Source organism: Siniperca chuatsi, linkage group LG3 (genome assembly GCF_020085105.1).
Source record: "Siniperca chuatsi isolate FFG_IHB_CAS linkage group LG3, ASM2008510v1, whole genome shotgun sequence".
In the NCBI taxonomy this organism is placed as follows: Eukaryota; Metazoa; Chordata; class Actinopteri; order Centrarchiformes; family Sinipercidae; genus Siniperca; species Siniperca chuatsi.
In genome coordinates, this window is record NC_058044.1 from 9,410,005 (window position 1) to 9,554,183 (window position 144,179).

At 39.7% G+C, this 144,179-nt stretch overlaps 1 protein-coding gene across 10 annotated transcripts; it reads right to left on the bottom strand.

The window, feature by feature from the left end:
* Positions 1-6,852: 6,852 nt before the first annotated feature.
* fat1a (FAT atypical cadherin 1a) lies at positions 6,853-86,272 on the bottom strand. Of its 10 annotated transcripts, none has more exons than XM_044188241.1 (31): positions 86,067-86,272; positions 79,538-82,827; positions 66,030-66,344; positions 53,270-53,331; positions 47,461-47,790; positions 46,127-46,343; positions 44,819-44,887; positions 44,119-44,258; positions 36,516-36,791; positions 36,011-36,221; positions 31,294-35,367; positions 30,458-30,654; positions 30,170-30,323; positions 28,857-29,090; positions 24,720-25,106; positions 23,318-23,532; positions 22,064-22,201; positions 21,727-21,870; positions 19,698-19,895; positions 18,378-18,974; positions 16,607-16,829; positions 16,374-16,505; positions 16,032-16,189; positions 14,690-15,158; positions 13,773-13,926; positions 13,229-13,339; positions 12,456-13,096; positions 11,266-11,403; positions 9,894-9,953; positions 9,441-9,476; positions 6,853-8,396 (listed from the first exon to the last, which is right to left on the bottom strand). In XM_044188241.1, the coding sequence occupies exons 2-31, from the start codon at positions 82,797-82,799 to the stop codon at positions 7,726-7,728; spliced, it is 14,013 nt and encodes a 4,670-aa protein (XP_044044176.1). In that variant the 5' UTR covers positions 82,800-82,827; positions 86,067-86,272; the 3' UTR covers positions 6,853-7,725. The 10 variants fall into 10 exon arrangements, 8 of the variants coding, with proteins under 8 accessions (XP_044044176.1, XP_044044166.1, XP_044044201.1 ...); XM_044188231.1 differs by lacking the exon at positions 86,067-86,272 and adding an exon at positions 84,315-84,483; XR_006377065.1 differs by lacking the exons at positions 9,894-9,953; positions 86,067-86,272 and adding exons at positions 10,943-11,005; positions 84,315-84,485 and having other exon boundaries at positions 8,295-8,396.
* Positions 86,273-144,179: the final 57,907 nt, after the last annotated feature.

A 144,179-nucleotide genomic window follows, 5' to 3' on the forward strand; every position in this document is an offset into this window, starting at 1 on the left:
CCTAATGGTAGGCAGTTGCCATGGCAGCAGTTGACTGATAGTTTAGGGCCTGTAGCTTTAGCATTGATTCCCATTAGGCACTACTTGTCATTCATGTTATTTCAACACCTGCTGAGGCATTGACAGCTCGCAACCTACGTGGTGCAGTACTGACTGGAGCACGTAATTTTTGTCTGTGTTTTCAACAAGCCCACATAGTAATCATCACATACTGTTAGCAATCTGAGATGTCTGCTCTTTGGGAGGACCGTGCTGTTCATGCTCTGAAAGTAAAAGCTAGCAAACTGGGTTAACTAGCTTCCACTCGGAAAGTGGACATTTGATTGTGTGTTTGGCTGCATTTACCACATCAACACCATCTCCACCTCCACCTTTCTGTCCGTCCGTCCAAACTGAAGGAAAAACGGCACGATGCCATTTTCTTAGTAAATCTGTCCCTCGGTGTTGTGTACGTCCCACATTATAGAAAAGAGGGAGCCTAGCTAGCATTAGCTGTCTCTCTTTCATGGGCCCAGATTTGGTGACGACAAATGATCCGACTGTCAAAATTCACAGCGACGAGTAGTGATCTCGTACCTTGAGCACTCGTACGCTACTCTGTGATTCTAATCATGACACGTCGTACCATGCAGAGTCACAGAGTAACGTAGGGAGGGCTTAAATCACAGATAGTACAAAGCAATGGCGAACAACAATGTCGTCCTCCAGCTAGTTTACTGCTTGTGTGTCTGCTGGAATTGAAGTGATATTATAAACTATTCTTAGCAAAATTGATTTGACTCATGACTTTAATCGTGCTCGGCAAGATATTTCTTCCTGTTGCAGCCCATGATTTACTGTTTTCCCTGCTGTGCCTTTATAACCATGCAGAGCAATGAGACTTTTATCTTATGTGTAATTGAAGCAGTTTATAAATCAGTCATTTCAGCGGTAGAGGAGCAAGCATGGAACATGTAACCCAGCCCACAACAAGTAATGAACAGGCATCTGAGAGGGAGAGAGACATATCTGCAGGGGATACTGTGTTTTGTTTTGACTCCCATGCTTTTAGGAACGCCACTACAAGGGTTTTACTTTTACTAAAATGGTCTTAAAGAGTAAACAGGATAATGCTCTGGCACAAGATGCACCTATGAACCCTTGCTTTATGCCACATTGTCATTTTCTTCTTTAGTCTTTAGACAGATGAGACATGTAGGCCTACTTTTTGTATTTTATACCAATTCAGCGCCTTTGAATTTAAAGTCAATTGAACTGACAGCAAGCAGAAAAAAGAGAAATGAAAGGTATGCTATCTTCTTAAAAATACCCCCAATGAAGCTTCTTCACTTTATTGGCTAAATAAAAGAGAGAAAATTGAAAAGGCAGAGAAAGATGGAGGGCTGATGTAAAGTATTCATTCATCAGTTATCATCACGCCAGTCAGAGAATCAGGTTCATTATGTGTTTTGTGGGTTGAAGGAGGGGATAAAAAGGGGAAGGGTGAACGAGGAAAAAGGAGAGTGGGAAAGAAGTGCTGTGTGTGGGGGAAGGAAAGGGCAGATGCACCCATGATGAGGATAGGAGGGTGCCGAGAGGACCCCTACACACACACACACCTCTGATTTGTGAGAGCTGTCAGCAAAATGAAGGAGAGGAGACAGAAGTAATGTAATGAGTGCGGTCTCGACACAGCCCCGAAATGTCTCTGCTGCTTCACTGGTCATCACTACATCCCACAGAGAAACAAGAGTGTTTGCTTTTATCTGCTGTTGCCGCCCCCCCCACTTGGCCAGTTACCATGACAACAGCGGAGCTCCACCCAGGAGATGTGTATACTGGTAGAAAGAGGATTATTGGGGTCAGTGGTCTCTGCGTGTGTGTGTCTCGCTCTCTCACGCACATGCACACAAGTTTTCTCACGGCACATGATTATGCACAAACACATAACAATACAGTAACCAATTTACTCTGACGTTAATGGAGCCAGACAATTAGTTTTTTGTTTTTGTTGTTATTGTTTATTTAATCCATGGATACTCACCCCCTGGAGAGATAAACTGAAGAATTTATTTCCTATAACAAATAATCAGGTTTCTCAGTTCCTTTTAAAGGGCTACTCCAGTGATTTACTATTGAACTTCCTTAAAGTTGGGGGACTTGCAAGAGACAGATTAAATAATGAACGAATAAAATGAATAGAAGCAGCAGAGGCTGAGATATCCTGACTTTTAGTCCCTACTATTGGCCAAAACTCCAAAAACTCCTGAATTTTCCAATAATATATTATTGTTAGATGATATCATTACCCAGAGATTTGCATATCAATAAAATTTTAAAGACTGAAAACATTTTCACAAAATGAAGTCAAACTAAGCTTAACTGACTTAACTAGCTTCATCATTAGCTATCATTATTATTATTACTTTTATGTAGGCTTGGCTATAGAACACTGAATAACTCAAACTGAAAATAAGAGTGAGAAAAGAAAACCAAGTTAAATAGTTAAGTTATTTCAATTAGAACAAAAATGAAGGCGTTCCTCAAGCTAACAATGGGGATTAGCTCACTCGTTGTTGATTAGCGTGCCGCTGCTCTCTCCAACTCACTGAACATAGTCAGTTCACTAAGAAACATTAGCAACTAGTACTCAAAACTAGAACTTGATAGATTTTGCTAAAGGGGTCTTACAAGTTGCCAAATCTGAAATGTCTAAATTGGCAACAGTGGTCTCCAAGCCCAAGCTGATGACCCCTCAAAAAGCCAGAGGAGAACTCCTCATGATGAGTAAACTGATCTTCATGTGTAAAATTGGTGAAGTGTCCCTTTAATAAATTCCACTTTTCTTCATGTTATTCCTTTGTGCACCATTGTTCTTTCTCCACAATCCTCCTAATGATACTGTTATTGTTACATTTCAGCTTGAATATAGACATTTTTCTAGCAACAGTCCTTGGTTTCCCACCAAAATGGCTCATTGGGTACATTATTGTAAACAAACAGCTCTGCTAAAATGGTTCCTCCACAATGAAACATGTCATCAAGACATTTAATTCAGCTCAAATTGACTTGGCAGGAATCTTCGTTTTTACGCCTGCTGCTTCTGTTGTGACCAGGCCACCTCAACAAGTGTCTTTGTTTTCCTGCAGCAGCCCAGGGTTTCTCCCTGACTGCATTGTCTGTGGAGAATAATGTTGGGGCAGACAGCTGAGGTGGGTCGATGTTAATATCAGCTCCGAGTGTCTTTGTATAGATCAGACATTTCTGGATCTGAGGGGGGCTCTCGGCATAATTCTCCTGAATGACTGTGTAGATTATTAGGACATTCAGTACTGTGTAGACATGTTTAAACAACACGTTAGCATCTTGTTAGTCACCTCCTTCCACCCTCTGAGTTTCTCTCAGACACTTCTATTTGATTTGACTTGATATTTTAGGTATTTGATATTTGCATAGTGTACGAGGAACCTCAACTTGCAGTTATTAACTTCTTGTGTCTTGTGCACACATTCTGTGCAAACAGCAAATCATAGCTTGAGGTGTGACTGATGAAAAACTAATCTTGCTGTCAAAAACTTTAACTTTCTGTGAGAACAATTTGAGTGTGTGATTGGCATACATATAAGGACCTGTTTTTTTAAGTTTACAAATGTGCCTATTTGGCTTTAAGGGCAGAAGAGATAGTGTTATCACCGGTAGACGGAGCAGTGTGGGAGAAATGAGTTTGAGTTTACATCACGCAATCACTGTGCATGTTTTCATACCAACTGATCCATGAATTGGCTGATGTAGCTGAGTTGTGTTCCTTCGTTCAGCCAGAAGGATCCACTGAGTGAAATCATTTAATGAGACTGCAAGTGTCTCTCAATGGATTGTTCTGCTGTCTGGCTCCCAGAACAATCCTGTCCTCCTCCGGTTTATATGAGTTGTCATATACAGCCATCTTGTGGTTGTCATTCCGTATTACAGACTCACAGCTTCCCAAGTGAACGCTACCGCCACAACCTGTGAAGCAGAACGCCTCCTTTCCCATGGAAGTGCATTCGTGATTTCAGAATATGAATAATGCATTAATAGGTATGAAAATCTTAATTTATTTAATGGAAAAACACCTGGTGCCATTTCCAGAGTTAATTGGATCCACCAAGCATGAGATTAAGCAGCACATGAGTGGTTGCAAAGTGGTTTGATTACCAGCCACTGCTAGAGTTTGGGATATACGTTTCTCCACATTAAACCTCACAGACTGTGGAGCTGTTTCACTCCACATTTGAACCCTGTTTCTGAAAATGTTTTTTACTCTGCAACCCAGCTGAGAAAGAATTGTCTATTCCCACTAATCGGTCTTAGCAACAGCCTCCTTTTAGGGTGAAAATTGCATAGAAGTAGAGGAGAAATGTATAGTTAGACTCAAGAGCTAATTGTTTCAAAACCAAGATGCTGATGCTTACAGAAGCAGCACAGCATGACGACACCACTTGTGCAGTTTAAGAATTACTGAACATGTTTTCTTTCTTGAATGTACACTGAAAAAAAGCACACTTTTTGGTTAAATCAAATTTGATGTGATGCTTTGCTTATGACTTCTATTCTCAATGAGACTTGACCTAGTTATATATAAGGTAAATAAATGTGCAGCCATGCTGTGTTAAGATGTTCTTCCAAAAGTGGAGGAAAAAACAAGGTTGCAAGTGTTCTGCTTTTAAAACTTAACAAAAAGTAAAAATATTTGGTTTTGGTTTGGTCAAAATTAACATACCGGACCATCATGCAATGAGGAATTCAATTAAAGTATGACCTTTCATTTTGGTACCACTTTCTAATGAGGCATGCTTTATAAAGGATTTATGTGACCTGAGGCATTGTTTTTGATTAATAAACCTTAATAAATCAGTGTTAATAAAGACAACTTTAGGGTTACCAGGCTGGGGAAAAAAATCCATTTGCCTCATGTTTATCCTCCGCCAGCATAAGTTGCTTTGTACTTTTAAATGGATCTTATATGAATTAAGAAGACCCAAATATACTAGGAAGAGTTAGATAAGAAGACTGATACCAGTCTCACGGCAAATATGTAGCTGGAACCAGGAGAGCTTATCATACAGACTGGAAACAGCTGGCCTGGCTCTACCAGCACCTCTAAAGCTCACTAATTAACACGTTGTATCTCATTTGCTTGTCTCGAACAAAAACCGAAGTGTAAAGACAACAATGTTTTACAATTTGTGAAAAGACACAGCAAGTTATGCTGGACAAGGAAATGCACAAATGTATTTGTCACAACCTGGCAACCCAAACGTTGTTCTCACAAATGTTTTATTCATTTGAGCATTAATAATTTACCATTATAATCACCACTACTTGGTTACTTAGAAACCCCTTATCAAGTATGCACCAGCATAGACAAACTCTGCAGCCCTGTGGTGCAGTAGGCACCACTATCATTCAGACAGACAGACATGTTGGTGACATGATATGATTCATCAAAGAGAGACTGGGGAGAGATATGTCTTGGCAGTAGTCAGCCTATAACAGCAGATGTGGAAGGACTGCTGTCCTGACTGAAGGTCAAAAGGTCACCGTCCACCGTAGAGCCCAGCAGGAAGAACAGTCAGTCCCTTGTGGAGCCGTGACCAGGTCAGCACAGTGCAGAGACCCAAACAGTTTGAAAACACAGGACACAGACTGACTGTGGTGGTGGACCAGGCCTGGAGGTATCAGGGTCGTGTTAATTTATCAGCCTCATGTGAGACAAACAAGGTTTATTGATACAAGCAGCCGCAGGGAGTCAGAGGAGGGAGGCGACACAAAGCTGTCAGACTGAAACAAGATAGAGAGTTCATGATTTTATCTCCATTGGATACAGTTTCCCCTTTTGTGTCCTCTGACGTACTGACACTTTGTTAAAATAATCTTATTCCACACTGTCTGACAGTGTTATATATACTCTGGATCAGCTAGTTCCAACTCCTCATTGAAGCTTGATGATGTTTACACCGAGTGAAATATTCAAAACCAGACTGTATTTTATAGCTGCAGCGTTGCCTCAAAATGGAAATATTCTAGAGATACTTTGGGATCTCCACAAGAATTAAATATAACACTAAATGTTTGGCTGCATGGCATGAGTTTGTAATGACTGACCCATCAGTTGGCTGCTGATTAAGAAGTTAAACAGTTTTGTTGCTCTGATAAAAATAATGATGTTACTTTATATAAGACTATACATTAATATGCTTAGATATCACCGTGTATTTTAGTTAACACAGAAAAATGACATTACAATAAGCTACAAATTCTATATATCACATATATTATACTTTATTCTAGGCCTGCAACTAAAGATTATTTTCATTATTGATTAGTCTGACAAAAAAATTCTCAAATAGTCGATTAATCTTCTATAAAACAGAGAAAAATGCCCCTCAAAATTATCAAGACCTCAAGTTGACATGTTTAAATGTCAACTTATCAGCACGTTGTTCGACCAACAGTCCAAAACCCAAGAAGTTTTTTTTCACATTTTAGAAGCTAGATTCAGTGAAGTTTAGGCATTTTTGCTTCAAAAGTTGCGAAAGTGATGAATCGATTATCAAAATGGTTGCAGATTAATTTTCTGTTAACTGACTAATCGTTTCAGCTCTACTTGATTGTTGTATGTGCAGTGAAACGCTAAATAAAGAACTAAGCTTGGAAATACTACAGCATTTTTAAAGTTTGTATTAATATTTCAGCCTTCCAAACACATATCATTTACTTTTTGCACAAACAATACTAGCTACAGCAAACGTATTGTAACCAGATAACCAATTACTACAACTTGCTTCAATTCATAAATCTAGTTTGGAAATAACTGCACAAAGACAGCAGAGATATTTTTTAGGAATAATTTATTGCCAGTAGGAAAGCGTGAGCTTGTGGCAGTATTCAATAAAAACCTTAACAAGACCATAGCATTGCTCACACACACATAGACACCTGAAAAAGTCACGTGTCCATGGATAACTCTGCACTATAAATATATTGGGTCCCATTTTCTTGGTGGAAAAATAAAGAGGTTCCAAAGTCAAAATTTACAAACAAACAAATAAAAAAACAACACAAGAATATGCAGTCGTTCATTAAAGACCCTTTTTGAAATGAGCAGGAGACAATAAACTTTACGAGTACACTGTGTTCAGAAAAGCCACGCGCTTTTCTTCTCTCTTTTTTTAATGTTTCTTTTTTTGTGAAGTTAAGCACAGTAAGGCTGATAATGTCACACCATTTAACTCTTTTTTTGTTGAAAATAAAAGCATAGAATATCTACAAAACCTAGTAAACTTTGAAATCAAAACTGTACATTAAAATTTACATTGAAAATGAGGATTTGTATAAAAACATTTTGCATGGTTTTATTTATAGAAACAAAGATATTGTTGTGAAATATTCTTTTTTAAGTGCATTGAAATGTTGATGTTCAGACAATGCACTTCCTGTGTATGACAATTACTTGAAGTAATGGCTGAGCAGATGTTAAGATGTTACAGAGACTCTCCTATAACTTCTTCAGATCTTCTCAGCCAATTGGCCTTTACAACCAGTCTCAACAACCCCTGTGTTTTGACTCAATTCATCGTGTGTGTGAATGTATGTGTGTGTTGTGTTTTCTTTGTACACGTACTGTGCGTGTTTAGTGTGGTTGGTTTATGAAGGACTAACATAAGGTGTAGCTGTGGGTTCAGGCACTTTTGTTTGGATCCAGTGTCAGACTTCAGTGTGCTGTTGGGAGTCCAGCCCCGGGATGACCAGACGCTCAAAGTGGCCCTCATCACCGCTCTCGTAGTCACTTATCATCGCCTCGGACTCCTCGCAGCACGCCGACATGTCCGAGCAAGAGGCTGTGGACGTGTACAGAGACATGGATATGTTGTCCAGAGCTGAGGAGTCAAAGTCCCGACTACAACCTAGAGGGTAGCCCCCTCTGTAACCACTGGTGCCCATGGTGGAAGCTGGGGTCGTGGTGGCTGAGGTGGAAGCAGCACCTTGGCCCTCGGTGTCGCTTGCGTAGGAGTGCTGTGGCAGGTACTGGTTCAGGCTGTAGAGCTGGGGCAGGGCCGGGCGCTGGCGGACCCCGGGTGAGCCGTCTGGACCAGTCGCAACCGGATCCAGATCTCTGCCCAGGGCCCGCAGTGTGTCACAGCGGTCGCTGTACTCTGGCAAAGGTGGCGGCGGCAGGTCGTCATGTGCAGGGAAGTCCTCCGGCGGCGGAGGGAAGTCACTCTCAATGTCGAAGCCGCCGGGATAGTAGTCGGTGTCGATGGCATTCGGGTCACTGTACAGATGGGCGGGCGACTCCACAACCTCATACTGTGGAAACTCCTGGATTCCAGGAAGTTGAACACTTGGCATCCAATCAGATGTGTCCCAGTGATATCCTGTTTAATAAGAAAAAGCCCAAAGAACAAACAGTCATTAGTATTCTGCACCAAAGCTCAATCACATATAGTACAATTATTAACATTTACCAAATGCCATCATGTTAACGTTAAAAACCCACACCATGCAACAGTAACACAATACATCACACCAACACAAGGAGTTGTTCATTAATAAACACTTAACTTCACACCACTTTGTGAGAGCAACTTTTTAACACACTGCAGACACATTCACAGACTTAAAGACACAGTGAAATAAAAAATAAATTTTTCATGATCCAGCAAAATCCCTCTTTTTTCTTCCTGTAAAACGTTTTAATATTTTTGATTAATCATCTCGAATTCGGTGTATACATAAATTTATCCAATCAAATGTGATTTGGGGCGACTAGGTAACACTGACATTTAAAACCCCACTTGATCTTGTGAGTCGTAGTAGTAGTAGCACCACATATTCTGTTTCACAAGGAAATCAAATTCCAAATTACAGAAGATAAAGATGCTCTAACTTCCATTTCACTGTGACTTGAAGGCAGAGTTGTCCTTCCCTCCACCACTTCACCAAATACATCATATTTAAAAAGTATAATAGAACTTTCAGGTTAACTAAAACACTTCAACATACAGTAAATTTCAGGGTTTCAAGTGTTTTGAAAATAGTTGCTGTAAATCATGTGACAAACTCTTAACAGTAGTAACACATACACAAACACAAACAACTTCCATCCAGTCAGTCAAATTTCCAGTTAGTTACTTTGCAAAACCTTTGGTCATATAATGCTCGTATTAACATTTTTTTTAATGTCACAGCATCAAAGCCATGCAGGGAATGTTTTTGTGGTGATCAATAGTCTTACAGAGGCAGACATAACACCTTATCAGGCCGCTGATGCAGAAAGCGCTCAGAGTCACACCAGCTTGGCCTTACAGAGGAGGTTTGGCCGTCTCCTCGTTAAACTTTGGGGTTAGTGGTTAAGAGTTAGAGGGTGGGAACGAGGGAACACCAGTGAACATTAGGCAAACAAAGATGTAAAAAGTCACCTCTTGGGTTCTTGAGATCATGAGCCAAAAAAGACTCTTTATATGAGGCAAGAAGGAGGAGAAAGAGAGAAAGAACAAGTCACATTAAAACCTGAGAGGAAAGAACAATCAGCTAAGAACACCAATGAAATGAGGACAATGAAACATTGAAAGACAAAATAATGATAAAGAGAGTGACAGGTTAATTAATGGACAACGGGTCTGCCATTTTCTTAGACTTCTTGAAGTGTGTAATCAAAAGTTGGCAAAGATCAATACTGAGACTTAAGGGCAACACTTATGTGCCTGTTTAATTTAGTATTTGCATATCTTTTATATTAGCAGCTGAATCTAAATAGGAACATGTCAGGGTTTGATGAGGTTTGTCAGTGTAAGATAATGGCAGCTCTACAACCCGACACTTCACATCCCAACACCAAGGACAAAAACTAGATGGAAGCAATAAAAGAGTACCTTCTCTTTCCACCGTGTCAACAACAGAGTTGACAAGGTGGATTACTGTCACTATGGAGGCTTGTGGGAGGTAGGGGGGAGGAGAGTGGGTGGAAGAGATCTAGCATTAGTACAAATGCTTTCATAATTCAAAAAGAAAAAAAACCCACATATGGAGTGCATGGTGGTGAGAGTGATGCCAACACAAGCGACACTTCCCACAAACGTCACTGTCCTTGTTGCTGGACACCCTTTTTTTGTGTCGACACCGAATGTCGGGGGGGGGGGGTTTAATGGCTGGGCACAAGACAATGGTGGAAGGCGACACAGTGGGGGTGGGGGGTCTGGTTTTGTTTGTGCAAGATAACACACAACAACAACATACTGAGATGCTACGGGGTGCCACTGACAGTGCAGATGGAAGAATCAGTGAAATTACCCGGAGATATAAACGCATTTCCAACCCTAACACAGAGAAAAGCCTGTGTATGTTTAGATCCAATTTAGGATTCATTCTAATTTTTCGAGGTAAGAGATGAAAGTTTTTGATGACTTATGAGCAGCACAATCCCCATCATGATGTCCCAGTAATGACAGGGTAATAAGTATGATATGAAGTGTAAATGGGAGAACATATATATATATATATATACATGTATACCCTTGTAATATGTTCCTTGATGTTTGCTATGAACATCCGTTTGTAGCTACATTTTTTTTAAAAACAACAAAAAAAAAAGACAGAGACAAAGAAGAAAGGGCATGCATGTAAATAAAAAAATAAATAAAAATGCAGACATCTGTCTAAGTCAATGACTTCACGAGTGATTTTCAAACCGAACTGCTAAGTAAGTCATCAAACTCCTTTTGAACACAGGTAAAGTAAGAGCAGACAGAATAGAAAACAGGGCCATAATGCTTTATGGCTTTATATATATATATATATATATATATATATATATATATATATATATATATATATATATATATACACACACAATCCCGGAGAATTACACAGTACAAGTTGTTGTGATTGCTTCCGTCTGTACCGGTAGTGATTGAGGACTTACAGGCTGGACCCCCTATTTAAAACCTTGTTCTGGATCTGTGGACTGATTTGATCCATATGGGAGCTGAAGCCCCGCAGCAAAAAGAAAGAGAAAAGAGCATGTGACCCCAGAGCCACCATTTGGGCCATCCATTCTGAGCATGCAAAGAAACAGTGTTAGCATAAAAATCCACAAGGCTCTACAAGACAAAGGTAACTGTTGGTGCAAAATGACATTTCATACATGGATGTGTTGTAAAATATGGCATTTTTCAAACTATGGTGTCTGTTAGTTTTTCTCCAATGACTAAGAGGATAGATTTAACATGCTGAATGGCAGCATACCATTATCATCGCAGGACTCTGACTGGAAGGAGCTGAGGGACTGGACCTCAGACATGCTGCCCCTGGTGTTGTAGGGGTGACAGGCACTGTCCTCTACAGGCTTCTTGGTCAGGCACGGGTCCAAGTCCACCACTTTAGCTGGAAGAGAAAACAGTCTGATTTTAGTGTATAGGTGAGATATAAAAATGTCCCATGTATGGGCATAGCAATGTGGTTGAAATTCATTAGTACAGGGATGTGCAACAAATTAGCTTTTGAATTGACAAAAATCATCAACTGTTTGTGGGATGTTGATGCTTTTCCATATTTCTTCTTCTGTATATTTTTCTAGTGTCAATATATATCACAATATGGCAAATATATGCAAAATCACATATAATACAATCAAATGTATGTTCAGTGAACTGTGCTCCACTGTTATGCATGAGGCAAAACTCTTCACATATGTAAAACCACCACAATTTTCTTGGAATTTACTTTGGAATTAACTAGGACAACATAATTTGCTAACATTTTATTTTAAGGGTCCATAATTTCCTAACAACTTCCTGGCAAGTGTCCTGGAAAGAACTACATAATTTGGTACGAATTATAGAGAGAAGGTTATTTGAGTTATTTTATATAGACTTTAGTTAGTTATGCTGGGTTTTTAAGCAGCTGTTGATTTCCAGAGGAATTTGAAAGCACTTCATTTAAATATTAAGTCAATATATATTTATATTTGAAAACAATACTCTCCATATATGTTGAATTGTATGCTTCCCTTTAGAAACATTTACAGGTTAAACTAGCAAATAATTGGAATTATCTAACTGGAAAGGTACCAATTAAACATTGCCTCCATTTCACCTATAATTAGTACCAAATTACATCCTTTCCAGGAAACTTCCAAGAAAATAATTAATTGCCCACAATTTCACTAAATATTATAATGATAAGATTCTACTAAAAGTCAATGATAATTTTGAATTATCCAGTCCTAGTCCTGTGTAAATTCATGTCTACATCGTCTCAGCAGCCCTACCAGGATTAGGGGACCGCACTAAAAGTGTGTACACCTACAATAAAAGGAACATGCTAAGGATAGTGTTAAATGCAATAAATATCACAATAGTAGTAATTTGGAACTCAATGCAACTCCTGCCTAGGCACAGATAAGTAAAGCTGTTGAAACCTAGAAGCAAACTTACTATCATAATCATAATCCCAGTTGGGCTTCTGGATGGAGTCACTGTCTGAGACTGAGTTGGAGGGAGGGGGAGGGGGGAGATTGGGTGCTACACTGCACACGGCCACAGTCTTGCGGTGTCCATGCACAGAGTCTGGGTTGAAGGTGCTGAACTCTGGATGCTCCGGGATGGCTGAGCCCTCAAATGAGTTCCTGTCCAGGTTGTTTCTTGAGTCGCTTGGAATGCTGGGAGTGTAGGAGATGGGCCTTACAGGGACCTGAGGCGGGATGTCAGAGTAGATGTTCTTGTTGAGTTTGATGTCAAAGTAAGGTCTCTGGAGGAAGGAGTGAGGCATGTTTGAACCTCCAGGATGTTTGTCGTCGTCTGTCTTTGACTTCCTGCGACAAGCCTTCTTACGGATGATGATGAAAAGGAGGACCAGGATGAAGATGCTGGACACAAAGACCACAATGCCAATCACCTCCTCCAGGCCGATGTTCCAGGAGGTGGAGACGAATTCATTGCGGACCTCAGCGCGGAGTTCACACGTCTGCCCGCTGAAACCCAGCGAGCAGTTACACTTGTAGGAGCCGTATGTGTTCTGGCACTGGCCTCCGTTGGCACAGGGGTTCTTGATGCACTCATCAACATCACTCAGGCACCTGGATAATATATTGGAATTTAATTATGTGTGTTTGAAGGGGGAAATGCTGTATGTTACAAACTGCTGATGCAAAAGGTCAGAAATAATTTAGCGAGTTCAGTTCATGAATTTGAACTCAAAAATAGCATACCTGTCTCCCAGGAAGCCTGCTTCACACTCACATACTGGACCATCCAGACTGTCAATACACTTTCCACTGTTTTTACAGGGGTTGTCTCTGCAGTACGGCCCCAACTGGCACCTGAATTCAGAACAAGTTTACTTAAGCAGCCCAAAAAATATGTGAAGACTCACAATTCTGAAACGTGTTTTTGCAGTGCAAAAGATTGGTATTCAGTGGTTAATTAGTGAAAATTACAAACGTACTGTATGTTTTATGTTGCTGCAGGATATACTACAGTGTAAAGTAATGGGTAGACATAATTCATAATTCATGAATACAGATTACCAGTCCATAAATTCCCCCAGACTTAATAAATGCAGGTTCACACTCAAACTATGAATACTACTACTCAACATTAAATGTTAGTATTAAGTATTCATTTCAATATTAAATGTAAAATGATGTCAGTATTAGAAGTAAAATGATAGGTATAAAGTATAGTGATGATTTTGTAGAAAATTGTTCACGTTTTCTATTTATAATCGAGACGAAAAAGAAAAAGTTGTAATACCTTTGTCCTGAGTACTGCCCTCTGCACTGGCAGTAGAAGTCATCTGCGCGAGGTACACAGGTGCCGCCGTACAGACAGGGGTTGGAGGCACAAGGGCTTATGCCAATCTCACAGTGGGTGCCCATGAAAGAGGCAGGACACTTACAGAAGTAGCCTGTGGAATTCAGAAAAAAAACAAAAACTTATGAAGACAATGACACTGAGCAAGTGGACATTTTTTAGCGTAAACTACTGTAATTCTCAATTCTTGTCTCTTAAAACAAGTAAAGGTCAGCCACGCATAAAGGCCAGGGGGGAAAAAAACTTAATTACTGGGACTTACATTAATGGCTCACTTGGTAAATTCTGCATAATTTACATTAATTCCAGTAGTACAATGACAGAGCCACAATATACTTACCACACTGTTTCTTCTTTTTTTAAATTGAGCTGATGTTACTGAAACTCAACACATCCTGCAGATGGTTTACAAAAAAGCCTTCCAGGGATGGTGAGGCATTATGCCCCCTGAACCACTGGCAGGTTTTTCATATGAAACAAACGTGTTGAGTTTGCATTAATAGCAAACAGCACTAACTGCAAATTAACACAGTACAGGAACACATCAGAAAACAGGGAGAGTTCTTACAAAACTATGATAAAAGATGCCTGTCTCTAATAGCTGGTCTTAAAAGACGGGTTCACCTCTTCAGCTGCTACACCTGGTTGCAATTAGCAGAAAGGAAGCTATGTTTGATTTGCAGTTAATCAGCAATTCATGACCAGGTAAGGAATTTAGAGCACAATTAAAACTCCTCATAATCTCCCCCAGACCTAGCAAAATCTACAGGTACAGGCACAGCACACAAAAAAGGACAACTTGAAATTTGACTCCAGTGAAAATCTGAGTGCAATGAGCAGAGCAAGACATTATGTACCTCCATTAGGCAGCGAGGTGCAGCTCCCTGCGTTGGTGCAGGGGTTGCTGGAACAACTCTCAGCAGGTGCAAGTGCACAGCCTGGAGCCACATCCACGATGTCCTCCAGCACAGCGTGGGCCCGGTGAGCTTTGGTGTTGAGAGGCAACTCCTGGCCATTCAGCGTGATGGCCTCCATGCAGCCGCGGAGCCCGTTGGTGACAGGCAGGCTGCGTCCGTGGCGAGCCGAGGCAAGCTGGCGTACGTGACCACCAAAGTAAATGCTGTTGTCAAGGTTGAGGGTTCGCAGGGTGCCCGGTGCTGTGCCAGAGGCAGCGTGCACCCGGTCCAGCACAAGCTTAGCGTAGTTGCCATCCACCTCCAGTGAGACAGTGTGCCACTCCCCATCGTTAACCTGCGCGCTGTGGACTGACACGAGACCGGGGCCACTGCCGCAGTCGAACTTGTACTGCAGACGGCCGTTCACAATCTATTTTAGAGTCAGAAAACTTTAGTTAGAACACGATAAACATATATATATATATATACATATATCAGACCTAAGAAGATTACTCATCTCATCAGTTCTGCTCTTTGTTTCCCTTTTTGATTATATCTCCATAAGATTAAAACTTGGGTGGAGAAATTGTAATCAAATCATCAAGTTGCTCTTATAAATCAATGTCTGACACTGTCATAAATCACTCCCTATCAGAAAATACAGTGTGCATCAATGTATTGCCATGCCATGAAATAATTTATCTTGATAAAGAGCAAACGGATTTCTCCCAATATCACACAATACTAGCTTTACAGGAAAACCTTCATGCCGCTAAATAAAACATGCAACAGTTTGGAGATATAAAAAGCCTTACATGGCAGTCTGAAAAACAATAACTGCCTCTTAGCCAGCCAGGTTTTAGTCTAAAGTCTGGTGTGCAGACTGTTGTACCAGACAGACTCTAAAAGGAATGTGTGGAAAACTGCTCTCTGTTTCCCTCTCAGTACTAAAATAGCTCTTGTGTATGATTTTTTTCAACCCACCACCACATTCCCATAGTCCCTCATGTGAAAGGGGTTTTAAAAATGGCTTTTTGAACCCTTCAGCGTAGTTGGTTGGTACACATGGCTGAATGGTCTCATGGGAGGGCAGGTCAGTTATATGTTTATTAAGCCCTTCTGATATGGAAATGCTGGGCAGTAATACCGGCACAAGCTAAAAAATGCAGAAGGACAGTCAGTCTAGACTTAATTATGATAAGTGAGGTTATCATTTCAATTTTAAAGAGGCTGAAGGAATAAATGTACTGTTATGGCTGAGTAATAAGGTTGGACAAATACATTTACACACACACAAACACACCTCGAGGATGCTGTAGTCGGTTCCTTTAGCATACATGACAGTAGCATGGCTGGAGAAGGTCCTGAGCCTCAGGGACAGTTTCATCAACTCCTTGTTCTCGTTTTCCATCAGATGGTATTTCACATAGCCGCTGCCACTGAACGTCAGTGAGTGGCCATCTGACATGAAGTAATAGAAATATATTGAGAAGAGCTGGAACAAAATCTTAAAAAAATCCAACATTCAGCATCGTCTCTACATTCACTGAGGGCTACATTCATTGTCAGTTCAAGTAGAAGAAGTTGGAAATGGGTGAAGGGCAAAGCTTTCTGATAACACAGATTAAGAGGTGGGTGGTCTTACCGGAGCATTTGCCGTTTTTGACCTCTGGACACACACAACTGTACACGGTATCTCTAGGATCAGCCACACATTCCATACCCTCAGGACAGGGGTTGTTCTCGCACAGGTTATTCAGCACAGGACATCTGCCACCTAAATGGCGACATGCTTCCACTCAGAATGGGAGTTTCTAACAGACAATAAATGTGTAAATGTGCATATGTCTGTGTGTACAAGAGGTGTAATCAGTCTACCTTCACACTGGCAGGTTGCAGTTCTCAGGTGTCGTGGGGTAACAAAGCTGAGGCGAGCCGTGCTGTGAGTGGACATAGCGGCCTTATCCAGGGAGATGACCTCATCGCAGAAGTGCAACGGGCAGTCCAGACCCGCACACAGCTTCTGCACCACCCGCACGATCCGGACCCCCGTCATCTCTTCGATCACAGCTGCGGAGGAGTTCAGCTTACGGAAGACGACCTGAAGACAATTGAAACATGAACACCAAAAGACTCAAAGAAGGGGATTAGTGCTGAAATTAGCACTCTATTAATCCATGTGTTGAATGACAAAAAATGAATCAGCAACAATTTGGATAACTGATTACTGACTTAAGTCAAGTTTGGATGTTTTTCTTTGACATATAAGCAGTAGGCGATATGAGGGGGGATGCCACTCCCCTTGTTAGTAAAATTGAATGAATGCCCCCTTGTTAACCTGCCATCCCCCCTTTCCATCCCCTAGTAGCAGAGAGAGTGCAGAGGCAGAGGGGTTGTTTAGTTAAATATGTTAGTCTAGTCTGACTGACTCATTGATCCTTTATCTGACTGAGGTTTGTGCAAGTTAGAATCTATGGCCCTGGCCATGGCTCTGAAATATCAGTAGCCTAACTGTGCTGTGTATTGATACACGTGGTGCTGAAGTAGCAGACAGATTTGTAATTGCGCCTTTTTCTTTCAGTCCCGCCTTCTGTCAGTTACGATCTATAATATTCTCTAAACTAAGACGGTGTAGTCCCTCATTCGTCCAGGAGTGTTCTATCGTAGAAAAGGTTTCAGTCGTAGTCATCTGGACACTGTTTTCAGAATCAAGACCCATCGGCTCCCATCCGGAAGTCTTCCGGAAGTCTTCCGGATGGGAGCCGAAACGTCTTGATTCTGAAAACAGTGTCCAGATGACTACGACTGAAACCTTTTCTACGATTCTCTAAACTATGTAAATACTCAATTCTATACTATATTGTCGCCTATAGAGTAGTGTCACCTTCATGATCAAAGTGACAAGTACAAGTGTAGTCGTGGGGTGCTCCCATTGGCCATCCCCCCTGTTAAAAATGAACAAATCGCTGACTGCATATAAGACAGAAAACTGAATATTTTTGAGTTTTGACATTTTATAGACAAAACAATGAATCCATTCACCCAGAAAATAATCTGCAGATTTAGCAATAATAAAAAATAATGGTTAGTTGCAGCCCTATTCACAGGTTCCAGATTCTAAAATGTGAGTATATGCTCTTTATTCCAGTTTTTTCCTGTATATTGAATATCTTTGGGCTTTGTACTGTTGGTGGGACAAAATAAGTAATATGAAGATGTCATGTTGGTCTTTGGGAAGCTCATATGTGATGGCTATTTGTCACTATTTCCTGACATTAATAGACTACACTCTTAATCTGTTAGTCAAAAACATAAAGAAGATTAATCAAAAAAGAAAATAATATTTGTTTGCAGCCCTAAAAAGAATTATAAAGACAAATTAATTTGTAATTGTAAAATGTTCCGCTTTCCCCTTTTTTATCATCATTGCAAACCAAATATATTTGGGTTTTGGACTGTTGGTCGGACAAAATAAGTTATCTGAAGACATCACCTTTTCACAAAGACTAAACAGTCGACTGATGATCTTTAGTTGCAGCTCAAAACATAAAATCAAACTCTGTGGCCTCAACAACAAAATTTGTTGTTTGGCACCGTCAGCTACAAATGAACATCTAGAAACATAAAATGTAATTATGGCTTCTCTTACCTCCTGAGATTGGTAGGGGCTGCCAGATCTCTCTAGAGTCAAAAGCACATCCAGATCTCCTTGCTCTGAAGGCTGCAGGCTCACTAACTGGACTTCACTCCTCCTAACACCAGCGATGTTTCTCAGTGCCCGCTGGAAGTTGCGCCAGTAGTCCCCGATAAACTCCTCGGGGGCAATATTTGCAAAGCGCACTGCAATAGAGTTGTCCAGAGCCTGACGAGCTGCTTGCCTAACGTGCACGGTGACATCAGCAGCTGTGGTGAAGCGTCCGTCAGTCACCGTCACATTGAGTGGGTAGTGACCCACATCGAGTGGCCGTAGGGCGATAACTTTACCATCTGAGGCGGAAACTGAGAACAAGGCACCGCTCTCATCTGAGGATGAGGAAGAAGAGGAGGCGAGGCTGTAGGTGAGAGTGTCATAGATGTCCTGGTCAGTGGCATGGATCTTGCCCAGGACGCCTCCGGGGTATTCATCGCTGGCGGTGGTCACAAAGATGTCTAGTGGAAGAATCGCAGGAGGGTAGACACTCTCCTCGATTATGCGTACGCTGATGAAGGCGGTGGAAAAGAGCTGAGGTTTGCCACTGTCTGACACCTAAACATGAGAAATGACAAGAAGACACATGCATGAGTTGCACTGTAAGTTTTTATCTGCAAGCATTTTTTTTCCAACAGCAGAGGGCAACCAAGCTCTTTCACTGATTTTCCCTAAGTTGACAGCATCTACATACTGTAGGTGCATTGGATATTAAAGCCAACAACTACACCTACAAATCATGCAGTTTAACATTCACACTTTCACACGAATGGTCATCAGTTCTGCAAGAAAAAAACAGCTATGACTCAAATCTGAGTGTGCATCTTGTGTGTAACAAGACATCACACTTACATTTCATATCCCATCTGCCCACTTGTTTTTTTCCTGTTCTATCCTCTAAGGTGACACATCGACACCCAGCAACACACGTGATCACGGCAACTCAAAGCAAATATCTTTTATTGATGATTGTCCTGTGAGATGCACTCTGATGCAGCAGCTATAATGTATGCTTATTTCAGTTCACCATCTTATATACAGTTGTTTGCGAGGTGAAAAGCTTTATTTAGAAAATATTTAAAAAGGTTTAAAAGATGGAGACGCAGAGACAAATGTCGACTAGTTGGGGAAAAAGAGAGTAAGAGAGCAATGAGTGAGCGTGACAAGAGAAAAGGTACAAAGAGGGAAAAGAGGGAAGACAAATAGATCAGGTTGCTGTGGCTTGACGGTTAAATCAATACAACCTCTCAACTCTGCTTTCTCCTCGGTGCTGTGACTCACCTGTGCTTGAAGTAGGTAGTATTCTTTACTTTTCCTATTCAGCGCCCCCACGGCCACTAGAGCTCCCTGCTGATTGATGTGGAAAGCATCGCCCTCGTTCCCATCCACGACAGCAAAGGTGAAAGGTGGGCCGTTGTGGGAAGCGTCCCGATCGGTTACGGTGAGTTGAAGAACACTTGTGCCTTTTGGTCGATTCTCCTGTGGGATACAAGAGAGGCATGTTAAATATTTGTGGTGAGAGGAGGTGGTTCTCCTGATGCTCTTCAGTTCTATGATGTTTGACAATGTAATGTTTTTCAAAAGATATGCACCCACAGAATTGCTGATGTGGGAGAAAACGCAACGCTGACTGAACGGACATTTTTTCCAGCTGAAAAAGGAAAAATCGAAGCTCTCTTATTTATTTGAACTCAATAACACTGATCGCCAATCACTTTAGCCAGCTGTCTTTTTAAATTAAACCTGCAATATGCTGATTGTTGGGGGCAGCGGAGACACATTCTGAACACAACATTGACATTGCCTTACTATCATCACCTTTTAAGTTGATATGGTGAAGTTGTTTGCAAACATTTGCCTGTTTACACATCTAGCAGTTATGGAGCAACATTAGCATTCGTTTGGAGTCTTGAGTCTGCCCACCTGATGAATGTAAGTCCAATATTCACTCTCTTTTAGCTCATTTTTTGGTCTCCACCAACTCCTGAGGGAAATATCTCTTTAGTAGTTTAATGCTTCACTATCTAGCTGCTAACTTTGTCTGTAGTAGAACTGTACACTACTACAAGTAGTGAACAGTGGGTTTTTGGTGCTTTTTGGCAGAAAACAGCTGCCTACTACAGCCGAAAATGACTTTATGAGAATGGTGGGAGTGAACCAAAACAGTAAAGTTGCGGGCCAGAAAACCAAAACAGTGAGCCGAAAGACAGGCAATAATTATCTGTGAGTTTGTCACTATAAGCGACACCTTTCACATCACACAAAGTCATTTAATCCATTTCTGATATAAAAATACTGATTATAGCTGCTTTAAAGATTTGGGCAGAAGTTACGGATGACTTCATCTTCTACTGATATTAATTAGTAATCTGGTGCTGGCATTTGTCAGTTGTCCTTGTCTAACAGCTGGTCCACAATGTTGTGGTTAGGCTTCTGATGAGTTCCAGTAAAAGGCAACATGTCAGTTTCACAGTTAAGGCTTTTCTCTTTTGTGTCCCTGAATGGGCTTCAGATCTGTCCCTTCTGTTGACTCTTTCAAGTCCCAACTCAAAACTCACTTTTATTCTCTAGTGTTGACAAAAACTCTTGATATTCCTGGTGGTGTGTACAGTATGTGCCCTGTGTTTTTGTGTGTGTTCTGTTTTAGTGTGATTTTGGGCTTCACTTTGATCAAGGCTCCATAGTGAGTAAAATAAAGCCAGTTAGGATTTTTTCAGAGGCAAAACAATGTTTCATCCTGAAGTGCTTGAGCTGTGTTCAATGTGCATATTGCCTCCTCACAGTATCTCTTAAATTGTTTTTTCAGTTTTCTAAACAGACAGGAAAACTGGAAACAAATCATCTTCCCCTCTACCTTTGGATTCATTATTTTCCAATTTTCCAAACTGGAATACAGGTGCATCTCATTTCAGTCTTCTCTTTCTTACACATTTTCCCTTTCCTCCAGTCAACCATCCACTATCAGCTTAGTATCTTGCACATTCACACTCTTTATCACTCCTGCCTTACAGTCCTGCTCGTCCATCCCTCATCTGCATTCTTATACTTAAGATGCAGCCTCTGTCTTTCATTTCCCCCACCCTCCTTCTTTCTCCCCTGTCCTTAACGCTGTTCTTGCTCCGTCCTCCTACTTGCTTCTTGACATTCTAGTCGCACAGCCTCCCATTATTTCTCCCTGCTAATCCCTCTCTCTGTGTCCACTGCAATCCCCCCTACACCTCCCCCTCTCTTTCTCCGTTTCCATATACCTCATTCTCATCTTCTCCAACTCTAATCAGCCATCTACACTGACCCCTTTCGCCCCTTTCACCTGGATGATGAGGCTGTAGTTGGCCTGGGAGAAAAGTGGCGGGTTGTCGTTGACGTCTGAGATGTCAATGTTGATCATGGCGCTGCTAGAAAGTGGTGGCACCCCGTTGTCTGAGGCTACCACCATCAGAGTGTACCCTGAAGTCTGAGAAAAAGAGAGAGAGAATTACCATACAGGCAAAGCTGCTTTTGTAAGCAAGAATGCAACGAAGATCAGTAAACAAGCTTCCTATTAGGCCTGACATGACTCTGATTGGATTCTGCATATAGTGCAATTAGTTCCTCAGTGGATTAATCTCTATGTGTGCAGTCAGCATTGTATCTGCAGTTTCTCTTACTCTCTCTCTGTCCAGCTGGCGAGCAACTTTCAGCTCTCCTCTGATCGGATCAATGGTGAAGGGGCTGCCTTGGTTACCATCCACGATGGAGTACCGCACGTGATCGTAAGAAGGCCCATCAAAATCCTCAGCCATCACCTTTGAATCAATCACACAATCAAAACAATGATCAATCAACAATCAATGAAGATGGCTTCAAGTATTTGCATAAGTGTTAAAGGCCCTAAAAACCTATTTTCTCAATTAGCTTCTTACTATGATCGATGGGGTCCAATATGAACACACAATTAATATATACATATATATAAGTTTAGAAGAAATCTGGTTATTTCACAGGAGTGATTTCTACATGTGTGCTTCTGCCTGTGCCCTAGTTTAAAGTGGGTGGGTGATTTGGAAAAAATCTGAGGTCATATAATTTTATGCACCAATCAGGATTTAGCAACATTTGAATTAAAATCTGATGACTGTTGGTGGATTGTTGAAAACCACACCCACAGATTTCTGATGAAGCAAATGAACCAGGTTTCTGAGTGTTAAACTCTTAAGAAATAATAACTAAGGATGTTTTTTTTTTTACTGAATTATTACTGAATCATTAATTGTTTATTTATCAATATTTATTGTTAGAGAGAAATATGTTGGATTTGAAATAAAGTTCTCAGGGGCTTTAAAGCATGATTCTAAAGCTGAAACTGGCAGGTATTAAAATCTATCTTTCTGATGGATAATTTATATTCAGGTACATTAGACACAGATAAATGGTCATAAGCCATAAGAGGTCTTTTATGAGTGGAGGGACAAGAGGTGGGCAGTGGAGGTAGACAGGAATACGTGGAATGAAAATTTAACATGCAAAAGATAGAAAATACCTTATCTTGGATAGGGGCTTAATGAGTCAAATGCCTTTATTCTAAACTGTTTGAGCACGTGTGTCAGATAATGCACGAGAACAGGGGTGCAGTGAGCATGAAGAGCATTGGCCCTAATTTAGCTGTGCCACCAGATGGTGATTTGCCACAGGTGCAGATATGTGATAGTGTATGCAGTGAGTAATGGGTATAGAGGAGAAAGGCGGTGAGGGAGTTAATGAACGACTGAGTGAGAAGGTGAACGAACTGACAGATTTAGCTGAAGTGAGATGAAAAATGTCTTTCACCTACATGCACTTTTATAGTAATTATGGGCTATTGCCCCACAACAAGCACCTACTGAATGTAAACATGTCCCTAAAGATAGTCTGTATATTCTTACCGCCATCACAGTCTTTCCCAGCTCAGTGTCCTCACTGACGACGGCTGTGTAGACGTCCTGGCTGAAGGCAGGTCTGTTGTCATTGACATCAGTCAGGTTGATGTTCACAGTGGCCATGTCGCTGAGCGGTGGTGAGCCACCATCTGTAGCCTCTATGGTTATGTAGTATTCATGGGAGACCTCGTAGTCCAACGGCTCAATCACAAAGATGTCGCCTGAGGACAGAGAAACAGCAGAAGTCAGAGAGGTAGGGAGAGCTGGTGTCATGTTACAAGAATTCCCACTTCAATACCAATATAGTATCTACATATAAAAAAACCCACAGTGCACCACAAAAAAGCACAAATCAATGTGATGACAACCACTGTGCTTCTTTTTTTATGTATTGTATTTGCAGCATGTTTTTGCAGAGGGGTAACCCACTGTTAGTCATTCCTTTTTTGCTCCTGTCCTAATGTTTGTCAACTGGTTTATAACTCTACATGCAAACATTTTCAGCTGAAATTCAAAAGTTATGCTTGGCTCAGCTGCTTTAACTTGCACTGCTGCTTACAGCTAGACAACAGAATAACTTGTTTTCTTTGGTGTCCCGTTGCAGCCATGCAGCTAGCCAATCACAGTCCAGCTTGAAACAAAACAGTGTGTTGTTTTTGAAATTCAGTGATGGTTGAACATGGTTTGCAATTAGTTTTATTTGCAAATGTTTTTTCATTTGTAAAAATTCACACAGGATAGGTGTTTGGGATTGCTTAATGATTCTGCAATATTTTGGTTATTTGTACCCATGGCAAGTTAGCATGATGCCATCATGATGTTAAGACAGGAATGCAGACTATGTAGACTCAACAACAATTGAATGGTATGGGCGATGAGGCTCTTGATGTTTAACTTTGTTAACAAAAGAATCTGTGGTGTGTATCCTTGAAGCCTAACAAACCTGATAAATGTATTTCCTTCCTCATAAAACAGTTTGCAAAAAGACGATTTATAAAAACAGTTGTGCATAGTTTGCTTGCTAGCAGTCTTCTTCTTCACTGCCTTTGTTGGCGCATTGTTATACTTCTTTGCGTGCTACCAATACCAACTGTTGATCAATGGAATAGTGGGAAACCTGGGCAGGAATGTGCTTCCTCATGTGCATACACAATATAAACAAAATATGGACCCACTTGTATAAAAATTGCTCCACAGTACTACTAGTGGTCAAAAACTCCACAGGGTAACTTTAACCCACGTGGTGACAGTAAAATTTTAATCTAATTTTGTAAAATGATGAAGTTTTTTTCAGAATTCAATATCAAATATAATTGGATTAGAACTTTTGCTAAACCACCAATAGGGAGAAAGCTGAGAACACAGTCAAATCTAAGCTATATTCTATCTATTTCATGCTACCACATACCAGTGCGCGGGTCCACGCTGAACATGCCATGCTCATTCCCACTGATGATGCTGTAAGAGATCTCTCCATTAGCCTCCGTGTCCCGGCTTGCTGCCTGTACTCTGAGCACCTGTGTGCCCACCACTACGTCCTCAGACACGGTAGCCGTGTATTCACGGTGCTCAAACACTGGTGGATTGTCGTTGATGTCCAGGACGGAGATCACCACCTGGCACAGCGAGGAGAGACGTGGGGAGCCCTGGTCACTGGCACGGGCCTTCAGTTCATATACCGACTGCACCTCGCGGTCCAGGGGACGCTCCAGGCTTATTACACCAGTGTGCTCGTCAATTGAGAAAAATCCATCAACAGAATCGACCAATGAGTAGAGGATGTCACTGTTAAGACCTGGAATGACAGACATTCAAAGGACAATTCAGTTTTTTTGCAACGTGAATCTTATTTTTCTAGTTTTCAATCATTCCTGTTCGTTATGATGTGATACCTCTCAGTTTACAACCTCTCAGATTGTCTGTCTGCTCTTGTTGCCTGCCCTACTACCCACATCTCAGCAATTAAGCTTGTGAGTAAAATGTTATCCTCACCAATAATATTGACAGCCACATCAACAGAAATACTCCTTTAAGTACTGGGCGTAAACAGGCATATTGATTCTTATATTGATGTATTGATTCTTGAATGATTAAAATCGTCACCTTCTATTCTCGTCCCAAAACATCCATCTTTCACACAACCTCTGATAAACAGGAGCTGTAAACGTCTAATCCATGCCATCCTCATAACTCATGTCCTCCCACTAGCAAGACGCTCCCAGCAACAAGACAGAGACGGATCACAATAATAATCATAATGCCTTTCTGCAGGTGGACCCATTTGGAATATGCTATTATATTCCCATTTATCAGGTAAGTGCCCCCATCCTCCGTGGATCTCATTATCGTGCTGGAGAGACTACCATGGGGAGTCCTGCTTATATGGTTTCCCATCACTTTTATCTGGTCTGATCCTTGAGACAATTGCTTAATGGTGGTTAAGTGAATTGTACTTCATCTCAATTGGCTATATTTCCTCATACACATATGATTTTATGCTCATCTCAGTTCCATGGCTGGATGTTTAATATCAAATGATTAGCCAATTGATAGAAAATTAATATGCAACGTCTTTGTCATATTCGATAGTAAACTGAATATCTTTGGGTTTTAGACTGGTGGTTGAATAAAACAAGAAATTTGAATACATTACCTGTAGAAAATTATAATGGGCATTTTTTGCTATTTTCTAAAATTTTACAATTTTACAACAAAACAATTAAGCGATTAATCAAGAAAATAATCAGCAGAATAATTGATACAAATAATTCGTTAGTTGCAACCCTATATAAACAACAATGTTGTACAGCACCTTTATTCATGTAAAACTCTGTAATGTATTGCTAAAAGCAAACACGCTGCACACTGATCTTTAAAGCAACACAGACAGATTTCATTTTGAGGAGAGCTGGTACTTTAAGACATCTTTCTCTACAGTATTGGAGGCAAGATTGTCAAGAACTTGTATGAATCTGGCGCAATGATTCCACAATGGAGCAACATGAGAAATCGAATGGAGAAAATAACGGCAACGCAGCACAGAGGGCAAAGAGAGACACTCAGATCCAGGCAGAGTGATAAAGGACAAATCAGAATCAGTGAAGGAATGTGTACTGCATAACTTTAGTTTATCAAAGATCAAGGGCACCAGCTTGGGTCTGTTTGTCTGGTTCATAACCATTCCACACTGATAAGTGCTGCCTTTTAGATATTGTAACAGCAGTCTGCAAGGAGCAGCAATGTGGGTAAGTATCAAACATCTTCAAGCCAAATGGGCAGGCGGATCATAGAGGCTATGGCGCACAGCAGCCAATGCCAAGAATGAGTCCTCGCAGAGATATGCAGAGTCAAATATTGATGGAGGATAAAGCAATTCTTTTCTCTTAGGAGGAGGGTTACATTAAGCTTCACATTTTGATGGTTGGCTGCAAAGACAGTTGACTGAAGCCTGAGTGAACTGGGTCAAAGCTACAACGCCTATTTTTCTTGTACACTCTACATGCTGCTTGGGACTTGCCAGTTGTGCTTCAAGCTTGCACCAATCAAAAAATACTAGACTGACACAAAAAAAGAACCCTCAATGTGTGCGATATCCACACGTGTGAGAGAAATACTAATCAAATCCCCTTATGCTTTCACTCAGTGTACCTCTAAATAATTATTGCCCCTGGCTAAACTGCAGGGAGCACCTTTTTTTCTCCACCCCTCCTTCAAGTGCCCTTATCCTTGATATTCAAGATTTGAGGCAAATTTGTGCCAGAAAAGCCTCAGGGAAGAAATGTGTTAATACCAGCGCTTTCCTTTCACCATCTAAAGTTTCTCTCTGAGGGACCCAATTCTAGCATCCCTTTCATTCTGTCAAGCTGTCAGTCCACCCAAAACAAGGGAGTGAAACAGGGAAATAGGAAGAGAGGACGTCAATTCTCTGACAGTAAACAGGCTGAAATGGTCCTTCAAGCTACAATGTCCTGCTCCACTAAACTAAAGGTGTAATCTGGAATGGCAGGGTCCAATAGCTTCCTGGATAAAGTCTCAAGGAGCTTAAATGACTGTTTAACTACATGGTTTAAGTTCTCAGTCTTAGCCACATGTGAGCCTCTCAGTGGGTTGGTAATGCTTGCTGAAAGGTGAAGACGCCGCAGATAAATATGGGGCCCTGTGGCTTTGTACCAGGCAAATGGAAAATTGCAATCAGCCCTTTTGAGAATTCAGCTTGAAGAGAGAAGAATTTCATTAGAGTGTAATGGAGCTTTTAATTTGAGAGGTTGATCATTCATGAAATTCAACATTTGTTATCCCTCCTTCTTGCCATTTAGTGTAGTGTGTGGTTGCATAAAGGAAAGATAATAACCTGTTCATTGTGAGTCAGCATTTAGCCAAGATGCATATGCATATTGTATAGCATGATGCTAAAAACCTTTTAAAGGTATATTCTTGAATCACAAATGCTTTCTTTTTATTGTGACCTTGAGTAATGCTTTTGTTTGCCATTAATTGCATTTTACGCATTAGGTACAGCCATTTTTCAGCTTATTGCCTCACAATTAACTTTCTATGGCATCAACAAGAGCTCTGAAATGTTCATTTAAAACATAGTTTTAATATTACTGAAAGTAAGTAAGTAAAGTACTGAAAAGATATTTAAAAAGGAAGTCTTCAGGTAAAAAGCCATTTTAATGCTCACAAGGTAACAATTTGCTATTTCTAGCTCCATATTTGATGACTGATGATTACTAATCAGATTAGTTAGTATTACCAGTGAGAATTTATATCATTGTGAAAACATTATCTTTTAAATTGCACACGTCTTTGTATACACTTTGTACAACCTAATATAATTTAGGCAATAATGGGCAATATAGGGGTTTGACATCTTGTATGAGACTTTAAAATAAGGGATTTCTTTTCAAACTAAATCTTTAACATTTAATTTATAAATGTAAAAATTAAAATTATGAATCATTAATTAAAATTATTGATTTCAAAATCTGAATCTTTTGATTAATTGACTAATCCCCTCCCTCGAACTGCGATAGTCGAATCATGGCTTAGCAACTGTGACAGCAGTGTGCACAGGGCTGTAGTAAATCGATACTCAGCATTTAAAGGGTGGTGTCTTTTTTTTTTTTTTTTACTTTCCAAAACTAAATTCAGGATGCTGGCTTTTTGCCTAGGACATATTTATGCAGATTTAAGACCCTTTTCACGGGGTTCTCGTTTTAAAACAGGTCAGCCGGAGACATTAAAAAGTCAGTCTGAATCATTACAAAGTCAGTCAGAGACAGTGCTTTAAACCAACTCATGAAGCTAATGTTAGCTTAACTAGCTAGCTAACTACAGCTGGTAAGGTGTCATTTTAGGCAGCAGAATGGACAGTTGCTGGCTAGAAATGAGAAGCCTGCTTTTGTTTATCACTGTCAGGAATTTTTAGTGGTAAAGTTTTTGCCAAAATGGCTGAAACAGAAAGCAAAGCAAAAGCAGTACAGCTGTCTGATTCTTTAACCAATTATTTGCTGATGGTCAAAAATTTTGCCTGAGGACTCACCAGTATCGATATCGTTTGCCAGCAGTTTTGCCACATATGTGCCCATCTCTGTATTCTCGAAGACTGTAATGGTGTAGGGGTCGGATGAGAACTGTGGCGGGTTGTCGTTGACGTCTTCCACAGTGATGTGGATGTCAGCCTCGCAGTACCGCCCTCCTCCGTCCACCGCCCGCACTTTGAACCTGTGCTCGTCTTGCACCTCTCGGTCCAGGGGCTGTAAGGTCTTCAACTCCCCTGAAGGTGAGACAGAACTATTTTGACCAAAATATACAAACACAAAGACACACACTCTTTGGAGAGTAGAAGGGTGTCATTTGCTATTTAAAGAACAACATAAAACCAATCAATTTACATACAATACCTGTAAGACATTAATCAAGGGATTGAGTTTATGTATAAGAGGACAAACCATGTATACTCTAAAGCACTGTATCCCCCTTGTCTACTGTCTACTAACCAAATGAAAAGCATCCAAACAACTAACAGCTTTCAAGACAGAGAAGAGGGGAATAAATAAGTAATTGAAGCCCAAGAGGAGGGAGAAAATGGCAAAGAGAGCAGGCTGATGAAGGAACCCCTCAGAGTTGGCAGCTAATAGCAGCCTGGAAGTGTCCTGGGATGTGAGGCAGCCAACATTACCACAACCTCTCTGGAAAACTCCAGAGCCTCTTGGTGGTCCTCATCTGCAATAATCCTACTTGTCTGTACTGCAAAAAATAAAATAAAATAACATACCCTCTCCATAACAGTAGCACTGCTGCTGGAAACTCAATATCAAGGGTTGCCAAAAGACAACTGGATGGTATTGTTACCTTATTGTCTGCATTGGTGTCAGTCTGGCTGAATTTTGTCATTACTTAGGGATTCTATGCAGCAGCAGATGTGTTGTATAGCTGTTTAAATCCATTGGCTTAGTTTGTTTTGTCCTTTCATGCTTTTACTTAGCATTTATTTTAAAATCAGGTTGGTGGTAATTAACTGACAGTTATAACTGATAGTTTTTCTTTGTTGTTTTTTTCAACAAAAAAAGCACCCAGATGGCAAGTCTGATTTAGAGGGTCTCTCAGAAGAAATTATTTGAAGACAAGAAGTATAGCAGTCATAAATTCAATTTAAGTGTGCAACTCTGTATTTTAGTGCTACTGTGGGTCTTTCAGTTGCACCGCAGGTAAATGTTCATGAATAAGTAAATAACAACTGGGCACAAGAAAACATGTTTGCCTTCTCCATTTCTGATAATAGTTCACACACATACAGGAAGACAAATAAAAAAAAGCATTTGCATCCATTCCTGTTAACACACAGATACACACCTGTATCAGAGTCAATGATGAACAATTCAGATCCAACTCCCTGGAGTTCATAAGAGATTTGGGCGTTTGAGCGGATGTCAGCATCTATGGCAGAGATCTGCAAGATGAGCCTGCTGGCAGGGGAGTCCTCTGGGACACTCTCACTGTATAGGGACTGAGGGACAGATGGAGTAAGAGGAAGATGGAAGATGGGAAGAAATTAAAGTGAATACCAGGAAGAAAAAGGGTACAACAAACTGAAATTAAGTGCTGAAATTACAACAAAGTCGAGAAAAAAATGGACTTTACCTTTTCGCATACAGGGCTGTTGTCATTGGCATCCAGCACCTTGACCTCCACAACGGCTTTGGCAGTGAAGATGCCATCACTGGCAGTAATGTTAAGTAGATAATTGTCCTTCTCTTCACGGTCCAAGGGCTTTCTGACAGAGACCTTCCATTCATTCTGAATGTGTTCAATGGCAAATTGGCCAAGTGGATCCCCTCCTGTTTGGTGTTAAAAAGAAATATACCACTTCAGAATGATCAACAACTCAGAAGCAGGAAGCAGCCTGAGTCATTAAAAAGAAACAAGGATAAGGATCTGTCCTGAATTTTAAACTACATTCCACTAAATATCAATTAATATTTACTGAAATCATCTTTTAAGTATTCATCACTACTTCACAAAGCAAATCCTTACTTTTAAATCAAATATGTTTGGTACACAAGCAATCCTGCACACCAAGAAACAACAGAAAATGTACATGAACTAATGATAGTACTGGTTTTTGATTCCTCTTGATATTTCCAGACTTGGCATTGTTATTCACACTTGCTAATTAGCACCAAAGGAAGTATTTTTCCCCACTCTATTTCATAGCATTATTCAGATAATTATACATTTTTGTATTCTGATGACCTAAATAGTTGCCTTGAGCTTCAGCAGATTAGGCAATAACTCAGACTCCTAACAGATAATAGGACTGTGTAATGTTTCAAAGATGAGATATTATCAACATATTAAGTGGCATAAACGGATAATCCCCCCTAAGCTCTGTTTATGAAAAACTATTACACAAAGGAGTAGGAAGTAAACTCTCTGGGCTTACTAATTATCTGTTTCACAAAATAATAAATGCCCACCTGTGATGAAGTAGTTCACTTGTTTATTGATGTCCTCAGAATCATCATCTGTGGTGCTGAGGATAGCAATCACCCCACTGGGAGGAGGGTCATCTTCACTGACTGTGCCTTTGTAGATCTCTGCAGTGAAGCGGGGTGGGTTGTCATTCACATCAGCAACTGTTACCTCCACTCTGGTGCCAGTAACGTGTTGTACTTTGTCGCCTTGGTCTGTGGCTAGGACAGCGATTGTGTATTTGTTCATCTTTTCGCGGTCTAGCTCTTTTAAGGTGGTCACCCATCCTGTTTCACTATTAACAGCAAACAGCTCAGAGATCTCCTGCGAGTTCTGCTTGGGGTCGAGGCTGTAAACAACATGGCCATTGGTTCCAGAGTCTTGGTCGGTGGCTTTGACTTGGATCACTTGAGTTCCACTTGGAAGGTTTTCCACAATGACAGCCACATAAGGGTCAGACTCAAAGACAGGTCTGTTGTCATTAAGATCTTTCACTTGGATGTTTACATTTACAGATGCCACTATCTCATAGTTCTCATGTTTGGTTTGGGAAAGCAAAGTGAGTTGGTACCATTTGGTTGTCTCATGGTCAAGGCTTTTCTGAAGCTTCAAGGCTCCACTGTCTCTGTCTACAACAAACACCTCATCTTCATTGCTCTCGGGAGTGTTGCCCTTCACAAGGCTGTAAACGACTGGTTTCTCACTCTCAGCCTGAATTACATCGATCTCTGTGCCAATGGGAAGGTCTTCAGCAATTGTATAGCGGTAATGTGGTTCAGTGAATTTGGGAATTGGTGTCTCTGGTGCAACAATCCTAATGTAAACCTGTACAACAGAATGTTTAGGTGGATTCCCAGTATCCTTCGCCCTTACAAAGAATGCATAGAGCTCATTTTCAAGTCCAATGAGACTCTCTTTGGTTACAATGACTCCAGAGGTTGGGTGGATTTCAAAGTTCTCCTCCACGTTTTCAACATCTGCTTCAATTGTGTACTCAATGTCAGCATTGCTTCCCTCATCCATGTCTGAAGCAGCAATTTTAACAACAGAGGTTCCCCTTGGGACATCTGATGCAATAGTGGCTTTGTAGTCAGCTGCCCTGAATTGTGGGGCGTTGTCATTTACATCTGTGAGAATGACATTGACTATACAAAAGCCTACTTTTCCACCGCCGTCTTTAGCTATGAGAGAAATAGGAATAACCTTCTCAACGGTATTCTCACGATCAAGGCTCTCTAGAGTGAAAATCTCTCCCTTTTCATTGACAGAGAACTTGTCTTTTGCAAAGTCATTGACAATCTGGTATGTTATTTGCCCATAAATGCCTTCGTCATCATCTGTCGCCTTTGCTTCAGCTACCAAGGTACCAACAGGTGAGTTTTCAACAAGCTCTACGACATAGTCCACCCGAGAGAAGGTGGGCTTGTGGAAGTTGGCTCCAATAACTGTTACCATGACAAGGGCTGAGCTTCTGAATACACCGTCTGATACGGATATATTGAGGTTGTAAAAGGGCTGCATATGTGGCCTACGGTGGTTGGAAATGACAATGGCGCCTGTGTGTTTGTCAATGGAAAAGTTCAGATCCTCATTACTGGATATAATGGAGAACTCCAAGTTATCAGAGTCTGAGCTATCAGCATCAGATGCCTGGACTTGTGTGATGAAGTGTCCACGTGGGGCCAATTCGCTAACAGTAGTTTTGTAAGTGTGCTCTGTAAATATTGGAGCGTTGTCATTCAGGTCGGTAACGTCTATCGTCACAATGACATCACCAGAGAGGGCTGGAACTCCTCCGTCCACAACACGGACTCTCAACTTGTGCTGCTGGATCTCCTCATGATCAAGAACTTGAGCTGTAGAGATTATTCCTGTGTCACGGTCAATGCTGAAATAATCTGAACTCTTCCCCTTTTCCTCAACCAACTGAAAGAATAGTTCTTGGTTATTACCAGTATCAGAATCTTTGGCATCAACTTGCAAAACGGATGTACCAATGACAGCAGCCTCTGAAATATTGGCATAGTAGGCCTTTGACAGGAACATAGGGGTGTTGTCATTTACATCTTCCAGTATAATATCAACAAACACTTCAGAGTGTGCTCCAGTCAGAGAGTCTGTGGCTCTTACATTTAATTTATAGGCAGGATGTGTCTCAAAGTCCAGAGGCTGAATCACATGAATTACACCTGTGTTGAAATCAATTGAGAACTGTCTGAACGGATCTCCCTCAGAGATGGTGTACACAATACGAGGGCCTTCAGAATCATTGGCCTGTACATGAAGCACAGGTGTGTGTAACTGAATGTTTTCAGGGATTTCAATGCTGTAAAAAGGCTTCTCAAACACAGGCATTGCTTTGTTCACCACTGTTATTGGCACTTCTACTTCTGCTGAGAGTGCTGGCTCTCCATTATCCTTTGCCATAACAACAATGACAAAGTCTGTGTTAAGTGACTCCTTCTGAAATTTCTTTTTGAGGGAGATTTCACCAGAGGGGCTAATTTGAAAGTGTTCCTGGTGTTCCTTCAGGAGATAATGTATATCTGCATTCAGGCCCATGTCTTTGTCCACTGCTGTGACTTGTCGGATGATCTGGCCTTCCTCTGCGTCCATCTGGACCAGGGCATGATAGGGAAGGTTCACAAACATAGGTTTGTTGTCATTCATATCTTCCACTGTCACAGTTACTAGAACATGAGCCCCATCTTCAGATTTGTCCTCTCTGGTGACCTCAACAACTATATCAAATGTGTCCTGTGCCTCGCGATCGAATGGAATCCCAGTGGTTGAGATTACTCCAGATGTGCGGCTGATTTCAAACCTGCTGTCTGGGTTCAAAATTTTGTAAAACAAAGGCTCGTTCACCTGGTTCCCAACAGCAGCAATGACTGCTAGTGTTTTCTTCTCAGAAGAATTTTCTTGGATGTAGGCTTTGTAGGACTCCCTGGTGAACTTCAGCTTACTCTCCTTGTTTTCCTTTACATTTATCTTTACTGTAGCAACAGTGGCAAATCTACCGTCGGAAACCCTCACCTTTAATTCATATCTGCTCCTGAGTTGTGTGACATTCTGAATAGAGATTATGCCTGTGATTGGATCTATTTTAAATTTATCACCAATATTTCCCTCAGAGATAGAGAAGAGAAGTTTGGAGTTAGGCCCAGAGTCTGAGTCTGTAGCGTTGACCTTAATGACTTCCACTCCTTTGTATGTTGGCACTATGACGGTTGTCTCGTACAGTTCTTGGCTAAAAACTGGAGAACAGTCATTAACATCAATTACTTCAATGGTCACGTTGGCCGCTGTCTCTGCAAACAGGCGTGGCATTCCTAGATCATGGACCTGGACTGTGAAGCGGAAAACACTCCTCTGTTCATAATCCAAAGCTGTTGTGATTCTGATGGCTCCGGTGCTTGAGTCAATGGCAAAATAGTTATGTGCAAAAGGTTCGACAATTTGATAGATGAGCATGGCATTCTGGTCGCAATCAGCATCAGAGGCACGGATGACAAAGGGAGTGTTTTCATGGGTCAGAACAACACTGTTGACAGGAGCCGACTCGCTGATTACTCCTTTGAATTCCCTCTGGAGAAAGATTGGAGCATTGTCATTTTCATCCTTTAGATGAATCAGAAGTGTCGTGTTGCTGGCAAGTCCAGCCATGTTGGTGCCCTGTATGATGAGCTTGTATTGAGATATGATCTCATAATCTAAAGCTTTCTGGGTCACAACCACTCCTGAGTTTGGGTTTATATCAAATGCATTGTTGATATTGCCACCTTTTATTTGATAGAAAACAGACGACTGGCTAACAGTTGTGACCAAGCTCACAAAACTTCCTGGATGGGCTGATTCACTGACTTCTGCAGAGAACTCCTTTTCAGTGAATCTGGGGGCTGCATTGTCAGAAACTGTTACCACAATGTGTACGGTGGCTGTAGCTGACAGTGGAGATATTCCGTTATTAGATGCTTTAACGGTGAGTTCAAACATGGTCTTGCTGCTACGATCAAGCTCTTTGGCTACTGTAATTGTCCCAAGAACAGGGTCAATGGCAAATGCATTCGCAACATTTCCTGTAAGAAAGAGAAGACAAAAGAATAATATATTTCTGTGGCTGTACTAGAAATGTTTTTCATTCTGACCTGTGATATGTGCCTGGCAATTAATGCAAAACATACATGGTAAAAAAACAAAAACCTAATTTTTCTAGCTGTTGTTCCAGGAAGATGTGATTGATAAGCATTTGTAATGTCAATGTTTTCCCCCTTCAACATTAGATAGTCAGAAATGCTAATGTCCTTTCCAAGCCAGTCACCTTAAGTCCTCAGTTTGACTCAAAACAAAGCAAGCTACAATTCAATTACACTAAGTTATCTCAGAATATTTCGAATATGCATGTATTCTAACAAAAAGCTAGTATCCGCATGTTTCTTGTTGTCATATAACAGCTCATTGTAGGAGAAAACCATCGTAGGAAATTCTGAGGGGGGATCTGCCCATCTCCCAAGTATTTGGAGATCCTCTAGACAGAGTCTTCAATATTCTCCTACTCTTTGTAAAGTATTCCATTCATGATCACGATCCAGTGGGCAGCAGGACTCATGGATGACTCATACATTTTTACGAGCTGATTTCATTTGCATTATTTTACAAAGAAAGCTTTCTGCAGTGAGAAAAAAACCTAGGGAAATTGTGGCACAACAGAGTGGCATTTACCTGATTCGATGCTGTAGACAACCTCTGCGTTATCGCCCTTGTCTTTGTCAAGAGCTGTGACTTGGAGCACAGCCGAGCCTACGGCTGCGGATTCAAACACACGGCCAGAGTATGGTGTGCCTATAAACCAGGGTGCATTGTCATTGGTGTCACCTACATTGACAATAACACGCACAAGGTTCCTCTTTACTGGGATGTCCTGGTCTCGAACCTAGAGAAGAGAAATTTAGAAAGAGACAGACAGACAGAAGAGGGAAGATGAACAACAGTGATAGACAAGAGTGTGACAGCCCTCAAGGGATAATTAATTCCTGAATAATAACTAAAACAGCAAACTATTCATATTTTGAAAAGCATAGAAACAAACAGGCTTATCTTAATTTTATGGATGTTTAATTTTCCAATGAAGCAAACAATTCTAAAATAAACTCCATTAAACCATATGTAGGAACTTCTCATAATTTATCAAACTATGGGTAAATAGTCAGTGTTCACTGATTCATACCATGACGGTGAGGATGTGGCGATGCATAGTCTCATGATCCAGTCGCTCAGCGGTGTACAGAATGCCTGTTCCTGGGTCTAGTCGGAACTTCCTTAGGCTGAAGGGATCAGTACTGCTCAGGAGTGTAAAGGTCAGTTTATTCTTCTCGTCTCTGTCCACAGCGCTGATCTGCAGGACCTCAGTCCCTGCTGGTTTGTCTTCAGGGACATCCACCTCATACCACTTCTGAGAGAACTGTGGCCGGTGGTTGTTGGTATCAATGACACGGATAAGCACCTATAGGGGGGAAATTAATTGTTGAGATTATTAGTTAATTTAAAAAATTATTTTGATGCTATTATCTGAGCTTTTTCTAATTTTGTCATTGTGTAATAAGGAAATAATCCAAAATAATTCCAGTTACTGTCGAACATTTATTTGATAAAAAGCATGAAGAGGGCAATTCTAAAGCAGTGGGCCCCAACCTGGGTTAGGTGTCTGTAAGGGTTAGGGAGTGTGAATAAACTTAATGCTTTTAAACAGCATAGCGATTAACAAATAATACATGTTCCAGTAAATTACTAAAAAAAATTTGAGAAAATAGTTAACTATAGTATATGCTGCAAAAAAATAGTTCAGTATACACAAATAGTTAAAGATGTGTTAACGTTCCTCTTTATTTTTACTTTCAGCCTCTCCTCCCTACATCTACACTCACACACACACACACACTATAAACTTTTCAAATCCTTCTCCCACACTCGTCAGTAATAAACAACGCAGTGTAGCTATAGACCAGATCAATACATATTATGGCAAAAGCAATATTTTAAAAGAATGGCCACTTGATGCAGCTAACAGTGAAAACAAGAAATCAATGCTGAATAACCACAATGCATCTAAATGAACTCTGAGCGACGTACAGAAGCAGGTGATTAAATTGAGATTACACATGTGATAAACCATATGACAGTGAGCTGTCAACTGTGGAAAGTGAAAAGGGATATTAATAATATACATGTCTAAAAGTAATATAACTTTTAGGATGGTTAAACATGTTTTAGTGTTACTGTTTTGCAGATTAAATATTTTGCTAATGTATTCACAAACAACTGTTCAGACTCAAATCCATGACTCTAATTTCTACACATATGTGCTTCTTGCTTAGGACAGCGAAAAGTGCAGTCACTGTGTTTTTTTCCCCCACACACAACAAAGACAACATCCCCAAACTGTAAAATTCCACTGGGAGCATGTTTTATCAACACCAGCCATTCGTCTATTGGACTTCCGACAGAGGATTATGGAGAGCTGCTGGAATGCCATCTCTGCTTCCCAGACCAGTGAGGGGCTTCTACCGTTGCCAAACATGGGGAACAAAGGGATCAGCCCAGATTAGACACCTGCATACCAAACACAAGGGGGTGATGTCCCGTAAGGAAACAGGCGAAGCCGAGCTGTTTGGTGCAGGAACAGTGAAGGGGACTATAGTCACAAAAGCTCTGACCAGTTGACAGCTCACTAGCTGACCAGGACTTGTCAGATCTCTGGTCAACCCAACTGCCCACTGTTGTTTTTTGTCATAATTCTGTTTGTTGAGCACTATGAGCCTATATCAGAGACAAATATAGACTCAACCTGACAGTACTGATAACATTTACAATCTGCTGTGTGCTGTGATGTTGGCAATGCTGCTGAGGCTCACAGATGTCATCTTGCAGGGGGAGTGTTGGGCTGCATGCTGTCTGTCAGTGCTGTAAACTGGCTGTTTGCCACAAGTCATGTGTCATGAGCGACCCATGTCCCACTGCTAATCAGGATGTGTAATGTTAAATAAATACATCAGACATTAACCCTGAAAAAGTGTATAAAACTGGGCCTCTCGTGCATGTTGCATGTGCACTCTCAGCAGGCTGACAATCTATCTCATTCCAAGCCTGTCTTCTCATGTCATGCCAGACATCATATAGCACCAGATCCCCGATGTCTCACAATCCACCTTTTACACACACAGATGCACACGCATGCACCCACACACACAGGCTCATAAAATAAGCACTTCCACGCATACATCCACACAAAGAGGCTATCCAATGTGTCTCAATCTGGCCAGCGTCAGATAACACGTCGTGTGAATAGTGAGTAAGGTGTTGAGAGCTGATAGTGCTGTCAAGGCACAGAAAGGAATGTAACCTGGTCAGTAGTACCCCTCCACCCCCCCATGCACACAAACTTGCCTTTCCCTTTGCAAGGAGGCTCTACCATACTTCAAAGGAACTTTGCCCCCAAACATCACAAAGCAGCATGATACAGCCTGACTGCTGCAGAAATGCTGGTGTAGAAGAAAACTCTGTAGTCTTTGTATATGGCTTCCTCTGAGAATGCTGGAGAGGAACAAGACTGGGACTGAGACACGGACGTGACAGATGCGATACTAAAGAAAAAAGTGCTGTGAGGGTGAGATGAGAGTAAGAAAGAGAAGTGACAGTGAAAAACCAAAGAAATCTAACGGAAATGGTCAAATTTAGAAAACACAGGTTGTGGGTGGGAATGAATGAAAGACACAAACAAAAGATATGGCTAAGAATAATATGCAAAATAAGAAAAATCCAGTAGAAAAAGTGCCCTAGATACAATAGTCAGCTTTGATACTGAAGGCAAGAAAACATTTAAGTATGAGTGAAGGTGAACCTTCGAGTGAGACATAAAGAGAGTCTTTGTAATGGGGACTGAGAAAACATGAGAAACAGGAGACCAGGAACAGATTGTGAGCAGAACAGCTTGAGGTACTTCTGCACGGCCAAAGGAGGATGTCATATAGCTGGAGATGGGGGAAGGGAGGCTGGGCTGCATGCCGAGGCTGCCTTGTTGGCGCAGCGCCTGGCTATGAGGTGCCCAAGCTAGAATGTGGCACCCCTTGTCTACATCAGCTGATCCTTCAGAGACGCCTTCATAGAACTACAATGGTCAAATGGAAAGCACACAATAGAAAGGCAGACTGTTTCACACTGACCTCCCACAGACCATGAGCTTCATACTGATACCCCCACTGGAGTCGGAGGAAGGTTGGATTTAATATTATTTTCAATTTTCTGCTAATAGTTTGTCACTGTCATTTAAAAATAAAATAGACATCCAAAAACAAAAGTGTGCTTAAGAGACCACAAAGAAAACAGAGCCTTCGGAATAACGAAACACTTTTTGTCTTGTATCCAGAACAGGACAAGTGGGAGCTTTCATTGTGCTCATTGTCCTCCTGTCCAATGCACAGGAGTGGAAGCCCCCCTGCCAGGTGGCAGGTTCTGGGCAAAGGCAGGGCACTGGCACCAAGCACTCGAACATGTTCCCAAAACAGGATTAACACAGCCCACTACCCACAGAAATCCAGCGCTCTTGTTTGCGCTTTATTTTATCCAAAGAGAATAATCATCATCCCTGCATGCCTGGCCAATAAATGTGGAGCTTTTTGAAAAACGAAGAGGAAGAAAATCAGAAGGAAAGACAAAGACGGCTAGAGGGAGAGAGAGAACAAAAAGGAGGAAAAAAACATTCCAAGGAGAGAGAAAATAGGGCAGCCCGTCTGGCAGCACAGCTTCCACATGACTTTGATTTGAGGAATAGATAAGTCCAACTTTGAGCTTTCACGAGGTGCACTGCATGTGTGTTATCGGTTAGATCTAATTTGCAGTGAAATTCTGTATGACTTTTTTAAAGGTAAACATTAAACTGTCAGCAAAGAAAACAAATTCATACTATATAAACAATTAATGACTCTTTTGCATATGATTTCCTATTGAAATTCTCTCTTCCTGGATTCATTTTATGTTGCAAGCACATAGATGGAGAAAATTGATTACTCAGCATCAGCCTTTTATGTAGTAATTAACAGATTATAATATTTCTTCAAGTGTTCTATAGTTATTCCTAATACTGTACAATCAGGTGGATTAACTAAGGGGCTAATATTACTTGCCTGCCTTGAAAAGGCAATGAGTAAACCTACCTCTAGAGGTAAATTAATACATTTCAGTGTGGTTTGACACAAATTTTTAGCCTTAGCCCTATTGGTTACTCACTGTTACAAAAACATGCAAATCCCAGCAAGAGGTGCATTTACAGTTTCTGTTAAGCCCCCCGCTAACAGAGCAAATACCGTCAATGCTGAACAATGTTATCGGATAAACAAGTTAGTAGCCAAAACACTCAGATGGCCTTCCTGAAACATGAAGCACTCAGTATAATGTATCCTCAGGACATTTAAGACTTTCCCAAAAATATGTGCAAGTCAACCTACTGGTACTATTTGTAATATATCAAATATGCAGATAATAGGAAGGCTAGATACTACACTTAATATGGTTCTGGACATTTGGTTCTTTCTCATTTAAATTCTGATCTTCAAACTGATGGAAGCATATATGCCAACACAAGTTTTTTCCCAATAAACTTCTACTTTCAGGGATGTATTTATTTCTAACCTACAAAATTTGGGTAATTACTACTGTCTCTGCTAATACTCTATGCCGCTTTCGGTCACCTATTTGGCTCCGAGCATATGAGCTCGCAGCTGGCCTAAATCACAAAGTGTGGTTTATGGAGCACACAAATTGAGTAAATCCATTCAGAAAACAGAAAACAGCTGACCTACAGAAAACAGCTGACCTACAGCGGCCAGCTGGGTATACATGACTGTATCATACACACTAGCAATGCAATCTGCAAGAGATCAGTCACGGCTCTAATAATATGTACAAAAATATGCACATTCAAAATTTGCAGGCAGTGAGAAAGAGTGCACTGTTGCAGGCAACAAGCTTCATTTGATATACTGTACAAGTGATTATTCTTTGACCCGGTGTGGTTTGACACTGATGGTACAACTGAGCTGTGATGGCTTGTAGAGATGGAGTTCATAAAGCTGATCATTAAGCAGTAAAGTAAAACTTTCCATTACACTATCAGATCACACTTGGAAAACTTAAGGTAGTGTGAAATGCTGTAAGTTCTGAAGACAGATTATTATCAGGAAATCCTCTGCCAAAGTTACCAAATTTAAATACACAAAAGACTGATGAGCTACAAGTTTTCTAAAATGTTTTAACTCCACACTCCAAACTATGCTCAAGCATTGAAAAGAAATATATGCACATGTCAAGTAGTCTTGATGTTTTGGCGTAGATACAATTTCATGACATCACCATTACATTTGACACCATTTCATTGCTTTTCTATGGAGTACAAACTTTTCTGTGTGAAGTAGGCCTAAACAAAATAAAACAGAAGTAAGATTCGATGTCCATTAGGTAACCCTGTATTTTTACATGAACAATTAAATAATTCCCTGTAATGTGAAAGGGTTACTAGTACAACCGTTCCCACTGAGAATTAGACCTTTTGAATAGGTTAACCTTTGAAAATGATTAATTTGACTTAAAATGTCACTGCATGCAGTATTGCTGAGAGGCTTTTAAATACGAGTCTGTTGCCAGGGCTTATAAGTGCTTTATGGGGAGAGAAAATCATGGCTGACAAAATAGTCACTCTGTGACTGTTTTTAAGGTTCTGCACTAAACTAAAGGACGTGCTGCTTCCTTGGATGAGCTGCAAAATGCCGAATGAAGGCGGCGCTTCATCCAAGGCTGAGTGGAGCACAGCAGCCAGATGATGAAAGGCTTTATTCATACAGAGTGACAACAAATAGATTCTTTTCCAGCTACAGTTCTCTGAAGCTCCGCTTTGAGGACAAAGGACAAAACACTTTGAATGCCACCATCCCATATGACCCAAACTATCATGTAAAAACGTTCAAAATCTCATGGACATGGCATGACCATCTGAACAAAAACCAAAGACAACTTGCATGCTTAAAAGCTTTTATCATGGCGGTTCAGCATTGGTATCAGCTGGGGAGCAAGATATATGCAAGCAGGAATAAATCAGCATATCAATATATTAAAATGCAAGTATGCAACTGCTTTGGAAGTTTTTGGAAGAAACTTTTAGTTTAATCTTTCATCAGAATGGCTCACAGATCATAAGGTTTACAGTATCAAATACCTTTTTAATCGTTCTTCTGCATAAAAGTATCTTTTCAGTTGATTTTGCGGTTTCCAGACTGTGGCATGAGCACACTTGTATATGTATGAGTGTAATATTTTTAATTCCATTCAGAAAATACTGAGGTAGTCTGTTCCTCTCAGAGACAAGTAAGAGACGGTTCACAGGTTCAGAGAGACACAGCAGAGGGGTGGAGTGGAGGGGCTCAAGAATGTACACTTTACAAAAAACCTCTGGCTAGACGGCACCATCATCACAGCAGCCCTGTGTCAGGAATGAGACAATGGAAGATTCCTGGAGTTCAACGCTCAACTGAGATGGCAGAGAACAGCGGAGGAGGAACACTGACTACCCATATCATGGTTTGAATGAGTCTTCATTAAGTCTGCCATAAAATATTTGTCTCTTTCTTTCTTTCTTTCTTTCTTTCTTTCTATAAAAGCATAACTGATCATCTCCAACAAGGAAAAGCTAAAGCTACACCAATGGTTATCCATGTTTGTCCTCACCGTCGATCGCTTTCTTGTTTTGACAGTAATCCTTCCTCTGAACGCTGCGTTTCTTTTTTATCTGGAGCTTCGGACACTTTTTTACTTCTTAGGTTTTACTCCTAGTTGCTATAGTCTGCTCCTTTGCTATGGCTGTTCCAGAGCCATGTAGAGAGAGAGTTGCGTCATCTCTGTTCAATTTCAATTCATGTTGCTTTACTGGCAAGACTGCATACAATACAACGTTGCCAAAGCATATTAACAAACTATACAATCATAACAAACAAAATAAACAATGCTCAATAATAAAAATTCTCTCCAATGGACTTTTTTTTTTTTTACAGCAATGGCGGATCGTGGAGCAAGAAATAGTCCCACACATGACCCTTGTAAATACACAACTTGTCATTTTTACACTTTGGTTTTTGTAAAGATTAGAGAAACAAAATATAATGTGTTAATTTGTGAGCTTTAGAGGTGCTCGTAGGCAGATTTTGTTACCTTCGGACAGTCCTAGGCATGCCCCTCTTTCCAGCCTTTATGCTAAGCTAAACTAACCAGCTGCTGGTTGTACACCAGCCTTATATTGAAAAGATATGGAAGTGGTATCAATCTTCTCATCTAAATCACACCAAGAAAGCGAATAAGCATATTTCCCAAAATGTCAAACAATTTTTTTTTTTAATCAAAAGATCTCTCACTATCTGGTGAGCTGATAACAGAAAATGCAAAAGCAAATCTAGTGGTAAAACACAATTCAACCACACCCCACAGGCAGCACCAGGCAACATAAGAAGATCTCTTAAGATCTCTCTCAGCACAGCCTTACCATATCATATCCCATATTTTTTGTATTATCTGTTAGAAGTCATGTCATGTAGGGATGTAATGTCATTTTCACAGGCCAACTGAGAGCAATGATAGCATCACAACATAAACATATCCCAACAAACAGGACAGTGTGGCCACTGCTTCACTTATTACTCGTCCCTTTCCTCCCGCTATTTCTCACATGAGGAAAACAGAACCATGACAACTGCCTCATCAGCTTCCAACCCTTTCATTAGTGTTTCAATTACCTGGGTGCTGACAGTTCGTGTCCCATCTGTGGCTTCCACCGTCAGGTTGTAATTTGATTTCTGCTCCGTGTCCAGGGGCCGTGCTACAATCAAGGTTCCACTGGCCTTTCCCACGTCAAAGCGGCTGTCATAATTACCACCTGTGGAATTATTATTTTTTGTACAAACAAGTAAGGACAAAAGATTAGTGACAAATCATCGCTTAGTTGTCTGCATGTAGCAAGGTTACACAAACACTAAATGGAGGTGCTGAGATGGACATACAAACATCAATTTTCTGCTGTGCTGATGTTGAAGATAATAATGAATGGATACACTATTGTTGATGCTGATATCAGTATAGATTTGTTGTTTATCTAAACATTAACACCATCACAGAATGGGTACATAAATGCAAAGTGATGAATATAAAACACATCCTTTTAGCATCCTTTTAACTAGCATATAAAAGGATGCTAAACTCTCAAGGATATACAACAGTGGATATAAAATGGACCTCTAATTCACACAAGCTAAGGAGAGGAGGTTTTCCTGGTTCTATTGAGACTCTTAATCAGGTCACAGGTTTAAGGGAAAAATGTGGCACAACATCAACCCAGTGGCACAACACAATTCAACCACAGCCAACAGGCAGCACCAACACACATTGTAGGATGATCTCTTAATACAGCACAGCCTATTAGGAGATCCCAGCAGCTACCTTCTGCTGTACAGTTGTGGTCACAAGCCATCTGAAGGATGTAAAACATCTCAGTATCCTCTATGCCGTCTTGCAAAAATCCAACCAAACAGAACATTCCAGAGAAAAGAGGAAAGCAGTAACAGAGCACAGAAAGAGAGAACAGAAGAAAAGAGACGTGTCAGTCAGACATTGATTAGAGGGAGGACAGGCTGGGAGGAAGGAAGGAGAAGAGGCGAGCATTCTTGAAAGCAGTCAATTTAAGTCTTCTCATGCATGCAGTGCCTATCATAAGTTAAAAAACACATTAAAGAAAGGATGAATTAAGTTTTAAAACTTCAAAACGGAGTTGCCAATTAAAATTGTAAGGAAATATACGGCATCTAAAGTTGGCTCACACGGGAAAACTAAGAAAAGTATTAATACTTATTGTTTGTGACCTATTAAGTCATGATAAAATTCTATTATCTAAACTGTTCTGCAAAGGCAGAGAGCAGTAATACAGTGAAATTGAGAAAAAATTGTTCAAAGTTTCAAAGCTGGCGAGCAAACTGCAATTGGAACTGGCCATGCTTCAATTTTAAGCATGTTTAGATTGATTAAGAACCGACATACAGTAACTGCCATAAAACCTACATAACACCTAAAAATGCAGATACTGCATTTAGCCTTTGGACAATCTTCAGGGGAAAATACAGTATCTACAAACAAACTGTTCTTTCACCTTTTTTGTCTATTTTTAAGAAAATAAACCTGATTACAATACATAATTATAGTAAGTAAAATATTATTTATATTAAGTAAATTTAATTTTAGCTTTAGTTAAGGCTAGCCATGGCTGTCTTCCCTGCTAGCTTACACTTGATATATCTCTCCTGCTTTTAGCTGTCTAGCTGTCTTTATGACAATTGCATATGCTCTTTTCACAAAAATTATACATTTCTATGGCATAATTGTTTTTTATATTGGTAAAACAAATGCCAAAAAGTCAATTTTGACCAAATATGTAGTTACTGCATTTTGGCTTTGTAAGGCAGCTAACATGGCTGCCAGACAACTTGAGAATGCCAGCTGAAAATGGCTGTTCAAATTTGACTCCTCACTGCCATGCAGTCTAATATGACAAACAACTTAAACTCTAAAAATATTATTAAACATTATTGTCTTCAAAATATTGTTTTTTTTTAGGTATTTTTCCATATTTCCCAACAATATCACACACAAACACTACGTTAGTCCTGAAGTGTAACATTTTTTCTACCTACGAAGCATTTCTACTGTATGCATGCACACACACAACGACAGAAACGCATGTGAAGGAGGCAATACCTGTGATTTCAAACCACACGGGAACATCAGAGGATTCTGTGGCGATGACGCCCACCATGTGCGCTACAGGATCGCTTTCCATTACAGAAAAGGTAAAGGGGGACTCCTCAAAAAGAAGGGGTGCTGCATCGGCCAACAATTTTGGTTTGGGAATCCACTCGATATGCAGACGACAAGTGGAGGATTTCTGAGGACGTCCATTGTCGACGGCTTTAATCTGAGAGAGAGGCAGAGAATGAAAGACTATGTTACGCAGTGTTATGCAACATTTTGTTGCAAATGAGTTTCTGTACAGCTCTCTGGTGGATCCTCCGCCTGAAACTCTTCAGAAGTATATACAGGAAAGATTGGTTATGTAGCTTGCTAGTAAATGCTTACAGATGAAATACACCAATAAACCATATTAAATTGTATACACAGTGCAAACATACTGTAAGTAGAACCACTCATTTATGGTGCAAATCCACAGAATGGTTGTGATTAAATCGCAGTCGCACACTGAGCAGTCCACATGGCAAGAGAACCTCGTATTCTGAATAACAAAACACCTTTTGTGTGGTATTCTTTTGTGATTCAACCTTTTGTGGGGGCTTCAATTACTGTAAACTGTGGTGAGCAGTGTCTTCGTACAGCAGGAAACAGCTTTGGATGGGTGGCAACATAAAATCTGGGTGAAAATCAGTTTAAACCAAAAGATGAGTGTTAAGTATCACCACAGCATTTTTCACAGCCAACTGTGATGACTAAACTAGAGGTCAATTCTTGGAGGATTGACAGATAACATTCATTTTCACACATATAACACATTTATTTCCCAATCATTCTAAGATACTCTTTAAAAAACAGCTGCCATGATGAGTAGAAAATTATTTTGTTGGTTGCTGTACACTGTAACGGCTAAAAAGAAGTGTCACATCGCTGATTGACAAATTTGGCTCTTGATGACCAAGGCACCACAGTAATAGAACCATGGTAATAAAACAAGCATACTCTACATCCTTGTAAGAATTAGATCCTAATTATATTTTGTGGGCTGGTGTTTGGAACATGCTCCCAAAATTTTTAAGTAGATGCTTTGGTGGTTTGCTTTTGATGGTAATTTTCTTCTACATCAACATGATGTGAGTGGACCAATTAGCTTTTGGTCTCTTTTATATAGACTTTTTTAACTGGATTGTTAAACACAAAAACTGAAAAGGAGGAGGGCAAACTTGAGAAGAAGAGGAGAATACAACAGTAAAACAATAAACAAGCATCTGTTGTAAAAAATGTACTGCTCACTGAGAGACTATCAGGCTGTGGACAGGATGAAGCCCTAGAATTAGATTACTCACTGTAAGAATGTCGTATTCTCCAGCAGAAGAGAACTTCTTGGAAGACACCAGGCCGGTCTTGGGCTCGATAAAGAACTTTCCGTTTTCATCTCCCTCCTCGATGCTGTAAGAGATCTCGGCATTAGGTCCTTCATCACGGTCTGATGCAATGACCCGATACACCGGGTCTCTCTTCATGGCTCTCTCCTTCTCCAGCCTCTCCCGCTCCGGAAGCTTTATCTTGTAGATCTTCTCCAAGAACAACGGCCTGTTGTCATTCTCGTCGAGGACTCGGACGATGACGCGGACAGTGGTGGATTTGGCAGGAACGCCGTGGTCAGTGACTGTGATCTGAGGAAAGGAATAAAAACTTCAGACCAAGAAGTACGTAAACTCAAAGGTTTGAGGCTTAACACAAGGAAGCAAATATCATCTGATGTAGTGAACTTTTAAATCACATTTAATATCTCTTATCTCTTCAAGTCAAACGGCCCCTATTGTTTTCTTTTCCAATCAAACATTAAATTCAGTAAAAAACTGAATACCTTCAACAGTTACAATGTTAGAGTTTTGGAACAGGAGGCAGTAAATTATTTAGAAAAGGTTTATAATTGCAGCAATATCATTGAACATTATGTAGAACTATCATGAGAATTTGTAGACATCAATACAGTTATGTTTCATCATTCCAAAGCCTAGAATTAGCTTAATCAAAGATGAGAAAGGGAAGTGTGCTTTTTCCCTTCATCATGCTTTTATTCCACTTGTTTCTCAGCAACTTAACTAGCAGCTAAAATGAAAGGTAATTCCCTCTGAGATTTGCTGTCAGGGGGTCTTTTCGAATACATGTCCTTCACTTAAAAAAACAAATACACATCAGTTATAGGCTGTTATACATCATCTATTGCTGGAGACAAGATGATTTCTTTATTTGTTTAGCTGATAATCTAATCTACAGTATAATGAATGAATTCAGTCAAACATTTAGTCAAAGTACTCCATAGAGCATGCTTCTTTCCTGACAAAAAAAATGGTGGCTTTTTCAGAACTACTACTACGAATACAGATGTTGTAAGGCAAAATTCTCCAGCAGAAAAATACAAGACTAAATAGCATTTTCATCCCAGCTAGAGATAGTGCAGGACTTTAATAGCAGCAATTTTGGTCCCTTCAAACCACTTTTGTCTGGTTGGATGTAAGGAGCAGCATGACAGGCTTTCAGACTCTTGCGCCCATATTCTAGTCTAATAATAAGCATTTAATAATCTAATTTTATGGATAAAGGTGCACTGCCACAAGCATCCAAATCTGGTGATTTGGGTGCATTTTGTGGCAAAATAACAAATTTAGGGAGTATATCTTTCAATATCAGCTCTTATACATGTGGTAATGTAATTAACAGATCACTTTAGAAATGAAATACGGTAAAATAGCTAATTTGACTTAGCAGGAGAGACTTTTTTCTTTTTTTTTAAGATTACACTGTTACTCCTGATGAGTTACTAGCTAAGGTTGGTGTATTTTGGTAAACATGACTTTTTTTCATCTGGAGGCTGCTGTAGTGAACTAAAAACGTTCCTAATCTGAAATAACGTTTAATATGTTTGCCTGTGATCAAAAGAGCAGTAGCTTGTATGGCTGTACACGAACAACCCACCAGAACTAATTATTTTTAATTAGCTGCACCTCTTCATTCTGATAGCACCAGCTGCACTGACTACTGCTGTGTGACAAACTTGCAAACAAAGATTTTGCACTGCTAATAAACATTAAGACTTGCTGCCCTCCACTAAAGGCTGGAGGCTTTTTAAACCCCATAAGTACTCAGTATAAAAGACAGTGTCGCACAACTGAATCATTAATGGGGCCTTAATTTAAGTCATGACATCAAGGGTTACTGGTGGCATGCTAACGCTTTGTAATTCGTACCATGATTTAACACTCCAATGTGCCCTCGGACATGTGAGTGCACCGTTTGAGGAGTTTAATCAAAAGCAAAGAGCCACAGGCTGACCTAAACAAACACAATTTTCATCAAGTCCCAGAAAAATAGGCTCATGGGTTGTGTGTCTGAGCACTGGCAGAGATGTGAGCATTTCTAGATTCAAGCTGCAAAATACTGTAGAAGGGCAGAACAAATGTCACAGTCATTTAAAACCATCTGCTAAGTGCTTCACTAAAAACAGTCAGGAGTCCAGGGCCAGGCACACACCATTTGGTACTATAGTTTCAATTACTAAAATAATGTGTTTTTGTTTTTCTCGCAGTGTCTGCAGCTGTCCATGCTATTCACATGAGCAGAATTCATTAAATGGGAAGACAAGAAACCTGTGTGTGAATGTCTCTCTAAGTGAGGATATGTTGATGCTGTGTAATGCTGTGCTATGAAAATTTCCATTATGATCACATGAGCTTTTTGGCCACATATATGTAGGTATAGTGCCTGATATCCATGATTATATAAAATACTTTGAAAAGGCACTCTGTTTATGAACGGATACATAAAGTATTGAAATGAAATGTCCCAGCACGGTACCTCAACAAAACTGCTGTGTGTGTAACTGTGTGCATGTACACTATATCTACACAGCTATCCATCACCACATGCCTTTCTTTGGAACATTTTCACCAAAAGCCTTTGTTTGATAATTAGACAAACCACACAAAAGACAGAGAAGTTACACCAGAGGGAGTGTGTCTCATTGCATCAGTATAGCACTGCTGTGAAGTGAAGTGAATTGAGCAAATCCATTATGTTCTGATTATCTATTGCAAAACTTTCAGTTTTATCTGACCGACCATATGTAAGTAATGTTGTTGTAATGCATTCAATGTTAATTAAAATAACCTGGGAATTGGGAAAAACTGTGAAGGATTTTGAAAGTTAGTTACTATAAAAATGGATATTGTGCTTGGTTATAATATTAACTGAAGAATATTATATGGAGAATGAAATGAAGCTGAAGTTCCACAGCAGTTATTTACATGGTGTCCTGTTTACATAAAGCAGCTTGTTCTTTTTTTATTATCAAACATCCATTGCGGAGGAGATACTAATGCTTGCTGTAATAACTGTTTTACATAGAGAAAAAAACTACATGTCATTGTTACAAGATTGCTATTCCTAGGGTGTTTCCACTGCAGGAACTTTCCCAGGGGACCAAGAACCTTTTGAGGATTCATTTTGGTGAGGAGTTTAATCAAAAGTGTTTTGAACAGACGAAACTGACTAAATTTTGTTCCTGCAAAAAGGCTCTACTCCAGGGGTAGTACTTCCCAATGGAACAGGAACCTAGGGCAGAATTTGCATGGCAACACACACGCAACAGTAAATATAAAGAACAACAAGATGACTCTGTGTTATATTCTCACATAGGAAAATTGCATTTCAAATGCTGCCATTGTTTTTTAATCCGTCAGTGGTCTAATCCTCACGGTTTATCATAGCTGTCACTTTATATAGTATATATAGTGTGTGTGCCTTGGTCATATGTGAGGATTTGCTGGTTTTCTCTGTTTTATATAATTGTAAACTGTCACTAAACATGTCTAAACACGGCACACAGGGTAACTTATGATGCATGTTTTGTTTTGTTTTTACAGTTTTTGACATTTTATAGATGAAATGATTAATCAGAAACAAACAGACTGAGTAGGATCTAATATCCTAGTCAAATAGGCCAGACTAACAACCTGTCCAGGGTTACCCTGCTTCTTGCCAACTGCATGCTGGGATAGGTTCCAGACAACAGATGTGCCTAGCCCATTCACCTCTGCTTTTCCATTATAATGTTCTCTCTACAGTCCCAGGCCTGAATCCTAAGCATGTCCTGGCATGTCCCACTTTTGCTATTTACCCACCCCCCTCCTTCCTGGGACGGAGGCCTCTCATCCTGCCGCTAGAGCCCACACTCAGACCATCAGGAGCAGCTTTGCTTGTTCTCAAATTCCCCCACTGCCTTTCTGCCTTTATCTCTCTCTCTCTTTCACACACAGGCAAACGACTATCACCTACCAACCCCCCATCCATCTCATCATAAAAGCTGAAGGACCCCTGTGCTCCCTCCACCTCCTCTTGGCATTTGGTGCAAACAATGCTGACACAGCCCCCACCCTAATTGCTCCACATGTTCCACATGGCCCCACATGTTTCGTTTCTTCTCCTACAACAAGCTTGTCCAAAAACTTTAACACTAGCTAGGACTTCAATTTGATTTGCTCTGCCAGCACCCAGTTCACATACAAAGGCATGTGCACACACATGTATTCTTCTGAGTCATGACAAACCCTCGATTAGCTGCTCTGAGAATATACTTAGTGTGTGTGTGTGTGTGTGTGTGTGTGTGTGTGTGTGTGTGTGTGTGTGTGTGTAGGGGGGAGGGGGGCAAATTGTAGGTGTTGCTGTGCTGCTCCATGAATGTTTAGCCCAATAAAGAGCTTCCTGCTGGATTCCCAATAACCAGTGACCAACACACACAAACTTCTTAAGTTGCCATGGTTACACAGCTCTTCCCAGGCTATGTTCACATATCCACTTTCTACCTATTTAGGTCAAAAGTTACTTGCTTTAAATTATCCCTCTTTTAAACTTTTAATTAGTTATTTTTCCTGAAAAACGTTGGTTCTTTGTGCACTGGAATCACACTATCTGGTATTATTGCAAGCTTTAGTAATAAACATTACAAAGAAAAGCAAGAATATTAGCATGAAGAGAATAGGCGTGTTGAATTTGGCGCAACATTAAAGTCTACCAGAGTTTGAGCTGAGTGTTTTATGTGGTTATTATATGTTTGTCTGGAGGCATTTTGTCAAATGAGACAAATGAACTACATTCGTGAACTAAGCTTAGGCGGGAATATGCTTCTTTTTTTACAGACACAAAGAATTTGAATTAGACAACAATTCGAACCTAGCAATTCAACAGCTTTCAACCACATGTTGGAAGTAGCAATTCTACGTCTACAGCGCTAGATGGAAGAGCTTTGGGTTTGCATAGGAACCTTGTTCTGATCTTGATACCCAATACTCTTCCCAAATTCAGCAGGTATAGTATAAATGATTCAATTTTATTGTTTTATTTTCTACCAACCTTCAATTTCCATCAGCTAAACGTTTCCCTATAGGAATACAGTTTTCCCTTATTCTCCACTTTCATCCCTATCATTTACTCTCAGTCCTGTAATGAAATTAGTGCAGACCAGATGCACCAGCATTAACTGTCACCCAGTGATCACTGAATTGTGTAACTTCTGACAATAATTAAAAGGCGTCCAGTCTGCTCCCTGTCAGCACCGGAAACACAATTAAAACCACTATTATCAACCTCGGTTCTGTGGCGAGAAAGAGGGAGGGAAGCATCGAGAGAGAACAGAGCACCAGCTCAATTAAAACCCACAAGTTTAGACATTGGCCTGTTGGTTTGACAACAGTTTCCTGTCCCAACTTGCTCCATCCACGAGACAGAACAGTGGGAAAGAACAAAGGGACAGTCATCAGGATCTCCCACACCCCTCCCACCTCTCCCCCCTACCCCAGCCGGAAATTATTATTATATCCTTATTATTAAGGAGAAATTATACCACAAGGACCCTTCTTGCATATACAAGAAGACTTGTATTGAAGATTTTTTTGGGAACATGTGGCGCTCAGCCAAAGTTGGTTGGAAATGCCAAACCTCAGAGACAGAAAATCACTTTTTTTTTTAAACTGTAGAAGTGTACATGTTGACCTTGAAGGTTTCTGATTATCATCTCACTAATTAATTTCCCCATGAATAAGAGAGGCTGACACTTTTACTTGAGTTTAAAATTTGCCAAAATAAAGTGCTTACCTCAAGAATGTGCTCATCTTGTTGCTCCCTGTCCAGTTTTCTTGAAGTAGTTGTAACCAGACCTGTTAGAGACAATCAATGATAAAAATATTGATTATACAGATATAGAATTAATTATATAAAGCAACGACTATGTGAATCAATTTATATTGCTCTATTTTATATAATCTTTTCATAATTATGCAATAATACAATCACAAACTAAATATCACTGAAAATGCTGGACTGGAGGATGACAAATAAATGGGCAGGGTTGATATATCAGCTGATATTAGCTTATTGCAGATGTATCAGTATCAGTGTGTCTGTCGGCCAATAAGGAACAAGAAATTTCCAAAAGCACAAATCTTTCATAACCAAATTTTAGGGATCCTTGTCAGAAATGTTTGTTTATGTTTTGTGTTTATGGGGGAAAAAACTCTTTAAATTAAAAACAGAGAGCCAAAGAGACACTTTGAGAAAACACTGGGGCAGTGCGAAGGAAAGAAACAATATTTGATTAATAAAACTCTAAAAAACCAATCATCCCAGTCACTGTTGGGTGACATAATCGGAACCCTGCTGGTTATCTCATCAGTCAGCCATGAGTTACGAGTTTGCATCTAGAGGAGTGCTCTCCCTGTAGGTCTTCCCTGTTTTTGGTCAAACCAGTTGCCCAACAGCCTACCACACTGCCTTACATATGTGAAATATCACAAAGGGATGTAAATAGTGCCCAAACAGCAGCAAAGCCTTGACACCCTGCTTTTAATTCTTCCACAAGCTGAATAAATAGACAACCAGTCAGACATCTCCCGCAGTCCTCCTGAGCACTTTTTGAAACAGAGAAAAGGAAACTTCAGAAAAAATCCTGCAGCTAGTTGAAGTGTTTCAAGGGTCTTTTTGAGCACTATTGTTCATTTTAAGTAGGAGGATTGATGCCGTGTGACATCAATCACACAGTGGAGACTTTGTTAAGCCAGGCTTTGACAAAAGTAAAAATAAAACAAGCTCGGGTCTCGAGTTTCTTGCTAATCCAATTTTGAATCAAATTCACAAACGAGAACAAAAGGGGGGAAGGATATTGCTACATGGCTACGTTATAAGCAGCATTCTATTCTCACTACCACTGTAATTGCAACTTTGGAGAGACACTGAGTGTAGAGTAGACATGCCAACTTCAACCGCACCAGAGCTGTCTGCTTGCCACACTGCGCCTGATTAGCATAAAGCAAAGGATTTCCGAAACCCAAACCCATCAATGGCCCATATGCCTGCAACGAGAATAGCAGGCCACAACTTACAGGTCCTGAAATAGCCCTCCCTCTGCACTGCAATTGAGGTATATGAGCGAGGCGCTTTTGCTCCCCTTTTTTTATCCTCTCCTTCTTAGGCTTAATTTAATCTTCACAGTGAGCTGCAAAGATACAGGTCTACTGATATTCGGTTAGAAAAAAATAGAGCACCAAACATTTCCTGTAGGTGCAACCTATTTTTTTGCTCCGCTTAGCCAACAACATTTTGACAACCAACACATTTTTTTACATTATGATAAAATAGCACCCACTGCAGGTGCAAATATGAAAAACAAATCTAAATTAACACAAAGAGAAAGAGCCTGCCTCTACACACCCCCCCCCCCACACACACACACACACACACACCCACCCACCCACCCACCCCCAAACTGACAACACAAATTTAGTTTGGCAAATTTATACGACCTGCAGGAATTACTCTTTGCAGTGTTGCATGATGTCTGCAAGAAAGTTTGCAGAGGATAAGCATGGGTTACATGAGCTAGCGAGCTGTAGATTATTGCCATCAAAGCTAATAGTTCTGCTGTGCCACATCAAAACAGACCACGCAGACTAATTATTCATGTGCTTTAGCAAGGCTGGAGCTGATGGATGATAATGTTTTTAAGCTCCCCTGTGTGCTGTGTTAGGTAACTTCTTTCTCTGTACATGTAGCATAGAGCAGAATACAGATGACAACATTAACCACACCGAGTCTAGGTCTCTGATTTATAATTCCTCTGCAAATCAGCTGCCTAATCAAAGCTTGGCTAGGTATCATAACAGACACAGCGCTTGTAATGTAAACAGTATACTCTCAGTACAGAAGCACAGCACTGCAACAAACCAATGAAATCACAAAACGACTTTATCCAAAGCCCACTTTGGAGAATAGAAATTTGGTTTTAGTTTTGCCTTGCAAAGACTGCAGAGAAGTCCCATTTCACAAACATAATTTACACCATGATTCTGCGACAGCAGGAACACTGGACAATGAGTTAATGACACAGGGTAGAACATTACTGGATGCCTTTTGTTTATGGGTACACATGCTTCTTCAGAAATCTTGTATATTTTGGTTCAGGAGGAATCTCAAAGCTAAACAGGAAGTGAAAGGTTATTTAGTCCTTGTGTCATTGTGGCTACTTGCTTTAGTAAAAATAGCGACAGCAAACTTCAGGTAGTGAGCACGCTCGGATTTCATAAACTATAATACCCTGCTGAAATGTTACTGTCCAGAGAGGCAATACAATTGGCAAGGTGTTATAAATATCAAGCATGTTTGATCTCAAATGCAACAGATGATCCCACCATATAGTGAGCATCTGCCTTTAATCCTATGGTCTGTCCCAGGTTCTTCTTTCCCAAAGATATTCAATTTACTATCATATCAGACAAAAAGCAGCTAATCTTCAAATTGCAGAAGTTGGAACTAGGTATTGTAAAATAACTGGAAACTGTCAAAATAGTTGCTCATTATTTTTCTGTCGATAAACTGATCAATAATAATAATTCACTTACTGTTTCAGCTCTACAACAGTCAGCTAAGCGGTTTAGGGGTATGGCCTCTTGGTGAAATGGTTTGAACCGCAAGCTCAATTTTACTGCTCTCTCACATTTTTAAAGTTAAAGTATTTAAGAATTTTGATGGAGCATGAAACCAGCATCCACTTCAAGATGTAGAGATGTCTGGGAGGAGAATCAAACATCTGAAATGCAAAAAATATGTTGCATCTACTGTGGAAGAGTAAAGCTATTTTGATGCATGTTGTGGCTTAAACTGCTTTTGTTTGCTTCTGTTCCATTTTGTTCTGACATGCTGCCAGCTCGCTGCCAGATCTCTGACCATGGGACTCGCCGCCCACTCTAATATCCAAGCACTGATATCACTTTCAGAAAATAATTCACGACAACTTGTTTCCCAAAAATCTAAACTTTCAAAAATCCAAATCTATTCCCTCTGAACCCTAAGCAGTTTCTGGATGTATACTCACATATCGTCACAAATCCTTGCTCTCCATGTCCTCTCCTCTATCTCGGTGTAAACATAGCCTGCAGTTCAGTCTAATTGGCTGAATTGTTGTCACATGTCTGTTTGTCTCAGCCGAGTCATTCAAACCTTGATTTTTGGCAATTTTTTTAATGAGACTTGTAGATTAAAGTGATTTTGATGAAATATCACTATTTTAAGCTTAGATTTGGTTGTTTTTCCTGATGAAAGCATTCGTCACAGATGCTTCATTCAAGGACCGAAATTAGAAAATCCGACAATCATCTCTGTTACAGCTTCTGGCTGATAAACAATGTAATTTTTTAAAAGAAAAAATGCATTTCAAACCGGAGCATTGTGGGGTCAAGATTAAACTCATCCCGCAAGTTTGATCACTCATGAAAAAGCCACATGCTCGCCAGGAATGCTCCTTTTATGTAGGACTTTGCTGGCACTAGTGTTCCAGCCAATAAAGGGGCATACCTCTCTATCTCTACCTAAATGTTAAGGAACTGTAAAATGATTGGTTGGTAAGCCAGTGCTCACCAGAGAAGTCTGCACTTGAAACCCGCAGCCTTTGTCACACACACACACACACACACACACACACACACACACACACACACACACACACACACACACAAACACACATATGCACACACAAAAGCCATCCTCAGGCGTGGGCTGAGCTGGGCCAACAGTAATTATAGCCATGCTGTTTTGAGAGGGGGAGAAAAACAACAGCAAAGCAGCAGTGGCACTCTCAACCATGTCCTTGAGTGCTACAACTGCTGCTCCAAAATGGAGGCCTGGAGGGAGTTAAGGAGTCCAGGACATTATTGGGTCGGTTCATACCCGGGCATTGCTGCTGTGATTAGCAGTCTTGAGAGTGACACACATATTTATGTGACACATATTTAGCTGTAACTCCAGACAATTGGGAATGTGCTGGGTGTCTGCAGTGGTTGGACTTGTGCAATTTTAAAGTCCTTGAGATATTTAGCATTGTTGTTGAAGAAATGACACTGAGCTATGAAAATTCATTATTTAAACCCTTGCCTTTTCTCTTTTGTTGAGGAAAGCAGCAAAGACTGCAACATTACTTATCACGAAACCCAATGTTCAACCCCAGACAACTATATCAATATTCTCAGTTTCATTATGAGTTAAGTGTCTGCCACTCGAGCCTAAAACAACACTGTGAAAAGTATCTGTTTTCACTGCTCATGATGCCATCTATACTCTCAAATGAAAACTGTGGGACACCAAAATCCAAAGGAGTGTGGGAGTTTAAGAAGGGATTGGTACATCAAAGTAGGATGTGTTTGTCACTTTTAACCAAGTCTCCAAAATGCTGCTGAACAAGAGCTACTGACTGTTCTCTTTTATTGAGAAGTACAGTATTGCTTGGGATGCCATTTAAAAGGCAGTGTAGCCCAACTAAAGGCATGTTCTGTTGTCCAGAAAAACACAGAATTTGCCAAATGCAGCACTGAGAGGCCACATAAAGCAATGCAAAGACATGAATAAATACATATGGTCTTTGTGAAAATGCATATAAGGCATTTAGTGGGGAAGCACTGTTTACATTAGGATTGAGATATCTCAGCACCTCATAGCTGCAAGGCTTATTTGTAATCTGAAAAGACAACCATGTCATGGAAGACTATAGGGGATTCAGGTTCCCAAGTGCTTGTGAAAGTGAATGTTATGGGGAGTTGTGTAAATGGATGGGATGCTTGGAAATGGTGGAGTATAGTGGTACTCGTGTGCACTGACGTAAAGGCGAGCTACTGTAACAAAGAGTTTCCCTACGGGGATCAATAAAGTATTTCTGATTCTGATTCTGATTCTGTACCATAGTGCTGGTAGTTTTGATCTATGTCACCTCTGATATATAAACATGAAATCTGGGAGGTATTAAGGCATTACAAATAGTAACAGTAAGAGACTGTGTGGCCATGCAAGTGAGAAATGCATGCATGTTGAGATTGCAGGCAGGTTATTTGGTTTTAAAACATATTGCTTGATGTGTACACTCAAAGAAAGTCTTGTTAGACCTCAGTGTATTTCACATTGGTCATTAGGCATCTGTCAAATTTACATGTAAAACCACCGAAGTAGTATTGTTGTGGCCATGTCTTGAGAATAAATCTGCAAGGCCAATTAGACTGTTGACCACCTGTCCATCAAATGCTCGCTGTTGAGTATAACAGTGTTAAAAGTTAAACTACTGAGTAAGATAGTAGGTGAGGTAAGACTCGGTGGATATCTGTGTTTATACAGATATGAATGCCTAGCTCTCCTTGAAATACATACACTAGGATTTTGTCTATTTTAAAGCTTGCATGGTGACACCAGCATTAAAAAAGTGAATACATTTCGTGGTGAAGTCAATGTATTCCGATGGCCACAATGGTGGATTAGTTCAATAACGCAACGTAAATCTGTGCAAACTTTTCACGAAGAGTTAAACTTTGGTCGACTCTGACCCACAAATTTGTGCTGTTGAGCAATAGCAATGTCTCCTGGCAGTGCTGACCTTTGAGGAAACGGAGACATTGTTAGTGTAGCTTAATGGCTGTGTTGCACCATCCACTTTTATTTAACCTCCTCTGTTGAAGTATAAACTGCTCCACAAAAGAGGAATGGTTTGAAGAGAGAGAGTCAATGGTACAAATAGGTCTTTTGAAGTAACTATGTGGACTTATTGTCCTGTTGGAGACAGAGCTAACGAGCTGGCTATCTGACAGTTAGCCAGCTCGTTAGCTTGGACAACTTAATTTCCCTCTTCAGTAACACTCTTTGTTGAATGAAATTATGTACAACCCCAAGAACAAAATTCCCTGGCACAGTAGAGAAAATAAAAAGAAGCTTGGAGAGCTTTTGTGACAGACTAATGCTAGCATGTTCCCTGCTGGTTAGCGTGTTAGCAGTTAGCTCGCCAGCTACAGCAGTTCACTAGCTAGCCTTGCGAGTAGACCATACGTCACCAAGCTTCTAGGACCATATATTTCAGGAAGACACACTGATGAATTTCACTGTGCCAACTTATGGTGTGACCAGGCCTTTACAAGGTATCATATATACCCATACGAATGGGGCCTAAGGGTGCTCTAAGTTGTAAAGTAAGTTGTGTTTTTGGGCGACTTTATAAAACATACTGCTGATGAAGAAAGTCAACAGGAGAGAAAAACAAAAAGCTAGTGTGTGTGCAGAAGTGTAGGTATGTGTGTGTGTGTGTTAAAGAGAACTGAAGAAAAAAGCAAGGTGAGCAGATTCAAGTAGTTTGTGAGTAAACACTAAAGGTGGAGAATTAAGAAGAATTAAAATGATGAAATAAGAAGTAATCTACTAGATATAGAAATATGTTGCCTACCAATAAATAAACAATTGTCAATTCATGATACTTTCTCATTTCTTAATTTTCATACTTCAAATACAATGTTGTTAAGAATAGTTAAATAGATAAATTACACAATAAATAGGAGACTTCAAGTAGAAAGAATGAATGGTGATCTGTATCGGCCGATACTGCTTCCAGCTATCGGTGATCCACCCCAAAAATCCTGATCGGCGCATCCTTAATGGAGCCTAAAGCCAACAGTATACTAAGAATGAACTTGAATGTCCACTAAATACAACTACATTCAAATGTGTTGCTGTCTACAAATTTGCACATACAACAGTATACCCATTGTAGCCTAGCTCTGTTCATTTTTTCAAGGCACTTTTACACCTTGCACATCTAAAATGCTTGCTTGTATGGTTCACTTGAGTGGGTGAGGCATTTTGATGTGCACCAACAAGAGCAACCTGGTCCATTTAACAGAGGTGTCTCAGAGCACTTCCACATTAACCCTTGAGCAGGAACATTTTTTTAAGTGATAAAACATTCAAACTAAAACATTGCACATTGTAATTTGACTGTGAAGTGATATCGTAATGTCAGCAACAGTGTTTAATCTGCTCAGCTGTCTGACTGTATTTAAGTTTTGGTTTACTGCACTCGACCTCCTTGTAATAGCGACGGCAGTGCATCTCTGTTGAGACACATCTGTCAATGCCTTATCTTGACCACAGCCTCTGTAAACCCAGACAGGTTTGCCATTGTCAAATAAAAACAGTGTCTTTCAAAATACCAGCAAATCAACAAATCAAGTCTAATTAAAAGGTGTCACTTGATCTGTATTGATGGCATAAAAGGTTGTCATAATTACTATGCTTCATTTTACACAGAAAGAACAAGCCTACTAGATCAGGTCTTGTTTTTTTCTTGCTTTTAGGTCATGAGGTTGGTCACCCTGCATAATGGTTTGGCATTATTAATTTGTCCAGCTGCACTGAATAATCACAATTCTCCTGAGGTGAGTAAATGTTTACTTATCCCGCCTTTTTGCAGGAATGACTGGAAAACCCAGTGTGTGATTTTAGATAGCCTGCTGGTCAAGCAAAAGAGGCGTGACGTGTAACACAACAGCGTCAGCGTCCAGTCCTGCTGGCTCCCCCGTTTTACACAGATGTTGATTTGGCTCTGTTACTACCTCAGCTGTTGGCTTAATGGCGGGACAACAATGACCCCCCATTCCATGTCCGTACGTTGTATACAGAACGGCGAAGCAGAATAACAATATTCCCGCCTTGTACAGGTTGTATAAAAATGGGAAAACTTCAGACACCCACGATGCCAAGATGTGGCATTCTTTACTCTCTGAAAAAAAATTATTGAATGCCACATTTTTTTTAAAGATATCATGCCACAAAGGTCCCAGGTTGGATTTGCTTCAAAGATACTGCGGTTAAACTGAATCTTAGCAAACAAAGCTACCATGACCACTCTTTGAAGTTTTTAAAGGAAAAAATCAGCAATTTTTCATTTCGGGATTTTCTTCTCATAATCTCTTTTGAGAGCTGTGACAATTGTTTGGCCTGCAAATCACCAGAAACATCAGGAAGTTGTTGGAAATATCCATTTCCTATCTCACTTCCCCTGATAGTGTTTGGGGCTTTGGTAAACCACTGATAACACCAGTGTGTGTGTGTGTGTGTTTTCTCCCTCAAACAGAGAAGGCGTCAATGAAAGTTGATATGAGCACCTTGAAAAGTGGATGATTCGCAGCTGCAGTCCCAGTGGCTGTTTTCCCTTACCTTTTCATTCAACCCCGGGGATGACAAATGCACATAAAACCTGTCGAAGGTATCCAAGCTTGCCAAAGCATTACCCACGGCATTCCTTTTCAATTGATGACAATGAGCTGCTGGCTGCAGGGAAAGAAAAAGGATGGGCCAAAATCGTTTAATACGACTGTAAGAATTCACCTGGGTGTATCTTTCTTCATTCGGGTTTAACCACTGGACATTAAAGGGCAAACACAATCAGGTATAGACAGATTTATCCTATTAAAAGGCATGCTCTTGTCAGTTATAACTACACCATTGTCTGGTGACAAATGCAGATAGGCACCATCATTATAGGGTGGAGTTTTCAACAGGCTGAGCACAAATCTCATATATCAGGTCACTATAGACTAATGATAATATGTTCTAAAAGTCAATGGACAGCACCGGGACAATTAGAGAAGCTTTAGAAAGTACTAATACTACATATTGAAAGCTACAATAGGTACAACAGGAAGTAGAGTAATAAGCATTGACCAAGATAAGATAGCTATCGCAGTGATCTTTGCTCCAGCTCTCTCTCCTTAGCTTAGATATGAAAAACTTCCTGTGTGTGTGTGGGGGTGTGGGTGTTCTGACTACATGTTCTGCTTGGTTGCCCTTTCCTAACACATGCATGTTCATGGCATAAGAGCTCTGGCCTTGTAAGTCATAGCACTGTAACAGCATTTCAGAGAAGAGAGAGAGTGATTCACCAGGTAATGAACACTGCTCACTCTCCCACAGAAAAGGTGGGCAACTCATGTCAACAACCTCAGATGAACTAGCTCAGAGATCTGACAACTCCTTTATAAAGAGAAAATAATGCTGGCTGTCTCAAGTGCTGAATGTGTGGACAAACCATCCTTATTCTAAATCTACACCCAAGCAATAAACAACCTTTGACTTCTCTACAATGTAACCAAGTGACATTTTACACAGAGCACATAAAATTATGTATCTGTCTGTCCCACACAGCCCATATCCTGTTGTGATCTGTTGACAGCAAGCCTATGAGTCTTTATCCTGGAAATACAATTCTCCTCAGCTGCCAAATCAGGGCTTAGGAGCCTGGAACAACCGTGGTCATGTGTGTGGGTGGGATGAGATCTGTGCCACCAGACAACTGAGCACTGGTTCATCTTTTAAAATTTCAGACCCAAACAGCATTATTCAAATTAACTGATCTCATACTGATAACATAATTCACTTCCAGCTAGCACAATTTTCACCCCACATGGCTCTGCCTCGCTTTCTCTCTCCCTGTTCCAATCCCTTCAAAAGCAAGGCCATATCAAACCGTTAAGTTCTAAGCTCTCAGACGTTGGGATTGCAATAGTGTCTGCTAGAGAGAAGAGCTGGCCTTGCACTTTAATGACAAACTAAAGTCAGAGAACAGACAAAACAGCAGGACTTGTTTACTTGGCACAAATAAACTAGGCGTAAGCCTTTCATCCTGGGCTTTATTGAGCCAATGTGGTTCTGTGCAGAAAAAGGGCAACCAATGCCACCCAAGGCGTCAAGCGAATTCTTCATATGTGTTTGAAGGTTAACAGGCTGCTAGGAAAACTGCACAAGGCCGTAGCCCATGAGAGAAGGCTAGCTAGTTAGCTTGGAACACATGCCTACGAAGTTCCAAAACCCACAAACAAAACATAGGCCTTAACGTCTTTTCCTTTTTCCCACCCCTTTGTAGAGCTTTGTAGATACGCCAAGACAGGGCCTATGCTTCCAATGCAATTTTAGAACATGTAATTACAGAGACTTACATGTTGTAAATTTAAACATTTTCAAAAACCTGTAATATGCGGTGAGAATGCCATATTGAGTAGATAATGTGGAAATATATCTATTTTGATCTCATTTAATACCACAGATATAGAAAATAAAATATAATTTGTAATCATTCTTCAAGACATTCAGTCCAATTCTGAACTTAAAAAATTGGCTATTTAAACATGTTGCTGTCGTTTTAACTGGCCCTCCGCATAAATCACTGTCTTCTCTGGTAGTCAGCTACACTTGGCTCCCTGTTTCCTCTTGTTTTCTCTCCCCACCTACCTCTCTACCTCCCCCCTATTGCTGCAATCTTCAAAAATAATTAAGAAAGAAAATCAAAGCAACAGAGCAGTGATTTAATGAAGTTTTCTTTGTCCAAACCACTCTTTGTTGAACCTGACGCGAGAGGCTCTGGTGTCCCACTGATAAAAGTTTTAACATGCTTTAAGATGCATGAATGGGTCTTATCATTATGCTTCAGCGTGCTCTGTATAACGAGTTGTGTTTTTTTTTTTCAGAGAGCTTCTGACGCTTATAAAAAAGAACCACGTAAAGATACAGCCAATTCTACTTTAAAGAGGTTCTGCCCACAGTGGACTTGACCATAAGCTTCATAAAAACTCCATAATCCTAGGAGTAGGAAATAATTACTTCAGATATGTGGGTTAAGAAGACTTTCTTCAACTCCTGAATTAGTGATGTACAGTAAGTTTACTGCCGGCATTTATTAAAATCTAGAAACAATGCACAGTAGCATCTAGGCTACTTTTTTCATGAAGATCATGAATTTTACGAATGCATGATCTTCGGTGGGAAAAGAGATTAATATACAGTCGTGTGGTAAAATTAAATACCAAAAAATGCCATTCAGTTTTAGGATCAGCTGCTTCAGTGTAAACATTCCTTTCCAGTTATGGTACCATATTATCACAGGTTACTCATCCACAGAAGGGCAAAAAAACCCAGAATATATTTTTAAGACACAAATGATTGCAAAGATATTTTCTTCACAGCTCAAGGTCTGCCTGCGTGTTATGTATGACTGCTTTGTTGGAAGATAAATATTCGATTTCCCAGTACTTTCCTTTTTCAGCCTCCCAGACATCTTATCGGCATATGTAAGCTGATCTTGTCATGCATGCAGACAAAACACCCTATGTGTCCGCATACCTAAGGTTTCCCCTTTTCTTTATCATTTATTTTTACTTTCTTTTCCTGTCCATTGGGAGGTGCCCAGCACTACTGGGAGGCTTGTTTGGGAGGCATGCTACATGATGAATCCTTATTTGGTCAGAAAATTCACATTGCCACTTCCAGCAGAAATAACTCCAGTTTGTTGATGTGACAACCTTGGGAAACAGGACCACACACATCAGTGAGGACAAACTGGAGCAACAGCTTCACTTCCCATTCCTCATTTCATTTTAATGAGCACTTGCATTCAAAGCAATAAGGCACCTGTGTGTAAGCTAGGTAAGAAAGAATAACAAATTCAGTAATTGGCACATCCAGTGAAAGATACAGAGTTTAACCATCTCATTTTGCTACTGTGATCTATGTTAAAATGTCAAATATGGAGTGATTTGAATGTACATTAACTGATGTTCTTGATTTATTTTATATTTTTATAATGAATGAGGTAAACTTAAAAGCTCTGAGTGGGTTTAGACACACATGTAGGACAGATTTTTCAATGGACTCACACTTAAATTCAAAAGTCCAGCATAACAAAAATATCTCCTCTCTGTGAATCTGTAAATTCACAGAAAGGCTCTGTGTGTGCATGGAGCTTCACTTTGCACCAATTACAAGTATTTTCTCTGCTATTCAACTAACTATAGCCTGCTCCTGCAACTTTAAAAGAAGCCAATGAAATATTAATCATCACACCATTTCCAGAGTACCATCCGAGAACATACTTTAGAGTGTTAGAGTGGAAAAGCCCCTGTAGGCTCAACCCACTCCTGTCCTGGGTTAAAATATTGTGTTCACACAGATCTTCCTTTTCACAAGAAAGGGAACAGGAAGATCATAGAAGCTCACCAGCTTGTCAGCCACGCTCTACAGTATATCTCAAACCCTGGCCCCTAAAAGGATAATTTAAAATGTAGTACAATTCTTTATATATGTTTCAATTTCATGACCTTTAAAGTAGTAAATGGCTTTAGATGAGGCAAATACATGTGGCATTTCATGCAGAATTTCTTCATATGTATCAATCAGTCGGGATATCCCATTTGATCCCTGCTTACATGAAAAGACTAAGATGTGACCATAGCGATGTAAGACTGTACAACCAGCTATTGTTTTTCAAATGTAATCATTTAGACATTGGTTGGATAAACTGTACATCGAGAAAAAAGGGCTACCTTTCAAAAGCTTTACCCTATGAGCTGATTTCTTTTTAGTAGTTAAAAGTTTCTTTCTCAAGCTAGCAGCCATATTCAAGGTTACCATTTGTCCTGGAATACAATATAAGCTCATGAGCAGGGACTCCCTGCTCTGAGGATGAAATTTATAGTGACATTAATTGCGATCACAGTAACACCAATCTTACCTGTCTTGGCATTAATGGCAAAGAAACCCTGGGGATTGCCGCTGGTGATCCTGTAGGTGAGTTTATCACTGGCCTTGGCATCAGGATCAACTGCATTTATCTGGATGATTGACACATCTTTAGGGGAGTTCTCCATGACAGAAGGGTAGTAGACAGGTTCTGAGGTTTGCGGTGCATTGTCATTGACGTCCTGCACTTCGACGTAGACCTCGACAAATGCAGAGAGCGGCACCACGCCACGATCAATCGCATAGACTGTGAGCCAGTAATGAGGTGTCGTCTCACGATCCAGCAGTTCTTGTGTTCGGATAATACCTATGAGATGACAAAGACATAAACAAACTCTTTAGCCTGCATCGTGTCAGGGAACATTTGTATGTGCAACATGTGCAGTCTCACATCACTGCCTGCACTATCAGTGATCTCTGAAATCGATTTCTGGTAATGAAGAGAACAGAAGCTTGAACACCAGCTGCCCCTGAACAGGCAGATGTAGAGTTGGTTGAAGGCACCTTGACTGAAACATGTCAAGGTGGTATATTAACAACAACCAGTCAGTGCTTTCATGTTTACATTCACTGGCAGGGAAGTTTTTTTTTTACTGCTATGTGGAGGCTGCAGCCTTCAGCTGAGCAAACAAACTGTGAGTGGTATAAGTTAACAATGGTTAAATGGACAAGTGGAGGATGGGTAGGAAAGAACTAAAAGGGTATATATGGATATATCGGACTGGTTGAGAGTATAAAAAAGTCTAAATGCAGCATGCAACAAGTTTAAATAGCACAAAGATGTTTTGTGTAAGTACTTGTCTGTCAAAAATCAGAGGCATAAGTTTTGTATCAACAAGGTACATTTTAATGTCATAAAAAATGCAAGTTGCAAACAATGCAGTTCTGTTGGACACAAATCTACTTGCTTGACCTGTAACTATAACACCTGTCAACACTAGTTTAGATGTTTAAATGGCTGAAACTGGCTGCCAGTTGGCTGTTCTTGCTGATCTTTCTGAGGAAAAGCTAGCAGCAAAGTTCACAGGAGTGAATTTGCTTTAGTGCTTTTCATCTCCACCCGACCCCACTTACAAGTCCTCACCAGGTGCTCAGTAGGTACATTTGGAAAGGCATAAGTGTGTCTGTGTGTGAGTGTGTACATTACCATGTGTGCATTTAAATAGGTGTAGGGGTGTTTCAGTTTGAGGGAGAGGGTGTGTGCACATGTCTATGTGTTAGTTTTTTGTGAAAAGTGTTACTTAAGCCCCTTTCACACTGGACAAAACCCCCACTAACACCCACTAACATCTGGCTTTTGTCTTCAGTGGGAAAGGGTGCAATTGGCATTCATTTCAGGGTCAAATGACTCTGCAGTAGTCACCGGTATTCATGGGCTTCAGCTCCGATCAGCAGTGATGGAAACATGACAACCGGGTGGACACGCTAATTTTTGCCCTTTTTCCGGTGTGGTGCTATAACGGGCGTTGAAGTTCCAGACGTTGGCTCTTAAATAGCCAGGAACATTATTTATTGTTTTGGAGAAAAACGTGCAACAGAGATTTTGTTCTACTTATTCACTCAAACATTATTCCAAATTAGTCGCCGCTGAGTTCGAAAGAGAGACTGCAGTAAAAGATATTTTTAAAAAGCACTAACATTGTTGCTGGCCTCCATGCTGCTTTTTACAGTTTACTAACCCTGTTTTCCAGCACATTTGTGACATCAAACATGACCCATCAAAAAAAAAACTCAGGGTCCAAAATTAACACCCGCCAAGAGTCCCAAATGCAGGCAGATTTTTCATTTGGCGAGTAAATCTCGGAAGGCTATCCGCCACACTGGCAGGTAAATGTTTGTACCAAAATCGTCATGTAATAACAAACTATGCTGAGAGTCTCTACCACGTTTTGGTGTCATTTACAGGCGCGCTGCTTCTGTCCTCTGCTGTCTGTTGCTGCAACCCAGTATCACGCCAAAGCGTGTAAGACACCCACCGGTCCACCGTGGCAAGTGTCACGTTTCGCCAAACCATAGACTGCAATAATAAATATGCAACGTCCGGTTAGACTTTCAAAATAAAACTTGGTGGGGAACATTTCAGACGGTCACAGTTTGGTTAGGTTTAGGCACCAAAACTACTTGGTCAGGTTTAGGAAAAGATCATGGTTTGGGTTAGAATAACTACTTCCTTAAAACAATCGTCGATTACTGGTTTCACACGAGAAATAAACCCGGTCTGTGTTTTACCCATTACTTTTATGTTTGATCCTTAAGTACATTTAATAGCAAATATTTCAGTAGAATTTTGACATCAAGACTTCTTGAGTTACATTCAGGCTTGAATTGATTAACCTTTGATCAATATATTAGAATAATTTTGCTTCAAATTTTGCCCTGGCCTCTTCTTTAAGTTTGTATTCAACATCTCAATGAAATATACTGAAAGCAATGTATATGTAACACAAAAACTTGCACATGTGAGGTCCCATTATTTCAACAAGCACAATATATAAGGCAGTGAAGGGCAACATAAGCACAAAAATTTCTTCCAGACAATGGAAACCCTGACAACCTTCATAATAACAACCTTTTTCATGTCTCTGTTATTTGCAATGCGTGTATAACCTTGATAAGTGCAATGGAAATTTATAGCTATACTTGATTTTATTATTATCTGAAACTAATAAAAGTGAATCATAGTATAGGCACGCCCGTATCATATCCGAATATGGGTGTCCATTTTCTACAATGAGTCTGAATCTATAACACACTTAGTTACTAGTTTACATAGACTATCTCTTTGCTGCTGCTGCCTTTGTTTACTCACTGTTTACAGCCTTGCCTTGGGTAACGACAGATTTCTCAGAAAAGAGATAACATTCCAAATAACTCTTCACAAAATTCACAAATTTAACACGGCAGGGGAATTTGGGGGTACAGCTCATTTATTCTCTCACCCTACTTTAGTTTAGCGTCCCTGCATTTTTCGCCTGGAATCCTCTCTTGTCATTAGTCATCATTATAGCTCTCTCAAATTAGCTTGAGACATGTAATAAGAAAGGTAGTCGGCAAAGGAAAATAGGTATCTCCCCAAATGTTTCCTAAAGCCAGGAGTCCAATAGCAAAAACAACATCGACCAGTTTATCAACAATGCAAATTAGACGACTCTGTATAATCAAACTAATGGCTTAAAGCTGACAATACACAGAGAGAAACACAACGCGATCGCAATAATTTAGAAATAAAATAACATGGTAATGACAAATTTATGACAACTTGCAGTGGATAATAAAGAGCGCTACTGGAAGAAAAAGTGCAGGATATTGCAAATGTTAGAAGTGCAGATGCTTATGTGAGCCATCCTGAGCAGAGACACAAAAGGATAGGAGGATAAATGTTTTAGACACCCGCAGAGAGGGAATTAGTGGATAAGGGGACATTAAATTAAGAACGTTTAAGATGAGAATGAATGAGAAGGTGAAAATGGTTAGAGAGGTTGGTGTGAGGAGGGGAGGTACAGTAGAGCAGAGGTGGTCATGTGCGCACATGCACACGTGCTAATAAGACTGAAGTACAAGAGAAAAGAAGAAACAAATGGGAAAGTATGAGACATCTTTTGTGCCTCTGCCAGGGAGATGCCCATGCTTGAGTGCTGCTCTGTTTGGCTGGCAGACACCAGCGTAGCAAAACAATTCCACTTTCACCAGGGTCATGCTTTTTGCTCACAGTTCTTCACCTCGTATCTATCAGCATACGGGAGATAACTTCATATTTTGGAAAACTTGCAACATGAATACAACTGCACCTGCAAGCGGAATGTTACTGTCCACACTTTGGCCTTTTCAAACTAAATGTCAATGCTGACTCGCACACTTAAAGAGTTTTTTGTTCATATTTATCTCTGAAGAGACTGAAAAACAGATAAGCTTTACCTTAAATGTGTAAAACAGCACAGAATATGAAAAGCTATCCGCCATGGTCTTTGGCTGAACAGTTACTAACAAAGCACATGAAAGGTGAATCTGAAGAATTTAGTTGCCACACCCATTCCATATACCTAGCCTACCCACTTAGGCAGTAGCAAAACCTGCCCTCAGGCCACAAGAAAAAAAAAACAGCCTCTGCCAGATTTACTTTTTCCGCTTTTTTTCTCCTTGTTCTTTTCTTTTCCTTCTGACTTTGTTCTTCAAAGTTACTTGAGCACAGTGGCAGTGTGAGGGAGTCTTCAGACAGCCAAAGGATTTCAAATTATCAAGGCCAGCAGGTATTTTACGTATGAGTGTCCTTAAAACAACGTCCTGTACAGATACACAATGAGTTCATGTTATAACAACTTAAGAGTAACAGTGAAGGCACAGTTTGCAGCAGTTTGAAGAGGGTGAAATTTGCTTTCGAAAAGCTGCTTAAACTGTTCACTGCATGTCACAAGTTGTCTAGTGAAACCAAGTAGAGTACTAAATATAGTATATGCTCTCAGTACAAGATTAAGACTCACAAAATTCAGATTGTCTCTTGTGCTGATTTTCAAATTTCTGCCCTGACTCTGGAAACTTGCATTTGACCATTTAACCAGTCACCCAAAATGTTGTGATTATGTGCTGCCAGTTCAACGTACACCTGCGCTTCCTTGTTCATTTTGCAGTTTAAAAGTTGGGGCTTGCTTTGAACTACCTCAGTTAATTCAGCTCACCCCTACCCCACATTCCTCAGCCTTCTCAGGCCTCTCGCTCGCATGCTTACTTAAACTTTCTCAGGGCTTTCTCCCCCCTCTCTTTCTACAGCCCTGGCAAAATGCTTCAAATTCCACTACCACATTGTAGGGCCTAGTGTAATAGAAAGAGTCATAAACTAAGCTTTCTGTTACCCAGCAACTTAATATCACATCATCCCAAAGTTCTCAGACATCTGTAGCCAAGATCCGTGCTTCAAAGATATTAAACCTGTTGGTATTAATGGCTGAAACCTTACAAAAATTCAAAGATCTAAAGGCAAAAATATGTTTTGTTGTTGTATATTAAAAACATTGCCTGAAGCACTCATTTCATCATTTCAGTGCAATATGATGCGGTGGTTATTAGTCAAAGGCAAAAAAGAGTCACTATAAATATTATTTTGTTCTTAAATTCACAGACATTTTTTTTGTGAAATTAGAGAAAATTACATCTGGGCTGGGTTGCACAGGCTATTCATAAATCAATTACTAAGTTTGTGTTTCTAAGTCCTTCCAAAGTTCTTAGTAACTACCAGCTAGTTTCAAACTAGTGATTTACTAAATCACTTAAATGTAGGTGTTACTTTGAAACAAGTATTTCTTCATCTTTGCAGATATAAATAAAACAGAGTTTGTAGTATTCATAAAGTTTAGCCTGAGTGGGAAATATTTGATTATGCTAACCTAGCTACTGTAAGTAGGTAATTTAGCAAAATGTTATTGGCATAATGTTTTGTTATTTGTAGAATCTTGTATTATTTTTTGAAATGTAATTAAAAAAACGTGTACAATTTTAATTTAAAATCTTCCCACTACATCAGTATTAAACAGCATTTTGATGTGTCGACCATATTCCAAATTAGTCTCTTTTACTCTTCACTCTGAACAGGTTATATATTACCAAGCCAGGCTATATATTAGCATGCTAACATTAGCTTTGTCAGTTATATCAGTTTGCTATGCAACATACACCTGGCAGTTACTGGGTGTAAATATATATAACAACTAATCTCTACATTAGAACTAGTTTGTGTAGTGCAACCCATCTTAATTTAGTGATGTGTAAAGGGGCAATCACAGAGAGATGCGCCGCTAGAAACGCATTGCCAGCAAAACCATTGTTTTGTGTGCTCCTCTCTTGAATCGCGCGTCACGTTATTCTAGCTGTTTTTGGGTGCACATAAAAGTTAAAATATTCTCAATTTTTCAGCACAAGGTCGCACCGCTCATCAATGTCAAACTTGGCCCCCGGCAGCCAATCAAATCAAGCAAGAGGCGGGCTTTACTACTTTACCACTTTCTTCCTGTTGCTTGAGCAGCCAGGTGAATCTCTCTGGTGAGTGCCGTTTACTATGCCGATCATAAATAATATGAAATGATCATGGTCAGAGTTCTATGTTAAGCTGATCTTTTATGCCTTTCATGTTACACTTGCATGCATAAAATACTGTACATGTACTGCTATGAACAGGCTTAAAGTAAGTGAAATGGCTCTCTGACTCACATTAATTCTTCAGTTTTGTTTGAAGGGTACACAGGGGGTCAGAATAAATTAGGATAGGTCTTGGAGATAATCATAATGATGATACAGTATCACACAAACACCATGTATATCTTATCGCCTTCAATATCCCGGCCTATTGAGCCAGTGAGCCATTTCCACTTCATGCATCACTGTGCACAATGTATACTGTCTATACTGGCAGAACAATTGCTGTCAACAGCTGGCTTAAGGGAAAATGGTACTTAAGACAAGCTCCATCATTTCACCAGCCTAGCAATGCAGAACACTGATACTCTGTATATCAGTGTAATCCTATTGTTTTTTGTTTGTTTGTTTTTTTACTAGGATATAAACCTTTTTCATAGCCAGTACTGATAATGAGTTCCTTAGCAATAATGTAAAACTCATGTCTAAAGAAAACATGAAAATTATATATTTATGCACTGACTGCGAGTGAGCGTTGGAAAGAGAAAAAAAACTTTTGATACAGTTGTTACATGTCTGTGATTTATGACTGAATGGGGTTTTCTTTCCTCGTTTAAAAAAAAAATTGCCTGTTAATTCCAGTTGAGATAGCTTTTGGGACTTAGCTGATGATACAAAGCTTCCATTGTTACTGGGAACAGCGTTATTTCAAAGGCCTTTGACAGGCCTCAGAGCAATACTCCTTGATTCAATATCACAGTATTATTTAGGAACAGTTGCTATACCTCCTAGCCCAGAAGAGCTCTCTGCCTGTGCTTCTGATAACAAACACAGGGTCTGTCTTTTTCTATACCCCCACCCCTCTGAATATTTTTCTATCTTGCTATACTATAGTTCTCTCTATATTCTCATTGTATATGGTAACCCCAGCTGGCCTAAGGAGAATGTAGACTTTCAGCTGACAGCAAATCATTTCCAGAGGAGAGATAATATGTTGCACAGTCGCAAAACAAAAGTTTTAATAACATAACCTAACACAACAAAACATTATTAGCTTCAAAATGGCAGTATTTAAAGGAATAGTTAGATATTTTGGGAAATATGCTTAATAGTAATAATAATAACTTTATTTATATAAGAAGTTTTACAAAGACAGACTTTGACAGACAAAGCAATTAATGCCTTTCTTGCCGACAGTTAGATGAGAAGATTGATACCACTTTCATGTCTGCACAGTAAATGTGAAGCTACAGCCAGCAGCCAGGTAGGTTAGCTTAGCATAAAGACTAGAAGCAGGGGGAAACAGCTAAACAAAAGCCACCTACCAGCACCTCTAATTAACAAGTTATATATCTTGAGTCTCTGCTGGTTGCCTGGAAACCTCATTGTGACAACAGGGCTCCAAGTCACTACGCCCGGCCAAGAAACAAAACACAATTCCTCATAAAACCACAACTCGTCATTTTTACACCTCGGTTTTTCTACGGATTAAACAAACGAGGTATAACGTGTTAATTAATTAGCTTTAGAGGTGCTGGGTTTCCCCCGTTCCGGTCTTTATGCTAAGCTAGCTAACTGGCTGATGGCAGTAGCTTCATATTTACCATTCAAGCATGCGCGTGGTATCGATCTTCTCATCTAACTCTCGGCAAGAAAGTCAATAATGGAATTTCCCCAAAATATTTCTTAAATGCAAGGCAACATCACTGGATTATAATATTTTTGTGAAGGCAATGATGTTGTCGTGTCCACTTCCTAGAGTTCTAAATACGTTTGCACTGGCCTTGTGAGAGCTGGCTAAAATAAATGTAGGCTTACTGACACTGGTCTCATGGGAGTGTTGTGGCGGCCTGTGATTGCAAAGTCCCCAGTTTGATTTTTGGCCGGGGACCTTTGCCATTCCCCGATCTCTTTCCCCTCCTTTTCTATCACTTTTCTACTGTCTACCTTGGAATAAAAGCAAAAATGCCCCAAAGAATACTGTTAAAATAGTACCGTATTATAGTCAGTATTATGTTTAAATTAATCAATAAAAAATAAATATGACAACTTAAATTGATAGATGAAAAGTACCACCCACTTTACTGCACCTGAGTGCATTTGTGGTCAGCGCTGTCACTTGCCAAGTATCAGACAGCATGAAATTGGCTATAAATGCCTTAAATAGTCGTTGAAATTTGAAAAAAAGGATAAAAGCATGTCAGTATCTCTTATATCTCTGCCATAATTTAGCGGAGAGAGCCCCTGGTGAAGATGTTCAGATGTGTCTGTGGGGAAGATGCTAATGTTTTCAAAATATCACTGCTGTTTGTACTACTTAATGCTATAAACTGCTGTTTAGAACAGTGGTTCTGTTTACCACCAGTGGCTTTAAGTATTCAATAATAAACTAAAACTATACAATGAAACTGGTTTTTGAGCATTGTATTTTATTAAATAAAATAAGCAAATGTCTGTAACATCATTATGGACTTCTGAATGTTCCTTGGGGCCCAATCTGCAATACTATCCACAGTACATCAACAAGAATAGAAAGGTATAGAGCTAATAATTCATGAGAGTGTTAGCATGACAACAGTTAACACACAATGAAGCACATCTTCTGCACAAGGCAGCCTTAAGTTTCTTTAAAAAGATTTAATGGACTGAAAGAACAACATACTTTTAACTGGGGAAAGTGTGTTTTTCATTTAGGAACCTACAATCAACTTTGTCCCGCTGCACATTCCTGGTCCCGTCGCCACAGTAACAGCACTCAAGCAAAGACTATTTGGAATCATGTGCCATTTTGCAGTCCCAATTTTATCTCAAACATATAGGCACTGAACAGAAAAGTAGGCACAGAGGGCAACAGTTCTCACTTTTAGCAAACTATACTTGATGTCAAAACACCGACCATAAACAAATACAAGCATACGTCTTTTCATTATTGTCAAGAATCTGTTAACTGAACAAGAGGAGAGTGGAAAAAGAAGTGAAGGACTGGCAATTTTTTTTGGTGGAAATGGAAAAAACACTAACAGGACTTTTTCATTATGCATCAAACTGTTTCATTTGCTTTCACAAAGGACACATTTACAACACAGGCTGCAAACAGCTTCAAGTGAAGGGCAATGCATATATTATCCAACAAGAAAGGGCAATGCATACATTATACAATCAGCATCTGCGTCTCAACTAGACTGAACACATTCTGCTCTGGTCACTTTGTATACTGGATATTTTCACTTCAAGCTGAGACACAACTTGCTTTGAACACATTTTCAAAGTAAGTTGTGTCTAGCTCCATACCAACACCTCCACGACAATATAGCCTTGAGTTAATCTTTACTTTCAAGTGGAGATGCACAAATTGATTGTCCTGTGACCTACGTTAGTTGATATTCACTCAAGAATTGGATGATATGGCATAACATTTATATCACAGTATATTGATCTAAGTAGCTCAGCGACAGACTGATCCATCTTGACATCTACATACCTAATGTACATGGATGCACATGTGTATGTAATGATATTCAATATCTACAGAAGAGAGATAGGTATAATAATATGGGTAATAAATATAGGTATAACACTTGGCTTAACAGCAATGTAGCTTTACTCTTCCTTTATTTCCAGGGAAGTGTATCCGAGTAGTGTGGCTTTCTTGTCCAAAAGCAAAGCCAAGGACATCACTGTCACAAATCCTTCAACTCAAACCCTCAAGACGTTTTTCACCAAACTCCATCATGCAGCCTGAAATGAAGTCGTGCAATGATTTATTTAAAAGGGCTGAAAAAGGCCTCCTGTGAAGGTGGCCCTTTCCCATATTCCTGCAATTGTCTGACTGAGCTTTTGATGAGCTTCCTGATTTGCACAATCTCCCTTAGTCATCCCAGATGATAGGAAATGAAAAGACGGTTACTCACGCAATAAACAAAACAACCCGCCTGTTATATCTGTTGATTGTTGCCTGATCTAAGGTGTGTCAGGTTGAATGTGAGTCAGGTGTACTTTGAGGAGTGGAGACTTAAGTGCTTAAGTTCATCATGATAAGCATTGTTTTATTGCTAGTCTGTTTCGACTAGCACTGTAAGCAGACCTCAGATGGGTTCATGTATTTATTCACCTGACAACTGTTGGTAGTGTTTGTATATCTTTCTTTCTTTGAAAAATCAGTTGACCCTGTGATGGCACATACTTCTTTGGCTATATTTAATTTGTGGGCCCTGCACAAGGAGTTATAATCCTCACAACTTTCTTCATTACTGACCCACATACAGTATGCAGTGCTCTTTTGGATAACTCTGCAGCCACACTGTCAACTGAGGGTGTGTGTCCAGCCAGAGAGTGCTAGAATCTTTTAAAAAATGTTTTCCATGGTTTTGGAGCGCCAGCTGCAAAGCCTTTCTGAAGACGAAATGGGTTAAAAAATGTCATTCGCCACACTTGCCTCTTCAAAACTGGCATGAGCCCTTGAAAATCCGGTTGACCTCTAGTGCCCAAACATGTAAAGCTGTAGCCAGCCATTTATGGCATACGAGCTCTCACAAGTAAAGTGTATGCTTCCTCCCCAGCACAAAATGGTGGAGAAACAAAGTACACTGGTGGTTGGTGAAGGAACTCAAACCTCTCGCAAACTGTGAGATGCAGATATATTTAAGATATATACTCAAAAGTTAGTTGAATAACCCCAGGCTAAAAGCTAATGCTGGACTTTTATTCAACAGTAGAATGTCCAGCTTGCTCTGTTTCTGCTGAGTCTCCAAGTTAGTTAATATGTTAAACATAAGCACTTTTAGTATATCAAAGTTCAATTTTTTTGCTCAGAGTCTTTTAGGTCCCAATCATATAAAATGGCTTCACTATTAGCAAATTTTCTGATTAAAGCTAGGAATTGGTCCACAGCATGGGAAGGGGCCCAGAAAAGAGTCTTGATAACAGTAAGTTTAAATTAAGATGGCACCAAGCCAGTGGCCACAGTGCTTTTAATAATACAGAGAATGTCTGGGCAAACAGTTGCCATGGACTCCCTGAGCAGTCTAACAGAAAATGAACCATATCTGGAGACGTGGCTTGCATACAAGGGTTTTACTTGAAATTTGTGTAAATGAGAAAAGGATGGCATTCAGTAAACACCAATCACGAACACCACTTTTACATTTAATAGCTATATCTGACAAACAAATAACTTGTTTGTTCCTTGCGTGGTTTGGGAACATTGGTAAAGTGGGTAGCAAGCATGGCTTGTTCTAAAATACAACCTTTGTTCAGATTTGTTAGATACACCTACTCTGAGAATCACTCACTGTCTTGTTGCATCAACCACCACAGAGTGCAATGATTTCCACAGCAACACTTCTTTACCCACAAAGTAGTATTGTTGTTACTGTGTTATTGTGGATGCCACTTTAAGAGGAATAGCTGAAAGAATAGTGATTTATCCTGTGGTGATAGAACAAAAACAGCACTACAACATAGATAAAAGCATGCAATAGACTGATGTAGTCTTAACAAACACAACTGCATGGGTTTAGAATTACAAGTGTCAAGTAAAACAGGAAAAGACGTGAACAGTCTGCCCTCACTCCTTCCCACAAATTCCATAAATGAAGGTGTGTGGCTCCTGGCATTTTTCCTCCCACCACTTTTTCATTTGTTTTCTAATTTTAAACCATTTTAAAACATTCTGGTTAAGATTCACAACATGCAGCTGCAGCACTGAGTATATAGTGGGGTGTGCACCCGTGCTTATATTTTCCTTTTAGAAGCAAAATATTCTAAATGCATATGGTAGCCTTAAAAACCGCACCCTTCATCTAGTGAAATCATAGGAGGGGCATCACCACCTTGGCTGTATTTAGTTGTCTACTGACCTCAGATGTAATCTATAATAACAGGACCCAACCCAGGACAATCCTATCATTGCACCTCCTGATAATCACTTAATATAGGCCTCTGGGATTAAGTGGAAGATCAGACCTGGCTCCCTGAATCTGTACCCTACAGAGGATTTAGAGTTAGACATGGACTAGCCGCTGGCCTGCGTGTGGCCCTATCAACACTAATACTGTAGTACTGCAGTCCATCTTAAATCTACGCTATTCCTTGCAAAATTACAGTTAATTTAGTACATAAATAGGAAGAAACTGAACTAAAACTACACAGAACAGATCTTGTAGCCTAATTCTTGTATGAAAGTATAAACAGTCACTAGTTCAAGCATTAAATATCGCAGCATCTCTGTTCATAAAACAAAATCTCATTACAAATCAGACATCCAACCACTATGACAGAAACAATCACAAACACACCACAGCTGACACACAGCCCTGGAGGACAGATCCTTCATAAAGCCTCATCTCCTCATGCTAAATTTACCAGGCACAATAAAGTATTTCCCAACAGGTTCACTGAGGAGACTTCCTGTCAACTTATTGAATAATTCACATATATCTGATTCATAATAAACATTAAACTAAATATATAAACCACTTTTAGAACAGTAAAAGTCAGCAGCAGACTAATAAATTGTATTTCCAGCTTTCTTATGTAGATATGAACTTTTGAGGTAACATGTGCCAAGAGAAATCAATGTATTATGCATTAAGTTTCACTGCCTCATTTAGACATTAAATATGTATAATGCAGAGAGAAATTTAAATTCAAATGGGGAAAAAAGTCACATTAAGCCGCCAGAGAATGTGGCTACATGGTTACCAAGCTTAAAAAGGAGGGCAGCATGCCAAGTCCAAAACATCCAAATCAGGTGATGCTGGGTTTTGGGTAGGAAGTCCTGGAATTCCAGACTGCTTATTTTAAGCTAATTTGAGTCAGCTGTTAAAATCATTCTGGGCAGCTGAGCAAGTACTAACATATTTTCTGCAACATAATATGAAAGACGCAAGCAAATCCTGCCTTTAGTACAATATTGAAAATATACTGTTATAAAAAAGTTGTTTTTTTTTATTAAATGCTATTAGAATGTTTTAACCTTGGATCCAACAGACCATTTTCCAAGTTGAAAGTATTTAAAGGAGGAGTATGTATTCATACAGTGAGAGCATAACTGCGGAAAGAGGAGATGAAATCACTCGGAATCTTCTTAGTACCACAGTAACTACTCAGGAATGTCCACACAGGTCTGAGAGACAGCTGGCCCAACTGTTCCTGCCACCAATTCTCCCAAAGAAGAAAAATGACTGGAATCAGGAACCTTACCCGTCTCCTGGAAGACTCCCTTTACCTCATTGTTCTACGCAGTGACATGACTGAATAAACTCTAGCTACATAAAACGTTCCTCATGCAAATGATGTCCAGCTGATGCATGCCTAGCTCAGATTTTAACAAAAGCTTCAGATAGCTCTATAGTGACACTGAAAAAAGAGACTCACCGGTTTCCTCATCGATGGTAAATATCCCCAGGCCGGATCCATCTCGTATGGAGTATCGAATCTCTCCATCTTGTCCTCTGTCTTCATCTTCAGCTGTTACAGTCATCACTGAAGTCCCCACAAGTGCATCCTCTTTTATAAATCCCTTTTCCACAAATGATCGGAACAAAGGTCTGTACAGATTCTCGTTCACATCCACCACGTCCACCTCAATGAAACAGGTTGATGACAAGGATATGGGCTTCCCTTTGTCTTTAGCTTTTGCCGTCAGATTGTACACTTGTTTTGTCTCATAATCAAGATTTTGCACAATCCGCACAGCACCGCTGAGTTTGTCTACTTCAAATTTCCCGTCTCCGTTATCAATAAGGCTGTATCGTACCTGACTGGATGGTCCAATATCGGGATCATGAGCCTCCAGCCACATAATTACAGTACCGATAGGAAGGTCTTCCCTCACCTTCACGCGATAGTTAGGGGGGACAAATTTTGGTGGATTATCATTCACATCTTCCAAGGTGATTTTAAGCGGCACTGTGGACACCAACTGAGGCTCGTTCACTGCCTGGTCACGTGCCGCGATCTTCAAGATATAAACTGGTTGGAGCTCGCGATCCAGCGGCTTTGTCACAGTCACCACACCGGTCTCCTCATTGATCGCGAAATGATCTGTGCCTCCCAAAATTGAATACTTCACAACTCCATTATCCCCTTGATCCTTGTCTGTCGAATCCACCTGGATAATTTCCGTTCCAACAGGTGTGCTCTCACTTATTTCAACTGAATATGAGTCTCGCAAAAATTGAGGGCTATTATCATTGGCATCTAGGATCTTAACACCCAAGAGGCGTGATGAGGATTTCTGTGGTATGCCAAGATCATAAACTGTGATGTTGAGGGTGTAATAGTCTGTCGTTTCCTTGTCAAGAGGAGAATACACCAAAAGCCAACCGGTTTCCATATCTACTATGAAGCGGCTTTCTGTGTCTCCTCCTGAAATAACGTACACCAGTTTCGCATTGAAGCCACTATCTGAGTCTGTGGCACTTAAATGGACAATCCGGGCCCCAACAGGGAGATCCTCTTTAACTTCAATAACACTAGGGAAAGACTCTGCAAACTGAGGAGCGTACCGGTTGACTGAGTGAATGTCCATTAAGTTGTCATCTGGCTCAGCTTGCGTGTGGATTTTGCTGCCTTGAAGTAGCTTTTCAGCCAACATGGTGGCAACACCAGTTTCAACACATTTTAACTGGACAGGCTTGCGTGCTGTGATGACAGTTATGTTCATGATCATTGGCTGAGTCTCGTGTTCGCCGTCCGTCGCAACGATTTGTAAACTATGAAAGGACACTTTAGCTGCCTCTCCCTCACTCAGCGTGTGCTTCAGTGAAAGCACGCCAGAGTTTGGGTTCAGTTCAAACAGATCAAGATCATTCCCAGCTTTAATATTGTACCGTACTAGCTGCAGTTCATCAGCATCTATGGCAGACACTGTTGTTATCTGCTCTCCCACGCCGTGATCTCTCGGCACAGTCACTTCACAGTCTACATTTTCAAACAAGGGCTTATTGTCATTCAGGTTATTTAACGTTATGGTGACTGATGCCTCCACCTCTCTCCGGAAAGGGGATCCCCAATCTGATGCCCTGACTCTGAGATTGTAAATCCTTGGCATGAGCTCATAATCTAGGACCTCTGAGGTACTGATGACACCAGAGAAGTAGTCGATGACAAACGGTTGAGGGCTCAGATTGGTAATGCTGTAGGTCACATAGCCATTCTCGCCTCTGTCTAGATCAGTGGCTTTAACCGTTACCACACTGGTCCCAATCGGTACATTCTCATCAACACCGGCCTTGTAAGATGTCTGCTGGAACTCAGGTGCATTGTTGTTCACATCAGTCACATCAACGATCACTTTTGTTGCCGCTTTTTTGTCACTGGTGATTACGTCTAGCTCAAATCGGGGGGCAAAATCAGCATTGATTGGTCCTGCAGTGCTGATTAAGCCAGTATCTGGATTGATAGTAAATCGGTTTTTGTCAGATTTGTGTCTAAAGGCGTATTTTAGCTGTGGATACTTTGGCACGGCTGTTACCATAGTGACAGGTGTATGAAGAGGGGCAAATTCACTCAGATTGACTCTGTAAATGGCCTTTTCAAATATAGGAGGGCCCACTTTGAACTGTGCCGAAGTGACATGTACCAATTTAGCAGATGAAAATTGAGGAGGGCTGCCTTTGTCCTTCGCCTGTAAAGTGAGGTTGTATCCAAAAGGCTGACTGTCCCAGTCTACATCTTTGACTGCTTTTATTTTATACTCTTTGCTCCCGGGGCTGGTTCTCACAGCCTTGAACTGTTGAAGAGGGTCACCGGCCACAATACTCAATGATGCTATCTCTCCATTTGCTCCCTGGTCACTGTCCTCCACTGTCACAATAGCGTAGGTGGGGTCACGGTCTGCATCAGAGGGGGCTAAGGTTACGGCGGTGATTACAGGTGCATGCTCATTGGCCTGCTCCACCCTCACTGTGAGTTTGGCCATGCTACTGAAGCCACTGCTACCGTACAGCTTCATCCCTCTGTCCACTGCAAGAATCTCCAAAACGTACAGCTTTGTCTCAGAGTAGTCAAGTTTGCCAGTAAGTGTCACCACACCGCTTGTTGGATGAACTGCAAACATGTCCGTCCACTCTCTGAAACTATAGTAGTATTCTCCATTCGTACCGATATCTGCATCCGTTGCCGTGACCTTGGCCACACTTGTGCGTATGGCCGTGTTCTCTGGCAGAGAGATGCTATAGGATGTTGGCGAGAAGAGAGGCCTCAGATCATTGGTGTCCAGTACCTGTACCCTTACTCTAGTGCGACACTCCAAATTAGTGCTCCTCTCTGAAGCTTTAACAGTCAGCAAGTAGTGGTCTTTAACCTCCCGGTTCAGAATGGCTGTGCTGCCTCCTTTGGTCCTTATTCGCAAAAAACTGAAATCTCCCAGCAGATAGTCCTCTGCCTTGAATAAGTTGTCATTGTCTCCAGAGATGATTTTGTACCGTATCTCCCAGGCTGGGTCTGTGATATACATCCCCATCTTGGTGTGACTCTCTAAGTAAGTCTTAGCAGCAGAGTTCTCATATATGGTGGCATTGTAAATAGAGTGGGTGAATTGCATGGAGGCAGCCCTCATCATCCTTTGGTTCGCTGTGCAGCCACAGAGGAGCTGCAGGAGCAGCACAAGCAGTGAAACCAAATGCTTCCCCATTATCGTACCGTGATCTTCACAGAACCACCTTGAAACAAACAAAATGTGAGTGTGTTAGTATTATAACACTTTAGCACACAATACATTTAGTACATAAAACTGTAATTACAATTAATGGAATAAAACATTGAACATAGTCTAAAGATAGTCTAAATGCTGAAAACCGTATTCCTTTCTTCACTGTGCACTTTCCCAGACTCCTTTAAATGTCACAACAAGTGATGTCTGGGCTGATAAATGGCTAAATAGGTTCCATGTGGAAATAAGATCAAGCAGAACAGTCAGTCGGGTGTCGAGATCTAAACCTGCACTGCTCCCATGTCTGTACAATGCCAGATGGCAACTATGTGCACTTCATAAGAGAGGAGCCTAATGCATCCAAACATCAGCTTAATGAGCTCAGAGAAAGAACTGTCAATCTTTAATTTCCTTGTAGAGGCAAAAATGTTTTCAATGTAAGACTGCACATTTAATACTGCTTTTTTTTTGTTCACCCACTAAGGATTTTTTAAAAATCGGATTTACACAAGCAGCAACAATTACACTAACTTACAATGATACTGGACTTTTTACTGGAATACAGCAAAACCAAACACAAGGGTGCTCCTTTCTCTCTCATCGAGCTACACTCACTGTTAAAACCACAGAGGAGATGACTATGAAACTGCTTTCAAATTGCAGATTCATTCGTTCACAGCCGCTTTGGGCTACAGCGTCTCGGGCTGCGTGGGAGTCCGTACAAAGGCAAATAAAAGCAGGACGTTGCTGTCTGCGCAGGAGTGCTCTGTACAAAACCCTACATTATTGACTTTTGGAGTGTCAAAATGACCCGAGCAGGGTTTAGTTATTAATGCTTTATGTGGCGTTAATAAGTGACAGAGTCTAGCTAAAGTCACCTTAAATCTGAAACTATCGCCTGCAGGTACAAAGGAACCATCTGCTTGTGGGCGACCATTGTAAAAATTCCAAGAAAAACTAAAACTTCTAGTTTTTTTTTTATACATAGACCTACGACATAAAATAAAAAAAGATTTAGCAGTTGCTGAATTCGTTTTCTCTGCAACCTCTAACTTGCTTTCATTAAGAAAAAAATAAAATGTTTCAAGAAAATAAGTTAGGTGCCTCCAGACTATTTCATTTCTAACCCCATCCCCCAACTAAAACCATTCACCTCATGAAACGATGGCAGCCGTGCGCTGAGCAGAAATTTCCTCCAAAAAACACCCCACACTTTTCCAACACAGCACAAAACAACGAATAAACTATTGTCAGTATGAATAATAAACATTAAACCCCCCCTGTTTAACTAAAACGACACTAAACCACTAGTTTTCTTAAGGCTAAACTTCCCCAAAGAGCCAGAGAAAGCAGCGGCGGCTGGTTTCTTTCACAGCACCGCAGCTCACAATAGCCGACCTAATCTATCTCAACTTTTTTACACGTTACACAGATGCCGAAGCTAAACCGCCGCTGACTAAAAGGGACCACCGGGTACAAAAACAACGATTCACGTACCTCTTCTATTATTAATTTCGTATATTTGGAGGTTTTGCATGTAGTTTATGTAGTCCGAAGCTCGGCATGGTAATACGTGGACTTGTCTCCTCTCCGTTACTCCATGCAGCACCACCAGGCAGCCTCTCTCTTTCCCCTCACTGCTTGCCTTTCTCTCCCACACTGGATCTGCCCGGTATCTCTCCGCGCTGCGCACGTCCGGATCTACTTACCGGCTGGCAGCAGGATAAGACCTTCTCGCTCTGAACCCGGGACCAGAGTAGCCCACTTTGATTTACTGTGGCTGCATTGTATATTTATTTAAAATATTCTGAAAAAGCCCAAAAGGCTGTGCTCAGCTAAATCAGATTAATCTTAAATCTCGTAACCACCACTTCACCTATACCCCCAAGGTAGCCTTTTCTTTAGTATGGGCGTCTTTTTACTGAAATTAGGCTATTTGTTACTAAAACGTTCAAACCCCGTACATCCGCCATGGGGGCCATGTTGAGTATTACTATACAGCCGACCTGCAGAATGTAAACTGTTATTCCTTTATTGCTCTAATTGCTCATTGTGACCGTGTAAGGGCTACTGGCCTAATTTTCTCCCTGATGTGACTTTTTTTTTTCCATATGTGAATTCTAGTTCAGTTCCATGTATTTTTCCTCATCTTTGCTTATCATTACAGAGAGAGATATTAAAACAACCTACAAGAAAATCATGCTGCGGTCAGGGCACGGCACGTGAGATATCCCTACAAAGGGCACAACCTTATGCTGCCCAAACGGGACTGCCCTTAATCCAATATTCACCTCTTCAGCTGCAGTCCAAACCGTTTATGTGCCGTGACGAGGTTATTTGGTGAAAAATAACAACGGTGAGTTTAGTGTGACCTCAAGCTGGTGGTGAGCAAACAAACACTATAAAGATAGTTTCAATTAGACAATAATTTATGCTCGCTGTACTGAAAAATGACCCGTGCATTCACATCATAATTTTGTTGTCAGCATAAAACGGTGGATAAACTCTATTTTGCAAATTAAATCGCAGTTGAGGGCATCCCTGATGATAAATCGCCTAATAATACTTGCAAATTCAAAGTTCCTCGCGCGTGTTGTTGCATTTTATGTGTTTTAACATCAATTCTGGAGATTATTCTTCTCATTATTCTTATTAATGTAATTGTTTTATAATAGCCTTGGTTAGGCTGAAAATGTAGTGCCCAGCGGTGCGTCCCAGGGTTTGTATTTTGGCATTAGAGCAGGGTGACTGATGGTGGAGGTACACTCGCCATTTAGACGCTGATCCCATCAACCCCCCTCCTCACACAGTCACGCTGACTGCTTCTCAGACCAAAGCTGCACCACATTCCCTCCACAGGAACTCAGGAGTATGGCTGCTATGCGATTGATGGCGCTGTCTCACTGCTCTTGCCCGGACTGCAGTGATACAACTGGTGCGCCTGCAGAAAGCCTGTGCTGCATACAGCATGACAACCTGTCAACTTGTACTGCTCCTGTCTGTCTATGTCTGTGTGTGTGTGTGTGTGTGTGTGTGTGTGTGTGTGTGTGCAGGGGCGCGTGAGTGCGCTAAGCGCGCGTATTTGTGCATTGGTTTGTTTGGCACAAGTCAGACAGAAACACTCACTTTTCGTCAACGCCCTCTAAAAGATGTTTTAAGTTGAGCACAAAGTTTTAAGAGTCATTTTGAACCTCCTTTAGAAACAAAACCATGAGCCCATGTCTTCTAATTTTACTCAAAGCTACTCACCACACCAGCTGGATGATCGCCGGCTTCCGCTCCAAACTTCACATAAATCCTGGCAGTTTTTGGTAAATATTTTTTGCGAGCATCTCTCAGATGAGGGAGGCTTCTGTTTGTGAGAATCCGTCACCTTATTCCTCTTCAGCCCCTCACAGTTGTCAGAGCCTTCTGTTCCGATCCGCTCTGAGCCACAGAGTCATCACACTTGGTGGCTTGATACAGTAGAGCTGTAGGCTACGGTTTGCCTCCCTCATCTCCTCCACAACGGTTCAGGTGGAGTTGCATACTGTTGCTGCCTTCAGGTGATATCGGAAATATCGCAACCCTGATAAGAGCGCACAAGAAGACAAAAATAGTGAAGAAATGGCAAAGTCCTTGCCTACATTACTCCCGTTTGGAAACGAGACAGAGCTACTGAGGGGGGGGGGGGGATGTCTTTGATTATTATATAAAAGCAGAAAGCAGAAAAAAACATACAGGCTTGTTTTTGTTTTGGCTTTCTGCTTTTATCTAATTATTTGTCAGGCAGCTAAATCCCACCCAGTCTAATGAATTAATTAAAAGATGAATTGTAAGTCTGATGCAAATTTTCTCATTCAGCATAGTTTGATGCATTTCTTATAGAAACAGCCATTGAATATATGTTTTGTTTGCTATACCAAAAGCACTTGAAAGTCATTTGAAAAACCACAAAGTTTGAAAGTAGGAGCATATCAGATCTCCTTAAAGGCATCCAGGATTTGACACCTTCAGCTTGAGAAAGGCTCTGACGTCACGGATTCCTCTCTCATTCCATGCATGCACAGCTCAGTGTGTTGCCTGCAGTTTGGCTGTGTTTATTCTGTCCAAAATCTAAGCAACCGTCCTCACAGCAGTTTTTAGTTGTTGTTTTTTTTTATCGCTTTCTCAATTCATTCTGTTTCATGAATTGTGTTCTTCTGCCCTTTTGAGAAACCCCCATGCAGTTTTAATAGTGATCAGTGAATGCACTTGAGCATCTGAGAAGCAAATGTCTTCATTCAACTCCTCAAACACGTGGTTAGCGACTAAACTCGACACCATGCTGTGAAGTGGCTGCCAAAAAATGCCAGAGCAGAGAGGGCTGTTTCGAGCCGGGGGTCCAGCGTGAGAATCTCTGCCTAATGTCCATTCAGCACCGGCTCATTAAAGTCACATTTGCCCGCAGGCTGAGTAAATGAACAAGACCTATGGGTTTGGTGTGTGTGCATCTGAGTGTGTGTGTGTGAGAGAGAGAAGGAGAGGAAGACTGAGCTTGTGTGTCAGAGAGCAAGTGTGTAATGTTTCATCTCTCTTTTCTCTCTTGGTCTCCCCTCTGTCTCGCTCCCAGTTTCGTCCTAGACAATGTAAGCTATGTGAAACAGCTTTTTTCCTCCCTCCCCTCTGATCTGCCTGTAAAGCTTTAATTGAATTCAGGTCAGGTGATGCCCAGGGCTGGTTCCACTGCTTTGATCTCACCAAGTGTTTGCAGTACTGGCTGCTGGGGGTCAGGTCCTAGTGCCTTATAGACCTTATGGATGTATAGTGTTTGCATTGGGGAACAACTCCAGCCCCTTAATAACGACTTAAATCAACTACATAGAGAGAATTCTATATGAATTCAGGAGGCACAGAGGACTAACATTTTGCAGCCAGGTGATTGATTTTCTTTTTTATGTCACTCTGACTGTGTGTCTGACACTATAATGTGACTGGTTGACGACTGACTCATCAGTTATGTCTCCTGTGCCATACTGGTGTGAAAGTCACTACATGTCAGTCATCAGTCTAAAGGCCTCATTATGACAGAGTCGACAGTATATAGGATATCGCATATTTACTCTCATGTAACACACTGCAGGCTCAATTTCCTCTTAAAATCATACTAATCCGCTACAGATTGTCCTCATGTTGTTGAGAGATGTTAGGAACGGGCACGTACTGGCGTGCTGAGTGAGTTACTTCTTCTTTCCCCTGTGACTAATGTCTTAAGCTGTAGGTTCCCCCTGCAACTTGAAACTGGATAGAGATCAGGAAAAGACACAGATGATTTGTAGTGCGCCTGCAGCAATAGAGCACCCAGGTATCTGTTTCTCCCACCACCCAATCTGTGTAGAATCTGAATCCTGAGGCAGAGCTTAACTGTAAGAGAAATTAGAATAATTCAATATCCAACCTCAGGTAAAGACACTGACCCTCCCAGCGCTGGCGCTACCTGTTCTTAAGATGACCCTTTGTGCAAAAAGAGAATGCATTATCGCAAAATGAACCCAAAAAACTTATATTTTGGGCTTCAAAGTTAAGCTTTATTTTGTCACTCATTGTACCTGACACTATTTTGGTGGGTTTTTTTTTTTTTTTTTTTTTTAGAAAATAACAGACATTTGGGGAAATAATAACAGGAAATAATAAACAATTGACATTTCCCCTGCAGCTGGAGACAAACTGCTGTGCTCTGAAAATAAAGTCTTCTGCTGCCTCAAGCAAAGTAGGAGATTATCTTAGCAAAGCCCCTTGGTTGTAGAAGCTTCCGTAATTACCTAAAGAAATGACACAAGAATACACTGTGCTATATCTGGAGCAACCTGTTTGGAGAGTTAACATTACTGCATTATTTATTTGGTGTTGTTACTTTATAAGAGTATGCAAGTGACAAATAAAACATGTGAAATAGATTAGTGCACTTCTCTCTGCATGCGAGGCTATCGTGAAAACCTGCCCCGTGTCCTTGGGGAAATCAATAGCCCCCTTTTTTGTCCTGCTTCTAAACTCTATATTTGAGTTGCATTTCAAAGCTCTTTGTTATTCACTGGTCCATAATCCAAATAAGATGGCCGTCCCGGGAGATGTCCCCAGGTGGATCAAAGTAGTACACTCACACATGTATTGTAAACAGACTGTTCGCCTTATTAACCCTGAGAACAAAGTCCATCTAGTCACCCAAGAAGAAAGAGGGCACTGATGATGATTTCATCTTTTTAATATTTTATTACATTGAATTATACTTTCTGTATTTTGACAATACAGAAAAGTGTGACACAATTTTGCCATCTATCTAAATACAAAACTGCTGATACTACTAAATTGTAAACCACTTGCAAGCAATATTTAAAGGAATACTTAGACATTTTGTCTTCTTATCTAACTCAGGAATAAGAAAGCGAATAAGATTATTTCCTAACATGTTGAACTATTCTGGGAATGTGCAAATTTAAACAAAGTGTGGGTTAGATGAGATAATTGATACCACTCTTGTACCAATGTACAATAAATATGTAGCTGTGGGCAGCAGTTGGTTTGCTTACCCTTGCATATTAACTGGAAACAGGAGGAAACAGCTAGCCTGACACTGTCCAAAAGTCACAAAACCTGCCTACCAGCACCTGTAAGGCTTATTAATTGGCACATTATATCGCATTTGTTTAATCCTTACAAAAACTTAACTGTAAAACTGACAGTTTGTGTCAATTAGTGAGGTTTAGATGGTAAGCAGATTTTGTTACCTTTGGGCAGAGCCAGGCTAGCTGTTTACCCCTGTTTCCAGTCTTTATTCTAAGCTAAGGCTGCTATCTGTAACTTCATATTTAAAAGACAAACATAAGAGTGGTATCAATCTTCACATCAAACTCTCGACCAGAACGTCAATAAGCGTAATTCCCAAAATGTCAAAACGATTCCATTAAGCTGATCAGGGAAGTATTGTAAATGGTCTTGTTTAATCATGTAGCTCAGATGCATTGAAACATCTTTTTTCCTCACTTCTTTTATCACCTTTCCTCCTCTCTTCTAGAGACTCTGGCCTCTGGAGTGCTGATTGACTGGCTGGTAGAGTTGGTGGCTCGGGGAGATAATATCTTTGAAGAGTCTTGAAGAGTGCTAAACATATCATGACTGCTTACCATATGCAGTGCAGTCTATCTGTGCAGTGTCAGTGCAGTGCAAAAAGCTGAAGAAGAATACATGTTTATGATTCAGTATAAAGTAATTTAATCTGCTTTTACATGCAAACTAACTCTGGTTCTGCAGTATATATGTTATTGTCACACATAAGCAGCACAGCAACATACAGAATGTGGTTACATTTTTTCTGAAGCACACCTTCTTCAGCTTTCTGTCTTGAGAGGCCAGCTCATGGGATGTAATATACTGTATAAAGGCAGTGGGGGATAGACAAAAAATTGAACACAACACTGAATTATATTTTTGATGTACTGTATTCCACCAGTAATTTTTTCCCCTTGCTAAATCCTAATCCCACAGAAATTGTGTCGGGATTATACACAAAAGGCACATTTTGGACATGGATTTGCATGGATGGATTAGTAAAACCTTGTAATGGAGGCTCGTGTTTGTGGAGAAACCTCCATCTTCTTGTTGTTGCACATTAAAATGATGCAGCACTCCACGTTAACACACATTACTCATCTCCCACCCTGGGAGTACAGATAATTTCTCATTGCTATAAAAGTTGTGAATTTGTATATATCAGAAAGAAACAGATGCCCAAGTCAGGAAAATTTTGCTTTACAAGGACAGTTTCACATGTCAACAAGCCACTCAAAACAACAGACACCCAATGCTGTATGCTCATTTACAGCTTACAGCTTTAAGACAGTGATACAGAGGATTGGAAGTGCTTTGAACCCCTGAGGATGATGTTGCCTTTCACTCTCACCCAGCCCACAGTTTCCCTTGAACAAACCGGCGCTCAGAAAACAGAAAATTGCAAATAAAATGAAACCATTAAGTACTTCACAGCGTATTCATTTGGGCTCCACAAGACACCGCCTTGCTCTTCAGTCGCATTCTTTGTACAAAAACAAGCCAATCATAGTCCTCTGGCAGTCATGTATTATGTATTTACAGACACATTTGCTTATCTAATAGGAGTCTCAGATTTAGACAGCTTAGGGAATGCCCTGAGGCCCTCACACTGCTTCCTAATCCTCAGATGTGGGGGATGTCTTATCACTCCTGGGAGTGAATAAAAGGACCAAAAGTCCCCCCCCCCCCATTTCTTGTGTACAAAACAGAAAACATTTGTGTGACTAAGTGCTGGAATAATGTATATACGTCCTTGGCACTGTTACAGCAGAGGATGGCTGCTTGGTCCTTGCCTGCAGACAATATTTTGTGTAATCACATCTGTGGCAAACAGACAGGCCTTCATGTTCAGGCCATATCCTTTTTCACAGCAGGTACAAATTAAACTTGTGTAATTGTAGGTGTCTTGTTGCTGAAATCTGCGAATCACCAGTTCTTTGTCACAGGTAACCCAAAACTATGGATCACTTTTAAGCTAAATTAACCATTTGCTAAACCCCTCCCCTAAAAGCATTACTTCCAAGACCAAGGAGCATATGCTTACTGGATTATTTTGTAGGGTTACAGGTTACGTTACAAAAAGCCCCTTTTAGGACTGGGACATCCACTTAATATTAACCCACTATGTATAGTATCACATTAGCGACAATCCTTACTGTAGTGTTCTCATTCGCAAAGCCTTTTCTATTGTAACATTAAAAGTGGAACATACAGTTTGAAAATACAAACAATAAAGCATAACTCTCATCACCATATCCTCCTTGTCAGAGTATGTTTTTTCTGTAAGCTAAGCATCAAAACGTGGTTAGAATTGACAAGATTGCTTTTGTCGACCTCTGTGTGAAATCAGACCCAGCGTTTGAAAAATGACTAAGAATTTCGAGCAATGAATCTGCCCCCGTTATCACTGTAAAGTGCATATGTGCATGAACAGAAAGCTTGGCAGGCATAGCAACAGTAACTAAGGGGGGCACGGCTTAGCGGACGGTAAGTTGATATTTTGTTGTCTTTAGATCAGCATGCGTTTGCCTGTTAATTTGGTTGTCAGATTGCCAGCCAAAAATAATGTTTCATGCTTGCCTCTTGCTCCCCAGAGCTACTAACATTCATGGGACATGAAAGATGTACTCTCATGGGGCATTATGAGCAAGAAACTGACATTGTGAGATGGACATCAGCGCAGTCTCTTCTCCCCACAGACTCGCAGCAGGAAAATAGCAAAGTGCTTCAAATAATCTGCCCTCAGGGCATGTTCAGAGAGGGCTGCTGGTGACCCCAACAGCGTTGTCGTGGTAATAAGGCAATATGTTCCTCTGCATGTGCCTGTATAATGCTTGTTTTTGAAATGTGTTAAACTTATACAGTATATAAATGAACTGGCTCTAAGATACCGACTTTAATTGACGTGCATTTGCGTGTTAAACTCCCCCTCTGCAAGACCCAGAGCTGGAGATCAGTGCCAGGACAGAGATGCAAATCAGTGGAGCAGCAGGCAGAGATTGGCATTCATCAATGTTTGATGGGATTCTTTCTTTCTTAGCAGCAGTCTGGCAAACAGGACAGCATGGAGGGATATGCAAGCGGGAAACACACACAGCCAAACCGCAGCGCAGAGGGTCGTTATCACGTCATGTTTTGTCTAAATCAATATTCCATATGCATTTATTTTAAAAGAATAAAAAGACGCTGAAAGAATAACTCATTCCATTTTCATCAACGTCCTGGTCTCTGCGGGAGCTTGTCAGCTGCTCTATGAGTGAAAGCCCTTGCTTCACTGTCTGTCATTCAATTAAATATAATGGGGTAAAATGTGCCTGCTTGCAGTGCTCAGGGTTATTTTTAATACATCAGTTTCCACCCTCTGCCCCTCAAAGAATGACATCACACACAATACTTGCTGACATTTTGGTAGAAATGGACTTTGGAGCAGGTTTACTCAGTAATCCAATTGCAAAGTTTTTGATTTGTTGGTGCAGAAAAAGCTTGGAACTGGTAATACTTCCATAATATGCTAATTTGGATGTTCAGGTAGTTGCACACATCAGCCAAGTTTGTCAACTGATCATCAATACAACCCCGCATCAGCATAAAAGAGAGATGTAGTATAAGTGGTGCTCATGTTTTACATACTGTATACGGCTTTTTAAACTGAATAAAGCCTTGTGGCAATATAGGTGTAATGCATAATCATTTATGAAGGTGCCTTTAAGCAGGATGCAGGAGTCTTGGGATTAAGATGAAGGTTTCTGAGGCCCAATGTTACGTTTTGTATCCAGATTATGTTTAAATCCATTTGAGAGGGACAGCTGTTCACATCTGGCATCAGAATACTTTTCATGTCATACAGATTAAGAAAATAGGGTACTGCATCTTTAATATCACATGCGACATTCTGAACAGATGTTTTTCAAGTCTGGAGTTGAGTTTCATTTGCTTGCTGTCATCTTGGCAGTTGAAGCCTGAAAATTCAAATTTGGAAATGGGAACAAGCAAACGACAAGCATCAGCTGAGAGTGATAGCCTGAGACACCTGTCAATCAAACACACCTCAATACATACTCCTTAATATGCTCTTATTGAAACAATAATTGTCATAATCACCATGTTAGAAGTTAGCTTTCAGGAGCCTAAATTAATTGGATCCAAACTGAATTAAATCCAAATGTGTTCTCTGTGTTTTGTTGCCAGAGTCACACCAGCATTTGTTAATTTTATGTAAATTCTATTATGAAGACTTCATAGAAATTTTCAATGAAAACCAAAACTACATTGATGGCCTGATCACCAAAAGGACTACAAGGCATTATAGACATTAAATGCAGCATATGGAGACTGCTGAAAGTACATTCATCCTGTTTCTGGCTGCCTTCCCTCAGCCTGCAGTTATTAGCTATTTAGCAGACATTAGACTGGCCCTTGTTAGCTAATGACCTGCCACACACACAACTCTACTGCTGATTCAGCACAGATGTCCGGCCAAAGCGAAGCTAAAGTACTGTACATGACACAACAAGGTGCATTTAAGGAAAATGAACTTCCAGCTGAAATAATACTGAGCTAATACAATTATATGTCATTGTCTGCCTTTGCGCTCACAAAACTGAAAAGTTCACGGTCTGTTTTTTGCTTATCTAATAACAATCACCTCTCAAGTGCATGACCTTTTCTGAGAACAGGGATCAATACAGCTTGCCATGATGCTGCAAACAAACCACTGTTTACTTTACCTTAGCGTATCTTTCACTCATTTAAAAAGGTCAACAGACTCTGTTATACTGATAGGGTGAGAACCCTGCCCTTTCCTTTTTTGGATTGATCTTAAGGTTGCTGCAAAATGGACTGTAGGCCTACTCGCTCCTGCTATCCATCTTTTTCCTGTGTCATTTTGTATGTATTCCCGTGTGTGTGTGTGTGTGTGGATGAGAGAGTTTGTACGGCGCATGTGTGCTCAGGCTTTTGGTACAGTTCATGTATTGTAACACTCTTCAAAGAGATGGGTCAAAACAGTGTTTTATCATCAAGCAGGATTGGCTCCCCTTTGAAGGTCTAACGAATACTTCTTGCAGCCCGGGCCCTCTTTGGGTTTGTGTGCAAAACATTACAGAGGCAGTTGTTGTGGGGGAAGTGGCAACAGCGGCGGCTATTGAAGTTTGGGAAGAATGAAGGCTGAGGATTAGGGTGTTCAAACATCACTGTCCTGTGCAAGCCTTGATATGACTGCACCTGGGAACAGGCTGTTCTGTACAGTGGCAGTTTCCCAGAGTCCACGAGCAGTATTGTCAGTACAACACACCAGTCTCAAAAGAGCTAGAGAAATGAGCACGAACCCTGAAATGTAAAACACGTCTTGTGGATAAGCGTGTAAAGGTGCCACTCATTCACCACAAAATCTGTTATGTGCCAATCATAAAATAATTGCAATATGTTACCTGTATTATTAGCTTAAGCAACCTAATGTATAAAGTTAAAATTTCGTAAAAAGGAAAACTTACACTCAGAGAGAAAAACTTAATTGCAAGCTTACATAAACCATCCATCACCCTGACCTCTGCAGCTTTACTTTCTACCGCTCTATTTCTGTGTCAAACTATTACCTTTTTTGAGGTGCATTGCTGCCATTTCATCCTGTTGGGAGAGAAAAATGTAATTCTCTCATTTTTCTTGAACAGGGGAGGTTAGCATTTTACGAAATTGTGCTCATTTCGTGAAATTGTGGGAGACCAGGCTAGTCTTTGTGATGTCAAAAGGCCGATGTACAAAGACAGATGCCACAAAGAAATTGAAATTGGGTTTGTTACACATTGTAGGAACTGTGCAACATAGATTTGTAATAGCAAGATGTATTGGTTGAGAATGTGAATGAATGTCTGCCATAGTGTTATATAGAGAAATATTATCAAGTAGCTACTCATTACACATGATTTATTTAAAAAAGTAATTAGTTACATAACTTGCTACTTTATGTTCGTTACTCAGCAGAGCTCTATCAAAGGTGCCTTTAAACAACTCCGAAGCCTCCACACTCACACGTCACATCTTCTTTATTTACTGTAACACGTGTAGAAACAGAAAACTAGACATTGTTGTTTAAGCAGCCAGCCAGCTTACGGTTAGGAGGTGTTTACTATCAACAGTTAATGTTAGCTTAGCCCTGGTGACTGACCACATGCAGCACTCCGGAGAATTCCCACCCTCAAATGAAGACTAACCAGCCGAATGTACGCAAAGCTATTGGTGGCTAGCTGTCAGCTAAGAAGACACACAACATTTGAGCTACTAGCAGGCGCATTTCTCCTCTCTTGGTAGAAGCTAACTGCCTCCCACACCTTCTGCCCCTGTGCTAAGCTAACGCTTCTCACAGCAGACTGTCCTCTGAGAGGAAATTAATACAAACTGTCGATCAAGCGTCAAACATAAGTAACTTAGTGTTATTATAAAACAAGTAATCACATTATTTTAATATGTTTTAGTAGAGTTTAGAGGTCTACAATGATCTGAATCATTTCTGAGTTAAATGTACCTGTAGATAATATATTACTTTTATGCCCATATTCAAAATGTTGACATTAAACAAAATCACTCTAATTCATTTAATTAACACAGCCTGCATCACATCCATCATGTCAGAGATGAATTGTACAGGCTCATTTAAAAGGCCTTTTAAAAGGCCTTGGAACATATTGTATTTTATTACATATGGTACTTTTATCTATCCAACTGGCTCTTGCAGTGAGAATGTTGTAACATGGAATCAATCACTTGGTGTACATGATACTCAGCTCACTTTGGCTAATTTTGCTCCCTTGTCCATTCTCTTCTCCTGCAGGTATTGGTGGTAGGTAATTTAAAAGACAAAATATACTTGTATATTATTCAAGTATATTTAATATTAAAGGGTGAAATTAGCCTTGTCACTCTGCAATATAAAGTTAGGTTAGTATAAAACACCTGTAGTTTCCTTAATATATTACACATGCACCTGTTTAGTTAATCAAACACTTAAAGTTTCATGCATGCACTGCATTAGCAATAGTTTTACAGTTTTATTATATTACTTTGACATAAGCAGCACAGTCACAGTGGTTTTGATGTGTATACAATTTAAAAAATGTCTTACTTTTGAGGTTCCTGGTCAAACCTTTGTGATGTTCACAGGGAAATGTGAAACCATTTGCATTTCCTCATAAAAGTCACATCAGACTAGAGGAAGAACACCTGAGAGAAAAACAAAAGTGAAAGATTTTCTCTAGAAGCTACATAAATGAAATTTTGCCCTCTGAGATTCAATTCAATATTTTCATAAGGCATCAGATATTCACATAGTATGATCAGGGAAAATTCCAAGTGAGAGAGAAAATTATAAGGTAACATAAGTACAATTGACAGACTACTGTGACTAATCTCCAGGAAAGCTTTCATCTACTATTTTAAGCCTGCAGCATATTTCAGGTGAACAAATGCAAGAGGGGAAAATTTGACTATATTTATACCATCTATATTTTGGAGTCACAAACAGACAGTCTAATCTGTCCATTTTCCACCTAAAAGTTCCCTTTTAGAGTGAGTTTGTCAAAATTTTCAGGATTTATGTTCTCATGTAAACAATCACAACATATACAGTATGCTATTATACTTTGATGTGGATACACAATCACACAAGCTAACTGAACTGACCGTGTTCCCAAGAGAGTCAATAGGCCTGCATGTTTAGTCTCTGAGCATAATTGATGAAGTGCTGTCGTGCTTGTGGATCTAACAGTTTGATATGGTGCTCTGTAATGCCACCTGTGTCAAAATGCTGTTATAGTCAAATCCCTGCAGAGAAAGGCCGCTTCGTATTTCTGTGAATGTAACAAAACACGTTTTTTTCTCCTTTTCTTGCTGGGTAGAAATAACAAGGGGAATATTCCCACACTTGTCTCGTTTTCTTGGTATGCCCCTGCTCCTCACAGACAGGAAAATGCCAATAGGAGAATATTGAACTAGATAACAGACTATGACAGTGTTGCTTTAGTGAGGTGTCAGTGACATTACAGAGGATTGCTCCTGAAAGTGGAAAATCCAATCAGGCTTTGACTCTCCCTGGAGCTAAAGGCCCACAGACTACAGAATGATTCATTCAAATTCTTTGATCAGACCGAGTTATCTCCCAACTCCTCTGGGATTGAAGACAAACTGAGGAGATCCGGACCTTTAGGAGGGAGACAAGAAGTCGTCTTTATACTGCGATGTTGTAGTGCGAGTGTAATGCAGCGCAGCACTGAATCATTGCAGTTATACGTTACGAAATGTCAGAATTAACAAATGTTTTTTTTTTTCATCCACATGGTCATTAGTACACAATACAGTAGTTTCTATGTGCTGAGCTTAAAAGAATAATATTATAATTATGTGTGCAGCATGTGAATCTGTATCTTTTAGTGAGAAGCATGAAAATCATGAGCATGGAAGTTAAAGAATAATATCACAATTTTATTATAAGCAGTAAAGACATCATGAAAATTGCAGTGCCTTTGCAAAGCTAGTGAAATTGAAGTGAATATTTCAGTCTTTCATTTCATCACAGGCTGACAATATACAGCAAACTGGGCACCAGTGACTGGAGAGCCTTTGGACATGGCTGATACTGGAGAATCAAAAATACATTAGATTGGCCAGAAATATTTCACAGAACTGCAGGGGGGACTCGGGATGTTATTATCATCATCATTCATTTAGTTCCACCCTGAAATTGCCCTTGGCTAGTGAGACATGCAGTCCAATCTTCAACCTTTCAAAATCTCTGGCATGTTTATACCCTTAGTCTTTTTTCAATGTGTGAATGGCCAGGGCTCAGGCATCAAGGCAAGTCATTAAAGGATCATGAGCACATGACCAAGGCTTGTGGGTTCATGGTAAGACACACACCAAATTGCATATACATTTATTCACTTCACAGATGCTGATGTTGTGACCCACAAGTCAAGGGGAGGGCAACGCTTCTGTGGTGACATCTGGGCATTATGCTTGCCCATATGTTATTATGTTCCTTTATTCAGGTTCCTTCTAAAAATAACATTTAAATGCTAGGCGTAGTGTCCTTCTGGGACTATTTTGATGGCTTCTTAATAAAATGTATTTATTAAAATGAGGAGTAGACAGAGATCTGGAAAGCTCATTTCTTTCCAACTCCACATCTCCAGATTTTTTTCATTTTCAAACTTGTAGTCTTCAGCCCCAACTGACGCTGCCTCAGTTCATGAGATTTCACACTGCTCCCTCTGGAGCCTCAAAAGCATAGGCGCAGTTTGAACTTTAAAGTTGGGGGTTCCCAAAAAAAAAACTCTAGAGGAAATTTAACATGAACAACAGAAACTTTGTTTACACGAAAATTAAAAAGGATACCAGCAGGTGCATTTTCATATCCCGACTAATATGCCCAAATGAGTGATGGAATATTGCGAGAATTACCATAGAAACCGAACTCACACAAACCGCAAAACCCAACAGTAAACCAGATACAGATCCCAGCGTTTCTCCAGAGATGATCATGATCCTTGCAGGCTCGTTGATAGACCTACCCCGTGGCTCTAATATGAACCTTAGCATTAGCAACTGCAGTGGTATTTTCACCATGGCCACTTGACTCAGTCTGCACTGGCAGTTTCTTCTCTGGGCCTAGCTGGTGTTGTTTGTTTGTTTTTTTCGCAAAGAAACAGTGTATATGCATTATTTGATCATGTCAAAAAGTCTTCTTTCAAGGCAGTGGTGGTGAGCTAAAGAAGCACGTAACCTCTCCTTCTTTGCCTGTCATGAGTAAGTGTGCAAGAGTGCAAGAGTGCCATGCAGGCTACCATACAACAGAATTAGACCAGAACCATTATTTTATGAAAATAATCACAGTCACACAATTAGTTTTTACTTATTATTATAGCGCAAGGAATTAAAATAAATTAGTATAGATAAAAAAATATAGATAATATTTAAATTCCTACATGCATTTTTAGCTACGCTATGTAATAGCGCCTGATCTCAAAATGCTTTATACATTTTTTTCCACATATGCAATATTACTCCCTAAGACTGGCAACCAGTCCTTGATGTGTAAAATCCCCTTGAAGTTCCCCTTTTAGATTTCAGTCCTGGTTGATTTGGTGACACCCGTGGTTACTGGTGGTGACAGCAAGTGTGGTTTAATACTACAGCAAACAGTCATTGTGCAGCTTCTATGTCAGAAGTACAACAGAAGAGCAATTGGTGTGTCTGTATATAGAGTAGCTGAACAAACTCAAGTTGTTTGAGATGTCAGTCAATAATTGGCCTTTTTCCATCATGCCAATCTGCTTTCAAAAAATGCAGAAAATGTTGTATTATTTTGTAGATGCATTTTTTTTACTGACAATGCCGTTAGTGCTAACCTCAGTGGCAAAAACACTGTGCTTCCTATGACTGCTTCACAATAAAGTGAACCAGTTTCGCCAGCTTAAGACTTTTAATGTGAACAAGCAGCAGTAGGAGATGTTTTGTTTGCAAGAAACACTGAGGCTGATATCGATAAAACTACAAACAGAAACGCTGGATTCCATGCATGCATAATCTCCTGTGAATCCCTTGTGCGTCGATAGGTGATTTGAATCCAGCACAGGAATGGCGGACTCTGCCACTAACAATACAAAACTATATAATATAGAGAGGTAATTACAGAATGTAAATACAGCTAATGGCTTAAAAATGCAGACCATAAATAGTATTAAATAAAAGGTCTAATTTAATTAAGATCTTAAGAATAATAACTTGCACAACAAATTCTAGAGGCAACATCCCCATTCAAAATTATATCACAGAAACCTCCAGGAAAGCATTCCTTTATTAGTATTTATGCGCAACAAATGTGAAAATGTCCTGAAACCATTTTTCTATTGGTCTCTATCCATTTATCTGTCAGCTGGTCTCTGTTATGAGAAATAATAGTAACCTATAAAGGTGAGGGCATCTGCTGTTCTATCAGTAATATACTGTAGTGGCCCACTGGCTGCTAAACCAGTAGCAATGCTAAATCTTCATGTACTTTACATCAGTGATGTGCTTTTTACACAAAAAGTTTCTCTAAAACTGGAGTTCCTTGTAAAGGTTTATCAAGATTACATCAGCTAAATGGTGTCTGAGCTTTATCTGCAGAGTACAAAATCAAACAATTAGTCTCCAATTCGACCATATCGCTGATAAGAATCTGAAATTACAACTTTCTATTTCCACTGAGACAAGAAAAATTGGTGCTGTTTGCTTGCAGTTGAAAATTGCCACAATACAATTATATTGTCAGCAACAACTTATATACTTCCCTTGTATTGACCGCATTCTGTGAACAAAAAGGTGCACACTTCCTTTTTTCCTCCAACTCATTTATTCTTAAGATGGTACTTCCACCATAAATCTTTGTCAGGCTTTTATTTTCTATTGATCCCTGAAGTTGCTAAGTAGCATGTTGGTGCTGGGATCATTCTAGCAGTGGAAGGAGAAAAATAAACTGAATTGATTTTGTGAATTAGAATTAGGCATTTATCTTTGGAGGCTATAGCGCAATATCTGCAATTTTTAGTGTCTTCCTATGTTGCCACCATCAACTATGGTGGTCTTAAACTGACCAGCCTATGTTTTCTTCAGTTTGATAGAATGCAGATGTTGTAATGTGTGTGATCAATGCAGAAAATCCAAAACATAATACAAATAATACAAATACAAAGGAAATAGCTTTGTATTTGTAAAATGGCACCTAAAGACTAATGTCTTAGGTTGCTCAGATATTCAGCTTTCTTCACCAGCTAGTTGCCAACTTAATTTGCCTGCAATTTGGTTTGGCTGGTCAGATAGGGTAGAGTCAATTTATCAGAGCTTGTTTGTTGAAAACAGCTTCCTGCTCCTGCTGAAAATGAGTTTGATGAGAACACTGTGACCCGACCATACAGCAAAAGCAAAACAATGAGCTTGAAGTGGAAAAGCTCCATAAATCTGCACAGCTGAGTGATATTTATCTGTGGATTCATGAGCGACCCCTTTCATCTTTCATATTACACATAGTCATTATATTGATTTATTAAGCTTTAAATTGTGACCAAAATAAGAACAGAACATGTGTAATTTTTTTATTTGAGGTCCCTGGTGGCCATTGCGTTCAAAGCAGTCACTCTGTTTGCTAATGCCTCAGCAGCTATGTTTAATGATGAAAGATATGTTGAAATTGCTCTTTTTCCTGCCATTGCATTTAGTTCATTAAGCTTCCACATAGAGCTAAATGGAAATGTCCTTCAGTTGAGGCAGCAGACCACCCAATCTGGTCCCTGGTGAATTTATGACAGCTTCCTCCCAGCAAACTTCTGAGCAGTTGTAGCCTGAGGTGACAGGCACGTCACCATTATTTACCCTCATGTCTCCACCCGCAGAATCAGCAACTGGCTCAAAGGTCAGCAGGCCGTGTCTGTCTGCGCCTCAGCCACCAGACGCTCGCTCTTTTCTCAGCGCCTCACGGACACTCCGGGGGAAATCTGATACCCCCACAGCTGCAGCTACCAGAATCAACAAGTACAGATTATGTGCAGTCCCATGGCACATTTGTGGCAATGACAAATAGACCTTTATTTATTAACACTTTATTCTAATATGATCTCTGCTATCTGCATCCCTTGATCAGCTGCTTTAATCTTTCCTATGGAGAGTAGGATAGATTAAAGCAGTGGTACAGGGACATCAACTCACTTGGCTTGTTAGTTAATATTAACAACTGAACCATTAGCAAACATACTAATAGTATATGCCAGTGTGCTGTGTTAAAAATACCAGACTGTGTCTGTCAATCAGAAAAAAAAGCAATATACCTCCACAACCACTACTACTAATAATAATATCAATAGAATGGTAGACCTGTTCATTGTGATATAAATTACTATATGCATATAAGATTTACATAAAGTAAAAATAAAAGTATAAAATGTGACTCATGTAGTGTTTCATTAATATAGGTGTTATGTTCTCTCATTAATTGACTGCTTGCTAAGCCCTGCCCCTGAACAGCGATTGTCCAATCAGAATTTAGCAACCATAACTAGGCAGGGTAGGATTTGGATTTCTCCACATGTTACAGCGGTGTACATGGGGCTGTAGTAAGAAAGATCCTCTGTATATAAAGAGCTTAGAGGGTGGTGTCATTTTCTCAGTCTTTCCAAAATCAAAAACACAGGAGCAAAAGTAAGGAATAGATTCTGCTTGTTTGTTCTGCTTTAATGTAAATTGCAAATGTTAGCAAGCCAGCTAACTAGCTAGCTACCTACAGTGGTAAAATTGCAATACTTTCAATGCCAAGAGTTAATATACAGTATTATTAGCCACCTATGTTATTTTGTGGGGTTAAATGTTATGTGGAATGGACTAGCACATCCAGTGTGTTTCCTGGTCCAAGCCACCCCGCAAAACAAGAACAATGCTGTTGTTCTTCTTGCTACATGGACCATCAACTGGTGAGGATGCTGATTTTTGCCTGTGACATGTAGCTTTAACCTCAGTCTTTTAGCATGATATTAAGTATGTAGCCATCGAGTGCACATCTAAGACACTTTTACAGGGTTCTTGTTTTAAAACAAGTCACTTGGAGCGTTTTCAGCCATCTCCAGTACGATAATTAGCTAGCTAGCTACAGCTGGCAATATCTGATGATGACAGTTCAGCCAATAAAATCAACAGTTGCCAGCTAGAAATGAGGAGCCTGCTTTTGTCTGTGTCTGTCTGAATCAAACACCCATTGTTTCAAAAGTTAAGAGTTTTGAGTGGTAAATCTGGCGCTGTTATCATTATAAACTATGTATGTGCCATGCTAAAATAAAAACCTTCACAGGCATAATAGTAAAGGACGCTGCTTAGTGATGGGTCAATTACGTATGTGATCTGTAGAAAAAAATATATTTTTAAAGTGCTGTAAAGCCTCATGAAATCTGACTCCACACACGTCATTTTGAGATAAGGGAAGAAGTGTTTCATTTCAGTGTGAGTTTCCTTTCTGATAGCCATGAACTGAGGACAGAGTAAAAATCCACCATCATTTATCTTTTGGAGAAATATTTGGGGTCTCTTCTGTCAACCTCCTTGCGTCAAGTCACAAAATATCTCATCAACACATTTTCTTCTAAACAGAGTGTTTGTATGAGGTCTTAATTTTATCCTCCTTGGTTATGGAAATGAGAACTCAAAGTGACATTGTGTTCGAGAGATGAAAGGATAGAGCAGGGTCTATAGTAGATTACTCCTCAAACAGACAGATAGTATTGAGTGTCTCACAAAATATGTAAAACCACACAGATTTTGTTTAGTGTTTGTAATGTGTCTTCAAAGCAAAGCTGACATCACATTCAAAAACATTAAGATTTGGGTTAAGATAGTGGAAATGTCAGCTCTTCCTATCTAGAGAATGTTATTTGCTTTCTAAATAAGGTTACATTCTGCTCACATCCATCATCTACAAGCCTGGAGGGAGTGTGAAACCGTAGGACAGCTGTTCAGTATGTATGTGTGATGTCTTAATTTGTATATGTGTGAGTGTATATGTGTGTGTGCGTGTGTGTGTGTGGACCAGTCACAGGCTGGTCAGTGATATGACACAGACGCTGGAAGCTATATGAGAGAAAATTAAGCATTGGCCATTGGTAACTCCTACGTAAAAACTGCATTACACTATTGTATGGTAAGGGCAGTGATGTTACACTTGATTACAGCTGTAACAGTGCTGCTCATGGACTCCTACATGTGTATGTGATCACTGTAATCTTGTATATCCCACAGTTGTACTATTATCAACAGTAGCGTTCCAACTTCTTGCCTGATTCCAGAACTGCACTTTGCTTTGGGCCACTATTTTACAATGTGGCCCGATAGACTTGATCCTAACCTTGCGTGCAGACACAGAAAATTAACCCTGGTACTGCAGAGTAAAAGTTTGTGATGGTAGAGGCAGAGGATGATGGGCAATATGGGCAGAAATACTGATTCCGAATCTGAGCAGTCAGAATCACATTCAACTGCCAAGTGTAGAGCAAGGACAGAGTATTGATCACAACATGCGTGAATGTCACTGTCTGACTAATGGACGTTATGGGAATTTGTAGTCACCCATTAACATCTAGCTCTGCCGGTTTTTCATTGTTTATATTTTTGGGGGGAAATTTAACCATTGGGATCATGAACACAGAAGTAGCAAACACTACATACCTCTGCCAAGAGTGCACCATCCTCTGAATTCATTATTGTAATAAGAGAAAATGTTTTCTTTCAAAAATTAAGCTACTATATCAAGCTTTGGCTACACAGACAATACATGTTAGTAGGATCAATTTATTATTGGCTCTGGTCTTTCATTGGAATTTGTTGCCAATAAGAAAAATATTAAATATCGGCAGCCTTGTCCTTTAGTCTCCTTGGTGAAGATAACTGTCAGAGTCTGATTTATAGATGGGGAATTGATTTGTGGGATTAAAAGCTGGAGATGGCTTGCAGTACTAAAATATTAGTAGGATTATTTTATTAAAGAAAGGGGACCCCAGAAACAAGTTCTTTCATCTTGTCCAGAGTTTCTGTACTTAAACTCAAAAGAAAGTAAACACACTAAATAGTTAAACTTTTCACCCAAAGTACAAATTATTTTTAGTGCTTCCACCAGCTGCATAGCTGCATATATTTCAGTAATAAATATCTTGTGAATCATAGTGCTAGCTGAGCCATGAAGATCATAGAATCACAGCTGTACGGCACAACATCAAAGGACAGTCCTAACATGTAAGCTGACGTTGACAATTTGGAGATACACCAGTGTATCTTGATGTCTAATTCAATCCCAGAACTGGCCAGATGCCTTGGAACATTCAGAATCATTAGTTACTGCTATTAGTATAATAACATATTACATAGTTGTAGCTGAAAATCTGGAAAATAAATAATTTAGACAAGAAAAGTAAAGCCAAGAGTAAATATTGCTGTATGACACAAGTTGTTTAAATAGCTACTTCTGCCAGCAATTCTCAAAACTATCTAATTTCCTTTTGTAAAGAAGCCAATTAGGATGAGGAGATTTATGTATTGTCCCTCTCCAGCACAAACACACACTCACCCCTTGTACCATAAAATATAGGACACCTAAGACCCACACTGTTAAAATCAGTACTCTTATGGAAATATAAATCAGTACATTTTATAATATTGAGCTAAAATCTATGATATTGTTGTTGACTTTTAATATATAATCTCATAACACATGCATCACACACACACACACACACACACACACACACACACTAAAACAAATTCCAGGAGCAGTCGTGGCAGATAGCAGCTGGCATGGCTTGTCGGCATGTGTATGCAAAAGAGGGCGAAAAACAGTCGGAGGGCATTGCTGGTGACCTCTCTGCATCTGCACTTCCAATGGACCATTAAACACACAGCATCCACATTGCACTAGTTAGTGTGAAGCATTGGACAAAAACACACTTGCATTTACCAATAGAAATTCAAAGCATTGACTCCAAAACACTACATAAATCCATTTTGGAAATGTATGAGTCAGTTGTTTTGAACAGCTACCCATGATAGGCTTAACTCAAACACAAATACTGTTAAATGCAAAATTTAGCTTGAGTGGGTATCAAGTATAGATATGTTGGAATGAAACCTTCTAATGTTATAAAGAAATGGGCCAGCATATCTTTTAAAAAATAATGAGAACAGAGAAATGTATGTGGCCGTCTTCTCAGAGCTTGTAGGGTTTTTTTTATTATACAGAAGTGTTTGTGTTGAAACCACAAAGCTTTGCTCTGCGTGGTGAAACACACATCCTCAGAGACTCCTCTTCATCCTGCCTGTAAGCTTAGTTAGCTGCATAATCATTTGTTGAGGTTTGATAAGATATAGTTTTTTGCATTTTGCATTCCTCCATGCATCCATCTAGCCTTCCATGCATCTATCTATGTCACTTGTCCATTTATTAATCCATCCATCCATCCATCATCCATCCATCCATCCATCCATCCATCCATCCATCCATCCATCCATTCATCTACCCATACTTGTCTTTGTAGCTCTCTCCATCCTTTCATCCATCCTTCTTTCCATTCATTTGTTATTCCATTCATTTCATTCATCTGTCTACCCATCTACCTGTCTGTGGATCTGTAAATCCATCCATCCATCTGTCCAATACTCTTTTCTACCATCTGTCCAACCACCCATTCACCCATTCATCTGTTCTTCCATCTATTCATTCACCCATCCATCTGTCTGTGCACCTGTATATCCATGCACTCCTCCATCCATCTAGCATCCATGCATCTATGTGTCACTCATCCATCCATCCATCCATTCATCCATCCATCCAATCCATCCATCATCCATCCAATCCATCCAACCATCTGTCCATTCATCCACCCATCCATCTATATGTGCACCTGTATGTCCATCGATTCCTGCATCCATCCATCTAGCATCCATACATCCATCTATCCATCTGTCACTCATCCATTCATTAATGAATTCATCCATCTACCCACCAATCCTTTCATCCATCCATTCATCCATCTTTCCAACCATCCTTCCATCCATTCATAACTCTATTCAGTCATCATTCCAGTCTTCCATCCATTTGTCTGTCTGTCCTTCTGTTTGTTTATACATACAGTACATACATCCATCCTCCTTAGGGCCACTGAGTGCTGGGGCCTATCCTTGTGCACTGGGCAAAAGGCAGTGAAAGCCAGGCTGCTATTTTATCACAGCTACAAAAGTCGATTATTTTCAGTATAACTTTCTCACTCTGGCAATCTGATCTTAAAACACATCAGAGGTACATGGATCAGAGTTACTCCCAGTTGTATGCAAGAGAGTGGTCATTGTAGGCTACAGCAAAATGTAATGAGGCAAAAAAAGGCAGATGTCTTGCTCTTTTATCACCACCACTCTAATACATAAGGGAGAGCTTGTCATATAGATGTTATCTGTAAATGTCACATCTCTGATCCAGCCTGTTCTACAGATCCGTTTACATTTCCCTCTTCTTGGATTCATTGGTCACTTTAGGGATGTTTGGGTCAAATACCTGTGGGCTCTCAGACCCTTCAAGCTCAAATAGACACGAGACACTTAATACGCAAATACATTTACATGGGTTGTTTGTGAAGACATACTGTACATGTGTTTACATAGGTAGAGAGCAGTTGCCTGTCCTTTTTATTTGAACTGTGTTGTGCCTGACTTGTAGCGTTCCCCAAGGCTCTGTCACCATGCAATTACAGTACATCCCCATTGATTATTTCCACAAGTGAATTGAACAAATGAATGATTGGATGTGCCTACACTTCTTTGAGCTAACTAAAGATACAATGGAGAAAACTGTTTTTCACCTTGACTCTCTGTCTTTGAAAACCAAAAAACCAAAAAAGTCAGAAATCCTCCTGTAGTTATGGACTCAGAACTAAATATTAATGGCTACATCAAATCAATAATGAAGTCGGATTTCTATCATCTTTAAAACATAGTTCAGAGGATTCATGTCCAGACATGACTAAGAGAACATTTTTATGTCCAGCACTGCTATAACAGTCTTTTCTCAGGTCTCCCAAAAGAAACTCTCAGGCAACTTTGGCTAAATCAGAAAGCTGCTGCTAGGATACTAAAACAGAACAAAGAAAACTGAACACACCATGCCTGTTCTCGAGTCTCTGCATTGGCTTCCCGTCTCTAAATCTCTCAATGGTTTAGGACAAAACACATCTCTGATTGTCTAGTACATCTAGTACAATAACAGTTTCCTGGGTCCAAACTAAACATGAAGACGCGTGGTCCACAGAGCTGGTATTCCTCATGATCCACCCTGCGCTCACATCCTGAAGTACCTTTGATTTATTTCTGTTTTTATCTTAATGTATTTTAAAATCTTCTCTATTCTTTTATGCTTAATGTCATATTTAACGTTTTTAATGCCCTTTGAATTGCCTGTATGAAATATTATTTATAAATATACCTAATATCTCACCTTGCCTTTCCATGCCTGGGTGTATCTGAGTGGTTTTATGTACGCTAAGATGGGCATAACATTGTTTATTTGTTTATTTTCTTCACCTGCTGTTTCCTGTGCAAGGTCATAGAGTGGGCCGGAGTGTATCCCAACAGGCGAAGGGCGGAAGGTGGGAACATGGGAACATGAGGAGGACATGCAAACAATTTTGATATATACATGTTTAACATTAAGATTTTGGATCTTTCTTTCTTTTTGAGCTTAGATGTTGTCTTGATCGCACCAGCAACTTCTGTTATTTATATATTCTGGTTCATCTTTGTTTTATTATTTTTTCAAACGCAAATAAATGAACGTGAAACATTACTTTGTATTTTACCTTAATCAGAATCAGAATCAGAATCAGAAATACTTTATTGATCCCCGTAGGGAAACTCTTTGTTACAGCAGCTCGTCTTTACGCCAGTGCACACAGAAGAAAGTACTAGAAAACGATATAATACACTATAAACACTATAAACAGGTCAGAAATAAATTAAGTATCATGTCAGTATAAGTATAAGATAAACTAAGTGTCGAGTACCAAGTGGGTTTACTGGTTGATGGTGAAGTACAGTATAAAATACAATGTCACTAATTATGTAATAAATAATATTAATAAGCGGAGGTGCATGTACTGTCGAAGAGTAATTGAGGTATATAGTATCAGTAGCAATAAATAAGAAAAAACTAACAAGGGAAAACTAATATTGCACGGAGAATAAGTAGTACTCAGAATATTGCACAATTATTATTAATTATGGCGGAGATGTAATGCTCAATGTCCAGTTTAGTGACCTAGGGTCATACTGACTAACCCTTAGAGGGAGGAGTTAAATAGTTTGATGGCCACAGGCAGGAATGACTTCCTGTGGCGCTCTGTGGTGCTTTTTGGTGGGATGAGTCTTCCGCTGAAGGTACTCCTTTGCTTGACCAGCACGTCATGGAGTGGGTGGGAGACACTGTCCAAGATGGCGTGTAGTTTGGCGAGCATCGTCCTCTCTGACACCACCGCCAGAGAGTCCAGCTCCACCCCCACAATGTCACCGGCCTTACGGATCAGTTTATTGAGTCTGTTGGCGTCCGCTACCTTTAGCCTGCTGCCCCAGCATGCGACAGCATACAGGACAGCACTGGCCACCACAGACTCATAGAACATCTTCAGCATGGTCCGGCAGATGTTGAAGGACCTCAGCCTCCTCAGAAAATAGAGGCGGCTCTGGCCCTTCCTGTAAACAGCCTGAGTGTTCTTGGTCCAGTCCAGTTTGTTATCTAAGTGTACTAAGTGTGTAATGTGAGTGTGTAATGAGAGTTAAATCTTACATATATTAATATTTATTGCAGATTTTACCACACTAATGCTTCCTTGTAGCATAGTGTGATACAAGCAGCTCAGATATTATATAGTGGTTAATTTAGCCCTGAGAATGCTGAAAGATCTTTACCTGATAATCTTTTTTACACTTGAAACATTGCATTTGTAAGCTATACTCATGTCTCTTTTTAAATTCTTACAAGGTACTGTATGTCTTCTGTACATCATATATTTGTATTTCTGTTTGGCTCCACTCAGGTATTGCAATAGAATAAGATATGGTCTACCAGTATGTCCCAGTGTGCAGAATGAGGGAAGAATCTATTTCCTTGCTGTTTCTTGCTTGTAGGGACATATACGTGGTTAGCAACATCTGAGCAGAGTCCCAGAGCAACATGCTGTTCCACCTGCTAAGGGACTGTCAGCCATACACTACAGAGCTGCAGACCGATCGACAAATAGGAAAACACACACACACATAAACAATACCACTGCGAGCAGAGAATGTTGTGAAATGTCTCTATAAAAAAGGGCCCACAGATTCGTTTTCACAAAAGAAAAGAAAACATATTATGAAACACTATGAAATAATAATTCAGTATCCCTCTGATTACATCTATAAGCTACAATAAACTGCCACAAAGGGCGGATCACATGGCAGTTCATTTACTGTTGGAAATAGACTGCCAGTCCTCCACTATGCTCTGAATTGGCTGTGCTGTGATCCAAACAAAGGCTTGCTTCTCTTCGAATAATGAAGTCTCCATCTGCTGGGAAGGTGTGTATGTGTGTGTGTGTATTGTGTGGACTACCCAGCTGCTGACTTATGTAAGGGGGGTTTAGTGTAAACACATTTCCATGGTCAGAAAGGTGTCAATCCCTCTCTTTTCTTGCCTCACCTTCACAGCTCATTTACTCCTTCCACAGGAATCAAATAACAGTACAAGTCACCCGTAAGAAAAGCTTCAGAGTTTCCTCTCTTCTCTGATAAGAATCAGGCCTCACCTTTTGGGCAGGAACATTTGGAGAAGGTGAGGCAATTACTCACTGAGGCAATAGTCTTTTATCAGCCCTACAATGGAATTTTTTGCGGTTTGATATGTTACTCACAGAACATCCAAACTGCCATAAATTCCACATGTTCGTTAAATGTTCCGACACCACAAATATTATAAATTATATATTAATAATTTGCATGTCAAATGATGTTCATACAAGCTCTAATCCCTGGCCTGTAAAAGTTACTCAGTAACAAACCAGGAAGTGTGTTTATGGTGAATGATATATGATACTGCTACTGCAGGCTTCACCTGATTAATGACTCTGAATGCGTCAAAGTGTTTTGTTTGTACAGCAGTGACCACAGCTGTTTCTACACTAAGGGTTAAAGCTTTACTAGGCACATTTTTTGTACAAATACACAAATTGTATGAGACTAAGCTACAAAGTGGTGCTGAAATAGCAAACACTGGCCATTAAAATCAATTTAGATTCACCTTATTTGACCAAATGTTTCCTGGTGTTGTGTATGTTGAGTTTTAGTATGGTCCAGTATACTTAATATATGTGTTGATTTTATGTTTATTCATTTCATAGGTATTTTCTCAGGGCTGTTATTATTTGTCCCTTTACGTATATAGTACCTATAGTATTAAAGTTGGCACTCTTAGCCTACTTTTGAAGGTGAAATACCAGTTGGAGGTGTAAATGCGAGTAAAATGGCAATAGAAGCTCCGAACGCACTGAAAAAGTGTGTCTTCCAAATGAAGGAAAATGACATATTGTCATATTGTTGTGCACTTGGCTAATAAGGATAATGATAAGCACAATGTTGTTGTTTTGTTTCACATTGTGAGCGATTTCAACATCTTTTTATAGTTCTGTTTAGTTTGAAAATGTAAGCTAGCAAGACAAGTTGGCTTTGCTAGTTTGAAGTAATGCTGTACTATTTAACATGTGCTACTATGTACTAAATAAGTAATAAAGTACTACAGCAATATGTTGTTTTGGAATATGAATAGTAATTCATTGAGTTCAGTTCAGATTATACGGCTACAGTGCTACATACAGTTAGGATATTGCTAAAGTTTTTATTTTTTGTTTTCCTTATGGTGAAAGAAAAGTAAAAGCACCCTACCAAAGTGAGTAGACACAATGGCTGTTGTTATTGGATTGTATTATATTGCATTGTTATTGTGTCCATTCCCTATATAACAAGTGTGCAGCTCATATTGCTGCACTTCATGATTACTTTACTGACTATTAAGTACATCACAAATTAGATGAAATTTTTAAGTACATGCGTTCAGTGAATAAATTCAAAAGAAGTGCTTGAAAAACTGACATCCGTGAAACTGGAATGTAAAGTGCATACTCCATTCACACACTTTGTGTGAGGCAGGTCAGTTTAATATGAAAAACATTTAGAGCCACTTTGTTAATAAAGGCTTTATCTGGCACATCAGCCCTGAAGTGCTTCCATTAATCCCTTAACTATGAAATGTTTGGTGTTATTCAGTTGCTGCAATAACATTCACTTATTGTATTACATGACATGAAAAGGTATTCCATCACTAAAAGTGGTCTGTGTTTATAATTCGTCTGAGCTTTATTCAGAACTCTTTGAAATTACTGTATTATGTGTGTCTTAAAGGCAGTGCACAGAATTCTTATTTATGCACTTTACTGATAAAATAACCACAGGCCACTGAAGATGGTTAGCATTATAATATATCTGAGTCAGACCATTGAACCAGACTCCTGTGTGGACATTACAGAGTTAGTGCATTCCATCTCTATCCATTCTGAGTGCTGCGCACAGCCCACTACGTCTTTCATACCGAGTACACAGATTTATCTCTGACAAATAAATCGGGAACTGGAATGATGGACTCTGACTTAGTCATGACTTGTAGCCTGCCTTCCCCACTCGTCAGCCACCAATTGGCCTATCTGTCAATCAACTGGCCCCGTGATTTTCATGTGCCTCAGATTATGTATCGTTTATCATCTCAGCTCATCCAACCCCTGCAGCTGTCTATCATTTACCATAATCATCTCTCTCTCCCCCTAGGAAGTTTGCCTGCCTCCCTATTCCAACTCCCTCTTGGATCATTTTTTCCTGTCATAGGCAAACTATAAAGTCTACCCCTCCTGTTCCCCCTCCACTTTCTCCTTCTCTTTTCCTCATCTTCCCTCCCTTGCTCCCTGCCCTGGATTTAAACCTAATGAGTCCTTTACATTTCCCATCTTCCTCCAATAACACTCAGGACCGTTGCGGCTCCTAACTGGCACATCAAATGGGCAACTTAAGAACTGCCTCTACAGGAAGCCATTGGCCCCACAACACAGTTTCATGTGTCCTGATGGAGGACAAATTCAAACAGGCAAAACACTCATCAAAATGCCGTTATTCACCATGTGTTATGTTCTGTTGATAAATCTCAATTCTCAAAGGGTACTGCAGAGAGTGGTTTGAAATCGTACACCTGCATAACAAAGGAAATTCTTTAGCTTTTATCGTTTTTATAAATGTGGCAGTCATACCATCCAAATGCAAAGGTTTATCCTGATGTCAGTTGCACAAAACTCAAAATTTCTCATTTTTATGGTTCTTTGCAGACAGATCAATATGAGCCACTATCCTCCCGGTATTGTATATACTCCCATAGGCTATACTCTACGGTGACAGTCCTTGACCCGCGACAGACATAGGTCGACCATTAATGGAATAGTGTTGCCGCGTATCCAGCAACCCGTGAGGATGACTCACCTTGAGATCAGGGTCCCAACAGTGTGTGTGATACAGGTCACTCAATGAAAAAGACGCATTGATGTGAAACCAGCAGTTTACTACCCGATTTACACAGCCCATACTTGCTAATAAATAAGGTGAGCCTTAGGAAATAGACCAAAGTAATTTTGGGTAAAAACAAAACAAAACACTATTTATCATTAAACTGACTACTCTGTAATCTCTAATGTTGAACATTTATCACAGCCGACCTGTGAGCCTCCACACGTCACTGCTGAAAGGGGAAAAAAACCTTTGGGAATCACTCCATATCGTCTTCAAAAAATGATGCCTTAATCTTTTCTGCAGCTCATGTACAGTGCTCGTTTTTTCATGTGGTTTAGAATTTAACCACTTTAATTTCTGTGTGCATGAGAAATGAATCAAGTGTGCACAAGATCTGTGCTATAAAATTATAATTCTACTCACCAGCCTTGTTAAAGCCGCCTCCTCATAACTTGGGTTGCATTATCGAACCAACAATGAAGGCTACAGCAGATTTGTTTTATAATAACATATAAACTGCACACATTTTTCAGCTTCATTGTTCAGTTAACGGTGACAAACCTGAATGTATCTTCATGTAATTTCCACAGTACTCAGCCTAAATTACTATAAAATAAAAAAGTGGACTTTTTTCATAGTCCTTTGCAGTCAGATCAATATGAACTATTATATCTTCTCTTATATTAACTCTTATTATCTTCCACTAAAGGTTGTGGACCTGGTCTGTTACATGAAAAGACAGAGGCCTCTGTGAAAGTGTTCATGGCACGTTATTGGCAGCTCAAACAGGTGTCAACTAAAGGATAGCTGTGATGAACAAAAAGGGTAGGACTAATTAAAAATAATGAGCTGTGTGGGTTTCCTCCATCGCAGCCTTCGAAGCTACTGTTGAATAGTCTTGCTCGAATGTCAAGGAGGGTGGTAGGTAGGTAGACTCAGCAGACATCTTGATTTCCCAGAGGTGTATATTTATTTACAGTGCTCTCCATTTCACATGTAACTCAGGCCAAATAACAAAAAATACAAGGAAAATAACTCATAGCAAATCTAACAAAAGGCACGTGTTTTTGGCAGCACAGCCTCACCCTTCCTCCCTAGGAGCAAAAATCCAACTGACTATTTAGGGTGTTTAATTCACACCTAGACTGCTTCAGCCAGTACCATAACAAAGAAGGCTGACCTACACAGTAACCTTAATACAAGGAAATCAAATAATATTCTTGGAATGATTTGCAAGCTCATTTACATCACTAACAGCTATATAAAAGGTAAGGAATCCTAACGCATTACTTTAGAATGCATGAAACAAACAAAACATTCCTGCTGAAAACCCTCCACTTGGTTTGGCCCTGTGATGTCATCACCAGTATCATAAAAATCAGGAAATGCTGGGCTCCCAAACAGTAGTCCTGCATAGTGGGTCTGAACAAAGGAACAAATAGTGTATCAAACAATGAAACAGTGTTCAAACCTGAAATATAATAAAAGGTAAGTGAAACTAACTTATGGCTTAACTGTAACATAATGCTAACACAAACAAGCCTGGGATGGTAAGTGAAATGTTACAATAGCAATGGTAAATTATAGCAAAAGTAACACATGCAGAAAATAATATGGCGTAATATGTAAGATGAACATGTAAGGGTCAAGTGGTGAGTAAAGGAGAGTTCTCACCCACTTTGTCACAGCTACTAATAGAAGAAACACAATTAAAATTTAACAATGCATTAAAAAGGGACAGTTCACCCCCAAATCAAAAATACATATTTTCTGTAGTGCTGTTTATCCATCTAGATTGTTTTGGTGTGCCAAGTTCTGGAGATATCGGTCCGTAGAGATGACTGCATTTTTTGAATATAATGGAACTATATGGCACTCGGCTTGTGGTGCTCAAAGCGCCACAAAAAAAAAACATGGAATATGTATCAGGCAGGAGGGAAAGCAAGTTTGTGTTTTCCTGTCTTATTATATCCTGTCTATTTTATCCTCAGAAGAATTTTTTATACTTTTGGGTATCTCATCTCTTCCTATTTCTCTTCTCCTCCCTGGCCTGTCATGAGTAATAAATCTATGACCCAATGGGCTGCTGTGGTAAAACTTGCTTAACTGAACCACCGCAGAGCATCTCTGGCATCAGCCCAGTCTCAGAGAAAATTTCCTTGCTGCCAGCCACCAACTACTCGAATCAAGTGGAGACAGAGCAGGCTGATTTTAGGGATGAGGGGGAGCAGAGAGCCTCTTATAAGTGATCTTCGTATCTCATCGCTGATGGGAAAAAAAAGTGAGTGTGTGGGTGTGAGCACATGCAAATGGGGTGGGGAGGGGCAGGCAGGCAGATGAACAGACAGATTGAATTGATTTGTGAAACATTCCTGAAGACAGCGAAGCCATGATGTAGTGAGGCATGAAGGTCATGGTAAAATTTTAAATATTCACTTATTAGAAAAAAAAAAATTCTAATTTTAGAATGTCTCTACAGTATCCACATATAAAGCACACACGTATGATTGAGTGGTTGTCATCTCAAAGAATACTCAGTGGAAAACATGGTTCCTACAGATCTTATGAACATGAGTTACATGCAGCTCCCTGGACTCAGAACAGAACGCAGTTTAATTAAAGACCTCAAACTTAGTTGTTCTTTATTCAGCGTTTTTTTTTTCTTCCAGTTTTCCTTAATAATGTAGAAGAACAGCTGGGCAGAATATGGGCTGCAGATTAATTTGAACTGAAGGAGCTGCAAGTACTGTAGAGATAGAGATAAAGAATGAGTCTTTGGTAAAGTGGGATTGTCATTACTCCTGATTCATTTAAGACTCATTACTGATGATTAAATCATTTGTGCATAGAACATTGCAATTGTGGCCCCACTTATTCAGGGAAAGGGGAAGAGGAGGTGAAATGCTGCCCCTAATATGTGGCGAGGAATTACACATTGCACCTTTTTAAATATGAGTTCCATGTTAGGTATCATACAGCCTGTTAGGCTCAGTCTCACCAAACAATGGATCAATGGATTTGATCTCAGCAACGATCAACTCCACATACTGTAGACCTTTTGAATCAAGGTCAACTTTGGTGAAGTTTGACGTGAATTTGTGCCAAACTGTTGGCAGTGTTGCATCCCAGCATTCCTTGGAATTACTTGCATATTGGACAATTCTGCACCTCACGATTTATGTTCAATGCCACCGTTCCAAACAAGTCCTCTAGTTTAAACAACAAAATCCGTAGTATGTCCATGCCCTCTACAACCACATAAAAGTGTTTTCTGACGCCCCTACGGGCCGGACGACATAGTTTGTGCTACTCCAAAACTGTTAAAAATCACTGTTGAAAGAGTTTATGATGTGACAAGGTTTGCTCACAAGGTAGGCACCAAAACGACTTGGTTAGGTTTAGGGAAAGATTATGGTTTGGGTTAAAATAAGTACTTTGTTAAGGTTAGGGAAACATCGTGATTTGGTTAAAATTTCTAGTTCATTAAGGTTACGGGAGCTTCGTCGTCATGGTTACAAAAGTAAACTTGTGGTTAAGGTTAGGGGACGATCATTGTCATGCTTTAAAAACAACAACAACGTTGACTCATGGGTGGAAACGGGAGGAGAGCAGTGGCCTCCTGATGTTTTGGTGACCCATCCATCCAACCTGAGCTCCTCCCTATCCGGACTTTGTTGCTCTATAATAACGTCACATGACCTCCTCCTCAGCTCATGTCATAATCACTACGGCCACCTGAGGGTTTTGTCACTTGAACGCAAATATGCAGTATGTCGTTTTGGGGCACTTGCTCAAATGAGCAATGCTGTTGTTTTTCTTCTCCAACTGCATGACTTTCATGCAGGAGACCGGAGTTGTATCCCATAGACCTGCAATTACCACTTGGGTTTTTATTACATAAAACCACAGTCTTTCCCTAAGTGTTTTACCTAACCTTAACAATACTTCATTTGCCATAACCACAATCCTTTCCTAACCTTAACCATACCATAGTTGCAATGTGCAGATATTGTCAAGCGAACATTTTAAAATAATATTTTAAAAGTTGAAATTTAAAAAGGCATTTTTTAGCAAGGTTTTTTCATTTGTGAGCTAGCTAGCATTACCAGCCAGTGTTGTTTGCTATGTTGCCACCACAGCAGTCTGCCAACTGTTTAATAAATGAGATAAAATTCAATACTACTGCTATGATGTGTTTGTTCCCCACATAAACCTTTGTCATAGCAACAACGTTACTCAATAAGCTAATGTTAAAGTTGATGAACATGAATGTAAAGACACATGCTCGACTCTCTTCTTCTCCTATGACATGTCATGCATGGATGTAAAAATACATTTCTGACAGCACTGCAGATTAGGCTGATGCAATGATAATGTCGGACTCTTCAATTATTGGAAGCCTCATGCTCATCAGCAGATCTATACTATGATCATTACCCACAAAAACTTCTGCAGTTTAAATCAGAAACTGCAGCTTGGTTCATAGTAACTGCAGCAGAGTGAAACTCTGATGCATATGGACCTCAGATCAATAAAATCAATTCCAATTTCATCACACAGTGTGCAGCAAAAACTGCAAGGTCAGTTTTAAGAATGTCTATGTAAATAAAAGAAAACAGATTGAAGGGGAATAATGAAGTTTCATGGATAAGAGTTGCAACTTTAAAGAGTTACCAACTGGGATTATTTGCAGTGTCAGACTTTGTGGTGCAACTACCCTTGACCACAGTGAGATAAGGAATTATCTAGCTCTCTTGTTCACTGTACCTCCCGTCTTTGCTCTTCCTTCTCATTTATTTCCTTCAGTCTGTCCAAGTATTGGTATTTTGTGCCTCCTGGTTAGAAATCAGACACTGCCCTGACTCCCTCACAGATAGCTGGTTGTTTCCTGCCCAGAATTTTATTTTTGAAGTTTTACTGTTGGTTAAATGTCAACTTCACAAGCAATCTTTTTTCACATTTTATGACCACATCTGGAACACATATAACATGATCAATAGGGATTGGATTTGCAGTGGATTTAATAAAAATGTAACCAAAAACCAAATCAAATATGGGCAAATATACTGTAGTGTAATGTGATGATGAATGGATATTACCATATAGCAGGATAAAATTTACAGTAAAGCACACACCCACACAGTAGCTAAACCATAACATACACAACATAGATTCACTGTAATATACAAATATGCAATTTATTTAAATGGTTTATCTAAATACACACCAAAAAGAATTATAGTTTGTCTAAAAGGCAAAAATGACAGATGTATCATAAACTATGTCAATGTAATTAACCCACTCTCTGTGTACTGCTAACATTAGTCACAATGAATGAAAAATATCCTCCATGTCATAATACACACATTTACATTTCATTTTCAGAAATGTTTTCAAATGTTTTAATCCTAGTATGTTTACTGGTTGAGACCCCAATCAAGTAAAACTGTCATTCTTTGCTGTAATGCTACTCTAAAAGTTTTACTTTGTTGCACTTTTTTTATTTGTTGGGTTTTGTGTTAAAAAAGCAAGATGCTCTCAAAATGCCTTTTCATAGTGACTGTAAAATGGTCAGCTCAATGTAACACCGCAAAACCAAAATTCATCCTCTAACATCATCCTTTCCAGTTTCCATGTATTAGACCTTGGATGCTGCACTTTCACACTGATTGTGCAATGTACTCATGTCTGAATGACAAAATGGAGCCTGCTGTCTTTATGGCATTATAAAAACATTGGGCTGATTACAATGTAGATCAAATATGACTGGTGTATACACTGTGGCCATATTTAGTTGAATAATGATCCTTAAAAGGCCAAGCTTAAAGCACATCAATACTGAGGAACAGTTGCTTAATCATGATATAAATCTTGTTTTGAGAGCAAGAAAAACAAAACAGCGTAACGAGCAGCAAACGTGTCTTAAAAAGGTGCCCAGTGGGGAAACTTACCCGTGTAACCTGGTTTTTCTGAGTAATCTGGTTACTTTAGTGCACTGATTGTTTGCTAGATTGTGAATTGCATTGCTGGTGCTTGGTCGCATGCATGTGGGTTCTAGTGTGCCTGCACAAAACGCGTGGTCAAAAACTCCAGAGGGTACCTTTTTAATAGATTAGAATAGAAAGGTTACCAGGCCAGAAACTCCGACTTGCCAGACAACAATATCACATGCAGATCCTATGAAATTTCCCTTTTTTATTCCAGCAAAAATCGAAATTACATTATATTACACTGGTTGATGCTGATTATTTTATTTTTTTTTTAAATTTGTTTTACTGTATTATTAAGAAAATGCAAAACCCTCAAACCATGCAGCTGACTTCAGACTGCTGTAAGTTATATGTTCTTGTCTTAGCCCCGGGTGAAGCTCTAGATAAAACACACGGTGTACTAGGTTGCTCTATGCACTACAGGGGCAATGACCCTTATGTCCCGAACCCAAAGTGAACAAGCCATCCACTTGGTGGCAAGTTGGTGTTAAGTTTTCATGGGTTTGACACCACATACTTAAGGTAACATCTTTGGACTCCAAAACATCATATGGGATATGAATTGTAGCATTAGAAACACCTATGGAAATTCACTAGTTGTTATAGTTGCTGTTACTTTAGTATCATCACTGGCTAGAATTCCTTGGGTTAGCTCTAACTCTAACCCTCTGTGGGAACATAGGGAACATAGTCCACTGATCATAAACCTCCACAGCGGAGGGCTCCTGCTGCAACAGAAATAATTGAGGACTAAAAGACAACATTAAAAGAAAAATGATAACGTGCTTAATTAAATTCACAATTGATTGCCTTGAAAGCATTTGAGGCTTGTTAAAAAGAAAAATAGCATGATTGATAGAAATGTGTTAGTGCAAATACAAAAGCGAGTGACAGGCGGATTGATGCATCATTCATTTAAAAAGCAGTGCATTGCAACAGTAATTCAGTCAGATGTGCACATAAATTAGATGCGGCTAACAAACACAAATCTGAATGTTTTGAAATGTTCTTTATATCTTTTAGAAATGGCATTTTGTGCATTCCATTGTGATTCAAATAAATTTAAATTCAAATACAAAGGGAAGAGATAATATTATTCCACCACTATCTGTTATCACTGGAGAACAGCCCACATCTTTGAATATGGATACAATAAGTACTGAATAACTGGCTTATTTTCTTTATAACAACTGATTGGTTCTGGTGGATTTGCCATTGTGCGTAGGCTCTACGTGTTTTAACGAAATGGGGAATTTAATTACATATTTGACAATACACTGTACCTGTAACTGTATAGTCCATCATAACTATTGACAATGGCAAAGGCTATAAGGCAATAAAACCTTTTTCATGGGAAATTTAAGAAATTATTATACTGACAACTTAAGAAAATAGACTGCATCATTAAAAGGGTTTGGTCAGTCTACTCTGACTGTGGGAACTCTGAACAGCTGCCTAAATATTACTCTGTGAGCAGGGTCACTGTTTCTAGTCTGAGGGCATTGACGTCTACTGTTTTCACAGATTTACTCTCACTTTAGCAGAGGTGAGTGCCTGCAGTAAAGAGCCTGAGAGGCGTTTTGGCCGTGTTTTGTGTGATAAAGTAGAAAGTGTCCACAAATTATGACATGCCCACAATGCCTCTTTTGGGAGCAGAAAAATAAAATCATCTTCTATATGTGATTAATTTAAATCTAAAACAGTAAACAGCATATTCCTTTTTATGGAAAAAGGTTACCTGACATTTACTGATCAAAATATAAGGAAAACTGGCACTTGAATATCTAGAAAAAGCCCACATGCAAACCCTAATTTGTAAGTAAAACTCATATTTAGTCATGCATGTTTTAAAGTCAAACTAAAATTAAAATTCATTTTCTGCTAAGAAATTAGTATATAAATATACTTGGTATTGATATAACCAACAATACCAAGTATTGTTGTTCTTAACAAAAAGAAGAAATGTAAATTTATTTTTCTGAAGTGATAGCGTCCCCTACATTAGTGTTAGGGGGTGTGAATATTTGGTTCTGACTGACAGTGTTGGTATTGGAATTTGATTAGTGCAATATCTGAGTGGGTGGGCACTAAAAATAGTTTTGTAATATCACCTCACTTCCAACGGCCACACACAGGCAGCTGGGGGGGCGACATTGTTAGCTGCTTTAACCCAGGAATTGTGGGTGTTGTGACTCTGTACAGTACATTATGTTGTAATTTGAATTACTAGCGTATGGGGTGCTGAGGTTACAGGACTACTCGTTGCTGTGACTATTGACAGTCTGGTCATTTGCAATCACTACAACTGGACTGATTAAAGAGAGACAGCTAGCGAGCTTGACTTTTCTATAATGCAGAACAAACACTGCACTGAGTGTGTTGGAGCTGACAGTAACTTAGCATGTATTGATATAACATGAACGAGAATTAACATCTAGTGGGAATCAATGCTAATGTTAGCAAGCTAAGCTGACTAGCTTCCAGAGTCTGAGAGGAACCTAGTTAGCCTAGCTTGCTAGAATCCCTTTTCCAAGTGGAATACAAATTTAACGGCCTGATATGAGCTGAAGCATCCGACCAGTCTGGGAAATATCTGTGAGTGAATGATGATCACAAGAAATCATTAAAGGGTAAGACCACGAGCCAACAGCTGCAAAATTCCTCCACCCAAGTCAAACTCACAGCATTCTGTAAAGGTAAAAAATGGAAGAAATGAACGTGACCTAGTTCATTGTTGGTACTGTGAATTTAGTTAAAAATTCAAAATTGTGAGCCACGAACGAGAACTAGTTAATTTTAATCTTTGTGAACTGAACTTTGAGCTAGTGTTTGTGAAATGTGAACTTGCACGACACTGCTCCAAATGTTGAATGTTATAAAGGGACAGACATCTTAAACTGCTAACTGTACATAGCCACCGTTATGTGGTCTTGTTGAAAAAGGCCATAAAAACGTATTATATCAGTGTTCGTAGTACTACGGTAGTTGACAGTGCGTTTCCTAGCAACGCAAGGTCTCAAATGTCAGTCAACCGCTGCTATGGGAAATACCTACCCAGTGAGTTTCCATAAATACTAGGTCCAAAATAGTTTTATCCACACAATAGCTGTGTATCTTAACATTTGATACTGTGTAGGGCTGTGTTTAAAAAAAATCTCTTTTTTTGAGTGCTATATAGTTGTCGGTAAGGACTGGAAGGTTTCTTTTTCTCAGTATAAGCCATCACTATCCTTATCAGGTTCCTGCTTGGTGCTGAGAGTTGACCTTCAGACATTATCTTCCCCCACTCTCCTCTCATCAAAGGGAGAACTGATAAGAACTGACTGTGTAGTGATAGAAACCTTCCATGGTGAGTCTTCTTCATGCACTCCTCCCTTACTGCTCGCAGACTAGCCGGCTCTGTTGTGGGGACTCCCCCAGCATGAGATTTACTGCATCGGTGGTCATCATGGGAGTAGGGGGAGAGGGGCCATCGTTCATAGCACCACATCAAAAATGAGACACGACCTTGAGGTCAAACACACAGGAGACAGACCAGGTTCAGTAGATGTTAGAGTTGGATAAGGTAATACTGACAGTTACACCTTTTACATAACTTAAAAATTTTTTTTTTTTTGAAAAATTCATAAAAACAAATAAGTGCAAATGCACGCTACAATACTGAATAGGGCTGTAACTGCTTTTGTCTGAGCAGTAGCCTCACCTCTGAAGTTCTCTTGGCACCCTGTCAAGCAAAAATTTCTCTTGATGCAAAGAGAGCGACAAATAATTATGACTGAGGGCACCTATGAGTTTTTGTGCGGTGCCAAGGCATTCACACACCCATCTGGTTGCAGCACCTGGTGTTGGTATGTTCTGTTCGAGTGGGATGCAATTAATGTAACCTACAAAGGCAGGATTTGTTTGTGCTCACTGGTTGGCCCACCTGCAGCTGCTTTTGGCAGGAGACAATTCTGAGAGTGGCAGTCAGGGGAGATGGCTCCTTTTCCATGTGTTAATTAACCTGGAGGTGACTGTACAAAGAGGGCATTTTTGGCTGCATTCTGCTGTGGAGGGGTTACCAGAATCCAACGAGCTCTACCGCATTAATGTGTTCTTATGTCAGCTTTTGCAAGAAAACTGTTTGAAAAGGCAGTTTCTCAGCTTGTGAGTTGAGTTGAGTTTCAAATAAGAGACATAATCAAGTAATACTAACAAGAAAAACTTCAGTTATTAGTTTTATTTGTACAAAAATGTACTAAAAGCAAAAATCACAAAATGCATATGATGTAAGTTAATTAAACAAGCTGATAAGATAATAGTTATGACAAGCAATGCTACATTATCTGAGCCTAACTTCTGTGTGCCAATGAAAAACTTATTTTAGATTTGCATGTTATTGATGCCAATCTAACCATCTAAATTCTCGAACAGTTTGGCATCTTGATCAAGACTCATTAATTCCTTTCTGCATTTGAAAGGATAATGAACACAAAAGATAACTGGAGCTGCTGTATGTGCCCAAAGGAGAAATAAATTGTCAGCTTAAAAGGAATTGGAATCCAGTGGAAGAACAAATAAGATTTTGAGCGTGACAGTTAGTACTTGACCTTGGAATAGTAGTTTGACAAAATAATCTTAAAATCAAGATCCACTTAATAGGTTGCTAGTATAACCTACACATATTACTAATTCTTGCTGCTACAGCAAGAATTAGTAATACCCCTTTTTTTACTGTCATTAGAGTGAAAAAGAGGTGTTCTGATGGTAGTAAACTCTCACTAAAAAAGTAACACCCATAACCTCAGCTGCAATTACTCATACATCTCACCACACTATTCTTTATACTATTATTTGTCCAATAAACCTCAATAAAGCTTGTTTCTGAGAGAAGGTATATGTAGCCCCTTAATTGTTCATGTCTTGTAACGAGACCCAGGTCCCCATTTAATCAGTTTTGACGGCCAGACAGATCCTACAGTGGATCCCAACACTGCATTACATTTACCCAGTATTTCATTATAAACTTAAGAATATACACATTATGGTTATAGCTATAGGGGGTACACCCTTTTCCCAGGCTTAGCCTAATGTTTTGTTCCCCAGCAGCAATAATAATGTACACCATATAAATAATAAGTACTCCATATTAAAAAAAAACCCTTAAATCGTATCAATCGTAAAGCAAATTCCACTTGTAGGTATATAATCATTTTAAAATCCAGAAAATTAAGCCGAAACTAAATTAAATTAATTGCAATTTTCCATGTCTTGTTACCATGCAAGTATGTTATTGTGCCATGTAGTTTTTAAATAGGTAGTCAGTAATTAAAAAATACTTTCACTGAAGTCCCTCCTAAACACAATGATTGATGATGATGGTTATTCCCTAACCTTTTGTCGTCTAACCCTGTATCTACATATTTATCCTGGTATAGCTATACAGTGAGTAATTTTTTGATACCCCAAATGTTCAAAATAATTACACTGTAATTTGTGGGTTATAATCTAAAGCGTTACAGAGTAAGTAGTAGTATTTGAAGCATTTGAGTCGTGTCTGTGCAGATGTGCACATATGTATTTTTGATACATACTGGAGATTACAAGCTGTTCCATTACAAGCACCATTGTGGTAGGTTCCCTGCAATGTAGTGCATCGGTTAATTTCCCACCAAGACCTGTCTGTTAAGACCCCCACAGTGTAGTGATAGTGAGTGGGCGCTCTGTAGGGGAGGCAAGAGTAGGCCGGTATAGGGCGACAGTCACACTGATTTATACCCATGTGGGTCATTTTCGGAGAAATTTGTACTGTACTTAACACAGATGACTCACATCCACTTCAGTTTGTTTTTATGCTCAATACCAAGAGAGCCCTTCACAGAGATACTGTACACCTTTGTTACAATACTGAAGAACTGTCAGGTTTATTACAGTATCAACAAATCTAATGTTCCTTCTGGGTAGAAAAATGTAGCAGTAAAAGTTCAGCATTAAAATGTGCTGAATTTTGAAAGCACTCTGTATAGACTTATAATTTTCAAGTTCAAAAGCTACATACTTAGAACTAGTTTTATTTTGGAATTTTCTGTTATTTTGTTGTTGGTTGCTTCTTGTAGACTTGTACAATGTATGTTCACTGAGCCAAAGACTCACATTGGCTGTGAGTTCATAAAATAGTGAATAATAGCTGCAATTAGTGACATATTGATTTTCACTGAAAAAAGTTAACACTGTTTTACATGTTTAAGTACTATTTTGCTCCACAAGTTACTTCAATAATTTATGAATGCTTACTTTGCTGCTGCAGCTTACATATCCACAGCGTTAATGAGAAAAATACAAATTGTTTGCTTTGTTTAAGAGATAGCAAGGTTGGAAATTCTGCATTTTTGCACAACATATTGAGACAGTAGCACTGTGTGAAGTGAGATAATTATTAATGCATTAGTGATGGGCATTTACATGCTCTGAATACCTTAAACGGATATTGGATGTCTCAGATTTAAGCAGACGTATGAGTTGTTTTACTGGAACAATTACCTACTAAAAGGCCTTTCCAAACAAGCCATGCAATATTCATCATATTCTTCTGGCTAACAGCCCTTTGAGATTGCTGGTTCTGTGTCCATGCAAAGGCATATAACAAATTATGAAACAAGGACATCATTATTGGAACAGTGGCACGTGCATGCTTATTTAGGCCTAAAAGAATCCATAGAGTGGTGGTACTGCAGTCAGTGATTTCAATGTGCCATAACTCCTTTGCTCTTGCTGCTTCGAAAGAGAGGATAAACAGCAAAGGAAATCAGTGTGTGTGATAAAAGGAAGTTACTGAAAAGTGAGTTAGCTTGATGTTGACTCGCCCTCTGCTTTTCACAGCAGGTTTCCACAGGATTCCTGTGGCTTTCGGGTGTATGAGTTAAGCAGGTTTGCTTATTTTACATAAATTCTTACTTTCCACAATCACATACTGGAGCATTAGTGTGAAGCCATACAGATCCAGTAATCAGCACCCAAGACATCAACATAAAATATCTAGATTTCACCCTCTTCCCTTTTTGTGTGCTTATTAACTGTATATCTACACTTTGTATGCCATTAAAGCACCACAAGCAATGTTTCCTTAAACTGAAAGGAGAGTGGGACACACATGAGAGAAAGCTCTGCAGGGGAAAATCCAGCAAAGGCAGACAAACACCCACACTTTAACATGAGCTCAAATCAGTCAGACTGAGTGAAAACACCTGTGGGGGGTGAGGAAGAACTTAAGCATGAGTAGCAATATAACAATAGTTCATTTGTAGTGGACATTGGCCACAAAATAAAAGGTGGGTGGGTGGGTCTCGTTCTAGGTGAGTCCAGAACGAGATGTTTCAGTGTTATATTACATATTTGGATTAGTTGATGAAGTATTAAGATCTTAAGTAAAAGTAGCAAAAACATACAGTAAGTAAGTAAGTTAGGCCTACAATTAATAATCCTCAACTGAATGTTCTTCAAACCTACAAAAAATATTTTGTCGCCACTTGGGGGCAGCACAACAAGCTGTTAACACAACACTGACCTTTTAAGTTGATATGGCGAACACGTTAGCAAACAGTTGCCTATTTACACAATCAGCAGACACGGAGCAGCATTAGCATTCATTTGAAGTTGTGTCTACGGTGACCTGATGAATGTAAGTCCAATATTTACCCTCTTTTAACTCTGTTCTGTACTCTCTACTAAGTCCTGAGGGAACTAGAGACCGTCTAGGTCCTGGTTTATTAAGGTTAGGGGTAAGGTGTGAATTGAGGTTAGGTTAAGGTTAGGGTTAGGCTGTCCACAATGAATGGAACTCAATGCAATGTCCTAACACACGGACTCACATAGTGAAATTTGACCTAATGTCTTAGAGTAGACTGGAATGATTGAAACTAGAATACAGTGATCTGCGACTTAAAATGAATGTGGGCCAGGGGTGTAAAGTGGGCGGGCCAATGGCCCCATCCCTACTTTCTACTCCCTTACTGCTGGCACCCTTGCTCGGACCACACCCATCTTCGAACTTAGCCTTCATTTTGATCTCAACTACACACCTGTAAAGTTTCATGACTGCATCTTGCATGGTTGTGATGCTATTGCGTTGACAAAATCTATCCACAGATAGACACACATAGAAACACCTGGCAAATTATTTAAAACCGCTTCTGTGGTAGTTCCTGCTTCAGTAGGTGTCTCCAGGACCACATAGAAACAAACACACACACACACACAGTCAAAACAATACCAGCCACGCACTGTCGCAGCTGGTAAATATCTGGCTCTTTAACTGATAAATGCTTCACTATGTTCACCACCTAGTTGCTAACTTTGTCTGTCTGCTGTTTGGTGCAGGCAGGTAGTGTACAATGGGTTTATCACAGTTTGTGACACAACGTGGATGAGAGGGGGTGGGAGTGAATGAAAAGTGAATAAAGTCGTAAACTACAAGATGCTAAAATTCTCTGTAGAGCTGGGGGGGAACTGCAGAGTCACGTGTTAACTCGAGTTAATTAATATGTGGGCTAGTTGTTTCAACACCATTCCCATACAAGCAGTCATGTATACTCATTTATAAAAGTCATATAGTCATATACAATCATAATTTGTAAAGTAACTAGTAACTATAGCTGTCAAATAAATGTAGTGAAATAAAAAAGTACAACATTTCCCTCTGAATCCTAGTGAAGAAGCAGTGTAAAAAGTGCATTTTTAAATATAGTATGTACCATGTTTAGTGATCTTATGTTTTGAGTCAAATGCAGTGCAGTACTCGAGTATATCTACTTTGGTTCTTTCCTCCACTTTCACTACTTTTTTTTGCCTATTAAACTTTGTTTCTTTATGATCTGACCTATCACGTCTTTGTATTAACATCAAGTGGCACAATTGTTTTTGAAACTACACTATTTAGCTGCTCTAAAGGGAATGCTTTTTGGAACAGATTACATGGGTTAACCATGATTATATTGCCGTTCTCTGTGCTCTACACAAAAGTCACATTATATTAATATTGACTAGAGTGATTTCCCCTCCCCCCTTTCTGTCCACACAAATGCCAACTTTCATGTATAAGCATGTTTCTTCTACTTCATTTGATTTATTTTGGCCACGGAAATGCATATAATTGTGTGCAACACATGCCTAAAGGTCAGTGTGATTCTAGAACATGCATAACATGATGTTGGAGAAAATTAGATGAGAACAGGAAAGGGAAGAATTCAAAAGGGAAGAAAAGAAGCTATTTTTTGCTTATATATCATTTTCATCATCCAAAATTAACACTGTGTTTACAGAATAGATTAAAATATGATTTCATCCACAGAGAATAAATGTATAGGTGACAAACAGAAATGGATCGCAGACCAGCTTCTTGGTGATGAATGATGATAGTGAGGCCATCTCACCAGCATCCCTCACCTCTGCTGAATGTAGATAGTTCAGCAGAACCCCTTGACAGTTTATCAGGAAGACATGTTCAGGTCACAAAGCACCCGGAAGGTCCCGCCCCTCCCTCCCAACATGCAGACCATTAGATCACTATCATGGATCACTGCTTAAAAACTGTCACCCAACTCAGGACTCGCTCCGGAGTTTTGAGGGCCCTATGTAGGATATTGTTTGAGCTTATTTTCATGATGGTACAGAGCACTTACTCTATTCATTTATGGAGCAAATATGTATAATGATGATGATGATAAAATAAATAATAGTAGTTGTTGAGTGGGAGTTTTCTTTTAAAATTTTAAATAATTTTAATGTCATTCTACCATAAGCTTGATCTATTGTCAAGAGATGAATGGCAATGTCGGTCTGTTGGTTGGCCAGACCACCATTTTGGTCCAGATTGAAATCTCTCAACTACTGGATGGATTGCAATGAAATTTTGTACAGACTTTCATGTTCTGTTTGGGGTGAATTGTAATATAAAACTTTGGTGATTTTCGACTTTTCATCTAGCACCATCACCAGGTCAAAATTTTACTTTGTCTAATACTTTGGTTTATAAGCAAATACCTTTCAAATTAATGACCTTCCCATCAATCTCAGCTGGACTTTGTGTTTAGTTCTAATTATCAAATGTTAGCATGCTAACAAACTAAAATGGTGAACATAGTATGCCTGCTAAACATCAGCATGTTAGGATTATGAGTTTAGCAATTTCTACACGCTTCCTGTTCAGGGTCAAAGGGTCTTCAACTGGTGGGACACATGTGGTCAGTAAGTAGAGCCACTTGGCCCAGGGATCATTAATCATATTTCATCAACGCACGCAGATTTTACCTCAAGTTGATATTCATCTATTGAGAATAAGCAAGAATAATCTCACCACAAGGTCCATTTAGTACACTTGTTTGGAGCATTTGATCACATATCATATGTCTCATGATGAGACTGAAACTCTTGTTAACTGCTGTTTCCAAGGTCAAAACAATCTCGCCACAAGGTCCACTCAGTGGCTGGAATTTGCCTTGTCACTGAATTGGAGATGTTCAAATTCCCTTTTGTTTCTGAGCACTTTAAGGACTTTGTGTCCATGTTGGCTTAAAAGCTGAGGCCATAAGTTCATTCTAGACCTTGGAAACAGCTGTTAAAGCAAACAGTTTCACCACAAGGTTCATTATTTGTCGAAAATTTCAGCATAAGGTTACAGTGTTTTTGGGTTAAAATGTTGCAGTGGTCTTAATCAAGCTTCAACCCTTTCAAAAACTGTTGTCTTTGCTTCATAACAAGAGATGAAGCTCATTGATGTTTGCCAAATTACTGAACAGGTGAATGGCTATAGAAATCCATTGGAATGGTTTAATTTATTTGAATGCACATGGTTCAAAATGTAGATAGAGACAAAAGATGTTTTTCCCCTGCAAAACCTCCTGCTTGAATTTCTTTATTCAAGCTCTTGGCCAAAGCTGAGTGTGAAGAGAAAAGCACTGCATCCACCCATGGAACAGACCCAGAGCCTCACACTAGAGGAGGCGAGAGTGAACAACAATGCCACTTTTCTCTCTCCAACGCACCAGAGACAATTTGGCTCTATGTCCATTTGGCTGCTATTCTGGCCATCCATCCATTCCTGAGTACAGAGCATCATGTAAGTGTATTATGGTCAACTATAGAACCACTTGAGAATTATTTCAGCATTCTGCCAAGACATGCAGTAAAATAAAATTCCACTAAATGACAAGTTAAAAATGGAGCAGCAGGATACATTTATACACACTATATATTTGCGGAATTGTCAACACAAAAACCAACAACACAATCCATAAACCCTTGTATGTCTGACTGAATAAATTAAATAAAAGAAAACATTCTATAGAATGAGGTAAACATTGGCAGAGGTAGTAAGGATACTAAGACTAAGAGGAATATCAACAATACAGCCACAAGAAGAAGAAGAAGAAAAAAGGGGGTGGGGGAACAGAACATAAAAATACATCCAATATACAAGACATTTTGGAGACAATAACATACTAGACATACTGTATGCTACTAGCATGGGAAAATAGGACTCGTGCAGGTCGGTGCAGTACAGGGGGTTGCTCACCCTTCTAACAAGGGTTGCCAAATTTTAGAAACATTTATGTTAGAGCCACGAAGGGAGTGTTTAATTTTCTGTAATTTCACAAAGGATAGGGCATGCCAAAAATGCAAGTTTGCATGACAGTTCAATGGAAACAGCCAGTGATGTTTGCAGCCCACCAACATGCATCTGAAGACATCCTCCAGTTCAGCTGAGACTTAAATAAAATGGAAAATGAATGACTGACCACATGTTTGACTCTGTGTCCTGGCCCATGGGAGTTGAACCAACCACCTTTCCCCTTCCTGTCTGATGAAATGACCTTATACAACCTAGGGCATGGGTTGTTAACTTGCATGTTATCCCAGAGTCAGACATTGATCCATCTTTGTAATTCACACAACACTGCAATGTAATGAATACACCTAGAGTGAGCTAGTCTAATGGTTTAATGTGGAGTTAATTTTATGGAGCCATGTAACACTACAGTCTTCAGCTGTGTTTTAGCTGGTTGATGAACTCCAGATGAGTTAAGGCCTGGTGACATCAGCAAGTGGCACAGCGAGATTCATCCTCATGTCTTTGTGAAATGTGGATCTAGAAGTGTGGTCATGTAGTGACTGCTAGCAGGGCTAGCGCCAGTGAGTCAAAGCTAGTTAGCTCAGTCACAGTGAATTCACAGTTTATTCAAGAGATGTATTTGTCCCATAGACTCCTGTCTCATAACTGTCTGCAAACCATACCTCTTTTTGGAGCAGTTTATAGTCCGACAAAGGAGGTTAAATTGGCTAAATGGTGAAACACAGTTAACTATCATAGCTTCCTCCATTTTGGACTGTCTGGCTCTCACTTCCCTCAAAGTTCAGAACTGTTGGTCAATGGTGTGAATTTGTGTGTCAAAGTTAATAAAAGTTGAACTCGATGTAAGAAATTTGCATGGATTTACCTTGCCCCTGCAAGTGAATCCACTGACTGCATTGAAATGAATGGATTTAGCCACAAAATTTAGCCATTTTACATGCTGATGTGAATGCCTTAAAAGGCATGCTATCGTCACTGTGGCCACAACTATCCATCATTTCATTTATATTAAATCATTTATAAACATCACAACAAATAGGTTTGTGATGTCTTGTTGACTAAATTTGGAGCCATTTTATGTTGTCTGATTAACACCGTATCATCCTTTTGGGGAGAACATGTAAGAAGCGGAAGTTGTTCATAGTGCAATAAAGCCTTTGAATGCCATCATCGCCTGCCCACACCAAGGTAAAACGCCTTGCATTATTGGAGGCCATAAAACCCAAAGGGATTCAAGAAAACCCTGCTCAGTGACGTCAAGGTCAGGCAGACAGACAGGTCTCTTTCTTATTAAAAGGACTGACCATCATACAGCAAATGCTGTCATTGCTGCAGGCTTCAAACCTATATAAATGCTCCTTAATTTGAAAGAACATAGACAAATAATTTTAAATAGTTTAATCAGAACTCAATTTAAACAACATTGCCTATTTGTACCACACAATACCGATAATGAGTAACACATCAAGGCACATTGTAAACGCTTTTCTTTATTCTGGGAAGAATACATTTCATTGTGGCAAAGAATACTTCAAAATGTCTTAATAGACATTTGCACAATTTAAAAGTTATAATGAGGTAGTTGCCACTACAGATCTGAACAGAAATTATAGAGCAGAATTAAAGTAGGCTAAATACAAATCAAATCAAAATGAGTATGACAAATACATGGAGATATTCTATTACTTTATTCTAACAGCACCACTGCAAAGTTTTAATCACATAATACTTTGCCTTCAAGGCAGTGCAGAATTGAACTATACTTTCCCTGCAAACTGTCTGCAGGACAATGTACATGTAAGGTAATAGGAACTTTGCCTTCAGCAATGAAAACACCTCTCACCAGCAGCCCATCAAATGTCCTCAACATCCTGACAACATGGACCCTCATGGGTGGTGGTTACATTGTTAAAGAAAAGAAAATGATCACCAAGGATCCTGCTACACCATCCTCAGCTGTATTAGCAGTGGTTCTTTTTGTCTTCCTCCTCTTTTGTTGGACCTGGATTATGTTCTGTCTGCAGGCACATACCAGAGCTCATCAGCAGCCAGAGAGCTGAAAAGGTAACAGGACTCAGGAAAAAACAGCTTTTGTGCATATATGTATCTGAGGCAACCATGGCTCTGTTTCCCATGAGGACACATAGATCCCATTATTGATAAAAAGACATCTATTTTGAATTAAAAATGGTAGAAAAATGTTTAATATATTACTACTACTACTACCACTACTACTACAGAATTTTTCAGGGAAAAAGTTTAAATTTAGAAAGTACAGACTACTTACATCCTCTGTTGAACTAGTTAAACTGAGTTAACCCTAACTCAGAATTACTTGAAAATCTTGAAAGAAAGAAAATTGTCTCTCAAACATGCACCCTTAGTGTTACTTTGAGTGGCTGCCAGTGGAAGCAAATATTGTCAAAGTCAAACACATTTAAATTTTGTCTCTTCAGAATGTACAGATTGCGTTTTATGTCTAAATTACAAGTCTGTTGGGCAAAGGGAAAATGTTGACAGCTATTCTCAGGAGAGCGACAAAACATTACTTCAGAAGAAGGACGCGGCTCATAACTTCAGGGAGTCCCTGTCCTTGAGTGTGTTGACATCTGAAGGATTTATTCAGTGAGGATGAATATGCTGCTCTAAACATCCATCTCTAAATGTGACACATTGGTATAAAGAGGTAAGTATAACTCACAGGGGAAGTCTGTGGCACTGAAAAGTGAATGTTATTAAAAAGGTCAGTGTTTGACTCAAGCTACAGAAGTAATAACTTTACCAACCACCATAACCACCACAATCTTTCTTGAACCTTAACCAAGTGTCATAGTTACCTAACCTCAACCAGATCTCATCAATACCAGGCATGAATATTGTAGAAATAAGTAATAAAAAGTTTGTCCAACATCAATACTCTACAGCTTGTCTATAGCCATAGCCGCACAGCACTGCTTTAAGCTAAATGCTAATGTTAGCATGGCAACATGCTCCTGTGGGGACTATGAATGTCTGTACCAAATCAGTGTTGCAACTTATGGCGATCTTACACCAAACGACTTTTCATGAGATTTCCCTATCGCAGACAAATATTTCCAATGTCGGAATAAAATCATGAGATTTTTGCTAGAGTTGCGTTGCGCTCCCGCGATCTCGATCATTTGGTGGTCATAAAACTCAGTCCGAGCTGTCTTAAGTCTTTTTCTCGTCTTGATGTTCCGATAAAATCAAACATGTTAGCGATGTTGTTTCTGGCTAGATTTGGCAGCTTTTAAGCCCCTTTAGTGATTTTTTTTTTTTCAAAAAAAGCGTTAACACACAAATACCAACTTTTTGAAACATGCCAATATTTTTCATTTAATGTGCTCTCATATGGCTGTGGCTCTACTGTAATCAGTGGGTGGAGGAGGGCAGCAGCATGTTCAGTCGACCAATCGGGAGCCAGACAGAAGCGTGAGTGAGATGTGAATGTGCGTACCTAACAACCAGTCATTGATCCCCATTGTTTGTTGTCCTTCTCTATTGATTTTTATTCTAAATGATTTAACTTGACAATTTAAGTAAAAAAAAATTCTCAAAATATACAGAGTTTACAAGACTGAGGTTACTCCAGAGTCTGGATCCTCTCGATTGACTGATGGGGCTTATAATACATTATGACTACCTATACTCACCTCAACAGTCAACTGTAGTAAAGACTCATAGTATGCTATAATAGTTCATGCAGTATCATAAGTTATCATTGTATGTGTTAAGTGAAGTACATATTGATGTATCTATAAGAACGCATGCTTCAACATAACGTTGACACTGTCTGGGAACCTTTGAATGTGTATACAAAATGTTCTGGCAAGTCATCCAATATTGGTAGTGTGGTGTAAATGCAAAGCACAAGCTGATTACAACCAAATTGAGAACAAAGCTTGATGCTCCATGTACGCTGCACGGATTGGAAGGACTAAACAATGGACATTTCTTGGTGTGATTTTTTGGTGTGAACTGATCTGTTTAAACTGATTTTCATCCTAGTTTCATGTTGCATCCACCAAGCTTTGTTGTCTTTCCTGCTGCAAAAAGACACTGTTCACTGCAGTTTAGACTCCTCTTGTGAAGATAATAGGTTAGAATGCTTCTACTAAGAGACATAAGTAAATTCAACTGACTTGCTGCTGATAATGCTATTTGAGTAATGCTATTGGGGAATGGTTGCACTATTTAGCATTTGTGCTACAAATGGTACTTTAGTATGATTTTTGTATCCAGTTTTTACTATTTCAAAATAAATACGATCCTAAATAAAATCCTTTTGAAAATTAAACCTGCAAACTAGGCAACAGGAAAGCTATTTAGTGACTGGGGCTCTGCACTTTTGTCACTTATCAAGCGTGCACACACACACATGGTGGTGTGGTTCATTTGGCATATGCTTCTTTCCTGTGTGGGGAAAATGAAGTTGAAGGGGAGTTTGCCAGCTGAGAGCTGGCTAACTATGCAGAAGAGGAGGAGGCTGAGTAGCATGACCATATACCACACCACGGCCCGCAGCACTGAAGCACAGAAAGAGGCAGTAGCCATCTACATACTCCATCTGTGGAGGAGACAAATTAACTGCAGTTTTATAGCTTATCCTGCTGGGCCGGAACATAAGAATGTGCTGGAGGTTTTTAGAGAACCAATTGGTAGGAAAAATGGTGAGGGAAATGCTGACTTGTAGGGAACAAAAAAAAATACCAAACAAACTTTACTGAAAATGGAGATGGCTGGCTGTTTAAAAGGCTATGATCTTGTGATGAAAAAAAACAGTAAATAAGTTCCGTCATTGAGATTTTCAAAGAACCTTTTTTTTCTTATGATGATAATACAGATTATAAACTGGTGGTCAATATATTTCTCCAGTAGAATATGTGAAGCAGGTGACAAATTAAGCTGTCTTAATCAGTTGATCTACAGAAAATCATCTGTGTTTCACCACATTTACATACTGCAATCCTCTTTCTCCTGCCATAAACCACATTTCCCCATCACGCTGCCAAATGCACCAGCTAGGATGTTAACTGCCACAGAGATGAAATACTGGCATCTCTTCACTGGTTACCTGTTCAGCATTGATTTTAAGATGATAGTGCTTGCTTTTAAAACATGATCACATGCCCTATAGCTATATTTTTAATTCTCTTTGAACCAGCATGCAACCTCAGATCCTTAGGCCGCTTTAAACTAAAAGGTGTTGAAAGGCTTTGAAACAAGTTGCTCAAGTAGCACAGTGTTGCAGAATAAGTATCATGTGTTTAAACACATAAAGCCTTCTTAAATATGTTTTTTATCTTGTGCGTTTTATTCTTTTCACCAACACTAACTAATGGAGAAAGTTTGTTTGATCAAATAGCCTCAGAAGGTGAAAGCGCCTGTTAACAGCATCTAAATGTTACAGATTTAACAGTAAAAAGGCACGAGCCACCCACACAAGTGTGTTCACTTGCTCACCTGATCTGGAGCCTCCTCAGGACTGTGTGAGTGTCACTGTGGTTGATTTAATTATCGAGTGAGGAAGATGTCAAAGTTAATTAGGATAACTTGCACCTTTTCTATTTTTATTTGTACATGAGCTGTGTCCCAATTACACACTTCAGTCTAACAAAGGATTTGATTATGTAGTCTTTTATTCTATTTATTTCTCTGTTGATAAACGAGTGTTGCCCCCATCAACTAAAGTAATAAAATAAAAAATAAAACTAAAACTAAATATATACTACTATCCCACAATGCAATGCCCAAAGAAAATGGAGGAGCACAGCTACAAAAACTAAAATAAAAAAAGGAGGTGGTGGGGAAGGGGCTACAGAAAGCTATAGGAAAACAAAATAATAACTTTTACTTTCTCTTTGTAAAGTGTAATTAGTATTGTCATACCAGGTCACAGTTTGATTGACTGTAAAGTACAAATATTCATTTTCTTTATACTACTATACTGCAAAAACAAGATAGTCAATAATAATGTCAGTTAGTATAGTATACTGTATAGCTTAGAGTATATACAATCAGTAGGTAGTATGAAGTTGAGACACAGCTCTGCTCAATAAATAAACACCTGTGGGGGTGCATGCAGGTCCTTTAAAAAAAAAGAGATACTCCGCCTAGAATTAATCTTTTGAGTATGAAACATTCTTTCCCTGTTAGCTTGAAAATTGGTTGTGAAAAAGTATCTAGTTTGCTTCTTCACAGACAACTGAGGTTATGATATTGATTCCAACAGTGAAGAGTTTTCAATGCATTAAAAAGGATCAAAACATCCATAGAAACTTCACATCAAACCACTTGGGCAGCATAACCCATATTCCCATCAATATACTCAGAATGTTAGAAACTGCCATATTGTCTCCCAAATATATATATAAATCCACTACTTCCATGTCGATCCTCATGCACAACCATGTTAAGTTCTCAGGGAAGGGTGCACATTGACTGGTTGATTGCCACAATCTTAATTACCTTAATTTAACAGAGATCAACCCAATGATACCACAAAAAAATCTATCAATCCAGTATTCATCTGCATAAAACTCAAAGAGTCAGATAAATCTTTTGCCAAAATAATATACCTTTGACTTAAGTACTCTAAATCTCTCTGCTTTTCAGAAGTTACAAAATCTAAGTAGAATATTTTCACACAACAAATTGAGTTACTTAAGATTTTCAACAAAACTCCACAACCGGCAGTATCTGCCTTTCATGGTCAAAAGGTTATTTCACATTAGAATGTACTTTCTCTAAACAAATGCCTCTAATCAGTAAGGTGTCATTTTAAAATGGTTTGAATGTACATTAAAGCTCATTAGCCATGTTTTTTATTCTCTGCAGTCTGTTTGGTTCATTTTAATCAAGCACACAATGCCCTGTCATGCAAACATGTAGTGATGATCATTTATTCTATTGTGCTATGTTGTGCATTTTTATTTTGCTGTTGCATGTTTCAAAATACTAAAAAAAGTTATTTCTGAATGTACACTTACATGATCCACACCTTTTTGTCTGAATCATACATTCTGAAAACATCAGGCTAGTTAAAAACCAGAGGTCTTAAGTCTGTTCTGTGATGGAACTTATTCATGACACACTCCTGAAATCATCCGTGTAATGTTGTGTGTTTGTGTGTGCTTGTGTGTGTCCATGATTTCTTTTGGCATGATAACGCCGGGTGAGTGCTGGGAGTAAATCTTTGTAGAGGTGCTTGGCTCACCTTCTTGGTGCTAACTGCACACCTGCAGAGCATAGATTAGACCTGAATTATCTGAGGAGCGAGCCTCTGCTGCTGCTTCTCCTTCCTTAATCTTAGCTTTCATCTGAGGCTTGTTATTGCTGTTTTCCTCCTACTGAAGGAACTACTTCAGGACTCGGTGTCTCACAGAACAACTTGGATGTGTATAGCATGTTAACCACCATACAAACTTTTGTATTACAACAACAGCATTTCAGAAAACGGAAATATACGAGTGCCACACACATGGCCGTACACCTCCGTTTTTCAATTAGAAGTTATGACACAAATGCCATATTCTGGGTTAGGGTGGATTCATGGATGTGGAGAGATCAACCACATACAGGTGTATTCACCTTGTTGTGACCCCAGTCACACAGAGGAAAATCCATACTAAAAAACTGAATATAGATGCTTTGATGCTACACTGCTAGCAAAACATGGACAAGTTTGTGAAAGGACTGTCAAATAAAAAAGGTAGTAAAGCTGAAAATAATATAACTATGACTGCTCCAAACTTTACAGGTACAAAAACCCAAGCCAATGAAATGTGATGAGGCTCGATGCAGACTCTGTAGGGAAAAACACATGTCCAGGTAGTGATTATCAAACTCACTTCCGCCTGGTGTTTGACCAGCAGCATTGCTTTTGCTCTTCTGCTTCCTCACACAGCCCCACTTGATTGCGACAGATTTAACCATTTTCCTCTTCTCTTCATGACTTATATCTACCAGTGAGCGATCACAACAACAACAACAACAACAACAACAACATGTACCAACCGGCTAGAAACAAACTGCCCCCTATCATTTACACTGTAGTTATTTCAAAAACATGAACTATTAATACCATCACTGTAAAAATTTCAACAGGGGGACCTGAAAGAAAACAATTGGGTACGACTGCTTTAATGTATTAAACACAACATATTCAATACCATCTAAAATAAATTTTTTGCAACAGTATGTGTCCATGACTGAGTGAAACACACACGGCAGGTGTATGCATGCTGCTGCAATGGATCACTTTATTTACAACATTTTACCATGTAGTATGTATCCTTGCTTGAAGTGACTATTATTGTACCGTGTGGATGACAGATATACAGTATATAAGGCTGGGTAATATGGCTTTAAACTGCTCGAGGCTCTGATCTACTAGATCCCTTGCTATCTAGTTCATTAGCTGGTGAGGCTAAGAATACAAAATAGATAGTACAATTGCAGCTTGTTTTGGAAGCCTGCCATGGTTAAGGTCATACCGACAACAGGTAATTGGACCCAAAGGAAGACTTAGGACTGTAGACAGGTGTTGTTGAGTTAAAAGCAGTTCTACTAGTTCAAAGTTCAGGCCTCCAGTTGGCAACTGGAAGGCAGGATCGAAATCAAGCAAACACACACAGCAGTCAATCGGGACAGTAAAACTTAGGGAAGGGATTTCAGGCAGAGAACAGACAAACAGACAAGAAACACAATTAGCCAGACTGCTAAGGTACACAAGAAACCATTGATTATCAGGCAGAGACAAAGTGTGAGCAATTCACTATACTCACCATACTGGGGCTAATGACTAATTGGGATCAGCTGGGCAGACAGAGGATTATGTCAGGTGGTGAACAGGACACTCTGCAGAAGCAGCTAGTGGACAGGTGAGGAATAGCAGGTAGGCCTTTTTCACAGCATTTTGACTTGTCATAGTAGGAAAAGAACAGGTGTTACTCATAGCATTAACAATGGCTCTGTTGTATTTAAGTCAGCCAGTAAGCATGACTGTGAGCAAAAGCTATTTATGGAGCAATCTTCTTTTGAAAAAAAAAAAAATTAAGCCTTTAGTTGTCTCAATGCCTGATAATCAACATTTTGTCTGATAATGTGTTCCTTTAGCTGTTGTTTGCAAGGGGTTATTTTGCCCTTAACAATCATTAGTGAGTTATGTATCTGTTCCACTGACATCATTTTCAGTGGGCACAAAATCAAATGGATTTTTTTTTCAGATTTAGGAGTTGTTATTTTGTGAGTTCACGTACAACAACCTGTACAGTTGTGCCCATCTCATCAATGCTTGTCGCCATTTTTGTGTCACCATTTTTGTAGCTATGGCACAGGAAGATGACATTTCTGTTCTTCATCCCAAAAGTCTGATTGGCTCAGTTGTTCTTCAAATTGGGAAATAGCCGTCAATGAGAACAACACCAGATCTGTTCGATTGCTAAAAAAATCAGAGGTATGGGCATCAATTCAGAGATCTGGAACATGGCTATATACCTCCACACATGCCGCATGTGGTGGAGGTATTAAATGTAGTATGTGACGCAGGTTCTACTACATGTTTAAATTTACAGCACTGCATTCCATGATTGATGGCACATTTTATGTCACACCATCTGTTTAAGACACAGAGCATTGCCTAAACATGTTGCCCTACATCCCAATGACTTTCAGAAGGGAGGAAGCATCTTCTTAAACTGTGTGAGAGGGTTAAGCATTAGACAGAAAGTTATGGGTCAAAGGTTTTGGGTTTTGACAACACAACAATGTTGTTGTTGCAATGTCATGTTCCACAGGGTTTATCCCAAACCGGCCTAGTCTCCTCTTTTTTAGATATCCCCTTGTGGCATTGTGTTATTCTAACCATCAATCCATTAAAATCTCTGCGTGAGGTTGCATGAAAAGGCAGAGGTTGGTCAGAATAAGCCTGTACTGCTCTAAACACCCCCCCCCCCATGCTCAATGGAGCGTTTCAAGACACAGCAAGGAGCTGCTGGCCATAATATGGGGATTTCAGTTGGCAGTCAGGTGTGAAGTGTCTGACAGACAGAGAGGTCATCTGAAACCGCAGGGAGCCAATATCACTTCCCACTGTTTCGCTAAACACAGAGGGGGGACAGCTGCAAAAAACACTGGGAAAAGCAAGGGTGAGTAGAGAAAAGAGAAAATCGCAGTTCATCAAGGTGTAAGATAAACAAATGTATAGGAATTCTTCTATCTATAGGATTACTTTCAAAGGACATAAATGGTAGAAATTAATATTTTAGATTTTTTCTCTTTGTCCTGTATGTCTTTCTACAGAGCCTCCTAAAGGTCATGGTGAGAATTATTTTGAGGACTATTTTTGCATTCCCTCGCAATATGTTTTTTGTGTTCCCTCGCAATATGTTTTGCTTTACCTCACAATACTTTCCTTCATCCATTCCTTCTGAGCTATATGTCTATTTCCGCTCAGCTGCTCCCAGCGCAGCGCAACAGTATATCAGCTCACTGAATTTTACTTTGAACTGGACATTAAGTATGCTGATATAGTACTACAGCTCAATGTGGTTATGTAATTGGTGAAAGTAAACTTAAACGAATTCTTAGATCAAGAGGTCTCTCCAAAAAAAAGCAGTACATTAATCTGCAGGATGCTGTCAGTTTCATTCATGAACAGTTACTGTACTCTGTACTGTACTGGACCCCAGAGGGGTTTCACTGAGGAAAAGGGGATGTCTCCAAAGGTGGAATTACAGATGTGCAGTTGAATCTACCTCATAAAGCTAATGTGCTGTATTTGTATGAGTGAAAAAAACAACAAGGTGACTGAAATGCTGCAAACTGTCTGTGGTTCTGTCACAGAAAGAGCAGACAGCATTGAACCACTTGCAGAGATATATTAGGAATGCAGACCAATGCAAATTGGAAAGCTTTATGTGTTTTTGTACAGGGCCCTCGTTCTTTGCACAAAACAAATTTAAAGTAACCTTCAATGCTGAAACAGGTTTTGGTAGAAGGTCTGTTGCTATAAGTGTGGAGCAATAATTGATGTTCCTTATACATACAGCTCCTACCCAGAAGTTTAAAGTTCTATCTGAAAGCTTCAATGGACATAATATAAGGTGAGGTGTCCATAAACAATGCTAAATGCATTAACTTGAGAATCTCCACACTACCTTCCATTCCAAATAGAGATTTGGCTCAGAAAAAATGGAAGAAGAAAAGTATTCCAAGGAAACACAAAAGTAGTGCGAGAGAATGCAAAATGTATTTCAAGGTAATGCGAAACATATTGCAAGGGAATACAAAAGTAGTCCTCAAAAAGATTCTTGCCATGACCTTTACGGGGCTCTGTTTATTTCAAAGGACATACAGGACAAAAAAAGAGAAGATAAAAATTTATAATAATGGTACATATTGCTATACATTTTACATGTGTGTAGCAGTCTATTCAGGACACTTTGTTGTGTTTTTATCATTTAAATATGGCCCAAACACTGTTGCAATGAACACATTCATCACTTCATCCATAACCACCACATCGTTCACACATACAGGACTGACAACAAAGCACCTCCATGATTTACATCTTAATTGCATTTTTATCCAGAACGGTTTTCAGTAATATGTTCATACATTCAGTACATTTTATATCTGCTCAGATCTTTTTCTTCTGCGTATTCTGAATCCAGATTTATGACTTTAGGGTTCAGTGCATGAAGCATAGGGTATTTTATTTATACTATAGAAAGCAATCCATTTTAAAATGGATAACCAGAGTCATTTATCAGCCCTGATGGCTCCTCAGACAATGACTGTGAGGACCCCACTGACACAAACAACTCTCTACAGGAACACATCCAAAGAGGATGCTCAGCCTCTGTTCTTTGCTCCTCAATTCTCTCTCTCTCTCACTCACACACACACACACACACACACACACACACACACACACACACACACACACACACTACAGCCCTGTATTCTCCTGCTAATTAGAAGGTAGAAAGGATCAGATGGATGATGACAAATTAATCTCCAAATGGCAAATCACTGGAGATAGAGCACCTTTTAGTGGAGCTTCCCCACTGTAACCATGCAACTGTCAACAAGCTTCAATTTTATTAATTCTTTTTAGTCACCTTGTTCATCTACAGCTGTGAGTACATGATGAGGAAGGGAGAGGAACATGACAATGTTTTTTGCTTGGAAGGAGTGTAAAAGCTTAGTTCATGGAAGAATATAAATCAATTTAAATAGGATTGTGAATTCATGTTTTTAATTTTAGTAAACTGACTGAACCAAACCAGCTATTGCTATATCATGCTAACCTTAGCAACGTTAGCATAACATTTTCGTTGCATTTTGCTGGTTTTGTGAAAAAAATGTGTTGTTACAGCTTCATGTTCAATCCTCAGAACTTCTAGTAACACTAATAGCCCAGTGATACTTTAGCTGGTCAGTAGCTATTAAAATTGCTAATTGTGCCCTGCTGCTGTGCCAGTTAGCATTTTGCTTGCGAGATTGGCCCATGAAGTTATCACGGCCAGTTGGTAATGTTAGTTCGCTAGACAGGTAGGTCACTTGTTTGAGGGCGGGACTGTCATGGTTTTATACAGTAACGGAAAGTTGTGTATTCATGATGTAGCTGCTTATTAGTACGTTACTGCAGCAATACTGAGCTGGGTAAGGCTTAGCTTGCTAGCAAGCCATTTACAAGGTCTGACTGTTGGTGGTCACTCCAAGCCTGGACACAACTCATTGGACTACCTAAGCTAAGTTATACTCCAAAAATAGAATACTACAGTGCTATGGACAGTTCTATTGACAAGCTATAATGTAGCTGTGTTTACAGGTCGTAAATTCACACAGGACGTCATTCAGTGGCTGCTACGGTTGGAAACAGCGACTGAAGTACAAGATGGGAAACTACAGGACTCAAATTGCAGGGGTGTCCAGAGCTGTCAGTAAACTCCCTGAAATCCAAACTGATGCTTTCCTGCTAAAAAAGTGAAGAGGCCAAAA

What these genes read in the sequence shown, in the direction of transcription:
- fat1a (XM_044188241.1), bottom strand. Translation starts at nt 82,799, where the DNA reads ATGGGGAAGCATTTGGTTTCACTGCTTGTGCTGCTCCTGCAGCTCCTC. An exon ending in CCGACTACAGCATCCTCGAG is followed by an intron (nt 15,159 to 16,031) that starts GTGTGTTTGTGT and finishes ACTCTAAAATAG; the next exon opens with ATTGTGAACGGCCGTCTGCA. An exon ending in CTGGGATTATGATTATGATA is followed by an intron (nt 11,404 to 12,455) that starts GTAAGTTTGCTT and finishes TTTCTCTTCCAG; the next exon opens with CTAAAGTGGTGGACTTGGAC.